The following is a 144,179-nucleotide window of genomic DNA, read 5'->3' as shown; positions in this document are numbered from 1 at the left end:
TTCTCTGAGCTCAGAGGGACTCTGGGGCTGGGACCCTGATCTTTGATGAGAGGGCAGACTGATGCTGATGTTTCGGGGGTGGGGTGGGGAGAGACAACCTAAAGCTGATTCTAAACGTGTTAGGAAAAAAACCCCAGCAAACTGGATTCACCTGCTGCTATGAAAAGACTAGCTACCTCTCTAGAGGTAAAAATGCTGCTTCAGGGGAAACCAACAAGAGATCCTCGGGAAGCAGCCAGAAGAAGCCAAGTGCTTGGTCTCTCCTCCAGCCTGGCAGTCTCCCTCCAGCTTCTGCTAATGGAGAACCTACTTTGGTGCTAGTTGGCAAAGCAGAAGTGTGACTTGCAGAGACCAGCCTCAACATCAAAATACAGGAGCACAGAAAAGTGGGTTTGGGAGTCCAGAGAAAAATATCCTAATAACAAACTTATTTCCATAGATCAATTTCAATAATTTCCCAGAAGGCTACTCCATATTTTCCCACAAATTGCTCTTGGCGGGAAAAAGTAGATGAGGAACTGTGCAAAAAGTAGATATCTTTATTTTACAACCTATAAACTTTTAAAACATCATTTTAATACAAATCTATAAAATTCAAACTAATCTATATGGACAGAAAGCAGGTAGCCTGAGAGAGGGGGGTACAGTGTGGAGGGGGTACAAAATGGCATAAGAAAACTTGGTTGTTGATAATTGCACAAATTGTGTACCTTAAGTTATATGCTGTAAACTACACGCTTTAAATGTGTGCATTAAGATGTCAATCACACCTCCATGAAGCTTGGGAAAAAAATCCATGCAGTTTTCTACCTCATCTGGACTTCAAAAGCAGGAGTCAGGGCTTGAAGGGGCAGGGAGGGCAGTAGAGCTCCTAAAAACAGAAGGAGAAGGCAGAAAGGAGAATAGGAGATAGTGAGAGAGAAAGAAAATCAAAAAGTATCATCCAGGAGTTCCCATCGTGGCTTAGTGGTAACGAACCCATCTAGTATCCATGATGATGCAGGTTCGATCCCTGGCCCCGCTCAGTGGGTTAAGGATCTGGCATTGCTGTGGCTGTGGTGTAGGTCAGCAGCTGCAGCTCTGATTTGAGCCCTAGCCTGGTAACTTTCATATGCCACTGGTGTGGCCCTGAAAAGACAAAAAAAAAAAAAAAAAGTATCATCCAGCTCCTAGAAACTTTAGATGCCTCAGATCATGGAATTTCCCCCAAAAGTGTTAAGCCAACCCTTCCCCCTTTCCACTCCCTCCACAAATATCCTCTGTCCTTCTGCACAGGGGCTTCTGCAGGCACTTCACATAAAACGACCACTCTGGAGCACCAACCCTTGAGCCTCAGTTCTTCGAAAGAGGCACCCTAACGTCCAGCTCAACAGGAACACAGAGAATCTAGAAATTCCAAGGAATCACTTTTCTATATCTGTAAGGATATCACCCGGTCCAGCCCATAGGGGAGAGGAGATTACAGGACACCCAGGAACACCAAAACTAGGATGTGGGGGTCATTGGGAGCATTGTAAAGGTTAACTTCCCACTGGGTGAGGTTCTGAGCCCAGTCATTCTGAGATGAGCCTCCTGGGGAAAAATAGGCATTAAAGTCCAAGTGCTTGGGAGAGAGTGAGAGTGCCAGAGAAGACTGGAGATTGGTTACACGCAGAGGGACTTTAAGGGTTCTTTTTAACATATGGAGAATAAGGGTCTGTCTCACAAATGGTAATGCTTATATTCTGTGAGATACAGAGGCTTCCATATTGTGCAAAGTTGTTTTAAGTCTCAGTACTTTGTTCCATTTGTCTGTTAGTCTGTCCCTTATAAGGCATTTTTATCACTGAATCTATCTTCTGTGACAGTGGACTTGAGTGTATCTGTGAGATGCAGAGGCAAATGATGAGGAGAATAAGGGAGAACTGGGGCTCATTTTAAACCCATCTACCTTAATGCCATACCCCTCAAAGGCTGCAAGAGTCTTGATTTTAGGCTTGGAAAAGATGACAATGGTGCAGAGGCTCGGAGCTTTCAGGGCAGGGAATCCAGGGAGAAAAATAAGTTGGAAGAAAGAAAAAAGTGAGAGAGAAGGGTCCAAAAAATCTTGTAGAAGTACGAGGAGAACCAACTGCGATGGACATGTAAACTTGTTTGCTAGAGACATCCCCTCCAAGACTGACGGTCACCAAAATTGATTTGCAAAAGCAAAAAAGCAAAAACAAACAAAGAAAAAGCCCAGACAGTTTAGACCCGGGTCCCAGTCAGAAGATCCCCTCTGTCCACTCTCCGCGGTGTGTTCTTTACATTCCTGCAAGCAGGGGAATGGTTCTAACTAGGAAGGGACTCAGATCCTGCACCTCAGTTGCGCGACGACATCTCAGCCCCAGTGTTGGGCCCGATGATTGCTCCTGCCTGACTCAAGTATTTGGGGAGGATTGAGAAAAGGAGAGGGACTATGACTGGTTTCAATAGGCCAACCAGTTTCAGTCTTGTTAACCTCCAGGCTGGAGGTTTAGGGCTCCACTAAGGCTGGAAAAAAAAGCGGGATAAGGAGGGGTGTCCTGCGCGGCGCCCTACCCACCACTAGGGGGCGGCAGCAGCCACGCTCTAGCGGTTTAGAGGCATCGCAGTTCAGAGGCAAACCTGGAACTTGCAGGGGCCTAAATCTATACATTTGGTCCTGAGGGGTTTGATAACGTTACCATTTTAAGTTCGGCCACCGGGAGGCGGTGCTGCTTTTCCCAAAGAAGGGAAAGTGATGGGATTCCCTCGTTGCCCAGTGGCTAAAGGACCAAGCTTTATCACTCTTGTAGTTGGGGTCACTGCTGTGGGTGGGGTCACTGCTTTGGCGGGGGTTTGATCCGGGCACAGGAACTTCCAAATGCCAAGGGCGCCGGCAACCAAAATAATTTTGGTTTTGTTGTGTCCCCTCCCCTCCCAATCAAGATGTAATTGACATACAACATTGTGTAAGTTTACAGTGTACAATGTGTTGATTTAATACACATATATTGTGAAATGATTACCACAATAGCATTAACTAATACCTTCATCACCTCACATAATAACCGTTTGTTTGTTTTACGGGGAGAGCATTTAAGATCTGTAAGCTCTACTCTCTTCACAGTTTTCAAGTTTACAATGCAATAGTGTTAACTGTAGTCACCATGCTGTACATTAGATTCCCCAGAATTTATTCATCTAACTGGAAGTTTGCGCCCTTTGATTTTTCTCCATTTCCTCCACACCCTCCCTGGCAACCTTCAATCCACTCTCTGTTTCTGAGTTCGACTTTTTTATATCCCACATGTAAATGAGACCATATGGTATTTATCTTTTTCTGTATGACTTATTTCACTTAGCGTAATGCCCTCAAGTTCCACCTATGTTGTTGCAAACGGCAAAGTTTCCTTCTTTCTCACGGCTGAGTGGTTTTCCATTGTCTTGTGTGTGTGTGTGTGTATGTTTGTGTGTGTGTGTATGTGTGCACCAAATCTTTATCTATTCATTAGTTGACTGACACTTAGATTGTCTCCATATCTTGGCTATAGGAAATAGTGCTTCAATGAATATTGGAATGCAAATATCTCGTCAAGATCCCGATTTCATTTCCTTTGGATATATATCCAGAAATGGGATCGGTGGGCCATAAGATTATTCCATTTTTAATTTTTAAGGACTCATTACATCATAATATTTTCCATAGTGGCTGCACCAATTTACATTCCCATTAAAACTGCACATCCACATCCTCACCAACAGTTGTTATCTTTCTGATGATAAACTTTTTTTTTGTCTTTTTGCTATTTCTTGGGCCGCTCCCGCGGCATATGGAGATTCCCAGGCTAGGGGTTGAATCGGAGCTGTAGCCACTGGCCTACGCCAGAGCCACAGCAACGGGGGATCCGAGCCGCGTCTGCAACCTACACCACAGCTCACGGCAACGCCGGATCGTTAACCCACTGAGCAAGGGCAGGGACTGAACCCGCAACCTCATGGTTCCTAGTCGGATTCGTTAACCACCGCGCCACGACGGGAACTCCCTGATGATAACCATTTTAACAGCTGTGAAGTTATTTTGGTTTTGGTTTGCATTTCCCTCATGATTAATGATGTTGGTACTCTTCATGTACCTGTTGGCCATTTGTATGTCTTCTTTAGGAAAACATATCTATTCAGTTCCTCTGACCGTTTTTTAATTAGATTGGGTTTGTTTTTGTTATTGTGTTATATGAGTTCTTTATGTATTTGGAAATTAATCCCTTATAAGATATATGATTTGCAAATATTTTCTTACATTTTATAGGTTACCCGTTCCTTTTTTTTTTTTTTTTTTAGGGCCACACCCTCAGCATATGGAAGTTCCCGGGCTAGGGGCTGAATTAGAGCTATAGCTGCTGGCCTAGGCCACAGCAATGCCACAGCAACACCAGATCCTAGACGCAACCTATACCACAGCTCATGGCAACGCCAGGTCCTTAACCCACTGAGCAAGGCCAGGGATCAAACCCGCATCCTCATGTATCTTAGTCAGGTTAATTACTGCTAAGCCACAATGGGAACCTCTTTGAGTTAATTTTTTTTTTTTTTGTCTTTTTGTCATTACTTGGGCTGCTCCTGCAACACATGGAGGTTCCCAGGCTAGGGGTCGAATAGGAGCTGTAGCCGCTGGCCTACGCCAGAGCCACAGCAACTCGGGATCTGAGCCGCATCTGTGACCTACATCACAGCTCAGGGCAACGCCAGGTCCTTAACCCATTGAGCAAGGCCAGGGATCGAATCTGCAACCTCACAGTTCCTAGTCAGATTCATTAACCACTGAGCCACGATGGGAACTCCTCGAGTTAATTTTTGAGAGTGTAAGACAAGGTCCAATTTCACTTCTCTGAATGTGGTTATCCAGTTTTCCCAACATCATTTATTGAAGAGACTATCCTTTTCCCACTGAGTATTTTTGGTTCCCTTGTCAAATATTAGTTGACCGTACATACTTGAGTTTCTTTCTGGGCTCTCAAGTCTCTTCCAGTGGTCTATTTTTATGCCAGTACCATACTGTTTTGATTAGTATATCTTTGTAGTATAGTTTGAAATCAGAAAGTATTATGCCTCCAGCTTTGTTCTTCTTTCTCATGATTGCTTTGGCTATTTGAGCCTTTTATGATTTCATAAAAATTTTAGGATTTTTTTTTGTTTCTTTGAAAAATGTCACTGAATTTGATAGGCGTTGCGCTGAATCTATAGCAGGCTTTGGATAGTGTGGACACTTTAACTACATTAATTTTTCTGATCCCCATATACCAAATTTGTTGAGTTTTTCTATTCCAAAAAGATATTGTATTTTCTATTCCAAAAAGATATTGTATTTGTATTACTTTTCTGAATCTATTGAATTACTTAATAATTTTTAATCTTTTGTTCTATTAATGCAGTGTATCAAATTTTTTGATTCATGTGTATTAAACTACCTTGTATCCCAGGGATAAAACCTACTTGATCATGGTATAAGATCATTTTAATGTGCTGTTGAATTCAGTTTGCTAGAATTTTGTTCAGAATTTTTTGCATTTGTATTCATCAGGAATACTGGCCAGTAATTTTCTTTGCTTGTAGTGTCTTCATCTGGCTTTGGTATCAGGATAATATTGACCTTGAAAAATGAGTTCAGGAATGTTCCCTTCTCTTCAATTTTTGGAAGAATTACAAAGGAGTTACATTAATTCTTTTTAAAATGCTTGGTAGAACTCTCTAGTGAAATCATTTGGTCCTGGGCTTTTCTTTGGGGGCAAGTTTTTGTTACTGATTTAATCTCCTTATTCAGTAACAGACTGTTCAGATTCTATTTCTTCATGATTCAGTTTTGAATGGATATATGTTTCTGGGAATTTTCCATTTCTTCTAGGTTATCCAGTTTGTTGGTGTTCATAGTAGATTCTCATGATCCTTTGTATTTCTGTGGTATCAGTTGCAATGTCTCTTCTTTCATTTCTGATTTTTAAAATTTGACTCTTCTTTTTTCTTAGTTTGGTTAAAAGTTTGTCAATTTTGTTTATTTATTTATTTATTTTTTTAAAAAAGAACAGCTCCCAATTTCCTTGATATTTTATATTGTTTTTCTGGTCTCTATGCATTCTTTCTGCTCTGTTCTTTATTTCCCTTCTTTGCTAAATTTGGGCTTAGTTACTTCTTTTTCTAGTTCTTTAAGATGTAAAGTTGAGGATGAAGTTTCAATCCCCGGCCTCACTCGGTGGGTTAAGGATTCGGCATTGCTGTGAGCTGTGGTGTCAGTTGCAGACGTGGCTTGGATTCCGTGTTGCTGTGGCTGTGGCATAGGCCAGCAGCTACAGCTCTGATTTGACCCTTAGCCTGGGAACCTCCTTATACCACGGGTGTGGCCCTAAAGACAAAAAGGAAGAAGAAGAGGAGGAAGAAGAAGAGGAGGTGCTGGATAGAGTGTTCCATGTATATCCATTAGGTTTATTTGGTACAAAGTATAGCTCAAGTCTAATGTTTCCTCATGGATTTTTCTGTCTAGAGGATCTCTCCATTGTTGAAAGTGGAAAGGTGAAGTCCCCTACTATTACTGAATTGTAGTCTATTTCGCCCTTCACATCTGTTAGTATTTGAATTATATGTTTAGATATGTATATGTTGATTGTTTTCTCTTTCTCATGAATTGACCCCTTTATGATTATATAATAACCCTTGTTGTCTCTTGTTACCATTTTTGGCTTAATGTCTATTTTGTCTGATACAAATATAGCTAACCTTGCTCTCTTTTGTTTTCCACTTGTGTGGAATATCTTTTCCCATCCTTCACTTTAACCTTCAGTATGTCCTTTAAGCTGAAGTGAGTCTCTTGTAGGCAGCCTATAGTTAGTTCTTGGTTTTGTTTTGTTTTTTAAATCCATCCAGCCGCTCTATGCCTTTTAATTGAAGATTTTAATCTATTTACAAATAGAGAATTATTACTAGGTAATAGATTACTGGCACTTTTTTTTTTTTTTTTTTTTAGGGCTGCGAGTATGGCATATGAATGTTCCCTGGCTAGGGGTCAAATTAGAGCTACAGCTGCCAAAGGCATCAACATCAGATCCAAGCCAAGTCTGTGACCTACACCACAGCTCACAGCAGTGCCAGATCCTTAACCCACTGATCGAGGTGAGGGATCAAACCCAAGTCTTCATGGATACTAGTCGGGCTCTTTATCATTGAGCCACAATGGGAACTTCTACTAATGCAATCTTACTGTTTTCTGGCTGTTTTGTAGTTCTCTTGTTCTTCTCTTGCTATTTTCCTTCATGTATTGGTGATTTTCTGTAGTGGTATGCTTTGATTCACTTCTCCTTATCTTTTGTGAATCTACTGTATGTTTTTGCTTTGTGGTTACCAGGAGGCTTACATAAAACATCTTATAGATAAAACAGTATTTTTTGCTGATAACCAAATAACTGATTGCATACGAAAACTAGTTTTACTCTTTTAATGTTTTTGTTGTCAAAATTTACCTTTTTTTGGGGGGGGGTCTTTTGCCTTTTCTAGGTTCACTCCTGCGGCATATGGAGGTTCCCAGGCTAGGGGTCGAATTGGAGCTGTAGCTGCCAGCCTATGCCAGAGCCACAGCAACGTGGGATCCGAGCCACGTCTGCAACCTACATCACAACTCGTGGCAACGCTGGATCCTTAACCCACTGAGCAAGGCCAGGGATCAAACCTGCAACTTCATGGTTCCTAGTCGGATTCGTTAACCACTGAGCCACGATGGGAATTCCAAAATTTACCTCTTTTAATACTGTGTATTCATTAACAAACTACTGTAGCTGTAGTTTTTGTTTTGTTTTGTTTTTAATGGCCACACCCATGGCATATGGAAGTTCTTGGGCCAGGAACTGAATCCCATGCCACAGCTAGGGCAACACTGAATCCTTTAATCCGCTGACCCAGCCTGGGGATGGAACCTGTGCCTCTGCAGCAACTGGAGCTGCTGCAGTCAGATTCTTAACCCACTGGGCCATGGCAAGAACTCCAAGCTATAGTTATTTTTAACATTCTTATCCTTTAACCTCTATGTTAGAGTTAAGTGATTTACACACCATCATATTACAGTATTAGAGCATTCTGGATTTGACTATATACTTACCTTTACATATGTTTTCGTGTTACTCCTTGATTTTTCACGTTTCTAGAAGTTTGGGGTCCTTGTCTTCTTTTGGGAGAGAAATGTCATGTCAGCCCTCCTAGAAATTCAAAGACCATCTCAGACTGGCTATGGACACATCTATTTCACTCTTCTTGCTCCCTCTTGTGGCGGAATTCTTAAGCTTGTACGCCTTCTCTGGATTCTGCAATAAACCTAGCCTAGGGCTGACTGATTCTCTTTTGTCTTCCCAAAGGTGGCACTCAAGATCAAGTTTGGGAGCTCGCTCTGGCTTGCAGATTGGGCAGGCATCTGCCAAAGTTTGCTCCTCTGGTCACAGCAAGACAGCGCCTCTTTGTCAGCATCTCACACAGCCTGGGAAATGATGTTCACTCACATGCTTCCACTCCCCCATCCCCCACCCCAAGAAAGATCACAGACCAAGAGAAGATCTCTCTTGGCTTTACTGTATTGCCTTGAGGGAGGGGCAATGCAGGTAAAATCAAGCTGTTTCTTACCCCTTTGATGCATCTAGATTCATATATATATATATAAGTTTAGATATATATATATATATATATATATATATATATATATATATATATACACACACACACATGTATAGATACAGACATAGGATTAATTTATTTATTTTGCTCCAGTGCTGTGCTAGAACTTCTCTGTAAACCTGGACTTTCACAAAGGCTCTTGTCATCCAAGAGTGATTATCTAAGACAGTGTTTTCCAGGGGCTCCCAGACCACAGGCAAGAGGGGTTACAGCTGGACCACGGGCCACTGCAGGGTCCACAGCCAGGATCAAGATCCATATATATATATATATATATATTACCTGATGCACAGGTGGGCAAAACTTCTCCTGGGTCCCTTGGTATATGATGCTGGATCCCACAGCTCCCATAAAGCTTTGTCTGTGAATAGATGCTGAACTAATATTGTTGACATGACAGACAAACACAACAGATACCTTACTACACCATGACGCTGGTGTCACTTTTATGAAAACTCATTTTGTACCAGTCATCCTAGCAATGTCTGCTAGGAGAGATGAAACGAAAGAATAGACGGAAAAAATCTTTGTAAAGTTGAGCAGAAAAAAACAAGAGCCAGGAATGACTTCTGCAGGTATGGCCACTGCTGACCATTTTAGCTAAAGGTGACCTAAAGGAAGGGATGAAAATAATATTGAAATAAGATCTAATCAGAGTTCCCCTGTAGTGCAGCAGGTTAAGGATCTGGCATTGTCACTGCTGTGACTCAGGTTGCTGCTATGGCCCTGACCTAGGAACTTCCACATACTGCAGGTGTGGCCAAATAAATAAATTTAATGTAATCTAGGAAGAGCAAGAAATGAAATTTTAATACATTTATTCCTTGTATTATTTTTTACATTATAAAGATTCATTCATTCAAAAAATATTTATTAATCATCTACTATATGTAAGACACTATTCTGGGCACTTCAAATACGTAAGTGAACAAAAAGTGTATCTGTCTTCATGGAGCTTATATTTAATGATAGCACATGCTTGGTGTAAAACATTTAGAAAACATTCAGAACCTTGTAAGGAAGAAAAGATAAACAACCTGTTACTTCACCATCAAAAAACAGTAAGTTTTAATATTGTGATGCCTTTTTTTTTTTTTTTCTGGCTTTTTTAGGGCCACACCCACAGCATACAGAAGTTTCTGGGTTAGAGGTTGAAGCGGAGCTACAGCTACCAGCATATGCCACAGCCATAGCAACACAGGATCCAAGCCAGGTCTGTGACCTACACCACAGCTCACGCCAATGCCAGATCCTTAACCCACTGAGCGAGGTCAGGGATCGAACCTGTGTCCACATGGAGACTAGTCTGGTTCGTGACCACTGAGCCACAATGGGAACTCCTGACACATTCTTTAATTCATTTTTTTGTTTTGCCTATACTCACACATTTACAAAGTTTTAAATTTGGGGATTTTATTGTACTCTTGATTTACATAATGCTATACAACTTTTGAAAGGATATGAAACTGTCAAGCCCCCTTCATGAAAGTTGCTAAATGGCTTTCCAGAAATTCTGTTAGCCACCAGTCTGAGAGTTAGTATAGGCTTAAAGTCAACAGGACTTCATAATACATTGATTAAATATATGTGTGTGAGAGAAAAGTGGGAGAAAAAAGAAAAGGAACACTTCTCAGATTTATGACTTTTTCTACTAATGAACAGATGTAGGTTTCACTAATCAAGAATAAAATTTCTTTTTTTTTTGTCTTTTGTCTTTTGTCTTTTTAGGGCCGCATCTACGACATACGGAGGTTTCCAGGCTAGGGGTCTAATCAGAGCTGTAGCTGCCAGCCTATGCCAGAGCCATAGCAATGCCAGATCTGAGCCATATCTTCGACCTACACCACTGCTCACGGCAATGTCGGATCCTTAACCTACTGATGGAGGCCAGGGATCGAACCCTCAACCTCATGGTTCCTAGTGGATTTGTTTCCGCTGTGCCACAACGGGAGCTCCAAGAATAAAATTTCAAGAAAAGGAATAAATTTGATGTACAGAAGATGTGGTTTTGAGACACTCTATGGGCATCCTAACAGAGCAGCCAGCCTAGGGCTGAACGGTGATGTTCTGATGTTTGAGCTGGAGATGTAGGTCTGGATTGTATATTAAGCAAGGCCAAGGGTGAGCTCACCTAGCTGGGATAAGTGGAATAAGAAGATAGAAGTTGAGCTCCAGGGAACTTGTACCATCAAATGACTTGGCCTTGGACTTCCTAGTCTGGGGGAACCTGGGATGGTTGGGATATTTCTGGGATAGTCTAGAGTTTTCATCTACTCTGTCATTCACTTAAGATGGCTCTAGAATTCCCTGATTGGGTTATCCCTTGGGTTCATCCATAATCAAATTGGTTTATGGTATCAGAAGTTAAAGCATACATTTTCTGTTTACTTCTTCTCCCCTCTTCCTTCCCCACTCACTCATATATTCATTGAATTTAGCTTGGATTTTTTTCCATATAAGAATTTTGAATTATGCTAGGAAAGCATGAGGGAAAACTATGCCCTAGAAGTTTAGTAACAGCACTGCAAAGTCTCAAAATGATGTGTAAAATAAAACTTTAGGAGTCCTAGCTATGGAATAGAAAACTCATATTTTGGTATCCTGACTTTCAGAAGTCAAATGAGTCATTCTTTAAAAAGAGTTTAATTTAAAAACAAATTTCAAGAAACATCTGTTGAATGTCTGCTGTGAACCAACCACTACGCTAGGCTCATGATGCAAAGATGAATAAGACCAAGACAAGATCTGGAGCCAGAGGAGGCAGGAGGCCCATCTGAATCAAGACTTCATATACTTGGAGTTCCCACTGGGGCTCAGCAATAATGAACCCCATTAGTATCCATGAGGATGTGGGGTTCAATCCCTGTCCTCCATCAGTGGGTTAAGGATCTGTGTTGTAGTTGGATCCTGCAGATATGGCTTGGATCCTGCATTGCTGTGGCTGTGCTGTGGCTGTGACTAGCAGCTACAGCTCCGATTCAACCTCTAGACTGGGAACTTCCATATGCTGCACCTGTGGCCTGAAAAAAACCAAAAAAAAAAAAAAAAAGACTGCATATACTTGAAAGGCCTCAGACACAGAGCTACAGAGCTGCAGTGACAGGAATGAAAGATGGTAATTCTACAGCTTTAACTTTTTGTCCTTGTTTAGCACTATTTCTTTTTAAAAATTCTGTCATTTTTTGAAAAGCATAACTATATTACATTATAATTTAATTTGTAAAAAGCAGAAATTTGTTAATTCAAAATTTTTAAATAGGCTACAATTTTTGGAAATTTATCTCAGGTTTTCTTGATGTTTTAATGTACCAAGAACCTCCAAAAATGAATGTGGCTGTGCCCTGGTCTCTGAGAGACCACAGATGAGACGTAGTTTCAGGCCTCAAGAAACTTCCAATCTAAGGGGAGAGAGAGACACATTAACAGGCTTTTGGAGTTCCCATTGTGGCGCAGCGGAAATGAATCTGACTAGTATCCATGAGGACGGAGGTTTCATCCCTGGCCTTGCTCAGTGGGTTAAGTAAGGATCTGGCGTTGCCATGAGCTGTGGTGTAGGTCAAAGACACGGCTCGAACCCCAAGTTGCTGTGTCTGTGGAGTAGGCCAGGAGCTGTAGCTCCAATTCGACCCCTAGCCTGGGAACTTCCATATGCCTCGGGTGCAGCCCTGAAAAAAAAAAAAAAAAAAAAAAAAGGCTATTTTCAGTATTATGTGAACCTGAACCTCCATGCATGAATCTTTCAAGACTAACCAGTAGCAATAACAAACAACATGTGGACAGAAACAGATACTAAATTGAAGTACTTAGTACTGAGGGGGGAAATGCCAAATTTTACCACTCCGTTTACTTTTCAATTTTCAATTAATCACATGTCCCTATCATTTTCTTTCAATAAAGTTCCAAAATCTACTGAAGGTTATTTTGCCTCTTCTAACTAACGTCATCTTATGAAATGAGATCATGAGTGTTTTTTTATATTTCAGGGAAAGACAAAATTATTTGGTTGGAAGTCTAACCAAATGAAGTGTCTGCACTAAGATCATCCCAGGTCTCCTCCCTGCTACAGGTTACAAATATACTGTTCACGTAACACAATCCTCAGTGTCTCTTTACACCTACTATAATGGTTTTGTTTGTTTGTTTTTCTATCTTTTTTTACTGACATCAACTTCAGGACTCATTTGCCTGATCTTCAGAGGAAAAAAACAAGCAAACAGAGCAGTCTGCATCCTAGAAGAGCATGCTCACAGAATTTAACCATGCCGACCCCCAAGCTATGGAACTGTGAAAAATAATTATCTATTGTGCTTATAAAAAAAAAAAAAAGCAAATAGGAGTTTAAAAGATTCCGAAGAACCCAGTGAACAAACAAGAAAGTGCTATCTTTGTCAATAAAAAGGAGACTCTGGGCTCTAAAATTTACACAAAAGGGAGTACCTCTCGGTGATGCAAGACAGAGTTTCACACTAAACCCACCTGCCCTCACGCTAGCTCAGTGATTTTTCACTTAGACTTGAAAACTCTTATTTATCATTATCACAGTCACCCAGCCTGGGCATGGGCACTACTTCCTCTTTAACTCTGCCCGGCTCAAGTAAGGACAAAATAGTGACGGCCAACATAGACATCTGTGGAATACTTAAAGAATCTTCTGTGATAACACCTCAGAAATGAACGCGTGTAATCCAGACAGTATTACCAGAGAAGAGATCCCAATGTGAGTTAAGAATTTAGAGCCTAGGATTAAAGGAGAACAGGAAGTAGATTTGTTCTCAAAGGGAAAGAAGTCAATCTTTGGATCATCTCTATTTCTGACATTGGATACGGTTACCCCGGTTACCAGCGTCCCTAGCTGCCTGCCAAAAGCAAAAGTCAGTCCTTTATGGAGGAAGATAAAATCATCCTAGGCTTCAAATTATTTCTAGAAAATGTTACACGTGAGCGCGGGCGTCCCAGTGGGGGTGTGTGGCAGGGGTTTCTGCGCCGGGCACCAGCACCCCAGCCCCTTCCATCAGGGGTTTGGTTTAGGGTCACCCCTGGCGGGCCATTCTGGAAGCTTGAAGAACAGCGCGCGCGCCCAGACCGCCCCGGGACTGCAGAGGTCCGCCAGGCAGGCACGAAGATGGCGGCAGCGTCGGTCTCCGAGACTTCGGCTTCTCAATTCTCGAACATCTTAGCAGAACCATCAAAGTCTAGCGGAAGTATGGTTCGCCATTCCTCATCTCCGTATGTAGTATATATCCACCCGATAAACCTTTCCTTAATAGTGATCTACGACGCTCCCCAAATAAGCCTACATTTGCCTATTCGGAAAGCAACAGCAGAGTATAAATGTTTGTATCTGGCAGCTATATTTTCTGCTTTGAAGAATCTTCAAGATAAAATTCGACGTTTAGAACTTGAGAGGATTCAGGCAGAAGAAAGTGTGAAAACCTTGTCTAAAGAAACAATCGAATATAAGAAAGTACTGGATGAACAAATACAAGAAAGGGAGAATTCAAAGAATGAGGAATCGAAGCACAATCAAGAACTGACATCTCAGTTGTTAGCTGCAGAAAATAAATGTAATCTTTTAGAAAAACAATTGGAATACATGCGTAATATGGTAAAGCATGCAGAAATGGAGAGGACGTCTGTATTAGAGAAACAGGTTTCCCTAGAAAGAGAACGGCAACATGATCAAACACATGTTCAAAACCAGCTTGAAAAATTGGATCTTCTTGAACAGGAGTATAACAAGCTTACCACAATGCAAGCCCTTGCAGAAAAAAAAAATGCAAGAGTTGGAAGCCAAACTCCACGAAGAAGAACAGGAAAAGAAACGTATGCAGGCTAAGGCAGCCCAGTTGCAGACTGGCCTAGAAACGAATGGACTTATCTTTGAAAATAAGGCAACTTCATGTGTCCCCAATGCAAAAAGAATTTTAAAAAAAGTCAAAACCGCCAGAAAAGAAAGGTGCTAGGAACTGTTTTGCTGCACAACCACATTATAGATTATGCTTGGGTGATATGCCATTTGTAGCCGGGAAGTCCACCAGCCCCAGCCATGCTGTGGTAGCCAATGTTCAGCATGTCTTGCATCTAATGAAGCAACACAGTAAAGTCTTGTGCAATGATCGAGTAAACAACAGCGTTCCTTTGGCAAAGCAAGTGCCTTCACGAGGTGGGAAAAGCAAGAAATCAGCAACGCCTCCCTCCTCCAGCAGCATTAATGAAGAACTCTCAGAAGTCTTACAGACCTTACAAGATGAATTTGGGCAGATGAGCTTTGACCACCAGCAGCTTGCAAAACTTATCCAAGAATCACCAACTGTTGAACTGAAAGCAACCTAGAGTGTGAACTGGAGGCATTAGTGGGAAGGATGGAGGCAAAAGCTAATCAGATAACTAAAGTTCGAAAATCTCAAGTCCAGCTGGAGAAACAGAAGATAAAGAAGCAAAAGAGGGAGTTAAGAACCACCAAAAAGACTCTTGATGAAGAAGGAAATAGCAGCAGCCGTTCTTCTGCAACCACTGGGACCATAAATAAGGACTTTGCCAAACCAAGACCTGGAGAAAAAAGCAGGAAAAATCTTCAGTTATTGAAGGACGTGCGAACTATACAGAATTCATTACAAAGCAGTAATTTGTGTTGGGATTACTGAGTGGTATCAGGTCATTTTTTTTTCACATAGTCTGTACCCCATCAATCAAATGCTAACAGTTTACTTTCCAGGTCTCATACCCTCTTTTGTTGGAATTAATTAATAGTAGTTGTTAAGGGGCCAACGCTTCATTACATGGGCTTCTTGTGTTATGTATCACAATTAAATGTTAAACCATCTAGGAAACCAGGGGAGTTTTAAAGGCTGAGAAGCCACACATACTCTGTTTCTTTGAGATGAATTTGCTGTACTCAAATGTTGCACTTTGTAAACAAATTACCAATTTTTTTATTTGTGGGTGTGATCTTTTTTAAATAGTTCTATATATCTAAGTAAAATTAGGTTTAAATTATCAAAACATGAGGCTGTCCCATAGGCAGTGTTTGAAAAGTCTCATTTCTAAATCTTCTGGCATGAATCGCCCATTTCTCCTTTTCAATACAACCATTAAAATACACCTTGCTTCGACTATTGATGGAAGTTTTCTATATTTAAATATTTATACATATTTAAGAGGATTGTTTTGTTTTGCTTTGTGAAATTTCAGACATTGATCAATATTAAATACACTTGTAATGATGTTAATCCTTTTTTTAAAAAAAGCAAAGCATTCATTTTAAGTCAGTTAACTGAAAATTAAGAAAGCATTTTTAAAGCTAAACAGATTGTTAATGAAATAAGTGAGGTTTTGGAATGAAAAGAATAGGGGTATTGTAAACATTTGTATTTTTAAATAATACCTGTGTAATCACGCTATTCGCTTCAAGGCATTATGGTTTTTAATCTTAAAACTTGGAAGAATTCCTTGGATATTTACTTTTATTGGTGTACAGTGTGAGTGCAGTATTAATTGTACACATGCAGTTGTCATTGTTAATAATGTAAATCATAATTTTGAATAGATCAAGACTTTAACTTTTATAAATCTACCACTGAAATCAATAAAGCAGCTTTTTGAAGGAAAAAATGTTACATGTAATATCCAGTATTCTGTAAAAATAATTAAGAAATACAGAGATAAAACGACATGATGGAAATTCAAGAGAAGCAACAAAGAAACACAGAGTCTCAGATAAGGAGACAAAGGTTATAAAATCAGCACTCAAGGAGTTTCCATCATGGCGCAGTGGTTAATGAATTCGACTAGGAACCATGAGGTTGCGGGTTCGTTCCTTGGCCTTGCTCAGAGGGTTAAGGATCTGGTGTTGCTGTGAGCCGTGGTGTAGGTTGCAGATGCGGCTCAGATCCCACATTGCTGTGGCTCCGGCATAGGCTGGTGGCTACAGCTCCGATTGGACCCCTAGCCTGGGAACCTCCATATGCCGGGGGAGCGGCCCTAGAAAAGGCAAAGAGACCAAAAAAAAAAAAAAAATCGGCACTCAATATGTACAAGAAAATTGAAGACAAGATTGAGAAACTCACTAGAGAATTTGAAATAACAAAAAGGTAAAAAGAACTAAAATATATAGTAGCCAAATTAAGAACTCAGAAAATAATTTAACAGAAGATTAGTCAGAGCTGAAGAATCAGTGAACTGCAAGATTAGAAAATGCCCATATGAAAGCATGTAGAAAAGGCAAGATATGGAAAATATAGAAGAAATAAAAAAGACATAGAGAATTCAGCTAGACTTTGCCTGTGCTCCTGGGCACCTCTGAGTTGCTGGTTTCTCTGCCCACAAATCCGGGATATATAAGCCAAAATAAAACCCAAGGAACTTATCATTAAGTTGTTCCTCAGTTTCTGAGGTTCTTAGTGTTTCTTTCTTTCAGATTCTCTCTACATTTGTTTTTATTTATTGCATTTTTTTTAAAGGGCTGTACCTGAGGAATATGGAGGTTCCCTGGATAGGGGCTGAATCAGAACTGTAGCTGCCAGCATACAGCCACAGCCACAGCAACACAGGATCCAAGCAGCATCTGAGACTTACACCACAGTTCACGGCAACGCTGGATCCTTAACCTACTGAGCAACACCAGGGATCCTCATGGATACTAGTCAGGGGTTTCATAACCCACTGAGCCATGAGGGGAACTCCCTATTTTTTTTTAATACTGATTTTTATTTTTTCCATTATAGCTGGTTTACAATGTTCTGTCAATTTTCTACTGTATAGCAAGGTGACCCAGTCACACATACATGTATACATTCTTGTTTCTCATATTATCATGCTCCGTCATAAGTGACTAGATATAGTTCCCAGTGCTACACAGCAGGATCTCATTGCTTATCCATTCCTAAGGCAACCTACGTTGTTTTTTTTTTTTTTTTTTTGCTTTTTAGGGCCACACCCACAGTATATGGAGGTTCCCAGGCTAGGGATCTATGTTTGTTTATGGACCAAATTTAGTTGTGCTTAGCAAGAGAAATAGTGAAAAATATATCTACTGTATCTTCCTGGACATGGAAGTCTTGATTCATTCTAAAACTACTGTATAAGAATGTTATATATTTATTCGGAGTTGCTGCTGTGGCAGAATGGGATCGGCGATGGTATATATAGAGCACTGGGATGCAGGTTTGATGCCCTGCCCAGCATAGTGGGTTAAAGGGTCCGGCATTGCTGGGGCTGCAGTGTGGGCTACAGCTCTGGCTCACTTGGATCTGATCCCTGGCCCGAGAACTCCCCTTGCCCACCCAAAAAAACTATCTTGATTTCTGAATTTAAATCCAGTCTTACATCTGGCAAGTGTTCTCTCACCTCACTCTAATGTTAGCTCTGTTTAGAAGTCATCTTAGAAGCTGGAATAACAGGAAAAAAAAAAAAAAACCTATCCAAAATAAGACAATTAAAGTGTGAGAATGGTAAAACAAAGAGAAAACAAATGTTAACATAATAGAGTTAATCCCAAATACATTAGAATGACAATAAAAGTAATAGAGAGCAGTACTCCAGTATTAAGAAGTGAAGGAAAAGAGGAAGATTCACAGAGAGCCCAAGGAGGCTCCGATGAGTTCCATGTTTGTGATACAAATTTTAAAAAAAAGTTTTATTATAGTTGATTTACAACGTTCTGTCAATTTCTGCTGTACTGAAAAGTGACCCAAAGAATATATACATATACTTTTTCCTATATTATCTTCTATCACAAAATTTTAAAATTTTAATTTTTACATTCAAATTTAAAAATAAAAGCAGCAGCATATGGATCCTAAAGGACACTTTAACAATAGCAACATTCAGGAGTTTCCACCACCTCTACACCCGGATGTTCTTACATTTCATATCGTTGTTATGCCAAGATGGGAGCAGAGCTGAAACAGAACACTCAAGACTTAGAAGCCAGAGTTCCTATTGTGGTGCAGTGGAAACGAATTTGACTAGTAACCATGAGGTTGTGGGTGCGATTCCTGGCCTTCGCTCAGTGGGTTAAGGATCTGGTATTGCCGTGAGCTGTGGTGTTGTAGACATGGCTCAGATCCTGCATTGCTGTGGCATAGGCTGGCAGGTGTAGCTCCGATTTGACCCTAGCCTGGGAACTTTCATATACCATGGCAAAAAAAAAAAAAAAAAAAGACTTAGCAGCCACTTGAGATAACAATGCTGAAAAGAAACATCTAGGTCTGGTGTGTCATTCATGCCCTGTTTAGCCTAGTGTCTTCTAGGGTTTTTGCTACCTGGCCATTGCCCTGCCTTCTTCTCCTTTTTTTTTTTTTTTTTTTTTTTAAGGGCTGCACCCAAGGCATATGGAGATTCCCAGGCTAGGGGTCTTAAACGGAGCTGTACCTGCCTGCCTACACCGCAGCTCACAGCAACGCAGGATCCGAGCCGCATCTGTGACCTACACCACAGCTCATGGCAACACCGGATCCTTAATCCACTGAGCAAGGTCAAGGATGGAACCTGCGTCCTCATGGATGCTAGTAAGATTCATTAACCCGCTAAGCCATGACAGGAACTCCTGCCCTGCTCTCTTTCTCAACTCCATGGAAACGGTTGAGAACTCTCCTAATTTGGAGTTTCCAAGCCAACATTAGAGTTTAACTACTATATGAATAAAGATCACCATCTACAAACTGGGAAGCAACTGAGTAACTGAGTAACTGCCTACATTCTAGGATTCTGAGTTCAACATGTTGCCTGAAGGAAGAACAAGAGGAAATAGCCCTAATAATTTTGTCAGTTTCTTATTTTTGGCATCTGTAAAATATTATGTGCCCCTCCAAAAGAATCTGGATTTGTCAAAATCCCTTTATCAGCTTGCTGTATCTGTGGGCACATTGGAGATATCCTGGATTTTTAGTTCTTTAGAGTTGAAAGTCCTCCGTTTTTTGATCCATAAATAGCTTTTTAAAAATTCTACCAGGCTGCAAATAGAATGTAAACCTTATATTGGGGCACAGCAAGAAGACTATTTAATTAAAACTTACTAAGTACCTTGTACCAATGTTAAGTGTTTTCTATTTTTATCTCATTTGCTTCCCACAATGACACAATTTTATTCTATTTTAAATATATTTTCATATACTTTTTGTTTTTCTTTTTTGGCCACCCTCTGGCATATGGAGTTCCTTGACCAGGGATCAGATCCAAGCCGTGCTTGTGACCTGGGTGGCAGCTGCAGCTTTAACCCACTGTGCCAGGCTGGAATTGAACCTGCGTCTCAGTGCTCCAGAGAGGCTGCTGATTCCATTGCCTCACAGTGGGAGCTCTTATAGCACTATTTTTTATTTTAATTTTATTTTACATTTTTGTTTGTTTGTTTGTTTGTTTTTTTAGGTCTACACCTGTGGCATACAGAAGTTCCCAGGCTAGGGGTCAAATTGGAGCTGCAGCTGCTGGCCTACACCACAACCACAGCAATGCATGATCCAAACCACATCTGCAACCTACACCACAGCTCACAGCAATGACAGACCCTTAACCCCCTGAATAAGGCCAGGGATAGAACCCACATCCTCACGGATACTAGTCAGGTTCATTACCGCTGAACCACAATGGGAAGAACATTAGTTTAAAGATGAGGAAATGGAAGTTTAATGAAGTTAAACAACTTGCCCACAGTCACTCAGCTGTTAAGTTGAACCAAGATTTCAACTGAGACTATTTTTCAAACCAGACTTAAAAACAATACTTGCCCAATGTTGCCCTGAAACATACACAGGGATACAGTAGCTAGAACTACCCTTAGTTTGTCAATTCTCCTTAAGTTTGAAAACCCATTCTAACTCCAGTGAACGTCTATAAACCTGGTTGTTATTAACTGACACAAAGTCTGCATCATGGAACACTGCATTTTAACACTAATTTCATTCTTATGTCACCTATTCTCATAGTCCTTTTTTTTTTTTTGCTATTTCTTGGGCTGCTCCTGTGGCATATGGAGGTTCCCAGGCTAGGGGTCCAATCGGAGCCGTAGCCACCAGCCTACGCCAGAGCCACAGCAACGCAGGATCTGAGCCGCGTCTGCAACCTACACCACAGCTTACGGCAACGCCAGATCATTAACCCACTGAGCAAGGGCAGGGACCGAACCTGCAACCTCATGGTTCCTAGTCAGATTCGTTAACCACTGCGCCACGACGGGAACTCCATCATAGTCCTTAATTACTAAATGCTTCTGGAGGAAATCAATGATGTCTAACAGACCATTATGATACAAAATTTTGGTCATCAACTTCTACCAAATTCTGTTCATGCTACTCTGATATCACTATGTCCAGGATCAATTTCGAATTTTTTCATTCTGCAGCAGGCAGTTTCTAAGATTGCTCCCAATGATCATGCCTTCTGGGATAGGCATGTCCTGTTTTACTGTGCTTTGATTTATTATACTCTGCAGACACTGTTTTGGTTTTGGTTTTGTTTTTTTTTTTTTTTTTTTTTTTTTTTTTAGGCATATGGAGGTTCCCAGGCTAGGGGTTGAATTGGAGCTATGGCCACTGGATCCTTAACTCACTGAGTGAGGCCAGGGATCAAAACTGCATTCTCATGGATGCTAGTCAGATTCGAATCCACTGAAGCATGATGGGAACTCCTCAGATTCTTAACCTACTGAGCCCTAATGGGAACTCCTGGCTTCTGTCTTGCCTGCTCTCTCTTACTTTTGTTGATGGAATCTAGCTGTCAGCCCCTATGGTGAGCCTCAAATGGAGAGAGGTGGTGTAAAGAAAACTGAAGTCCTCAGGCTAATAACCCAGGGGATAGTGAATTCTATCAACAACCACGTAAGTGATCTTAGAATGAGTTCCTGCTCCAGCTGGGCCTTGAGATGACAGCAGCCCCGGCTGATGTCTTGATTCGAAACTTGTGAGAAACCCTGAAAACCTAGCTAAGGAACATTTACATTTCTGACCCAAAAAACTGAAATAAGACTGTTTTAAGCCACTACATTTTGAGGCAATTTGTTACACAGCCTTAAATAACGAATACATCTCCCAATCTCAAGTTTTTCCTCCCCAACACACACACACACACACACACACACACACACACACACACACCCTTCTTCTCCTAATCTTGTCTTTTAGTAGACAACCTAGCCATTTATTTCATGGAGAAAATAGTGGTTTTCAGTTAGATGGGAATTTTCTCAACCTCTTGAAAGCAAATCTACACTCCTAAGAGCGCCCTACCTATTAGTTATTTCATTTCAATGCTAATAGAAAGATGTCCTTCTTCTTGTTTTTCTCTTTTGGCCACACCCAAGGCATGTAGAAGTCTCCTGGGCCAAGAATTAAATCTGAGCTGCAGCTGCAATGATGCAGCAGCTACGGCAACACTGGCTCCTTAACACACTGTGCCACGCCAGAGATCAAACCTGAACCGCTGCAGAGACATCCTAAACTTGCTGCACTACAGCAGAAACTCCAAGATGTCCTTCTTCTTATCTAAGGCTGATTTGTTCACCTATCCTCTCAACTTCATCTTCTCCAGTCTCTTCCCCTTTTGCACAATTAGCCCCTTTTCCTCCTGTATTTTTATCATCTTCCTCTGCTGGATTTTCCTCTATCAGCATTTAAGTTAGTTAGGTCTCTCCCATCTCAAAACACAAAAACTAAAACTGACTTGATCCATCACTCTCTACAGGTACTCCTTTCTCTATTCTCTCACTTTCTAATGAGTTCTATCATTAAGAATCATCTCAATTTCTTTTCTTAATTATTCCTTAACCTACTTGGATATGGGTTTCCCCCACCCCGACCCGGACCATTTCTAATCATTATTTAGCTTGAGCACTTGTAGTACTACTGATTATACCCCCTCTTTTGAAACACTGACCTCATTGATGTCATGCTCCTCCAGTTTTCCCTTTCTCCAGCTACCATACTGTCCTTTCAGAGTCTTTCTTTCCTACTAAGCCCACAAACTTGATACTTCTCAGGGATAAAGTACTATACCCTCTTTCATTATGACCCTATAGGCCAAGAGTCCAAATTCAAATGCTTTAGGAAAAAGACAAGTAAAAACTGAATGATATACACTGGGTCTAAGACACTAGAAAGTGATGGGGGCTGTGGTGAACTGGATAGTTCAAATCCTACACAGAGATGGTAGTCTCTATCTGGCTTAATCCTATTGTTGTTCTACAGGAAAGCAGCCCTATATACTGGAATTTCCAAAATGCCTATTTATAAGTGTGATTTCCTCAGCTATGAATAATGATGATGATGATATTAAAACACCAGCAGTCCAATTAGACCTATAAGCTACCAGTCTATCATCTCTGCAGATTCTCCTAAAACAATCTCATCCATTTTCATGGCTTCAATATCCTCTTTATGCTAAAATTTTCCAATTCTCTAAGGTTAGCTCTCTCTTCTAAGCTCCATAGATTCTTATATGAATTACTTAGACGACATCGTCTCCATTTAGCTGTCTCCTTAAAATTATCCTTCCCTGCCTCATCTCTCCCCAGTCAGTTCCTCCAGTTGTACTCCCTATTTTGGTAAATGGTACCAACAACCTACCAGCTCAAGCCAAAAATCTTGGAGCCATCCTTGACTGTTCTCTCTTGTCATATATAGCCATGAGGTACTTTCCAGACAATGCTGATTCTGTCTCTAGCTTCTATCTAGTTTTTTCTTTATATACATGTACTTTTTTCATATTCCATCTAGTTTTCTAATCCCATTTGCCACCATGGTTTCATCTAGATTACTAACAGCTTCTCAATAAGTCTTTACTCCTTGTATTTTGTCCCATTTAATCTATTTTCCATATTAGAGCTATAATTCTCTTTTTTTTTGCCCCCCTTGGGGCCACACCCGCAGCATATGGAGGTTCCCAGGCTAGGGGTTGAATCGGAGCTACAGCTGCCAGCCTACACCAGAGCCTCAGCAACACAGGAACCTTGCAGCGTCTGCGACCTACACCACAGCTCAGGACAACACCAGATCCTTAACCCACTGAAAAAGGCCAGGGATGGAACTGGCAACCTCATGGTTCCTAGTCGTATTCATTTCCGCTGTGTCACAACGGGAACTCCCTATAATTCTCTCCTTAAACAGAGTTCCCTTGTGGTGCAGCAGATTAAGGATCCAGTGTGGTCACTGCAGCGGCCCTGACCTAGGAATTTCCACAATACATTGAGCCAGGCCAAAAAAAAGTAAAATTTACCATGTCGCTTTCCTGCTCAACCTTCAAGACTTCCCATTGTGACTATAAGAAAATCTAACATCTTCATCACTTTTTACAAGGCCCCTGTGGGTCTGTCTAGTAACATTCTTTCAGCTCCTGGAATGCTGTAGCCTTGGTGCCTCTTGGCTAAGAACACTCAAACTTCATATTGCTTCTTATAGGTCACCAGTTTTCCTTGACTCCCAGATTATCTTGTTCTTCACATCTCGTAACACTCGGTAGTCAGCACTCATGCAATTAAATGTTCAAAATGTCTCCTCCATAAACTAAGATTGGGAAGGCGGAAACTACATATGAGTTATTCACTGTTGGATTTCCCAGTCCCTTAAACAGTGCCTTAGCACAACGCTGGCTCTCAATAAATGACTAATGAAATAATTACATTTACCCTTAATCAATACTAAATTCTTCCCTAATCCCAATCTTCCTTTTGAGAGAAAAGACTAAGCCTTGATCATATCATCTTCAAAAAGTCATTTTTTCAGAGGAATGAATGAATGACTTCAGTTACGTGAGCTGATTATGGGTCAACGGCCTCTTCAAGCGCGCAGATTGGGAAACAGAGAGCTGCAGTAATAGTACTAGGTGTAAAAATCCGAGCAGATGCAGGTCCTGAGCCTAGCAAACATGTGCTACTCGCCGAGGACTGAGAGGGCGGGCACCCGGGAGGAAGATCCTAGGCGGCCGGAACGTGCTCGCGCCCGTGGCCGCCGCAGCCGGCGCGGCGGCCACCCGGGTCTCGGAGCGAGCGCAAGTGCGCCGGCCGGACCCAAGCGGAGAGAGCTCCGACACTCGCAGGAAATGGCGGGCGAGGCGCCGTTTAGGGGTAGGGAAAAGCGTGGGGCGAGTTACACCCTAAGAGGGGAGAGCAGAGAAGGAAAGGCTTTCGGGGACGGAAAGGAGAGAGGGAGGATCGTGAGCTAGGTAAGGCGGCCGGACCTAGGCCTTGGGAGGGAAGGGGGCGGGGCGGGACTGGGGGCGGTTAAGCAAAAGCACACTGGGAACCGGTTGCGAGTTTATTCTGAGGTCCGGGTTGGAAGTGTTCACACCTGGAATCAGACGTGGGCGTGGGTGGAAGGTGGGGCTCCACTCAGGACAAAGCCAGGCCCTATACCGGCTCAACCCAACCACACCCGCGCTTCCTCCTTCCAGAGCTGGCGCCCTCGGCTCCGCGAGCGCCAAATCCTCTCCGTTAGCTCCGCCCTGCCACTACAAGAGGGCGGGTGGGGGCGTAGCTCAGTGGGTCGGCGCTCAGTAGGCGTCCGCGTCAGCCGGAGCACGACGCGGTGACGCAGCACGTCGACGTAAGTGACGCGCAGGCCCGGGCCGCTCCTCCTTCCCTGAGTGAGTGCCGGCCCGGTCGGGGCGGGGGAGAAGAGGGAGGGCGGGGGAGGGAGAGGCGACCCGGGAGTCGTTGTGGGCCGCGGGCCGGACCGGGTCCCGGGGCGGTGGAAGCCAGGGCCGGGCCGAAGGGCTTGGCGGGCCGTTAGAGGGCCGCGGCGGCTGTCGGGTCCCCTCCCCTGCCGGACTTGCGCGCCCCAGCGCCCGGAGCCTCCGGCGCTGTGCCCACCCCGCTCCAGCTCGCGTCTCCCGACTCCAATTAGGTCAGGCTTGGAGTCCCGCGGCCGCGGCTCCGGCGCCCTACGCGCGGCGGCCGCCCGGCTCGCCTTTCTTTCTTCACTCGTTTTCCTCTCCTCTTGCCTCACCCTCCCCCCTTCTTTTCACGTTGCTGGGTTTTGTTTTTTTGTTGTTGTTGTTTTATGCTTTAGGGGTTTTGTTCCTCAGCCCGAGCTCATGAGTGTACATTATCATGCTCCTCTTTTGTAGAGCAACCCGACGGCCATGGAGGCCGAAGAGACGATGGAATGCCTTCAGGAGTTCCCTGAACATCATAAAATGATCCTGGACCGATTGAATGAACAGCGAGAGCAGGACCGGTTTACTGACATCACCTTGATTGTCGACGGTGGGTACGGTGGTGGGCTGAGGAGCGAATTGTGGCTTCAGTTCTCATCTCCCTTTCCTCCACCCGCCTTTTTTACCCACCTTCTAAGGACTCTATCTAAAGTCTGCGGGGCGTGTGCACTTAAATGTCCCCTCACGGTAGACCATGCTGCAGAAGGCTGGTCACGCTTTCAACATAAACATGGCATTTTAACAACTTGCAGCCTTTTGAAGTGTTTCCCATTGCACACATTAGTGCACCATGACGGTATTGGGATAGGGAGGATGTCTCCAAATGTTTGGTTAGTGGAGCTCTGATGATAAACTGCTTTGAGAAGTCTCACAGGAGTCATTTGGGGAGTGTTGATTCTAGTTTCCCACATGGTCTTGGAGGGAAAATGTGAGAGATGACTTTGTAACACTGGTACAACGGTTTTTAACCCCCCAAATAAAATAGTTTTTTACCAGTCTTGGGAGTTGTTGTTATAATGGAGGAATACTTAGAGTATTTTTCCTATTTAGTGAAAATAGACTAAGGCAAACTTTTTTATAATAGGTTTGCTGTAGATTGAGTTTCCAAATATTAGGCATATTAAAATGTTTTCCATAGTAAACACATCCAGCTTGGTGCTTATTCTGTGGCTTTTTCTTTTCTTTTCCAGTGATGTATATAACCTTTTGGGTTGTATTGATATTAGTAATTTCAACTGAATTGCTTAAGGCTTTGACTTAAGCAGTAGGAGGTTCCTTTATTTTCTGAAATATTGTGAGATGGCCTATGAAAAACTGACTTAAGGCCTTTGAGGTAAAGATCTGGCTTCATGTCTAATTGAGATTAAAATTTGTCAAGATAGCTGCCAGAGTATAGTTTTATAATTACATTAAGAAAGATCTATTTTAGGAGTTCCCCCTGTGGCGCAGAGGGTCAAGGACCTGGTGGTGTCTCTGTGGCAGTGCCTGTTCAAATCCCCAGCCTGGCACAGTGGGTTAAGGATCCTGCATTGCCACAGCTGTGGCAGATGTCACAGCTGCTGCTCAGATTCAGTCCCTGGCCCAGGAACTTCCATATTCCGTGGGTGCGGCTGATAAAGAAAGATCTGTTTTACTTTAATTTTATATTATGTTTTATACTTGGTTTTTGTGACAGTGGATGATTTTATTTTGTTTTTCTTTTTTTCCTCTAGGACACCATTTTAAGGCCCACAAGGCTGTTTTGGCTGCTTGCAGCAAGTTCTTCTACAAATTCTTTCAGGAGTTTACTCAGGAACCTTTGGTGGAGATAGAAGGTAGATGCTTATTTTATTTTAAATACAGTATTTAGCAAACATAATTTGATGTTTTCTGCAGTTAATGTAGCAAGATACCATGGGAAACAGCCATCAGTTGTTCCCATTAGGTGACTGGACAAATTGTTCTTTTGACACCTGAGAATTCTTACTTTTAGTAACATGTTTGGTAAGATAATTTCAGGAAAAAATCATGTTAAATGGTATTTGTTTTCTTAAAGGAGTCTTTTTTTTTTTTTTTTTAGGGCCGCACCCACAGCGTATGGAGGTTCCCAGGCGAAGGGTCAAATCAGAGCTGTAGCCACCAGCCTACGCCAGAGCCACAGCTACACGGAATCCAGCCACGTCTGCAACCTATACCACAGCTCACAGCAACACCAGATCCTTAACCCACTGCACGAGGCCAGGGATTCAACTTGAGTCCTCATGGATACTAGCCAAGTTCGTTAACCACTGAGCCACGATGGGAACTCCTTAAAGGAGTCTTTTTCATTGCTGAAAACCAGTAGCCATTGTCTTTTGAAAACATGTGTTAAACGTGAGTTTCCATCTTATTTCATGGGTTTATGTTTCAGACTAGTGGAGATGCTGCTGCAGGCCTCTCCTTGCAACATTGCAGATGATATACACAGTGTGAAGTGGGCTGCCATAATATGGAAAAAGCTAGGAAAGATGACTTGAAGTAGCATTCAGAAGTTCTAGTGGATATAGGAGTTCCCGTCATGGCTCAGCGGATGATGTATCTGACTAGGATCCATGAGGATGCAGGTTTGATCCCTGGCCTTGCTCAGTGGGTTAAGGGTCTGGCATTGCCGTGGGCTGTGGTGTAGGTCGCAGATGCAGCTCGGATCCTGTGTTACTGTGGCTGTGGCATAGGCCAGCAGCTACAGCTCCAATTTAACTCCTAGCCTAGGAATGTCCATATGCCTCGGGTGCAGCCCTAAAAAGCAAAAAAAAAAAGTTCTAGTGGCTATAGAAGGTCTGGGATGGAAAGGGTCATCCACTAGATATTATCTTGAAATAGAAATTTTTATACCTCACTTTTTGTAATAATAGACCACCAAGTGTCAGGTGTCATACTATGTAGTTTGTGTGCATTTCCTGAGGTTCACAGCAGTCCTTTGAAGTAAGTGGTTTTATGTCCAATTTATACAACAGGGAACATGCTCCAAAAGGTTACTTGCCTAAGGTTGCCCAGCTAGCAAAGGATTCAGTTTGTGCTGTTAATTCCCATGCTTTAATTTACCGCTGCTACAGTAATTGGCCACCCCTCTCCCCCCAATCTAAAATTGTAGGAAATAAATGAGCTTTCTTACATAAATACAGAATTTTAGCTTCTTGGTCAGTGTTCTTGAGTTTTGGTTTTGTAGCTCTTTCACTGTGTGTAAATTCTCTATTGAGTGAGTTGCTTAGAAACAGTATTCCCTCGGAAAAATTTGGTGCCTAGGGGAGTAAAGAAAATGTAGAGTTAAGAATATTTCTCTTATTTTGATACTTCCAGTTTACCTAAATTCTAGCTGATATACCCATAGATGGATTATCTTTTGATTGTGATGGACAGAGCACAGGCATAATGGAAATCCTCAAAGCTTACTATAAAGTGAGAATCCAGCAGCCTAGATGGTGTTTGTTTTTATTATAAGGCAGAGTTTCATCTGTTTGTTTACCTGAGGTACTAAGACCCCAGGCAAGTTATATTACCTCAATTATGTATTTTTGCCTCTTTATCTAAAAAGCGGGTTAACAGGTTTGTGCTAATGATAAACTGAAATAACATACGCAAAGTACATCATAGTGTTTGGTGCATTGTCAAAGCCTAATAAATTGAGGCCATTTGTCAAATTTAATACTTATTATAATGTACTGTGCCAGACCCAGGAAATGAGTTGGTGAATAAAACAGCCCTTAGAGAATTTGCAAAATTAATCATGGATAAGCAACAGGTAAAGAAAGGAGTGCAAAAAGTGTTGCAGAGATTTTTATTGCAGAATGGTGTCACCAAGGAGGGAGAATGAGTAGTTTAGTCTACTTTAGATAGAGGAAAGATTTCAAAGAGTCAGCTTTTGAGCAGAATCTTAGAAAGTCCAAAAAAAAAAAAAAGAGAGAAGTGGTCTGGGCTAGAATATGCCTCGCTGGTGGGGAGCATAGAGTACTGACCTACCTGGAGAAGTAGGTACTTCTCTTCTGAAGACTGATCTATCTTGGGATTATCTCTTGTGCTTCTGCTATGCTGTGGCCATTATGGTACTGGACACACAACCTTCAGTCTTTAAAGAAAGTAAGAAAAAATGTGAAAATATTGTTTCTGTTTTTGTTATTTACCAGATTCAGGTTTAAGGAATCAGTTTGGCTCAGTGTCCTCTTAGGCTCTTAACTTTTGGGTTGCTATACTCTCTGGCTAGGTTATCTGGCTGTAGAGAAAGTCCTGGGCATGAACTTCGAAAACCTGAGTTGTAGTGCCAGCTTTACTGTTTGTCAGTTGTACAACACTGAACATCTTAGCTTCCTTTTTTGTTTTAATCTACAAAAAAGATGTCAGGTAATTTTGGACTATGTTATGGGCACTTTGAAAATCATGTTTTAATACTCTGGGTGTTAGAATCCTCTGGAGTGCTTGTTTTGCTTTTCTGTTTTGTTTGTTTGTTTGTTTGTTTGTTTTAGCTGGCAGTCAACCTGGTTAGGTTCAGACTGCCTCGTGTGGACTGTGCATCCAATTCTAATTTAGTTTTCAAAACCTTTGCTGTTTTGTTCAGGTCCCAGGTGTACCCACCTGGTGGTAGTCCATAGGACAGTGTGTTCCCAAAGCCTTAGCTCTGCTGCCTCAGGTCATTTCTGCATGTGTGCAGCTTATTGGTGAGCTCAAAACTACATACACAGATTTAAAGGATCTTTGGGAGTTCCGGTTGTGGCTCAGTAACAAACTCGACTAGGATCCATAAGGACTCGGGTTCGATGCCTGGCCTTGCTCAGTGGGTTGAGGATCCGGCGTTTCTGTGAGCTGCAATGTAGGTCGCAGGTGGCTCGGATCCAGCGTTGCTGTGCTGTAGCGTACATAGGCAGGCAGCTATAGCTCCAGTTCGACTCCTAGCCTGGGAACTTCCATATGCCGAAGATGTGGCCCTAAAAAGACAAAAGTCAGGGGGAAAAAAGGATTTAAACAACCTTTCTCCAGCTCCTCCTCTTGATTTCCTCTGTATTTCACCTTCAAGGAGCTCCCTTTGCAGGTCCTCTGGCTGGAAATCTGGGGGTTTAGCCTCTCTGTGCTGTGGTATACTTCCTGCAAAAGGATCCTTTTCCTGGATAAAGTGGTGAGAGAAGAAAACAAGAATTCTCTCCATGCTCTTGAGATGAGGGTCTCTTTCCTAGTTCTAAGCCGAGGGACCTTTCTCTTAGAGTTTAGATGCCTGCTTGGTGGCAGTCAGCTACAGGTGTGCAGCATCAGAACTGGGGCTTGTTTTGATTCAGGGCTGAGAGAGTTCGGAATAAAAACCAGTCACTTTCCCTCGTACATTTCTTTATCTCCTTTTCTGGTTCTGTAGCCTGAAAAGAGTTTTTCTTGGAGCTTTTTCTGTCTGCATCTGCTGCCCTGTTAGGGGAGTTGTGTTGTCTTCAATCTGGGATATGTGGAAGGAAAAATATAAAACCAGAAAACTCACTGCTGTCCTTTGAGTTTTGATTTCTCTCCACTGTCTTTGCTGGCTACTATTTCTTTTTCAGAGACCCTGTGTATTTGCTTTATGTATTCTGTCTAGGATTTTTAGATGGAGTGGAGTATGCTTTATCCATCCCAGCCAGAACTGGAACCCTTATCTCTAAAATAGCGATGGTTCTCATCCTTAACTGCACATTGGAAACATTAGGGGAGCTTTTGCAAGTACCAATAACCAGGCCTTTTCTCCAGATCAGTGAAATCAGTCTTTGAGGGTAAGATCCAAGCCTCTGTATTTAAAAGTTCTTTAGATCTTTATCATTCAGAGTGTGGTCTCAAGACCAATAATACGTAGGTATCACCAGGGAGCTTGTTAGAACTGTAGACTCTGTAGGCTCCACCGTAGACCTTCTGAGTTAGAACAAAATCCTCAGATGATTCTCGAATACAGCAGAGTTAGGGCAACACTGCCTTCAGACGGGTTGAGTGTACAGCCAGTGTTGAGAACCACTGCCTTTTAGGATTTTATAAAAGCAAATGTCTATGAAAGGAATTTAAATTGTAATATGCTATGTGAATATAAACTATCATTAGACGTGAGCTGAGCCAGCATTCGCCCTGTTTTCTCAGTCCCTGGTGAAGTATGTTACCTTCGATTAGGATTACAGGTTCACCTTTGACTTAAGTCGGAATTGGCCTTGGAGTTCTCTTGTGCACAGGAGTTTAAGGATCTGGCATTGCGACTGCAGTGGCTTAGGTTGCTGCTGTGGTGAAGCTTGGATCCCTGGCACAGCAATTTCTGCAGGCTGCAGGTGTGGCCAAAAAAAAACAAAATTGTTGTCTTCAAAGCTAATTGCATCCCAGCTCAGCTTTGTGACTTGGATTCACACCACATAAAATCTTCAACCTTCATTCATTCCCTTGGTCAGAACACAATAGCCTTCTCCTAACCTGAGCCTCCAGTTTTCTAAATCTATTCTTTACTCCTCCTGAAACCACAGATTCTTAAGTACCTAGTTTCTCTCAAACAGTAAGTCTACCATGAGTCCAAAATTTTAGCCCCTATAGCCAAGCACTTGTTCATACATCTTATTGAGTAGTTTTCCACCAATTGAGGAATTCCCTAAGACTAGAAAAATTCCAGAATGCTGCCCTCTTTTGCCTGTTCCTAAGTGGAAAAATGACTCATTAAGGTGTTTAACAATATTCTTAGAAAAATGGTATTCTGCACATGTATATTATGAAATGAGTAAGGAATTGAGAAAATGGGTGGAAATTTGAAAGTTACCAAACCTAGTCTTCATTGAGTACAGATGCATTTGCAGCTGTATGTCGTCTACCAACTCTTCCCTTACCTGGGCAGGTATTATCAGTTTGGTTCCTGTTAGCTAATTAGTCAGGTCAAGTGGTTTATTCCTAGAACCGTTGTTGGACTGGCCACGTAAAAAGAGCCTAGGGTGCTTATAAAAAAAACAGTTCCCTGTCGCAGTTTTGATTCTGGAGATCAGGGCTCCATGCTTCAGTCTAGGTGATTCTGATTAACCAAGATTCGAAACTAGGTCCACAAATTCTTGGAGGCCAGGTGTTTCTTAAAGTTACAAATTTTTAGAAGTTTCTAAGGTAATGCGGTATGTTTATTACACAGTACTCCCAGTGGGATCTGGGACAATATTGTTATAACCAAATACGCCAACATGTTAATAATAAGCAACATAGCTTATTAATATATACTCTAAGTATATTAAAAAGAGTATAAATAATCTCATGTGAGTTAAGAATTTTGCTGCCATATTAATGGGAAAACTTCTGGTTTTAAGAGATTTGGGGGATTTGGGAAATATGTGTGAGAAATTGTAGTCCTGTCGTAAATTAGACCATGGGTATTCAAACTCCTCCAAGCAGAAATATTTTCTGTCATTGTCCTATTTAAAAATCTTTGTCATGGACTTTGGAGTCAGGCCATCTAGGTTTGATCCTAGTTTTATCACTTAATAACTATGCGACTTTGGCAAGTTATTTGTCTCTGCCTTGATTTCCTCATCTGTAAAATAAGGATTACAATAGTACTTCATAGGGTCGTTATTAAGATTAAGTGAATTTATATTTGTAAAGTGTTTAGAGTTGAGCCTGATATTGCAGGCATGTATATGTGTGTGATTAAAAAATCAAAGAATGGGAGTTCCCTGGTGGCCTAGCAGTTAAGGATTTGGCATGTCACTGCTGTGGCTCACATTTGAACCCTGATCTGGGAACTTCCCACACACCGCAGACTGAACCAAATTTTTTTTTTAATTAAAAAAACCCTGCCCCCCCCACCAAAAAAACCCAGGAGTTCCCATTGTGGCTCAGCCATAACCCAACTAGTATCAGTGACGATGTGTGTTTGATCCCTGGCCCTGTTCAGTGGGTTAAGGATCTGGCGTTGCCCTGAGCTGTGGTGTAGGTCACAGATGAGGCTCGGATCTGGCATTGCTGTGGCTATGGCGCAGGCTGGCAGCTACAGCTCTGATTTGATCCCTAGCCAGGGAACCTCCGTATGCCTCAAGTGTGACCCTAAAAAGACAAAAAAAAAAAGGTAAAAACCTCATTCTGCTTCAGAAAAATTTAAACATTTTTTTTAGGAAAGATTTTTGTTGCACATTTATAGTCAAAACACCTTAAAAAAAGAAAAAAAGAAAACCAGCAAAATCTAGTTGTCTATTCCTCTGGCTACTCTCATGTGATAAAGAAGAACCTGAAGAAAAAATATTAGGGGACCCAAGTAAAATTAGCCTTCAGTAAATCTAGTTATTTTTAGTTTGCTTATTTGGTAGTATGTAACTTGGTCATATTGCATTATATTTTATAGTGCTTCTCAGTATTCTAATTGTTTGCAGGCATTTTGAAGATGAGTCTTCTGAGGCTTCAGAGGTTCTGATTTTGCCCCAAATCACACAGGTCATGGAGAGCCTGGACTAAAACTTAAAAGTTCTGACTTCTTAAATAATATCTTTTTTTCATACAAATACAGGATGGTGAATATTTCAACAGTATTCTTTATAGCATGTGGAAGTTCCCCAGGCCAAGGATTGAATCCAGGTGGCAGCTGCATCTACGCCACAGCTGCAGCAGTGGCAGAACCCACTGCATCTGGAGATCAATCTGTGGCTCTGCAGCAACTCAAGCCATTGCAGTTGAATTCTTAACCGAGTGTGCCACAGTGGGAACTCCTCCGCCAGTATTCTTTCTGTTGTTCTGATGGACACAGGTTTATAAAGTGCATGGGAAGAACATAAAAATGTTTGTATTTGCAGTTGTGCATGTTATGTGCAGTTTGGTCTTGGACATTTCTTAACATAAGTCTATAAGAACTAGTTTTCTTTTTGTTCCTGTCAATAGCTTTTCATAACCTATACTAACAGAATAAAACAATAATATATAGCATTGAAGAGCTCAAAGAACTAGAAGGTAATTTTGGGCCAAAACTCAAAAACACAAAAAACTTGTAAAGCAAGATTGGGGAATTCCTGTCGTGGTGCAGGGGAAACGAATCTGGCTAGGAACCATGAGGTTGCCATTTTGATCCCTGGCCTTGCTCAGTGGGTTAAGGATCCAGTGTTGCTGTGAGCTGTGGTGTAGGTCACAGATGCAACTTGAATCTGGTGTGGCTGTGGTGTAGGCCGGCAGCTGTAGCTCTGCCGATTCGACCCCTAGCCTGGGAACCTCCATATGCCACAGGTCCGGCCCTAAAAAGACAAAAGACAAAAAAATAATAATATATAATAATAATTGAAAAAGAAAGATTGGAATCATGGAAGCTTAATTTTGAAAGTGGTGTTAGCCTTTATTCATTTTTATCTACTTTGTCTGAATTTTAGGACACATTGTGGTTAAATATTGGGAGGTGGGTATAGGGACAATCATTTCCCTCAAGTAGCTTACAGTCAAGAGTGTTCATGAATTTTAATTATCATACTATGTACAAAGTTAGCCTGAGGGACGTATTAAAGAAGGTTTCATGAAAGAGCATTAAAATTGGGCTTTCAAGGTGTGGGATTTGTCCAGAGATAGAGTGATTAAGCCTTCAGAAAGGAAGGTGTTAAGGAAGGCAGGGAAGTTCTTAGAAAGTGAAGGGTTTGTTTGAGGATCAGTATATGGTATGGGTTGATATAGTTTAAAATTTGGAAGGGAAAATAGTGGTGAGTGGAAAAATAATGTGAAGGACCTTGAAATAAAGGTGGAGTGGTACTCTATTTTCTAATAAGCTGTGGAAAGCTATTGATGCGTTTGGAGCTGAGTTGACAGAGCTGCCTGGGAAGGAAACACAGCATGTCTGATGTGTAGTTAGCCCATTCATATATTCGAGTGATAGAGTTTACTGTTTTCTATGAACCTTAGGAAGTCTTTGGGGAAAGTCTAAATGTGGTTTGCTAGTTAGTGCTGAAACTTGGCTACAATATTATTAGTACTGTAAATGAGAATTCTGCCAGGAAATTATCTTCTGAAATGATATGTTAATCAAGTTGCAAACACTGGGCCTTACATATGTATACAGATACTAAATGTTACAAGATCTGAATCAACATGAATATGTGCTAATACACATCTTTTTTACAGGTGTTAGTAAAATGGCCTTTCGTCATTTGATTGAATTCACATACACAGCAAAATTAATGATACAAGGAGAAGAAGAAGCCAATGATGTTTGGAAAGCAGCAGAGTTTCTACAAATGCTAGAAGCTATCAAAGCCCTTGAAGTCAGGTAAATTACTTACTTTATAAATGAGGCACAGATATAAAACTCTGTTCAGTCATGTTCACCTTGTTAGTCAAGAATTTGTTGTCATGCCATAAAGAACTGATTGCCTTATTGAGGCACAGAGTTATATTCTGTCGTGTTCACCTGTTAGTCAAGCATTTATTGTGTGTGTCATGCCATAAAGAACTGACATTTTGAAATTAAGAATATGTACTTAAGGATCTATAAAGTTCTTTAATTACTCGTTGTTCTTAACCTCACACTTGATTTCTTATCCTTATGTAGAAACTGTGCTAATATTAACTGAAAGAGCGTCTTTTGTGGCCAATGAAATAAGCAAGATTAGGTATCTTTTAAGGAGTTCTGGATTCAAGTTAATTATTTGTACCAAAACTTATTGTAAAAAGTGTTTGGCTTACAAAGATTAACATAGAACTGTTTAGGGAATTCCCACTGTGGCACAGTGGGTTAAGAATCTGACCGCAGCAGCTTGGGTCCCTGCAGAGGTGTGGTCCAACCCTCAGCCCAGTGCACTGGGTTAAAGGATCTGACATTGCTGCAGCTGTGGCATAGGTCAACAGCTGTGGCTTATATTCAGTCCCTGGCCTGGGAACTGACATATGCCACAGGTGGGTGAGGCCATAAAATTAAATAAAGTAAATAAGGAAATCGGTGAAGATGCAATAAATAGGCCAAGTGGAGGCAATAATCAATGAAGTTAGAAATATGTGGTCAAAATACATGCTATTTAAGCTTGTATACCTGCTAGATGGACTAAGTCTAACTCTTGAGTTCTGAAGCATCTGGTGCAAAGAGAAAGGGGGAAAAACCCTCAGTTACATTACTTGTGGTTATAAGATTAGGACAAATCAATTGCTTAGGAGCCATTCTTGGTATTAAAATACAGTTTCTCGTAGGAAGTTACTAGGAAATCATTACATGATATAATGAATAATGTCATCTTCCGTAATAATAGCGGCATTGTAATACAGTGACAAAGAGCAGTAAATTTTTCTCTTCTTATGGCTGCACCTGCAGCATATATGGAAGTTCCCAGGCTGTAGATCAAATAGGAGCTGCAGCTGAGACCTATGCCACAGCCACAGCAACACTGGATCCTTAGCCCACTGAGCAAGGCCGGGGATTGAACCTGTATCCTCATGGACACTATGTCAGGTTCTTAACCTGCTGAGCCACAACAGGAGCTCCTACAGTGACAAAGAACAGGAGCTCTGGAGTGGGGCTACTTCTATAATATCCCAGCTCTGCCACTGTGAGGCCTTAATGAAGTTCCTCCACCTCCTGTCAACTGCTCAGTTTCCTTATCTGTCAAATGAGGATAATAATAGTACTTTGTACAGAGGATTATTTGTGAGGATTAAATGAATTAATGCATGAAGAGCTTAGCATAGAATCTGGCACATAATACTCTAAATATGAATTGCTGTTGGTATCTCCTGGCTCTGTTTCTTATGACCCTCAAATATGGGCAGTTGGCATAACGCTAAAGTGCATTTTGGTAAAATCAGTTTCACCTGGGACAAGATGATTTTGTCTTAACTCATTGGCGTGGTTCAGTCAAAAGATACAATTTAGAATAACTCTAAGAAATAATTGAATTGTTATCCAAAAACATTATTTCACCTAATGAACTTTTAATTAGTTTGGTAATGGAGTTCAAGATAAAACTTTTCTGGAGTTCTCTGGTGGCTCAGCGGGTTAAGGATCTGGTGTTGTCTCTGCTGTGGGTCCGTTTATTGCTATGGTGCAGGTTCAGTCCCTGGCCTGGGAATTTCCACATGCCACAGGTGAGGCAAAAAAATAAAAGATTAAACTTTTCTAACAAGAGCTTGATGTGTATATATTCTCTGATGCTTGGTACCTGGCACATAGTAGGTGCAGTAAACATTTGTGAATGGATGGATGGGTGCATGCCAGTTAAAACCAGGCCAGTGTTCTCCTATAGAAAGAGCTGAGACATGGGTAGCAATATAGAGGTATGTTGAAGATATGTATCTAATTAGGTCATTCCTTATCAAAATGAGGTAGACTAGGGGAATATGTGTGGATAGGGCCATACCAGATTTGTGGTTAAATCCTGCATGAGAACTTTCTGAAAACATGTTCTGTGTTGTCGCTTTCCTCCTTACAGTAGTGAGTAGTTTCTCACCCTAGGGAAAGTCCTAAGCAGCAGAACATATTCTATGACAATGGCCCAAGTTGGATTTGGGAGGCATTTAATTGAGATCATGTGTCTAGTCATTGGGTAACAACAACTGGGTACAGCTGTTTTCCCAGGCCTATTTAGAACGTTTTAAAAGATTTATTATTATAAGACTAAAATCCTTGTGGTAATTACAACCATCAGTTCTTTTCAATATAAATGTATAGTAAAGTAGCATGTCGAACTGTTTCATAAACCAGTCAGGTGTGCAGTATACTCTGAGTTCTTTGGAAACAGGAAGATAGGAGTATTACATAGTGGCTGTTCATAATTGCCTATGTATAATGTTATACAATTTAGGAATAAAGCCTACATAATGTATTTGTGGTTAAATCTATTGGTGAAGGCATCTGTATAGAGAAGATTATAACTGTTTTGCACATGCAGAAGGTGAATAAGGTGCTCTCACATTTGCAGTATTCAACGATTTGTAGAGTATTTTGGAAACTTTTTGAATGACACTGAAAAAAAAGCACTAGGACCTATTTTGTTGAAATTGCATCATTGTTTACTTAAAACTGTATGAGAAGGCCCCTGTTACTTGTTAAAAAGCAACAATTGCCTTTTTTTCCTCCCCAGCCTTTAGAGGTGTAATTTGCATATAATATAGTTCGCCGTTTTTAATGTAGAGTTTGAATTTTAATTGTACACAATGGAGTAACTACCACCACAGTCAAGACACTGAAACATTTCTATCACCCTAAGTTTTCTTATGACTCTACATTAACCCCGATTCCCAGTCCCAGCAACCCCTGATCTGATTTTTATCACTGTGGTTTATCTTATTTAGAATGTCATATAAATGGATTCCTATAGTGTGTGGTCTTTTGTGTTTGACTTTTTTCATTTAAAATTATCTGTAGAGGTTTGTCCATGTTGTTGTGGGTTCCTTTTTATTGCTGAGTATTATTCCATTATGTGGATATGTCACCTTTTGATGGACATTCAGGTTGTTTCCATTTTTTGGCTGTTAACAAAGTGGCTGTGTGTATTTACGTGCAGGTCTTTGAACATATGCTTTTATTTCTCTCAGTAAATACCTAAAAGTGGAATAGCTAGGTTGTATGGTAGATGTGTTTAATTTCTTTTTAAAGAAATTGCCAAACTGTTTTCCACAGTGACGTACCCTTTTATTTTTTGTAATGTACCATTTTACATTCCAACTTGTAGTGTATGAGAGTTGCAACTGCTCCACAGCCTTACTAATTCTTGGTATGATCAGGCTTTTTCACTTTAGCCAAGTTGGTAGGTATGTAGTGGTTTTAATTTGAATTTCCCTAATGACTAATGATATTGAGCATTTTTTCATGTGCTTTTTTGCCATCCTTTTATCTTTGGTGAGGTATCTGTTCAAATCTCTGCCCATTTTTTAAATTGGGTTATTGTCAAGAACTGTGACGAGTGTGAGATTTTATCCTATTTCAAGATAATGAGTTGGCCTTCCACGGTTTTATGGGTGCTGGCAGAAGACGTGAAACTCCTGAGTCAGAAAGGACTTTATTTCTCTCACAGCATACTGGGCAGCATGAACTTTATGTTCATGTCAGTTTTTCTTGCCTCCTACCCCCTATGTCCCATAGGGAATGATGCAGTGGCCTTGGGGTAAGCTATGCTCACAGTGGTTTACATCATAGTTGAGAATTTTGGGGGCTTTAGGAAACCCAAATCTTTTATAATGAACTGTAAGCAAACCTGCCCAGTCTGTGGCCCTAAGTGACCATTTTCTTTATTACTCTGGACATAAAACAAACCTGCCCTCCACTTTGGAGGAAGACAGGCTCAATTTTCTAAGGCCATTTGCTGTACAAACAACCTTGTTTATAAGACATAGAGAAACAGGAATTCATGTGCAGATGTCTTTGACAATATGCATGTTTCTACACTATTTTAGCCTCCGGTGGGTTTTCCCTTGAGTACACTACTCTGATCACTCTTTTTTGTTGTTGTTTTTGTTTTTGTTTTTGGTCTTTTTGTCTTTTCTAGGGCTGCACCTGCGGCATATGGCGATTCCCAGGCTAGAGGTCTAAATTGGCGCTCTAGCCGCTGGCCTACGCCAGAGCCACAGCAACACGGGATCCGAGCCGTGTCTGCGACCTACACCACAGCTCACAACAACGCCGGATCCTTAACCCACTGAGCAAGGCCAGGGATTGAACCTGCAGCCTCATGGTTGGTTCCCAGTCAGATGCCTTAACCACTGAGCCACAACGGGAACCCCTGACCACTCTTGATTAATCTGACCAATAGGAACTGGGACCTAATCCATTCAATTTTTTTATATACTGGATTTAATTAATACAACTATCAGCAGACCTCCAAATAGTAGGATGTGGCCACCCTGTGGTGCTAAGCTTGACTATGTACCCACTCCCCTAAAGTCCTAAATATACTCAGCCAACTGAACAAATTCCTAGAAAGCCAGGTAACTTTCTCCTCTAGTTTCTGTGTTGACTTTTCCACTTAGCCCTAAGCATTAATCTTAAGTATAGCAAAATGTTTTAGAAATTGCAGTCTCAGCATTGGTCCACATAGATGAAGTCTACAGTAAGTCTGGCCTCTGTTAAAACCCTGGCCAGTGATTTGAGGCTGACATGAATACCTTGCAGAGCCCAAGAGGTGTCATTGATCACATCGTCTTGAGTAAGGCACACATTTTATACCATCTTTGTATTTAGGTGACTCCCATTGTAGGGAAAACTGCCCATTGAACTTGTATAAATGAGTCACTGATTCCTCCAGGAAGCTCCCCCAAGCCTTATGTAGGAGAGATCTTCACAGCCATCTGAGAACTAAAGTGATGGTGTTTCCCTAAACATTGGATGCTCTTTTCTTCCCACCTCAGAGTTGTAAGGCATATTTTTGGGAGGGAAGGACCTTAGTACTTGGCTTCCATACAAGAAGTACAGTCCCAGGAGCACATAGGTTCTTTCGGAAGAACGTGCTGTTTATAATTGTTTGTGCCCCCTAAGTGAGACCTTCATGAGGCAGGGTCCCCTTTTTCAGCTCAGAATGATCAGGTCTAGTCCTTGTTTTTGGAGGGAATGTCTGAGGGCAAGCAGTTCAATCTGTTCTGTTTATCATGAGCACCTGGATGCCAGCTGAGTGGCTGTCAGCCACCTGACGAACTGATTTGCAGCTTTGGAAATGGTAGTGGGCAGACATCTGGTGTTTTGCATGGGACATGCAGGAGCAAGGCCATTCCTTGCTCTTTCCAAAATACTTCTTGGTAAAGTTAATGGAAATGATCAAGTTGTGGTTAGAGCCTTCTGACACGGGATGACAGATCCAGCAGTCAATTTAAAGTTGCAGCATTTGGGAAGAGCTGCATGAGAGCCTTTTCCTACCTGAAGAAGGCTCTAGGAGCAGTTGCGAAGGACAGAGATTATTAATATCACTTCCTCCCCCATACCTTCTGGAGTCTGAGATGTTCTCTCTCCATGTTCTAGTGTGGTTGCTCTCCCTCCACCGCCACAAAATCAATGTGTCCCATTCTAGTATCTATATTCACCTCTTTTCCAATCATCTCCCCCCTTACCCAGGCCTTTCATCTGAAATAGTCAGGGACAAAGGCATTTTATAAAACCTAAGAGACCCATTATGTCTCCCACATTGGCTCACAAGGGCCAGTATAAATGTTCTTAGCAAGCAGTATATTCAACCAAGTGCTCATTCTTAGTATCAAAGATGATATCCTTTCAGTAAGGGGATCCAGATGGCTGAACTAGAACTAAGTTTGAATTTGCTAGGCCCACTTTCTACCAAGCTGTCACCTAGAAGAGGCACCAACCAGGCTGTCCCAGGGTTGCCATTAGGTAGAAAGAAAAAGATCTTGTCTAAGAATGGTCAGGGCAGACCCTGATTTTCCACTTAGGTTTTTGTAACTTCCCCCCAATCCATTTGGCTTGATCGTTACCCAGAAGGCACCCAAAAAGAGGTGATCCTTTTCTGAGGACAGCCAAGTTTGATGATCAAACTGCCTTACTAAAATTTTTTGGACGAAGAGAAAGTGAGGGAAGTAGAGTCAAAAATCTTTTGGAGCCAGTATTTGAGGAAGCTGCCGCAGTACTCTACACTGTCAGTATCTGTGGATAGTAGGGAGCTTAAAAAAGGTCTAACAATACCTTGACTAACAGCCAATTATTGAGTAGCTTTCGATGCATCATTATCAGATTGCAGATGGTCCAGAAAGCTAAACATGACACTGCTTAATCTCAAGAGCCACAGTGGTTTAGCCAGAGCCAACTGATCAGAATGGAACTGCAGCAGTATAACCTGAAAAAGTGCCAATAGTGACAAGGCATCACTGATAGCCCTGAGATGGGGTCAAAGGTCTAGTGTAGTCGGTCTGCCAGAGCAGTCAAAGACAGTGCTCTATATGATGTGGCTTCCTTCGCTGTGAGACAAACAGGGCAACTTTTTGGCATGTGTCACAAGTCTGGCATGAGTCGCAACTTCTACATCAAAAGCATAGGGTCTTTTACTTTCTGCTCAGTCTGTGATGGATATGTCAACATGTTCAGAATAATGTTGGATGCAGGTGGCAGTGTTGAAAGTCTGGGCAGTGTAGATTGATAAGCAACTTGTTTCCAGTTAGTATCATTAGAAGACAGGCTTTTACCACGGGCATCTAAATCAGTGATTGAGATAGTCCAGTCAACACCTGCTGTTTGTTTCCACAATTATGTCCCGCATGATGGGTGTCTTTTTTTTTTTTTTTTAAGGGCTGCACCCACAGCATATGGAAGTTCCCAGGCTAGAGGTCCAGCTGGAGCTACAGCTGCCAGCTGACTACGCCACAGTGGCACCTCATTTGCAACCTATACTGCATTTTACAGCAATGCTGGATCCTTAACCCACTGAGCAGGGCCAGGGATCAAACCTGGGTCCTTATGGATACTAGTTGGGTTTGTTACCACTGAGCCACAACAGGTACGCCAATGTGTGTCCCTTTTTTTTGTTTGTTTTTAGGGTTGCACTCTCAGCATCTGGAAGTTCCCAGGCTAGGGGTCAAATCAGAGTTATAGCTGCCAGCCTATACCACAGCCACAGCAACGCAAAATCTGAGCTGTGACTGTGACCTATACCACATCTTATAGCAATGCTGGATCCTTAACCAACTGAGCGAGGCCAGGGATCAAATCTGCAATCTTCATGGATCCTAGTCTGGTTCGTTACCACTGACCATGACAGGAGCTCCTCCAATGGGTGCCTTTAATCTACCAAGATTTCCAGTTCTCCCAGTCGGCTTGGCTGTTGGAAACAGCCCAAGAATCAGTAAAAATATAACAAGGTTCATTGTGAAGAATGTGGTCCAGAGCAATGAAGACAGACTTGAGTTCTGCCTTCTGAGCAGAGAAAGTATTTTTGGTTTTACAAAGTTGGTGCTAAGGCTGAGCATCTACAGCAGCCCAGTGAATACCATTAGTCTTCAGTGTAGTCAAACCATCAGCAAGGGAGTTCTCATTGTGGCTCAGCATTAACAAACCCAACTAGTTAGTATGTATGAGGATGCAGGTTTAGTCCCTGGCCTTGCTCAGTGGGTTAAGTATCCGGCGTTGATGTGATGTAGGTTGAAGACTCAGCTCCAATCCTTCATTGCCGTGGCCTAGGCTGGTGGCTGCAGCTCTGATTTGACCCCTAGCCTGGGAACTTCCATATGCCGCATGTGCAGCCCTTAAAAAAAAAAAAAAAACCATCAGTGAATCAAAGATCCCATTGATCTCTAGTGCCTTTCTTTGGGCAACAGAGTAGGGGAGCAACCACTTTTTCATATAAAGCCAAGAGACCAACTGCTTTCTTGAATATTACTATTTCTGTATGACAGGTGAGGCTTGTCGGGCACATCTTTGCTAGCCGTGAAGTCTTGGTTATGACACTCCCAGATGGCAGTATCAGGCTAAAGAGCCTCAAAGCTTCCACGGATCAGGCATCTGTTTCAGCAAGACCCCATTAGCAAGCTAATCCTTTCTTGTCAAAAGGTGTGTACCTTGTAGCTATGTCAAGGAATTCACAAGTCCAAAATCCAGGGAATACCTTTGGGTGGAAGTGGAGTCCCTTTGCCAGAAGTTCTAATCTGTACAAGTTATCAGTCACTTGCAACTCAGATGTTGTCTCTGAAGTAAGAGAATATGCCACAGCTTAGTGGCATATTGGTTCCAGTGCAGCCTGTTGGTTCAAACACCACTTAAAAGATCCTGCTTTACAGATTGGCTGATATGAAGAATTAGGAAATAGAATGCACAAGTGAGGAACATACTGTCTCTAGTACCTAAAAAGTCCAGTAAGATGATGGGCCCCGTTTTTGGTGGGAAGAGAGTGAAGAAGAATTAGTAGTCTTTCTTTTGCTCCTGGAGGAATTGAGTGTTGTGAATCTACTTATCTAGTCCCAAGAAACTACTTGGTGAGCAGGCCTCTGAATTTTGTTGGGATTTATCAGCAAACTGCTGGTAGTGGTGTCATAACACTGCAGTCAGGGCCTTTGAGCCTGAGACTTCAGGCTTACCAGTCAACAGGATATCAACAATATAGTGTCAATTTTATTTATTTATTTATTTATTTTTTGTCTTTTTTGCTATTTCTTGGGCCGCTCCGGTGGCATATGGAGGTTCCCAGGCTAGGGGTCTAATCGGAGCTGTAGCCACCAGCCTACGCCAGAGCCACAGCAACGCAGGATCTGAGCCGCGTCTGCAACCTACACCACAGCTCACGGCAACGCCGGATCGTTAACCCACTGAGCAAGGGCAGGGACCGAACCTGCAACCTCATGGTTCCTAGTCAGATTCGTTAACCACTGCGCCACGATGGGAACTCCTAGTGTCAATTTTAAATGTCAAAAGGTAGAGGCACTTGATGGATTTCCCGTGGTGGCGCAGCAGGAACAAATCCAACTAGGAACCATGAGGTTGCCAGTTCCATCCCTGGCCTTGCTCATTGGGTTAAGGATCTGGTGTTGCCATGAGCTGTGGTGTAGGTTGCAGACATGGCTCGCATCTGGCATTGCTGTGGCGTAGGTCAGCAGCTGTAGCTCTGATTGGACGGACCCCTAGCCTGGGAGTCTCCATGTGCTGTGGGCGTGGCCCTAAAAGAGACAAAAAGCCAAAAAAAAAAAAAAGTAGAGACACTTGTGCTAAATCCTGACCGTCATTAGCTACTGGTGGCTTATGTTAGGGGAGTTTATTCCAGTAGCTCTCTATTCCACATGTGGCTCTTCCCAATTGGGATGTATCATCTGTGGTACTTAGGGGATGGGGAAATATAAAAGCACACAGTACACTAATCCCTGCTGTATATTCAGATGTTAAAGCAACAGCAATATGTAAGGTTAGCTCCACCGACAGATGAGGGCAGCCTCCCTTTCCTGCTGTAAACCTTGTCAGTTGGGTGCAAGTGTGCCTGCTGTCTCTGGAACCCGATGGGATGGTGAGTTGGACACCTGAAAAAAGAGTCCAGAACCAAAGCTGTCAATTCACAAAATACACAGAAATACAAGAGACTTACAGAGAATTGTCTCCCAATAGTTGTCCTAACAGATTGAGTTTATTGAATTCTAAGAATTCTTTTTATATTCTTTGACAAATATTTGCAAATATTTTCTCTTGGTCTGTGGCTTGCTTGCCTTTCTTCTGTTAACTGTATTTCAAAGGACAAAGTTTTAAATTTTGATGAAATCCATTTTATCAAAATTTTTTTTTGTCTTTTTTTGTGATTTTCTTTGGGCCGCTCCTGTGGCACATGGAGGTTCCCAGGCTAGAAGTCGAATCGGAGCTGTAGCCACTGGCCTATGCCAGAACCACAGCAACTCAGGATCTGAGCCGCATCTGCAGTCTACACCACAGCCCACAGCAACACCGGATCCTTAACCCATGAGCAAGGCCAGGGATCAAACCCACAACCTCATGGTTCCTAGTTGGATTCGTTAACCACTGAGCCACGACGGGAGTTCCCATTTTATCAATTTTTGCTGTTAAAGTTTCTGCTTTCTCTTTGTTACTTAAGAAATCTTTCAGTGTTAGAGGGGTCAAGGATTTATTTTTCCTAAATAAGTGACAGTTGTTCTAACACCACTGTTTAATCTTTTCTCCATTAAATTACTTTGGAACCTTTTTTCAAAAGTCAGTTGTGCAGAGTTCCCTGGTGACCTAGCAGTTAAGGATTCGATGTTGTCACTGCTGTGGCTCAAGCTTGATCCCAGGCCCCAGTAACTTCCACATGCTGCACGGGTGTGGCTCCCTCCCCACTTCTTCCTTCCCAAAAGTCTCTTGAGTATATAAGTATGAATCTGTTTCTGGACTTTATTCTGCATCATTTATCTCCAAATCTATCCTTTCACCAATATAACATGGTCTTAATTTACTGTAGTTTTACAGTGAGTATAAGTCTTGAATCTTGTTTTCTGCCTTTCCGTATAAATTTTATTATCAGCTTATCAGTTTCTTCTAGAAAGCCTGGTAGGATTTTGATTGATCTTACAGATTTTCTTTAATACATTTTGTATTTCAGGAACAAAGAAAACTCAGCTCCACTAGAGGAAAATACCACAGGAAAAAGTGAAGCAAAAAAAAGAAAGATTGCAGAAACTTCAAATGTTATCACTGAGTCATTGCCATCTGCAGAATCTGAACCTGTTGAAATTGAGGTGGAGATTGCTGAAGGCACAATCGAAGTGGAAGATGAAGGCATCGAGACATTAGAGGAAGTGGCTTCTGCCAAGCAGTCCATAAAGTACATTCAGAGCACAGGTTCCTCTGATGATTCTGCTCTGGCACTCTTGGCGGATATTACCAGCAAGTACCGTCAAGGTGATAGAAAAGGGCAGATTAAAGAAGATGGCTGTGCATCTGACCCCACAAGCAAACAGGTAGAAGGTATTGAAATTGTGGAACTTCAGCTGTCACATGTGAAGGACTTATTCCATTGTGAGAAATGTAACCGTTCATTTAAATTGTTTTACCATTTTAAGGAACACATGAAATCACACTCCACTGAGAGTTTCAAGTGTGAAATATGCAATAAAAGGTATCTTCGGGAGAGCGCATGGAAACAGCACCTCAATTGTTACCACCTTGAAGAAGGTGGAGTCAGTAAGAAGCAAAGAACTGGGAAGAAAATTCACATATGTCAGTACTGTGAGAAACAGTTTGACCACTTTGGACATTTTAAAGAGCATCTTCGAAAACATACAGGTAATTTAGTAAATGCTTTATGTTAAAATGTATTTTTTCCATATTCACTCCAAGCTAAGTGTTTAAATCCTTTTTTTTTAAATTAGCATCACAGAACCCATTTCCTGTATTTCCTAATGTGCAGGCTGAGTACACAGTGTTTTTTATAACATGAGTTTGTTGAAATATTGATGCTTTAAGAGCAAAATCAGGAGTTCCCGTTGTGGCTCAGTGGCTAACAAATCCGACTAGAAACCATGAGGTTGTGGGTTCAATCCTTGGCCTTGCTCAGTGGGTTAAGGATCCGGCATTGCCGTGAGCTGTGGTGTAGGTTACAGATGCGGCTCAGATCTGGCGTTGCTGTGGCTGTGGCATAGGCTGGCGGCTGTAGCTTCTGATTAGACCCTTAGCCTGGGAACCTCCATATACCATGGGTGCGGGCCTCAAAAAAAAAAAAAAAAAAAAGCAAAGTCAGTATCAGTCAGTATTAACTTTGAAAGCAGTTGTCATTCTTTTTTTTGGTCTTTTGTCTTTCTAGGCCACACTCGTGGCATGTGGAGGTTCCCAGGCTAGGGGTCCAAATTGGAGCTGTTGCTGCCAGCCTATGCCAGAGCCATAGCAACGCCAGATCTGAGCCACATCTGCAGGCTATACCATAGCTCATGGCAATGCTGGATCCTTAACCCACTGAGTGAGGTCAGGGATGGAACCCACAACCTCATCGTTCCTAGTTGGATTCATTTCCGTTGCACTAAGATGGGAACTCCACTGTTGTCATTCTTATACCTTGCCAATTTTTATGTTTTTTAAAAAAGTACATTTATTAAGAGTCATAAATTACAAAATTTTAATTATAATGAAACTATATATTTTTTTTATTTTTTCTGCCTCAACATATCACCTAGATGGGTACATACAAACAGTCCTGAACATGTTTCTACCTTTGCATACATTTGGTCATCTGTTTTCACCTGGTAGATAGGTAAGCAGTATGTGTCCATCTTCCTTATCTCTCCAAGGGCAGAATGTCAGGACTGGTGGACAGCCAGGGTGATGAGAAGTCTAAGTACTCCGTACTCTCTGAGGAGCCATCCCAGATAGAAGGGACATGTCCCAGGGATTCTACCTTAGAGCATCTGGCCCTTCTAGTTCTCCATCCGTCCCCATACCTTTTTTTCTCCCTGTCAGATTCCCTGTCCATGCTTTCCCTAAGCTTTCTTTGTTAGGACTCCTATGCCATAGCCATGAGTTACCAATGACTTGGAATCTTAGGAAGTCCCTAAACCCACTATAACAAAAGTGTGGGAAAAGCAGTTGCTACAGACTGCTAAGTGTGAGACTTCTGGACACTTGTTCCCAAGATCTTATAATATGAGATGGTTAGTGCTGTTTAGATTGTTAATATAGTAAATACAATAGTTATCCTACACTATTCAGAAACTCTTTCATCCTGGAGTTTAGGGAACTTTGGAGAAAATTTTTTATAGATCCTTTGCTGTCCACAGTTGCTTGCTCTACTTGAAACTGAGAAACTAGGTAGATTCAAATAATGTGGTATTACTCACTGTTTAAACTCTTGGTACCAGTAATCAAGAACTGGATCAGTAATGAATAGCAAGGGAATCTCATAATTTACTTAAGCCTCAGCATGGGTTTAGAAGGCTTTAAGTTACTAGTTTGTGTAACTAATAGGTGTTTATGAAATCTTTGGGGGAAATGCTCTCTGGTTTTTAAATATTGTGTGTATAGTCAATTTGGAAACTGCCTATAGTTTTCAGTCCTTAAAAACCAAATAATCATCTATGTAATTGGTCTCTTGATGAAACCATTTGTGGTAACTGTGAATTAGTTTTGCAAAAGCATTGATATAACCAGCAGCATATTGAATTACTAAAAAGTGTTACTTGGTAACCAGCACACTTTGATAGGAGTATCTAGTATCCCAACAAATAATCACTTTTATATTATTTCTTAGCATTGCAAAAGTAGAAGCAATGTCTCTCTTACCCAGAATATTACCTAGTGACTTAACCTGTTTGAAAATGGGACAGCACACCATTTTGAAAGTTTTAAAATACACTTTCCAAGTCCTACACATTGTATCTTAGATCGAACAACAAAGTATAGAGCTAAAGTGTAATGTGTTGTCTTTGGTCTTTGCTCTCAAAATGATATGAGATAAATTTAATTAAGTAGTTGTCATAAATTACAGAATCAGATGCCCTTTGGAGGAACAGTTTAGCACAGAAACTAAATTTTGTCTTTTTTTATCCTCAGCCAATTATTGTGTGAGTAATTAGTGACAAGATAGTTACATATGTGATCAATGACTTAATTCATGCGGTGCCTAATAGCTTCTGTGTTTATGGTAATAAAGGGAGGATCATCTTTTGCTCCTAACAAACTAAGTATAAAGGCAAACAGTCCTGTTCCTATTTTCTACTCTCAAAATAGACATAATACATGCCCCTCAGTTTCATATTTTGCATACTTCTATTTAGTGCTTTCGTTTCGGAGGTTTTTAAAGCATGCCCTATAATGTATGGCTTGATTTGCAAGATATTGGCTGTTACTTGTCACTGAATTATTTTGTTTACACTTGGAAAATAGTGATGATAATGCTAGCCTGCATTGTCCTCATAGGTTGTGGAGATAAATTTTAGAGTCTGTGTGCCTTCAAGGAGCTCAAAGTTATGTTGAGGGAGATAGGTAGGCATAATGAAAATGTGACAGGCTAAGTGCTGATAGAGGTAAGCACAGACTCTGATGGGAATGCCTGCTTGTGCTGTTCATGATGAAAGAGACAAGGATAGCTTCCCAGAGGGTTTATCTTACAACTCCCAAAGGAAAAGGAGTTAGCCCTGAGATGAGCATTCTAGGCAAAAGAAACGAAACATTGACAGACGTATTGGAGAGAGAAGTAGTAACTCATTTTAGGCACTTGCTAGAAGTTTATTATGACTGGAGGATTGGGTCCAAGTAGAGAGAGGAATACCAGGAGATGCAGCTGAAGACTTGGGAAGGGCTGACCACACATGTGTCATGCACTTAGGCATCATGGACAATCTACCAAGGGTTCAGGGACAAGAGAGAAAGTGATGGGAGATGAAGCTAAGCTAAGATTTATGCTTTTATACTTACTTTCATAAGTGCTCTAAATGAGTTGAGATTTTATCTTGAGAGACTCTGGGTCACTTTAAAGAAATTTAAGCCAGGGAGATTTCTGACTAGATTTATGTTTTAGATAGCTGGCAGGATAGATTAGAGTGGGGTAAAACCTACTGGGTCTAATTAGGAAGCTCGGAGTAATCTAAACAAGAATAAGGAGTTGAATAAAGGCAGTAATAGTGGAAAAGGGTGGGAGATGTAACAGTAGGCAGAATCAATAGGATTTGGGTAATTGGTGAGATGTAAGGATAAAAGAGAAGGTGACTCCCAGCTTTCTGATTTTGTTGCCTCTATGATTGGCAGTTACTATTTTAGGAAGAAAAATGTAGAAGCGTAAGATTGGGTGAGGGGGAGATCAGATATATTGACAAATATACCTGTGGGACACCCAGTGTGAAAGAGAACCTAAAGGTGATATGTAACCATGTTTTCAAGTAATTGTTCCCTAGTTTCCCAGAGAAGTAGTGTGAAATTATAGGAAAAAATGTGGATCCAGAAACCAAAATTAGTTTTAGGCTCCAGTTCTGACATTTATCAGCAAGGTGAACTTGACTGGTGTCTTTATCTTTGGCCCTCTTTCCTTATCTCCGTAAGTAATAATAATCACACCTATGTTACAGGGTTGTGACAAATAAGAGAAAATGATAAAAGCACTTTAATTATACTTTACATGATAGAAAGGAAAGACTTCAATCTTTTACTATTTCTAGATTTTATTGGGCTTATTAATCCAATTTTTAAAATAGTAGAAGCTCAGGAGTTGCCATTGTGGCAGTGATAAACAAACCTAACTAGTATCCATGAGGATGTGGATTCCATCCCTGGCCTCACTCAGTGGGTTAAGGATCTGGCGTTGTGGTTAGCTGTGGTGTAGGTTATGGCTTGGATCCTGTGTTGCAGTAGCATGAGCCGGCAGCTCCAGCTCTGATTTGACCCCCAGCCTAGGAACTTCCACATGCTGCAGGTACAGCCCTAAAAAGGAAAAAAAAAAGTAGAAGTTCAAATGACATACAGTGAAAAGTGAATCTCTTTTGGAGTTCCGGTTGTGGCGCAGCGGAAACAAATCCGACTAGGGACCATTAGGTTACAGTTTCAATCCCTGGCCTCTCTCAGTGGGTTAAGGATCTGGCATTGCCGTGAGTTGTGTAGGCCGCAGATGTGGCTCAGATCTGGTGTTGCTGTGGCTGTGGTGTAGCCCGGCAGCGGTAACTCCAATTGGACCCCTAGGCTGGGAACCTCCATATGCCTTGGGTGCAGCCCTAAAAAGCAAAAAACAAAAAAAAAACCTCATTGCAATTCTCCCTTAAATTTTAAAAATGAAAAAAAAAGATATAAAAAAGTTAATCTCTTTCCTACTAAAGTAGACCTCCACAGAAGCAACTACTACCATTATTTTATTTATCCTTCCAGATATATTATTTGCATTTTCAATTACCATTAAACAACACACAACAGAACTTTTTTTTTTTTTTAAAGGAGCAGCAGCATACAGTACAATGTTACGCCATTTAATTTATCTTGAACTCTCTTTAATATGTGAAACTTAATGAATCTACTTGATTTTTTTCACTGTGGCTGCATGGCATTTCATTGTATAGGTATGCCAGAATTTATTTAACCACTCCCATTGTTATACTTTTAAGTTGTTACTAGTCTTGCTATTGCAAATTATACTACAGTAAACATACCTGTTCATAATCTTTGTGTACATATTCAGGTAACTTAATTTTTGACAGAATTGCCAAGTCAAAGAATATGTGCATTTGAAATCTTGGCAAATATTATCAAATTGCTGTTTAAAGAGGCTATTGCCGGGAGTTCCCATTGTGGCTTGGTGGGTTATGAACCCAACTAGCATCCATGAAAATATGGGTTCGATCCCTAGCCTCACTCAGTGGGTTAAGGATCCAGCATTGCTGTGAGCTGTGGTGTAGGTCGCAGACACCGCTTGGATCCTGCTTTGCCATGGCTGCGGCTCCTACTTGACCCCTAACCTGGGAACTTCCATATGTCGCAGGTGTGGCCCTAAAAAAGCAAAAAACAAAAATAAAAAATAAAGAGGCTATTGCCAGTTTCTATTTGTAGGTTTCGTTTATAGTGAAAGATCATACACTTAAAACCATTCTAGTTAGCAGTATTTGGGGAGTTGTAAAGGAGTTTCTATACTGACAATAATTCTAAGTGATTAGGTGTTCTCTCTCGAATTAATTTTTTCATCTCATAAAAATTGTACAAAAAGTAAGCTATAGTTGTTTTGTCAGGGAAAAAGTACAGCTGAGCGTTACTTGACTGTTCCACATAAGTGTAAGGGTTAGTCCAGGACCTGATCATCACTGAGGCTCCCCCTCTGAAATCTTAGTCCTGTTCTCTGCAGACATCATCCTGTTTGTGGAATTTTCTCACTGCTTTTCTTACTCTGACTGTTGGACTCTAACCCATTTAGCCTTCCTGTCCTTCCGTATCTCTTTCCACCTAGTTTATTGCTCCATTTCTGACTTTATCTTGTCCTTACTGTATACAACTTGAGTCACTTACACTCTAACCACATTCCCTTGGCTTTTGAACCTACATCCTGGAATTATTGGAGTCATTTACTTCTGCTCCCTGCTGAGCACTATTGGAAAAAATTCTTAATTAGACCTTAAATTAAGCCTTTTGGTGTCTGATTTATATCTTTTCTTTCCTAATTGCTATTCTAGACCATCAGTGCAGCACTCAAGACCCCTGCTCACACCCCATCCCACCCCAGCAGGTGATGTATCTATCTGACTTCCTACCCCCAGCTTAGCTGTGGGGTAAACTTCCTACTTTGTCTCCTCCTCTTCTACTACAGAGAAAGATATTTCCCTTTTTTTCAAGGCCAGTCCTGAATCCCACAGCTTGATGTGTCTCTTCTAGGACCATGTTTCATCTGTCATTCCTGCTACTCTGTCCTTGTCCCGCAGCAAATAAGTAATGACTCTCCTCTGCTTAAAGAACCTCTTATTGACCTGTCCCCCTCTAGTCAGCTCTTTATTTCCAGGCTTTCATGAAAGAATTTCTGTCCTGATTGTCTTCATTGACTTGCCTCTTGCACACTCTCCCTCATCCCACTGTAGTCTGGCTTCTGATTCCACCACACCCCTCACATTGTTCCTACTACAGTTATTAGAATCCCCTGTTATGCTACCAGACATTTCTGTTCAGTCTGGCACTGTTTATGACCTCATCTTCCTGAAATTTCTTTAATTTTCCTCAGTGTTCTTTCCTTCTACTTCTGCTTATTCTGTGTTTTCTTTGCTCGTCTCATCTACTGCAGTTTTAACTGGATAGTTCATTGGATTCTGACCTTGATTTTGTTATCGCATAACATAGAGTTTCATCCACATCAAAGATTTTATTACCACCTAAAGTATCTTTTACCTGTATTATCAGTCCACCTTCTCTTCAGGGTGTCTGTCTACTGGACTGTCTACCAGACTTTTCCATTATTCTGGTTGGTATTCTAAGCCAGAGATCTGGAGTCAGTATGATACCTCCCTCCTTACTCCTCACCTGCCATGCTGTTTTAATTTTACACTCCGTATCTCTGCTAGAATAAATGTTCTTTTTTGTCCTTCTTTCATTCCATTCCAGGCAGAATTAACCACTTCTTCTCTGTGCTGCTGCAGTCCCATTGCCCCCTCCTCTGTAACAGGCCTCTGTGGGGCATTGCATTTGTTTGTGTTCATGTATTTCACCTTCTTGAAATAGTCTGGTCTCTGATAATAAAGTTTTTAAAAATAAGGATAGTTTATCTTCATCACCTAGCACATCATCTGGCAGCACAGTAAGTGCTCAAAAAAAAAAAAATGTGCAGCAGGGAGAGTGATTCGTGTTCCTGAAAAGGAAATTGATCTTGATTTTTATTTAAGGGAAAATGTTTAATTTTTTAAGAAATGCAAAAACATGGAACAGCAGTTAGATCCAAATTTTATTTCTTCACCAGGGCACAGATACAATTATAAGAATCATTTAAAACTTACTATTTCTACCTCTTAGAAGTCTTTTGGTTGTGGTGGAAACATCTGAGATAGAAATTCTAATCTTCCTTTCAAGAGATGCTATTTGAATTAACCGAAAAGAAAAAACTTTTGCACTCAAGAGGTGCTATTTGAAATAACCAAAAAGAAAAGACTTTTTGCATTGTTTTTCTTATTTGTGTGTGTGTGTGTGTGTGTGTGTGTGTATATATATATATATATATATTTTTTTTTTTTTTGTATTCTAACAGGTGAAAAACCTTTTGAATGTCCAAATTGTCATGAACGATTTGCTAGAAATAGCACCCTCAAATGTCACCTGACTGCATGCCAAACTGGAGTGGGGGCAAAAAAGGGAAGAAAGAAGCTTTATGAATGTCAGGTATGTGTGGGTGTATTCTGTCCTTAGCAAAGGAGTCTGTGTTTGAAATCATTAAAAGTGAAGGTAACAAGGGACAAAGGCATAGAGCTGACAGGTTAGGAAGAAATGAGAGTAAAGAACATATATCATTGTCTTGCTTTTTATAAGGAGGATTAGAATAGGTTTTTGTTTGTTGTCTTTTTGTCTTTTCTAGGGTTGCACCCTCGGCATATGGAGGTTCCCAGGCTAGGGGTCTAATCCGAGCTGTAGCCACCGGCCTATACTGCAGCCACAGCAACTCAGGATCCGAGCCGCATCTGCGACCTACACCACAACTCATGGCAATGCCTGATCCTTAACCCACTGAGCAAGGGCAGGGATTGAACCTGCAACCTCATCGTTCCTAGTGGGATTCGTTAACCACTGAGCCACGACGGGAACTCCTGTTTGTTTGTTTTTTGTCTTTTTGCCATTTCTTGGGCCACTCCTGCGGCATACAGGAGGTTCCCAGGCTAGGGGTCTCATCAGAGCTGTAGCCACCTGCCTACACCAGAGCCACAGCAACACAGGATCTGAGCTGCGTCTGTGACCTACACCACAGCTCATAGCAACGCCAGATCGTTAACCCACTGAGCAAGGGCAGGGATCGAACCCGCAACCTCATGGTTCCTAGTCGGATTCGGATTAATTAACCACTGCGCCACGACGGGAACTCCCTCCTGTTTGTTTTTTAAACCCAACCCTGGATGATACCAATGTCAATAAAATTATGTCCTAAATAACAATTAGTTTGAAACTGGCTCTTCTTAACCAAGAGCAATCATTAGAATTCAGAGGTAAATCTAGATTTAGAAGGTAGACCCGCTGTGATTGTTCTTCTTCCTGATTAGTGTGTATTTATCCCAAACAGTTAAATAGTTCTAAGTATTGATTATCATGGAAGAAGTTGTAATAGCATTACTTTATATTCCTAGAATGTATGAAAATAAACAGTGAAGACAGTATTAAAATGTTTTCCAAAAACGACTTAAGTTGTTAGCTGCATCAGCTGAAAGACCAAATAAAAGAATTAGGAAACCCATTAGATTAGACCATATTATAAATGTCATGTTTACATTTTCAGAAAAATCTTGAATATTTTCCTTACAGAGAATAAATGCATCCATATTTCCTTCAGTTTGAATATAAATGTTAACGCCAAATGTTTGGTTATTTCAGGTCTGTAACAGTGTGTTTAACAGCTGGGACCAGTTTAAAGATCACTTGGTAATACACACTGGAGATAAACCCAACCATTGTACTTTGTGTGACTTGTGGTTTATGCAAGGAAATGAATTAAGGAGACATCTCAGTGATATTCATAATATTTCAGAGCGTCTAGTAACCGAAGAATTTCTTTCAGTAGAAACACGTGTACAAACTGAACCTGTGACATCAATGACTATTATAGAACAAGTTGGGAAGGTGCATGTGTTACCTTTGCTTCAGGTTCAGGTGGATTCAGCACAAGTGACTGTGGAACAGGTTCATCCGGATCTGCTCCAGGACAGCCAAGTGCAGGATTCACATATGAGTGAGCTTCCAGAGCAGGTCCAAGTAAGTTATCTAGAAGTGGGTCGAATCCAGACTGAAGAAGGTACTGAAGTACATGTAGAGGAGCTGCATGTTGAACGGGTAAATCAGATGCCAATGGAAGTACAAACTGAGCTTCTAGAAGCAGACTTGGATCAAGTGACTCCTGAAATCATGAACCAGGAGGAGAGAGAGCCTACCCAAGCAGATGCTGCTGAGGCTGCCAGAGAAGATCACGAAGATGCTGAGGGTTTAGAGACCAAATCAACAGTGGATTCCCAAGCTGAAAAGGCAGGAAATGAGAACAGAACACCTATGCCGGTTTTAGAATGAAATAACGAATATATTTTTAAATATGTGTTGGGTTTTTGAACTGATGATGGGCAGTGTGACTGTCCTTAAGCTAACAGATGCGTGGACCAAAGTTAAACTCTCCTGTTGTGCTGACCTGTTTTTGTTGAAACAGACTGGTTTTCTTCTACTTAATGCCACAGAGGAGGGATCTTTCCCATAAGTGAGTGGGAAGCTTTGAGAAGTATATTTCTGGAAAACTTAAATGGATTATATTCTTATTATATAGTTGGGTACGAATGTATCTATTTTCGTTGTGGTAAGGGTTCTCCCTTTTCTTTCCCAGGTCATGTCCTTCCTCAAGTTTTTTTTTTCATGTTGTAAAATCAAACAGTAAAATCATTAGGATACATAAACGTGTATTCTAATGCATGTTAGAAAATTTGAATATATAGGAAACAAGGCTGCATGAAGAAAAGTGCATCGTAACTGTGCAGTTAAAAATTTTGGCTTCTGGCTTTCTTTTGTTAGAATAACGTTCTTGTCTACCCTGATAGTCACAGATGTCATCGCTGCAACAGAAACAGAGTGGTGGCAAATTTCTAGAATGTTAAAAAAAAAAAAAAAACCACACACACATGTGCCTTTTCAGAACCAACTAAACTTCTATAAAGCATCTCTGGTTCTTTCAAAGTTTGTGTTGTAAGGAGCAATGTAGTTGATGGCTATAGTACTTTATATTTTTGCTTATAATGACAACCAATTCTTTTTCACTTGTTAGGTTGAGAAGTTTCATTTAGTGGCAGCTGAAGGGCCATTTTCAATTGGGAAAATTCATTTATATCTGTGGTAAACTTTATTTTGATGAAAAGTTGCACTAGTATTTTACCACCAGATGAAAAAAAGATGAGCATCATTTAAAAATTAATGTATTTAAAGTACAGAGAAAAACATGTATATAATATATCAGGCTTTGTTTTGAATGACTCTTTTGTCCCCAATCCTTAATGTAAAGATCTTGTGCTATAACTTTTAAAGCCATACAAATAAGAGTGCTAAACTGTGGACTTAAAAGTAGGTGTGTAAATATTTTTAATCAGTATTACTTGGAAAATAAAATATAACAACCACATAAAATCAATATGCTATTTTCTTTACCTGTTAAATATTGGGATATATTTACATTTTTAAAGTAAACTTTAAAATTATGTGTTCACGACTCTTTTTTTTTTAACTTACCAGAATGGAAGTTGGTTAGTGGTCAAAGATGTCTTCTCATCTGTATTAACATAACTGATACATGAGTTGAGCTATAAAACTGTCCATATACACTTCCAGTCCTCAAAAATCAGTTCAAAGGAAAGGAAGAAGAGGGTGTTATTTGCAACTCTGCATGGTGGGACACAATAGCCAATGGAATTTTAGTAGAGCCTGTTTTAAAAATACTTTGTACATGTACTAGTGTGTTAAATTTAAAAGAGATCAATTCAGGAGTTCCCATTGTGGCGCAGTGGTTAACGAATCCGACTGAGAACCATGAGGTTGCAGGTTTGATCCCTGGCCTTGCTCAGTGGGTTAAGGATCTGGCGTTGCCATGAGCTGTGGTGTAGGTTGCAGACGTGGCTTGGATCCTGCGTTGCTGTGGCTCTGGCGTAGGCCGGCAGCAACAGCTCCGAGTAGACCCCTAGCCTGGGAACCTCCATATGCCGCAGGTGCAGCCCTAGAAAGGCAAAAATTAAAAAAATATATAAAAAATAAATAAATTAAAAGATCAATTCACCTTTTGGTAATGCTGATGTTGTAGTATCACATTTATGACATGTACTTCCCACAGGTGGAGAAGTCACAGATTTAGTGATAACAGGAATTAGAAGGTTTTTATTTTGGGATCAGAGTATATGAACATTTCCAGGTCTGTTCTCTTAACAATTCAGTACCTACTGCAGAGCTTACATTTTTATATATGTATATTTTTTCCTTTGAAGTCAGAAAATACTGGTCATAGAATCATATTGAGTTTTCAGTTTGCCTTAAGATGTCCTTGCTCCTGAGTTAGTTGTAGTTTTAAAAAAGTTTAAATTTTTGACAGTAATAGTTTCAAGTGTGTAAGTTACTAGTTAGTATCTAGTGAATTTTGAATGCTGAAAATAGCTCATGCTGTGCCCTTAAGCCAAGGTATGAAACAAGGTTTATTTTTAAACATAATCTTTGAAGAGCTCTGACCACAAGGTAGAGATCAGGGACAAAGGCATAGCAAAGCATTAAAATTATCATTTCAGTTTTCAGATTTAGTAAAGCCTTTCAAGCCAGGCTTGAGGGACGAGTATAGTTCATTTTACTTTTCCCAGAAGACACGGAGGCTTTGTCAGTGTGCTCCAAATGACAATAAATTTGATTTCAGAAGAGGAAAGCTACCCACTGGTAATAAACATTATGTTGCTTGGCACTTTGCAGTTCGTAACGAAAACATTTAACATATAATAGCTATTAAAAACCAGGATGTATATTAAAGTGCCTAACTGGATATTTTGTTCCTCCCACTTTACTCCTCTTGGGGTTTTTATTTAGGTCTACAGTATGACAACTAGGCAATAGTGCCAGACATTGGTCATCAGAGGACTCCCAAGTGTACTGAGAATGATAGGAGAGCCTCTTCTCTCTCTCCTGCCCCGTGGCCCCTCCCCCCGCCCCCATTCCAACAGCAGTTCTTTGATTGTCCCAACATAAACTGGGTGTGTCTTTCAATTTTGGCAGTACCCAGAATTAACACAGACATGAAAAGTTAAGTGATCAAGTACTACAAGACTACCCACACTTGTGCCTGGCCAACTAAAAATTAGGGGTCCTCACTCCCTCCCAAATTCAGTAATACACTAAAATGACTCAGAACAGCACTATACTTCTGAGTGTAGTTTTATTATAAAATACAAACAAGGAACAGACAAGGAGAGGCATAGGGCAAAGTAAGGGGCTAGGCAGCGCTTCCTGTCCTGTCCTAACATTTCAGACATGATTAAGTCCTTGGCCATTGATAACTGAACTCTCTCTAGCCCCTCCTACCCTAGAGATCTTAGGGCAGTTTTAACCCTCTAATCCACATTACGATTCCCCTGGTGACCAGAGCCTACAGTCACTTCATTACATAAACTCAGTTGTGAGCTTATTAGGAATAACAAAAGACATCAACTCAGGAAATTCCAAGGGTTTTAGGAGCTCAGTGCCAGGAACCAAGAACAAAGACTGAATACATACTTTATTATATCATACCTATCACCTGAGGTTGAAAGGAAAACTAACAACCCTAATATCAATACATTTAAAACCAAGAAACCTTTCGGATGGATATGTACAAAAACAGAAGGGTCTTACAGTCTGATCATTTAAAAAGGCTGCCATTTTCATACACTATCAAAAAATATTTTCATGGAAATGTAAGCGCTTCTGCTCCCACTATATTCAATTTTGAAATAAGATTTCAAGATTAGGATGATTCATGGAAGTATTCTAGACTACCCATTTTTTACTTTGAATAAGCCAATGCTATTGACTGAGGCCCAAATGTAAAGTGTCCACCAGTAAACCAACTGGATTTTTTTCTTTTTTGGCCTCATCTGAGGCATGTGGAAATTCCCAGTCTGGGGATTGAACAGTCACCACAGCAGCAGCCTGGGCCACTATGGTAACAATGTCAGATTCTTAACCTACTGCACCACAAGGGAACTCAAAATTAAGTGTTGGTTTTTTTCAAGTGGATTTTAATGTACATCTTGAACATGGGTTGATTTTCTTTGAAAAAAATGATCAGACGGTCATTGAAGTGATCACATGGAAACAGTTTTGTAACTTATGCAAAATTAAAAGTTTAGCCTGATTTTGTTGGAGATAACATAATAGATTTGAAGTCATTAGGCTAACACTGACCTTTGTGTTATATCAGGAGAGGGAAACCAAAGCTAATTGCTGTTTATATCTAATGTGCTGAGCTGTGTTACGGCTCTTAAAGAATTTGTCGTAAAGGATTTAAATGAGAAGCAGCAGGAATTAAAACTTATCACCTCCAATTAATGAGATCCATTATTGTTGGAGGCCTATATATGTATTGCTTTAAAACCATAAATGCAGAGGCTATTATCACAAATGTATCCTGAAGATACAAAACGACTCCATGTTCTATAAGCATTATTTCCTATTGACATGGTACATAGGCAGCACGTGAATTTGTAATTTTCTTCTCAACTTTCCCACAACCTAATATGACGTAATTATACAACTGAAGAGATGGCCACTTGATATTTGTACCAAAATATAGCCTAGGAGAGAAAAATTGCTTTGCAATATAATGGCATCGTTTATGAATTGCTTATTATAAGCCAAGCACTTTACAAAACAATTTCAGTGACCTCATGGGTTCATTCTATTATTAGCTATCATTTTACAAATGGAGGAAACCTCTTAAGAGAAGGAGGAGATGAGAATAACAGGTGGTAGAAAGTGGAGCCAATATTTGAAACCAGAAAGCTTGACTCCAGACTACAGTCTTGATCACCAAAGTATGAGATCTCTTTGTGGCTGACAATATTGGATTGCACAGAGCACAGACAAAACACCGATTTTCCTTTTGGAATTTACATCAGCCCTTGATAGAGTCGGGGTGGAGGGAACAGGAGATTAGAAAAGATGGCAAGATACATGTAGTAAATTGCCTTTTGATAGCTCCTTACGTCTTCTTGCTTGAGACTACACCATCTAGGTAATGGCTGCCCTATAATGGCATGCATCAGCATTTTGTTAAAACACACAGTGCTGGACCCCACCCAGAGTTGCTGATTCAATTGGCCCGGGTTGGGACCCAAAAATCTGCATTCCAAACTTTCCAAAATAATACACTGTTAGTCCTGGAGCCACACTTGGAGAATAGTTGACATAAAATACTCAGAGGAAACACAGATGACCAGCCACTGGCATGAGCTTTTTTGAGGGTCTCTCTCTCTTTTTTTTTTTTTTTTGTAGTGTAGTCAGGTGCTACTCTAAAAATATCTTGTTCATATTTACTATTGAGGTTTAAACATTCTATGTATTCTCAGTATTGAATTGGTTTTGTAATGTTCCTGAAATGAAAATGCCACAAAGACATGAAATGTTAGAGAAATACAAGAAATTTAAAAATCAGGTAGGTCCAATTGTGGTCAGCAGTAACCAACCCAACTAGTATCCATGAGGACTCAGGTTCAATCCCTGGCCTTGCTCACTGGGTTTAGGATCTGCCTTTGCCTCGAGTTGCAGTGTAGGTCACAGACACATCTTGCATCCAGTGTTGCTGTGGCTGTGATGTAGGTCGGCAGCTGTAGCTCCAATTTGACCCCTATCCTGGGAATCTCCATGTGCTTCAGGTGCAGCACTAAAAAGACAAAGAGAGGAAGGGAGAAAGGAAGGAAGGAAAGAAGAGAGAAAGGAAGTAATTTAAAAATAAGAGTAACAATACTTTTTGCTTCCACTGGGTAACTCAAATATACTTTAGAGACAAAATGATAGCTAATATCTGCTGAGAAGCAAATGTCAATGTATGACTTAACCTAAGAGAAATTCTAGCTGATCATTAACTGTGGTTGGGGGCCTGGTAGACCACCTACATTAGAGCAGTAACTGCATTCTGTGAAATAAGTTATCTATTAGATGGAGTTCCCGATGTGGCACAGTGGGAACGAATCCGACCAGAAACCATGAGGTTGTGGGTTCGATCCCTGGCCTCACTCAGTGGGTAAGGATCTGGCTTTGCCGTGAGCTGTGGTATAGGTCGCAGACCTGGCTCGGATCCTGCTTTGCTGTGGCTGTGGTGTAGGCTGGCAGCTGTAGCTCCAATTTGACCCCTAGACTGGGAAACTTCATATGCTGCAGGTAAGGCCCTAAAAAGAAAAAAAAAAATTATCTATTAGATATAACTGTGAAATGCTGTGGAGGGAATAATAGGGGTTCAGAACCTAGTCCAACTGAAATGGTGCTTGTTAAACACTAAAGGCAAAAATCAAACAAAAGTAGCTTTGATTCTGATAACTTTTCATGAGATAAATTTGCTGAAGTGTCAATGGGCCCAGAGCCTTCATCTGTTCGTTGTCCAACTGTAAATAAGACCTGAGTGCTGATTATAAGAAAACATCGCACTTATTGCCATAGTTGGCTACATATTCAAAAAAAATTTGGAAACTTTTTATAATGAAAATGTCTCTAGATCACAAATTGGTTTCTCTCTCTTTCTTTTCTCTGTTGCACTTTACCTTTAGGAAGGAAATTCAATATTCGACATTAATGACTAAATGATGAGGCAGGAAAACCTATAGTGAATTAAATAAAGCACCTAGAATATCAATAGAATTTAAGGTGACTGGCAGAAGAAGTAGTGGCCCCTCACTCAGCCACTAAGAAAATTTACCTTTCCCCCCAACTTCGTTGTTACTTTTTATGCTGGCTTAAATAAGTCGCATATTTAGAAAAATAAAAACCACTCCAAGACCCCTTAATCAGAAATAACTACTGTTAACATTATGTGAATATCTCTCCATATACATACACATGAGAGAGAACTTTTAAAACAGAATTGTGGAGTTCCCGTTGTGGTACAGCAGAAATGAATCCGACTAGGAACCATGAGGTTGTGGGTTCGATCCCTGGCCTTGATCAGTGGGTTAAGGATCAGACGCTGTCCTGAGCTGTGGTGTAGGTCACAGATGCAGCTCGGATCCCGAGTTGCTGTGGCTCTGGCTATAGCTCCGATTAGATCCCTAGCCTGGGAACCTCCATATGCCGAGGGTGTGGCCCTAAAAGACAAAAAAGAAAACACCAGAATTGTCATGCTAGACTTAATTCTATTAGTTTAATTTTGCTTAAATTTAACAGAAATAAAAAGGAAAGCAGAATACTCTGGTTAACCTCAGATAAATGTTTCTTTACTACTAGTTCTTAAAAGCTTCCTATAAAGTTAAGGGAAAAAGGATTTTAATAAATAAAATTGTAAGTGATTCAATTTGATTTGTTCATTATATTTGCATTGTCAAGGCTTATAAAGTCAGCGTGCAGATTAAACAGCTGATTAATTACAGCACAGGAGAGAATTTGTGAAATTAAAAAATAGATCTGAAGAAATTACCCAGAATGTGAAAAAAGGTAAAAAGAGGGTAAAAATCTGGAAAACATGAGAAAAGGTGTGAGACAGAATGAGAAGTTCTGACACATACAATATTCAATTGTAATTCCTAAAAGATAAACATGAAGCAGGGATCATATTCAAAGAGATATTGTCTGAGAATGTTCCTGAATTCTGAAGGAAACATGAAACTTCTGTAAGACATGAAGTCTCAGACTCAGGTAGCACACAGAACCTAAACTGCATAAATAAAACAAAATTTCCTGGAACAGAGTATGCCGAGATTCAACTTGATGGCAATATGTAGTCTTAGAAAACTTTTGCTCTGTGTCTTTTCCCAAGATTTGTAAAATATCCCTGCCAGGGGGGAGGAGGAAGGAGTGTGGAGATAGGAAAGCCCCATGAATAGCCCAGGTTCACATTTGGTAGGGATGCCAGGTACGAGGAAAGTTAATGGCCAGAAAATTAAAGTAGAATCTCCCTGTATGCCCAGAACAGCACTAAAGGTGGAGGAGCCCTCAAAACTTGCAATAATAATAATAGCTATTGTTTATTAGGCATTTATTAGAGAAAGGTCTGATCTTGGTCCTGAACTACTTAGAAACTGATGAAAGGAGTAGCTTAAATACATTGTTACTGGTCAATCTTCCTGACAACCACTTGAGTTAGTGGACTCCAGGTTAAGAAAAGAAGACCTAGTTTACTAGTGTACTGTTTTCCATAAATTGTCTAATTCTGACAACTCCCAGATTACAGATGAGGAAACAGGCTAGACAGTGCTTGAAACTAGAGTGTCATATAGATAGCTAAGTAACAGAGCTAGAAGTTGAGGTATGGCTTTATGACTCAAAAATCTAAACTTTTAGCCATTGTCAGTGCTTCTTAAAGTATAAAACAAGGACCTCCTGCATTAGAATCAGTTGTTCTAATTAGTTATTACTAAGAATGTATTTGATTTCTTATCTGCTAAAACAAGGGAGCAGGGCTTAGCAAACTAATTTTTTTAGCCCTTTTCTAGGGCTGCTGCTTTTCTAGGCTCCCAGGCTAGGGGTCTAATTGGAACTATAGCCATCAGCCTCCGCCAGAGCCACAGCAATGTGGGATCCAAGCCTTGTCTGCGACCTACACCACATCCAGCAATGCCGGATCCTTAACCCACTGAGCGAGGCCAGAGATTGAACCCACAACCTCATGGTTTCTAGTCGGATTCATTAGCCACTGAGCCATGACAAGAACTCCACAAACTAAATTTTAATGAGCTCCTCAGTAATCATAAAACTACCTACACTCTCTTTATAGGTCTTACAGTTTCATCAATTCTTTTGGAAAATATTTTTCTGACATTAAAATTTTTTGTCCTTTTTTTTTTTTTTTTAAAGGTCCATACCCGTGGCATATAGAGGTTCCCAGGCTAGGGGTTGAATCAGAGCTGCAGCTGCACATCTATACCACAGCTCACAGCAACGCCGGATCCTTAACCCACTAAGGGAATTCAGGGATCAAACCTGCGTCCTCATGGATTCTAGTCAGATTCATTTCTGCTAAGCCATGACAGGAACTCCCTGACATTAAAATTTTTTTTCTAACATATACACCAATTGTGGAAAATACCAACAATACTGGAAAGTATTAAGAAGATCATTTAAATCACCTGAAGATTCCACCAGAACAAAAACCATTCCTAGTGTCTGGTGTATTTCCTTCTGATGTTATATATATCACAAATTTGTGTCATCCTGTTTTGTAACTTTTGCTTTCACTTAACATGTTAAAAATATTTCCCTATACTCTAATAAAAACAAGAGACTTTAACCTTTGTGTACTATTACATTGTAATCAATCTATTGTTGAATGGTTCTTTCTAGGAGAAAGTCAACATTTTTTCAAGTGAAGGGAATTGAATGTGAAGTCAGCTCTGTAATGACTGGGTATCCCAGGACCCAAGGGAAGGGAAGGAATGAAGGAAGTGTTCTGATTTGAAAGGCAGCAGGCCCTAGCTGCATGTCTGCAAGAGAAATGGGGGTATAGGGGCTTCTGGAATGGTGTCTGGCCAATGGACTTTAGGAGAAGTGGTTTCTGATGCTGAGTTTTAAGTTTTCCTTTTCTATGATAGCCTAAAATCTTTAGTAACCTCTAGAGTATCTAGAATCTAGCATCAGCTTTGCCCTGTGGTGCTCTATGGGAGCACAATGGGAGTAATAGGGAGAGAGTAGGCACAGGTGGCTGTAGAAGTCCCAATAGGGGATCATAGGTAAAGAGGGAAACCTGGGGGATGTGGGAAGATAAGTTCAAGAAAACTATCAGAATAAGGCAGGCTTGCATAACTGTTGGAGGTGCGAGAATTGCCTCAGGACATTGTATGGTGGGTGGGAACTGTTGGAGGTGCGAGAATTGCCTCAGGACATTGTATGGTGGGTGGGATGAGGTCTGCATTTAGATTCAGACCAAGGGCAAGAGTTTAAAGAAAGACCCTCAGCTGATTTGATTATACACCTTATGGGACACTAAGGAGGAGCTACTTACTCCTGGAAAGGAAGAGGCGGGCCTTTCCAACCTCCATGTCTCTTGGATGATAAAACGATGGCCCACCAGATCCTAGAGCAGAGAGTTTCCTTGCCTGCTCACTTGCATCTCTTACAAGCATTCTATCCTAATAAATCTGTTCCTTGACTATCACCGAATTCCTTCCGCACAGAGGCATAAAGAACCTGAGCCTTGGTGAATCCAGATACAGGGTGAGTAACTCCAGTTTAAAACTGTGGGTTCAAGTCCCAACTGGGTTTTGGCTGGGTTAAAGTCCTGGTATGTGGGTTCAAGTCCCAATCTTTGTTCTGGCTAGGTTCAGGCTGTTAGTGAGTGCTGTCAGTTTCAGGAGGGCCTATGACAGATTATGTCAGAATGGGAGTTTGAGGCTTTTGGTTTCTAGGCAGTTACTTTATGCAACCCGGTTCTGTGTATTGTCAAGTTGCAGGATTCAAAGAGTGTTTTATTTATTTTTTTATAAGGATTTTTATTTTTTCCATTATAGCTGGTTTACAGTGTTCTGTTAATTTTCTACTGTACAGCAAGGTGACCCATTCACACATACATGTATACATTCTTTTTTCTCACATTATCATGCTCCATCATAAGTGACTAGATATAGTTCCCAGTGCTATACAGCAGGATCAAAGAGTATATTTTTTAAATATGCAAAGGTTTACCTTGTATTTTATTGTTTTAGAGAGAAAGAATGATGGCATGAATTATTTTAAGACTACTCTTTTTTTTTTTTTTGGTCTATTTTGGGTCACCCCCACCGCATATGGAAGTTCCCAGGCTAGGAGTCAATCGAGCTATAGTTGCGGGTCTACACCACAGCCACGGCAACACCAGATTCAAGCTGCCACATCTGTGACATACATCACAGCTCACAGCAATGCCAGATTCTTAACCCACTGAGCGAGGCCAGGGATCAAACCCATGTCCTCACGGATACTAGTCAGATTCGTTATGGCTGAGCCATGACGGGAACTCCTTAAAAGACTACTCTTTTTAAGAATAATCCTTTGGTCTTTTGAGGAGAAAGTCTCCCTTTAAAGACACACTTTTATCACAGAGAAACTTTATCCTACACAGGTAGATGACAACTCTCATAAAACAAGGAAGCAATTATTCCAGATTCTTGCTTTTCCTGTCAGTCTCAGTGGTCAATTCGTGGATTCGTGGAGCTGTCCAAGGTTTTATTTCTTGCCTTTTTTGTTCTGGCTCCTTTAATCATCATTCAAAGAGGCAGCAGAGGGAAGTGAGGAAGTGCACCAGACTCCAGTCAGACTGCTGGGTTTGAATCCCAAAACCAGCACTGAACAAGTCATACTGCGACACTGAGCAAGTCAAATAACCTTTCTAGGCCTCATTCTCCTCATCTGTAAAAACAGGGATGCTAATAAGAGCACCTAACTTAAAAAGTTATCATGAGGATTTAATCAGTTACTCTTTGTGAAAGCATTTATAACAATGTCTGCAGGTAGCAAAAACAGGAATCTTTGGGTTCTCTAATTTCTACCATAAGAAGGTTTTTAGGAGTTTCTGTCGTGGCGCAGTGGAAAGGAAACCTACTAGGAACCATGAGCTTTCAGGTTTGATCCCTGGCCTTGCTCAGTGGGTTCAACATCCAATGTTGCCGTGAGCTTCCATGTAGGTCGGCTCGGATCTGGCATTGCTGTGGCTCTGGTGTACGCCTGCAGATATAGCTCTGATTAGACCCCTAGCCTGGGAACTTCCATATGCTGCACCTGCAGCCCTAAAAAGACAAAAAAAAAGGTTTTTAAACTTAGGTTACTTTTCTCCTCAGCTCTTTTGCTTTTGTAAATATGCCCTGGCAACTGTGAATCCAGGATAGGGCAACATGAGGAGGTGGAGAGTGCTCACTGAGCTGTGACCTAAGGTCCCTAGTCTTGGCTCTACCATTAAGCAGCTGTGTGACCCTGACTAAGTTAACTGACTTCTCCGGCTTCAATTTCCTCCTCTGTAAAATGAAGGAGTAAATCACCTCAATGCTTTAGTATTCGGTGGGTCACATTCCCTCTTTGTTTGTAAACTGGAAGTTTGACATCTACCATTAGCCAGAGGGTCACAGCTGGGGGGTACACAGGAAAGTGGAGATCCACTGCCTAAGTGCCACCAAAGGAGCCAGGCCAAATGTTTGAGAGGAAATCAGGGCAGAGGGTGGCATTGGCACTTCTTTCTGCAGAGCCTAAACCCTGCCAGACTCACCCGAGGGAGCTCTCACGGTGGTTTGTTAGAAAACTCCCTTTAGTTGGGAAGATTACCGGGTCGAGACTCCCAAGGACACAGAAACCTTTTTGATCAAGAGTATGAAGCGGCTCAGTATGAGGCGTGACTTGATGGGAGCAGTGTCAACCTTCTTTCGGCTGTGTCGCAGTTTCCCATCCGTGCTCTAGGAGGGGTTCTCTCTGTGGCAGGGCCAAAACCCCCTCCTCGGGAGTCTGTGATGGGTGCCCCTGCAAAGCCAGCTCCCCTTCCTACAGCCCCTCCCTCCTTGCTGCCATAGAAACCAGACTAGAGGTCCAGGCCCGCGTCCAGTTGCCCAACCGGCCTCCCGGTCCCAGCTCTCCCCTCCCCCTCCCCCTCCCCCAGGCCAGCCCCCCTCTCCGGATTGGTCCTTCGGGAAACGCTGTGGGGCCCCTCGGTCCCCTTGGCGGAGCCGAGCCGCGCCGGCGCGCCGGGTTTGCCGCGGCCGCGGTCAGTCAGGTCGACCGCCCCTGACAGCTCCGGGAGCCTCCCGCCCCGCCGCTGCGCCGGGGCACCCACGCAACCCCCGCGCCAGCGCCAACCACCCGGAGCGCCTGACCCTGCGCGGCACTGCCAGTCCGCGAGCTGGGTTCGCCCCAGGTAAGCGAGGGCCGCGGGGCTCGCAGCCAGAGCCCGACCTGGTCGCCTCTTCCTCCGAGTAGCTGCAGACCTGGGTGCTGAGGAGGGGCGCCTCCCCTCCCCACGACCTGAGGGGAAAGGGAGACACAACTCCCGGCGGGGGCGGGCAAACTGGGGTCAGGAGAAGGTTACGTGCTTTGGGGGGCGTCCCCTCCCAGGCCCTTCGCGCGCGAGAGGAGAGGGCGTAAGAGGCAGAGTCCAGGGTGGGCCGGCGGTGTGCCGGGTGCCTGGATGACGCGTGCGCCCAGAGGCGTGTGCGCTTGTGTCCCCGAGTCCCGGCTTGGGGTGGGCACCCTTGTCTGTGTGATCGCCCACACGTGAGGCGGGGAGGGCAGCCCAGCTTTTCGCCCCGTGCACACCAGCTGCGCGCCACCAGCCCCAGCCGGAGCGAACCCAAAACTCGAGAGTTTGTAACCAGGGCGGGGGAACCTGCGTGATCCTGACTTGGCGGTGGGCGGTGGAGACAACTGACAGAGAACGGCCGTGGCCCAGAGGAATGAACCCTCCGCCACACCCCACACGGCTTTGTGCCCTGAAGATGCTTCTTTTGAAAGACTGGGCAAGTAGGGAAGAAGCGGTCTCCTCTAACCTGAGGTCCCTTCAGGAATATTGGGAGCTCGAGAATTCCGGGGTACCACCCGGAGAGGATCGCAACAGGGTCTTTAAAACGCCATTTCTCATCAGCTTTTGTGTGCCTGACAGTATCTGAGTGGATGAAGAGGTCAAGGCAACGGATAAAGGTGCTTTTAGTCCTAACACGGGCAGCGAAGGTTAAACCGGTGCACTTTTTTCGTCCCTTTCCTCTGTCCCTCCTCCTCAGTTCCTCTCAGCATTTTTCCCCCTCTCCGCACCCAGCCCTCGCCGTTTTCGTCCTCCGGAGTTTATTAGACAAGAGGGTTCTCTATTAGACCCACCCTCCCCCACCCCATTGCTCACCCATTTCAAACCGAGATTGAATGAACCACGTTCTAAGCTCTCACCCGTGCAATCCAGACAAGTTTGGAAATTAAATAAATCGTCTTTGCAGTCGAGGTTGCGGGAAGCCAAAAGGGAGACAAAACCAGACCGAAAAATCGATTCCGAGTTAAGTCAGGATTGCAAAGAGGAATCTAAAATGAGTATTTGTTTATGGCAATATGGTGGTTTTTTTTTTTTTTTAATGTTTGAAAAATGTGTCGCTCAAGCTTGCATCATCAGTATTCAATGTGATTCACAGAAGAGCTTCAAAAGATGGTTTCTGTTAGTGTTGCAAAAGCACTTCTAATTTCCGTTCCCATGGTAACTGAAGAAGTCTCCCTGCACTGTTGAGACGCTGCCTGACTGGAACCAGGAACTGTTCTTGAGGAGATCTCCCCACCTCCCCTCATGTTACCATGGTAATAATAATTGAGCCTATAAGATACTTGTTTCTTTAAAGTACTAAAAGCCCAGGACATGTTGTTGTTTAATTTTGTCTTTTCAGAGTTTGCAGTTTGTGAAACGGATCTTCCCTCTCAGACAGCTGAGAGTAAACACTGCCCTCCAGCCAATCAGTCCTGCTGGCCCAGATCTCTTCTCACAGCTTACTGCACTAAGGGAGGGAGAGGAGAGTGTTTGATGTTAAAGGAATCCTGGCCGGGGACCAGATAGCTCTCCCCATTTAGCAATAAATTTGGAATCCTAATTAGCTTTCTAATTAGGAGATGGGGGATGTAGGTGGGAGGCCCAGAAAGAGGCTAATAGGGAAAAAGCTAAGTCCAGCTCTCCATGGACTGGTATTTTGTGTGGTGTTGAATTTGCCTAGTAAAGTCCTCATGTGTTTATTTTTGGCTTGACCACTGTTAAGTGGTAAGCCTGAGAAAATCTTTAGAGAGGCCTCCTTCTGTGCTAGGAAAAAAAATGTGGATAGATATTTAGTTTGAGGTGTGTGCTTTTTTCCCCAATAACTAAACTGTATTTAAAATAAAGGCCATTTTGTGTGAAATCTAAATTTCCCAGTAATAACTACAGATAGGCCATCGAGTCTATTTTTATGCTCTTGGTTTAGCCTTAGGTTTTCAGTTAAGAAGGTTTAATTTGGGTGGAGAGATGGTCTCATTTAAATACTTTTATTAGTAAGTGTTGATGTCTTTAAAGGACTATATTTTTTACACATCCACAATTCCTGAGCATTAAACCCTATAAATTAAACTTATATGTTGATAGCACATGATTGGAAAATTTGAAAACCCCAGACTTAGAGCTTAAAAAAAGAACTTGTCATAGTAAATTAATGTTTTTAGCCAAATATCTTGTTCCATTTTGAGAAATGTGAAAAATAAAATATAATGTAAAATCCAACTGCATTCTTTAAATCTCATTACAGCATTTCTCTAGGAACTAAGGAACCTTAATTCATTGGCTGATTTTCTTTCAGTTGTTGAAGGGACATACTGTTATAAATTTGTCTCATTCTATGGTTGTCATTCTATGGTTGTCATTTCCTATGGTTATTCTAGAAAAATTTCTCTAGAACTTAATTTATAAATTTCACTTGCTGTACAGTGGGAAAATAAAAAAATTTAAAAAAATAAATAAATAAATTTCAGGGGAAAAGGAAATATTCAGTTTTTTTAAGAAGGCAGTAGTCTGGAGTTCCTTTGTGGTGAAGCCGGTTAAGGACCCAGCATTGTCTTTGCAGAGATCTTGGGACGCTAATGTGGTGTGGATTCAATTCCTGGCTCGGGTGTGGCCAAAATAAGGAGAAGGAGAAGAAGGCAAAAATAGTCTATGATTTGAATGAATCAGGTCACAGTTCATAAATTACTTTCTCTCGAGAACTTCAAAGATAGCTCAGCCGTCATTATACATCCTAAGGCATATTAACCAGTTTTACAGATGGGCAAGTTGCGTTCAAAAGACAAGTAATTTCTCAGATGGCCAAAAAACACGTGAAAAGATGTTCAACATCACTCATTATTAGAGAAATGCAAATCAAAACCACTATGAGGTACCACCTTACACCAGCCAGAATGGCCATCATCAAAAAGTCTAAAAACAATAAATGCTGAAGAGGGTGTGGAGAAAAGGGAACCCAATACACTGTTGGTGGGAATGTAAATTGGTGCAACCACTGTGGAAAATAGTACGGAGATTCCTTAGAAAACTAAAAATAGAATTACCATTTGATCCAGCAATCCCACTCCTGGGCATCTATCCAGAGAAAACCATGACTCAAAAAGACACATGTACTCCGATGTTCATTGCAGCACTATATGCAATTGACAAGACATGGAAACAATCTAAATGTCCATTGACAGAGGAGTGGATCAAGAGGAAGCAGTACATATACACAATGGAATATTACTCAGCCATTAAAAGGAATGAAATAACGGCATTTTTAGCAACATGGGTGGACCTAGACATTATCATGCTAAGTGAAGTCAGTGAGACAATGAGACAGCAACATCGAATGTTTTCACTGACATGTGGAATCTGAAAAAAGGACAGACTGAACTTTTTTGCAGAACAGATACTGACTCACAGACTTTGAAAAACTTATGGTTTCCAAATGAGACAGGTTTGGGGGTGGGGGGGATGCACCTGGAGTTTGGGATGGAAATGCTATAAAACTGAGTTGTGATGATTGTTGTACAACTATAAATGTAATAAAATTCATTGAGTAATTTAAAAAAAAGACCAGTAATTTCAGCTAACTGCTTGGAAAATTAAGAGACAAAAACTAAAGTCACTTAGCATGTCTATGAACTTGAGAATCAGCTAGGACTTAGAGAAAATGTAGGTGAGAAGAGAGACAACAAGGTGGAGTGGCAGAAATAATTTAAAATTAAGAGAAAAATAAAACTGTAGGGAAAAAAGGGTTTTAAGTGAGAAGAAAACTCACATATTAAAGGAAAGGGATTAAAAAGAAAAAAATGTAAAGAAAGTTGCATAGGAAAACAAAAACAAAAAAAGCCTAAGTTGGAGAACAGAAACTTAAAAAGAACTCTGCTCTTCATCTTCCATGGAGAACGGAGAACCTCATCCTTTCCCAGAGGGCCCCAGGTATCCTATTTAACAAAATCCTCCAGTTTAGAGGATCTCTAGAGGCTGTGTTGTGGACCAAAATTCACTCTGGCTCACTGCCTCCTCCCAGTGGTATGGGGTGAGGCAGCCTCCCCGTCTCCAGGTCTGCCAAAGTAGCTATTCGCTAGACCTCCTTTCCAATCCTTAGGCCACCAAGAAAGCTTTCTATACATATGTTGGGATCAGTTAGTTGGGATAATTTGAAGATACACTGGATTATGTAATTATGATTTTACTTTAAATTGCAAGTTTCACTTTTAAAAATTGCCAAAACTGTCATCAAAATTATGCATTCATCTAATTTTATGAATTAGGGCATGTGAAAAAATTCTAACCAAGCAACACTCCCTGTCCTTGTTTATAATCACTCTCTGCTCTTAGTTGTTCGATCACACCCCTCCCTGTTTCCAAATAATTGGCTGGCCCTTGACGTAATCCATTTTGGTCTGAGTCTACGTACTTTCTCTTTTGTAGGGGTGGAAACAGCTCTCTTATTCCACTCAACTTCCTCTTCCTCCATTTTTGCAGCTAGTCAAAAGGAAGAAAATCAGCCCCACCACCATTAGCACAGCCCTTTATTTACAAATGCCAGGCAGCAGAGAGCTCCTAAGAGCCACTGGCTTGGGGAAGACAGGCTAAATTTTTTCTAGGAATTTAGCCAGAGCAGCCAAAGTTCAGCTAATTTCAGAAATAGTTGATTAAGAATCACTCTTAGAAAAGGGAGGCATTGATCTTTCAGATTAACAGCTGTTGCTTGAGTAATTTGGATGTTATAAGGGGGATAGAGAGGCTGAGTTAGGGGCTAATGTCTTGGGCTAGGGTAGCGTGAAGGAAGAGCTTGTACACTTCTCTCTGGAAATCCTGCCCTAAGAGTGCTTCAAGTGACAAGCACAGTGTTAATTAAATCAGCACTGTGTTTGCATTACGACTGTAATTATTATTCACTGCAGAGCCAAGTCGTGAATTATGGCTGTTTCTTTTTCTGCACAAGTTTTTTGGAGAAAATAGTTTTTCATTTGTTTAATTTTTAGGAACTTATCACCATTTCTTCTAGTGACTCTTAAAAACACCTCTCCTTGGTATTTTCTGCACCAACCCTCATTTTCTTCCAGGCCCCAGCCCAGGGCTCCGAAATAGAGCCCTCAGTTCTCCAGTCTGATCCAGTTCTCTTCTGGCCCAGACACACAGGAGCATTCCAAGATTTCGCCTCACTTCCCTTCTGTGCAGATTCCCTGGCTCCCCGGTTCACTTGTTTTCATCGTTCTTGGTTTATGCTTTCATTTTATGGATCATCTGTTTTGCTAGCTACTTAAGAAAGGGTATAGAAAGTAAAATTGGGGGACCTTGTATGTGTGGACAGGTATTTCATTCTCAGGCTTAATTGATGATTGGCCTGAGAAGAGGATTCTAGGCTGGAAGCAGATTTCCAAAGGCATTGATTTATTGTTTTCCGGCTTCCAGTGTTTCTGAAAGTTCCATGTCATTCCAATGCTTGATTCTTGGCATGAAATCTATTTTTTCTCTCTGGAACCTTGTAGGAGTCGCTCATTGTTTTATGAAATTTCACTGAGTATAGATTCATTTTCTGTGGATTATGTTCATTTACCTGGTGGAAGCAGGAAACTCATTTCCTGAACTTGTAGGGAATTAATGTTGTAGGCATAACTTGGAAAATTATTCCATTTTATTGGTTTCTTTCTTCCTTTCTTTCTTCCTTCCAGATCCTTAACCCACATGCCAGGCTGGGGATCAAACCCACACTCCCAGAGACACTGCTGGATGTTAAACCGCTGTATCACAGTGTGAACTCCACTTATTGATTATTGTTCATTTTATCAATTCAGGACTTTTAGCTTTGAATAACTTGGTTGCTGGCTTTGGAATCATGCATACTGCCAGACCATTCTCTCTTTTCTCACTGCTTTTTGTCTTTTAAAAACTGATCTCTACTCTCATTGGTACAGGATCATACCCTTAGCTTTACTAATAGTTTTGATACTCCTTGACATTTGCTTTATGATACATATTGGTTTAAAAGTGTTAATATCAGTGCAAAGACAGCAAACTTGCTATAGATGTGAAGGTCAAGGCTAAAATGATGGTCCAGCTTTCATGACCTTTTATGTCAACTATTGGTAACCTGCCGAGTAACTCTCTCTCTAGAATATAGACTTGCTCACCTTTATATTTTACAGTGAAGGAAACCAATCCAGAGAAGGTAAGTCATTTCTTCTGACTCCTTTCTAAACCCTTATTCTTTTACCCAGTCTCTTCTCTCTCCTTAGCTACCTTGTCTTATGTTTCATTTTCTTTTCAATTCTTAACCTTCTCTTCTTTATTATAAAGAAATATTATGGTTCTTTACTATAAGACGTATTACAAAGTATATATTCTAAAATACTACATATTCCAGAGGCAGCAAGAACTGGTGGTTAAGTTTAATCATGAAACAGCTTGCTGGGTTTGAATCCTGGCTCTGTGACTCATCTATGGTGTGACCTTGGGCACATTATTTGACTTCTTTGAACCTCAATTTTAGGAGGCCTATAATAATGGTGCCTACCTTTTAGGATTGTTTTGAGAATTAGATGACTGATTCATGTAAAGCTCTTAGAATGGTACTTGGCACACAGTAAATATCAATATTGCTAGTACTATTGACAAAAGTACAGAAATAAATGTTAAAATGAAAAAATAATTATCTAGAATTCTATCTCTACTCCCATCTATAATCCCAACTAAAGAGATGACCATGGTTAACATTTTAGAGGGTTTTTTTTTTTTTTTTTTAGAGTCACACCTGTGGCATATGGAAGTTCCAGGCTAGGGATTGAATTGGAGCTGCAGCTGCCCACCTATGCTGCAGCCACAGCAACCTGGGATCTGAGCTGCATCTGTGACCTACACTACAGCTCATGGCAATGCTGGACACTTAACCCACTGAGTGAGGCCAGGGATCAAACTCGAATCCTCATGGATGCTAGTCAGGTTCATAACCCACTGAGCCATAACCCACAAGGGGAACTCCCCATAGGGTTGTTTTTATTATTTAAAAATGAAGCAAACAACCAAAAACAACCTGGAATATTGTACATACAGTTTCACTGTGGCATTTTCTGCTTGTCTTTATATTTTGAGCTTTTTTCCACACCATTGGCTATTCAGTATTCTTGTGTATGTATATTCCTTTCTGTACTGGTTCTAACACAGAGCTTTGCAAATTAGGTTCTTCATAAGTGCTGACTGACAGGGAAGCCAGCTCTTCCTTTTGAACCCTTTGAGTTTGGAACAGGTATAAAGAGAGATACTCCATCATGTGTTTGAGAAAAACCTGTTACAACTAAGTCAGGTCTTCTCATTCTCTACACAAGGAAAGCATTCTGGAGATGGCACCTAAAAAGTGTGGATTACAAAAGAATGAGGGAATACTCATATGAAAAGACTATGGAGGAGGGCTGGGTGAGAACCAGAGTGGAAGGGGTGGGGTCTGACCCAGTGGGACCATCGAGCCTGGAGGTGTGGGTCTCTCCACCCCGATAGCACATGAATGTGGAGCTGATGTTTTGATTTTTCCTTTGGACCTCAGCAATTGAGGCTGGGAAGCCAGTGAAAAGACTCCTGAGTACCATCATATCCTGAAAGCTGAGGGCACTTTGATCTTCTGGGAGATATGACCTATTTGGCCCTTTCCTAGTACATGACAGTCATTAGCCTCCTTCACTCACACAGGACATATGTAGCAGCCTACTACTTAGCAACATTTTCAGTTTGGGAGTGAAGCCTTGGGCAGTCTTAGTGAGGATTCATGCCTCGTGAGAGCACTCCGTGTAACACTGAGACAAATTTATGTTAGTTGGTTTATATTCTGTCATGTTGCACATGCTAGAGAATTACTCTCCCCAGGAAGCAGAGAAGCTCTTTGGATGAGTGTGGGCTGGGCGGCAGACTTTGAATGGAGAGATATAGAAGGTGAGGAGGGAAGCTTTTGCCTTGTCTAAACTCAGGTTTCCTCAAGAGTCAGTGTCTTTGTATACCACTCACATCCATGTGAGAACCAGTCTGTGTGGTTTGGTGACTGCTGTCTGCCAAGAAAAGTATAAAAAGTTTACCAAAACAATAAAACCAGTGATATGGTTAATATCTATAGGACATAGAATGCAACATTTTTAAAGGTTAGTATATAGCATTGCTAAGTAGGTAGACTCTTGGCCTAAACCTGTTTGTCTCATTGCCAGAATGTTCAGTGAGAATAGAAAATTGGTGACTTAAACCTTTTTGTTCAATGCTAGATTATTTGGTGAAAGTTGCCCATCAGAACAGAGACTAAGGGAATTCCCTTTGTAGCTCAGCAGTAACCAACCTGACTAGTATCCATGAGGTTGTGGGTTCACTCAGTGGATTAAGGATCCAATGTTGCCATGAGCTGTAGAGCAGGTCACAGACTCAGCTTGGATCCTGAGTTGTTGTGGCTGTGGTGTAGGCCAGCAGCTATAGCTCCAATTCTACCCCTAGCCTGGGAACTTCTATATGCTGCAGGTACGGCCCTAAAAAGCAAAAAAAAAAGAAAGAAAGAAAGAAAAAAAAAAGAAAAGAGCAGAGACTAAGATTCAAATGCAGACTACTACTCTCATTCTTGGCTAATAAAATACACTGTGATTGTATTTAATAACGAAGATTTTTTTTTTTTTTGGTCGCACCCATGGCATATTGAAGTTCCCAGGCCAGGGACTGAATCCAAGCTGCAGTTGTGACCTACACCAGAGCTGTGGCAACACCAGATTCTTAACTAATGGCACCACAGTAGGAACTCCTAACTTTTTTTTTTTTTTTTGGTCTTTTTGCCTTTTCTAGGGCTGCTCCCAAGGCATATGGAGGTTCCCAGGCTAGGGGTCTAATCGGAGCTGTAGCTGCCAGCCTACGCCAGAGACATAGCAACTCGGGATCCGAACTGCATCTTCGTCCTACATCACAGCTCATGGCAATGCCGGATCCTTAACTCACTGGGCAAGGCCAGGGATCGAACCTGCAACCTCATGGTTCCTGGTCAGATTCGTTAACCACTGTGCCATGACGGGAACTCCTAACATTTTTTATTAACAGTTATAGCAAAGGCTTTTTCTGCCTGTGCTGAATTGTCCTTTTATTTTTCTCGTTTAATTGATTCATGTGTTAAATTTACACATCTTCATTTTTTGTTCTTCTTCTCTCTCTTTTTTTTTTTTTTTTTTTTGTCAACTATAGGCTAATGTCAGTATTGGGAGCATTTTTTTTTTTTTTGTCTTTTTAGGGCTGTACCCTGGCATATGGAAGTTCCCAGACCAGGGGTTGAATTGGAGGTGTAGCTGCTGGCCTACACCACAGCCACAGCAAGGTGGGATCTGAGCCAAGTCTGCGACCTACATCACAGCTCTTGGCAACACCGGATCCTTAACCCACTGAGAAATCCAGGGATTGAACCGCATCCTCATGAATGCTAGTTGGGTTTGTTACTGCTGAGCCATGTCAGGAACTCCCAAAATTACACATTTTCTATTGTTAAGCCATGCTTGCTTTTTTCAGATAAATTTTACTTGGTCATGCTTTTATATATAAATTGACAGATTTGCTTTAGTACTATTTCATTTTACATCTTCAGTGTCTATATTAGGGACTGAAATTGGCTTATAATTTCACTTTTGTATCATTTGCTAAACTTTCAACAGGTATTCTATTCCATGATGGCCCGAGTTGTGATTCTTATTTGGTGTGTACAAATACCGAAAATATTGCTCTGTATGCTTATTTATTTATAACATCCATTAAAGCATTTGGACTCATTTATCAGTAATAATAATCAGCATGAGCCATTTTGAACTTTCTCTTTATAGGCCATCATCCAGCAGCATAGGGTTTCATCAAGTCAGTTTGGATCCTTGCAGTGGAGAAGAAGACAAGTCTGTTACATAGTTGGGAATAAAGGACACTTTAGTTTATTTACTGTCTCTGATATTCACCAGGCCCAATAGTTTATTCACAAACAAAGCACTTTGGATCCGGCACTGTCACTTTGGCAGCTTGTACCGATGCTCTGGTGCAGGTTCAATCCCTGGCCTGGGAACTTCTTTGTGCCATACCCAAGCTTGGACCTCAGGGCCGTAGCTGAATCCTTTGAGCATTGTGTTCCACTGTAGTGGACCCCAAATGGAGGCAGCGAGTGGAATCAGGAGGGCCTGGATCCCATCTTGGCCCTGATAGTCACATGCTTTTTGAGTTTGGACAAATTCTTCAACCTCTCTAAATTTTAGTATCATCAGTGCAATGGGAATTTTACTATCTGTCTTACAGGGTTTGTTATAATGACTCTAAGAAATACAGTGTTTGGTGTATAGTAAATGCTTAATCCAAGTAGTTCTTACTATGATTTCTCTGTCATATTGAATAAAATGCTAGAAAGACTTTGTTAACATCAACTAAAAGTGCGGCTGCTTCCAAATGTCCTTCAAAAGTTGTTGTAGTTCTTGGCTTATAGATTTATATCACCTTTTGTATATTATGTGTATGTGTGTTTTGTCTTTTTGTCTTTTCTAGGGCCGCTCCTGCAGCATATGGAGGTTCCCAGGCTAGGGGTATAATCGGAGCTGTAGCCACCAGCCTACGCCAGAGCCACAGCAACACCAGATCTGAGCTGTGTCTGTGACCTACACCACAGCTCACAGCAACGCCGAATCCTTAACCCACTGAGCGAGGCCAGGGATTGAACCCTCAACCGGATGGTTCCTAGTCGGATTCTTTAACCACTGAGCCACGATGGGAACTCCTGTGTGTGTGTGTGTTTTAAACAAATTGGCACCTACCATAACCTAGCACAAGATGCTGGGGAATATTGAGGATACAGGATTAGCAAGCAGAAGAGGTCAGTTTAGAAAAGCTGTGCATAATTAGAATATGAGGTGATAGGAGTCAGAGATAAGATATCAAGACAGAATATCAGGGAGTTCCCATCATGGCTCAGCGGTTAGTGAATCCGACTAGCATCCATGAGGACATGGGTTTGATCCCTGGCCTGGCTCAGTGGGTTAAGGATCTGGCATTGCCATGAGCTGTGGTGTAGGTCGCCAATGCCACTTGGATCCCTCGTTGCTATGGCTGTGGTACAGGTTGGCAGCTGTAGCTCCGATTAGACCCCTAGCCTGGGAACCTCCATATGTCGAGGGTGTGACCCTAAAAAGACAAAAAGACCAAAAATAAAAATAAAAATAGTGATAGAATATCGGGATGAGCTATGAGAACATCAAGAAATGAATTTCAGTGGACGTAATGAGGATGGAACAACTACCTCTGGCTGGTCCAGTGCCCAGGAGATATTTCAACTTGGAGGCTGAGTAAGACAAGGAGCAAGTGTGTTCCAGTCAGGGCAAGCTGGGTATGTCAACTACCTGGCATGAAAGGATATTTCAGGATCGGGAAGGTAAAACTTTAGGAATAAATTGCGTAATTGATTCAGATCTCAGAATTTCCTTCAGGGCTGGATATTTAACTGTGTGTCTTAGAGTTTGGGGAAAGAGACTAGCCATGCCTTGGAGTCCTGGGTAAACATTGGCCCTCTCCTTGTTGTCCTGGCTGTCAGTGGGATTTAATTCACCGCTAATTAGTGTTGGTTTTGGCTCCCCTGGGGGAGTGTAAACACAAAGCAGGCCAGGAGTAGGGAGAAGGGCAAAGGCAAGTGCCTGGGTGTGTATATTTGCAGAACTGTTTTGGAGGAATTGAGGAGTGCAGAGAAGGTCTTGAAAATAGAGCAGGGATTATTTCTCATGTTTTAAAATATAGCAAAGTCTGCTGGAGGCTACTGACATATCACACCCTTAAAATGAATACAGAGAAATGGAACCTTCTTTACTTTTACTGGGATCATTTTAACCTCGGGAGCCTTCCAGAGGGAAGCCGTAAGCAGGTTGTTTTTATTGTCTGTGGGTTGGAGCAAATTCTGGTCTGTCAATGTTTGATGCTTCCAACTCAAATAGCCTCCTTAGGAATGTCTGCCTGTATTTGAGGTGTGCTTCACTGGGAACCATAGAATGCTATACAAAAGCAGTGGGGCATCTCATCAAACCCAAACCTTTTCAGAAATTTTCCAGCCAGAGAGGCTTGGGTTAGGGGCACTTATAACAAAACTGCTTGTGTTTTAGAGACAACACTTGAAAGAGTTTTGGTTTTTTGTTTGGTTGGGTTTGGGTTTTTTTTTTTTTAGATTTTTGCCTTTTCTTCCTCATCATAGAAATCATAGAACAGTTGTTTGTAGTGTGTTTTTTGTTTTTTTTTTTTAAGTGGGGGAGGTTTGGGGGAGGGTTTTTTTTTTTTTTTTTGGCCAGGGAAGGAATTTTATGAGAGAAATATCTATTCCTGTGTCTTCCAGGATCCACACTGCATTTTAAAATACCTGAACAGGGAGTAACAAACCTGACTAGGATTCCTGAGGATGCAGGTTCGATTCCTGGCCTCACTCAGTTGGTTAAGGATCCAGTGTTGCTGTGAGCTGTGGTGTAGGTCACAGACATGGCTTGGATCCTGTGTTGCTGTGGCTCTGGCATAGGCTGGCAGCTGTAGCTCCAATTCAACCCCTATCCTGGGAACTTCCATATGCCTCTGGGGTGGTGCCCCCCACCCCAGCTCCAAAAGCAAAAAAAAATAAAATGAAATATCTGTACAATTCAAGTCAATTCAGCCAGCATTTAATGGACTTCTCCCACCAACTGGGTGCCCAGAATCCTGAAATTAATAAGACTGAGGACCTGCCCCATAGAAACCCACATTCTGGTCAGCAGGACAAATATGTACTCAAGTAACTCAAACACCAGACAGTTTTAAAGATGTTGAAGGAAAATATTAAATTTCATGGGGGAAACCAGAGGAGGAGCCAAATACGCTTGGTGTATCAGAAGAAGAGAAGAGAAGGGAAATGAAGGGAAGGGCAGAGAAGGAAAAGGAAGAGAATGGAATGTAGTCTAAATTTGAATATGTAGAATTTCAACCATTAGGTGATTGAAATAAGAAAAGGAATGAAATTAATCCCTTGTGAAACAATAATTGAAAATAATTTTCATGCTTACAAACAAAATAAACCTGTTTTAACTCATTTTTTCTTTGTCTGCTCCATAAACAAGCATTGAGTACCTGTGACTTGCCAGGCATTCTTTAGAGATGGGCTAAAACATCCTCTGAACCCTAGGTCTCTCGTTGTCTAAACAGGTAGACGGAGATGAGCACACAAACGGTGACACCATAGAGAGACATATACACCAATGGATGCACGAAATACTCCGAGAGCGTAGGATGTGAGGGAGTCAAGGAAGACTTCCCTGAAGGATAGAGTTTGGGAGGTTTGATGGTGAATGGGTGGTAGAAGCAGTCCGCATAGAGGGCATGTCTTGTGCTAAGTCACAGAAGTATGAAGCAGCCTGAGGTGTTGATGGACTTCAGGTTTGTTTGTGGTTTTTTTGTTTTTTTGCCTTTTTAGGGCCACACCTTTGGCATATAGAGGTTCCCAGGCTGGGGTTGAATTGGAGCTGTAGCCTCTGGCTACACCACAGCTCACAGCAACGCCAGATCTTTAATCCACTGAACGAGGCCAGATATTGAACCTGCATCCTCATGGATGCTAGTCAGATTCGTTTCTGCCGAGCCACAATGGGAACTCCCCTCAGGTATTTTGATATATCTCAAATATAGGACCAGAGAGGAGGAAATTAAACTGAGTCTGGAAATTAAACTGACCAAGACAGAGTAACACATTTATTTACACATTTATTTAATATACGTTTTATATGACATGTTTGCCTTCAGAAGGAGATGAAGACACAAAGAAACAGACCTGAGTATTTTGTGCCAGGTTGGATAAAGAATGGGCCGTCATGGAGGAGAGTGATAGGCTAAGGAGTATGAGTTGAGTCTAATCAATTGAGGGAAATGTGGTAGACCTGTTTGTTAGGATTCTTTTATCCCTTTGCCTACAGAGATAAGGCTGCTCCTTTCCTCCAGGTGTAGGGAGGGCTTCTCTCACCTGAGGGTTGTATAACATGTTTCAGGGAAGAAGGGCAGGGAGGGAAGGAAGTCAAAAGCACCTTCCTGCTTAAAATAGTCAATATATTTTGGTGCCCTGTATGTGGTAGCATGTCCTGAACTCTGTCAGGGTATGTGGTGGGGGCGGGGGCGGGGTGTGAATGGGAGGGATCCGGGGAAATGAGAAATGAGGCTAGAAATAAAATCAAGAGGTAGATTTTTTTAAATATTCTTTTCCATTGTGGTTTATTATAGGATACTGAATATAGTTCCCAATGCTATACAGTAGGTCTTTGTTGTTTTCCATTCTGTATATAATAGTCTGCATCTGCTAACCCCAAACTCTCAATCCATCTCTCTTCCACCTCCCTGCCCCCTTGGCAACCACAATTCTGTGCTCTATGTCTGTGAGTCCTAGATAAGTTCATTTGTGTCACATTCATATATCACATATATCACATATTATCATAAATTTTATCACATGTAAGTGATATATGACATTTATTCTTTTCTTTCTGACTTACTTCACTTGGTATGATAATCTCTAGGTCCATCCATGTTGCAGCAAGTGGTATTATTTCATTCTTTTTAATGGCTGAGTAATATTCCATTGTATATATGTACCACAGCTTCTTTATCCATTCATCCGTGGATGGACATTTAGGTTGTTTATATGTCTTGAAGAGCCAGGTCTTAAAGAACTTTCTAGACCATGCAATGGAGATTGAACTTTATCCTATAGTCATTTTAATGAAGGATTTTAAATGGGAAGTAATATCTACATTTTAGAAAGATCCTGCAGATGGTTTCTTAGAAAATAAAGTTGAACTAGATAAGACAGGAAGTAGGAAAGCGTGTTCAAAGTCTGTTTCAGCCAACTAGGTACAGGGTAAGATTAAGGCCTTTAAAGGCCGTTACCTTCATCCTCCACGTGCAATTCAAAGTTAAGCAAAGCTAAACATAACTAAATCCAATAAAACCCAAGTTCTGATTTCTTTCTTATGATGATTGTTTAGATGCATTGAAAAATGATCAAATATCAAAATATTTTAAGACTTCTGCTGCTTCCTCTCTTTGGTGCCCTGGTCTGCTGGTACCTTAGAGCATGTTTTTGTGGGATCCACCCCTGCCCAGTAGAAGTGATGGTCAGGATAATGTGTAAAAGGACTGTGGTGGTTTGAAGGAAGAGGATCTGCAGGACTGGGTGAGGGGAAGAGAGAAGCCAGAGATGGTGCCAAGATTCTGACTGGCAGGGCAGTGGTCATGACTGCCCTTGGGTTTCAACTACTCATCATTCCTGACACTTGGCAGAGGTCCTTTCCAGGCAGGCATATTCCACCATCTGTCCCCTTCCTCCCCCATCCTTCGCACTTAGTTCAGGCTCCAATCAGGTATTTTAAAATGCCCTCATCTGCAGGCCTCAGATAAATCCCTCACAGACTAAAATCCTTAGGACCAGATTCAGCCTCTGACATAACCACAGTTTCAGCACAGCTTGGTCATAAGGCTCCTGACACCACCTTGGCTCAGACAGGAAGGTTCGCGGGACCCGCATGCCTTTCTTCCATCTCTGTCATCTCCTTGTTAGTGACTCCTCTGTGCAAAGGTAACCTGGTCTTCTTACTCTGGGACTATAGCTCAGTGAGAAAAGAAGATGCAGCCTGATGGAGACATGGCTTTATCCCAGTGTCATACATAATTAATCCACTTCCAGGCCCCAAATCTGTCTGGGAACAAGGCCCCAAGCAGCAGTTAAATATATCTCTGGGGTTGTTCCTGAATATTCTGAAATAGCAAGAACTCAGTTCAGAAGAGAATTCCCCCCACGATCTGGGGCCTAGTGTCCCTTATGCTGTTCCTCTTCAGGATTCCCAAAGCCCTAACTTCAAGAGAAACAAACAAAAACAAATGTGGCATGTACACAGCTAATAGTCTCAATTAGGGAGTTCCTATCATGACACAGTGGTTAACGAATCCGACTAGGAACCATGAGGTTGTGGGTTCGATCCCTGGCCTTTCTCAGTGGGTTAAGGATCCAGCGTTGCCATGAGCTGTAGTGTAGGTCGCAGACACGGCTCGGATCCGGCCTTGCTGTGGCTCTGGCGAAGGCTGGTGGCTATAGCTCTGATAAGACCCCTAGCCTGGGAATCTCCATATCCCATGGGAGTGGCCCAAGAAATGGCAAACACACACACACACACACACACACACACACACACACACACACACACACAAAGTCTCAATTAGAACTTTAACTCCTTCCCTCTCCGTGTCCCCCCAGCCCTGTGCAGATATGTGCACTGTAGGCTGTGTTTTGTTTTCATCACCAATGCTGGGGCATCCCCTTTTGCCTGGGGGTGTATTTTCTAGTCACTTGATAACTGTGTCACCCTTTCAACCACTTGAATGGTTGAATATGATGCCAGATTTCATTTCTTTCCAAGTCATCCTTCTTCTGAACTCAAAACTTTGGAAAATCTCCACTTGGGAATGCTGGTCTAGACTATACCATGTGGGTGGGCCAGTTGATTGTGTCCGGGATGAATTCCTTTTTCATACATGGTCATCATAGAGAGGCTATGCTCCCTAGAAATTGGAGATAAATATGTGTTTTTAGTCCTTCAGCCAAGGAAATCTCTCTTGTAATCATAAATAGTCAAAACGGCAACCACTACGAAAAAACCACCCATGGACGTAAACAGGGTAAAATGTGAAAGGGTTTCTTGAATTCTCCACCTCCACCCCAATTTAATTTCCCTCCTCCCTGTTCACAGTTGGATACCACATATCCAGAACTTCGGTACTTTGCAGATATCTTTGCTTATATGTGCATAACAATTATCATGAAGCTCTCAGAGATGTGCCCATTTTCATGGACCTCATGGCTCTTCCCCTACACACACCTTTTCTTTACGATGATGAATAATACAGAAAATTCAGATTAAAATAGTGCAGGGCAGGGAAGAGGGGGAATGTGGGCTGAGAATCACAGCAGAAACCTTTTTGGTGCCTAATTCATGATCTTTCCATGTTCGGTCAGTGATCTTTTTGCCATTTGATACATTTAAATAATACCTGGTCTCTAGAGCTCACACTCTGCTCCTGGGCTATCCCATGAGATAAGAGGTATTCATTATCTACTTTCACTTGCTTCCTTGGGGAAATTTTTTTAGTCAGAAATATCAGGTCAGTGGAACAGTGTGCAATTCTCAGAACTAGTTCCAAAAGCCTCCTGGCTCCCTGGTGGGCATCACTTAAATTGCCTCGCCAGCACTGTGTAATCACTTCTTCAGTCAGCCCCAATTCTGTCCCCTGCTCTGGGAAAGAAAGCATCCCTAATTACATTTGCCTTTCTCTTCCTCAGTCTTGAAGGCCCTCTGTGCAGACGCGGGCTCCCAGCAGTTCTTGGAGCAGCAAAGGCTCAGCCAGACACGGGAAGGCGACCTTCCTCTCCTTTCAGAGAGCTGTTAATTTTGCTTTTCCAAGCCAGGTAGGACTCATTTTTTTTTTCTTAATGGATTTGCATTATTATTTACTATGTGACTTCCTTCGCTTGGAAGGCCAGTTTGGTTTTAATGTAGTTTCTCTTCATGTAAAATCCAGAATGACCGCTTGTACCTACATGATTTCTGAATTTCCTGCCTCCCTAGAGGATTTTCTGTTTCTCATCCAGATGAATAATTTATTTGGTTTCAAAAAGCAGCTTAATCTTTGATCCTGGTATATCTACAGGTATAAACTTATAAAGACATGTGAGTACTCTTTGTTACCATTTTCTTCCCTGAGAGCATTTTAAAATTTGGAGAGGCTATATTTTATATGGACTAAATTGCTCTTTATTGAAGACCTTATGAATGGTTTTCTGTGGAGTAAGTTGAAGGAATGCCCTTTATGGAAACCAGGCAGGGAGCTTGTTTCTGTGTTTCTTCCCAGCTGGTCCAAAGGCCAGCCTCCTATGAATTTTGATTTGTTCAAGACAACAGAAAAAGAAAAAGCTGCAGTAGCTGGGACATCAGATATAGGAACCATGGAGAAAAAGGGGCTGCTTTTTTCCTCTCTGGGTTGCAAGATTTGAGTTTAAATGTGAACGACGTCTTGAGATCAATGCATTTGATACTGTTCAGTAGTGCAGTAAAGCTGCGAAGATTGGGTAGGAAGATAAGGAAATGTGTGCTTAATGAATGAAGGCTTTTTAGAGGAGGTGAGTGGAAGACAAAATATTTTGGAAACCTTGGAAACCATGGATAAGTCATGTAACCTCTCTGGGCTCTTGTCTCCTAAGCCCTAAAGTGAAGGGGTGAGAGGGGAGGAGCACTGAGGCTTCTTCCGTTAACATTACATGATTGTCTATTTCTTTGTTCCAGCCTTTTTGGACAGTGTGAGCAAAGATCAATAGGCAAGATCTAAGTGAAATTCTGAAAGGGAGGGTAGCTGTTAGGACTGTGAGCTGGAATGGAAGATGTGGGCAGAGACGTGAATGGCAGAAAGGAAACAGGAATGGTCTGGAATTGGAAGGTTGTATTTATCTAAAAATACGGTCAAGGTAGTAAGAAAAAGATTTGACGGCAGCTGGCTGTATAGTTTGCATTAAGGAATATTTTCTAGTGTAATATTTTAATTCCTTTAGTTGTTTTAAATGTTTTCTAACAGCTTTATTTATTTTGCTTTTAAAGGCCGCACCTGTGGCATATGGAAGTTCCCAGGCTAGGGGTTGAATCGCAGCTGCTAGCCTACTCCACAGCCACAGCAATGAGGAATCCGAGCCACATTTTTGACCTATACCACAGCTCATGCAGGATCCTTAACCCACTGAACGAGGCCAGGGATCGAACCCACATCCTCATGGATACTAGTCAGACTCATTTCCGCTGCGCCACAATGGGAACTGCCAGCAGCTTTATTGAGATGTAATTCAGATACCATATAATTCACTCATTTAAAGTGTACAAATCAGGAGTTCCCATTGTGGTTCTGTGGGTTAGGAACCCAACTAGTATTCATGAGGATGTGGGTTTAATAATCCCTGGCTTTGCTCAGTGGGTTAAAGCATAGGCCACAGATGTGGCTCAGATGCTGCGTTGCTATGACTATGGCGTAGGCTGGCAGCTGCAGCTCCAATTTGACCCCTAGCCTGGGAACTTCCATGTGTCGAAGGTGCAGCCCTTAAAAAAAAAAAAAAAAAAACAAATACAATTCAGAGTCCCCTATGGCTCATCAGGTTGGGGATCCATCATTGTCATTGCTGTGGCTTTGGTTACTACAGTGATTTGGGTTTGATCCCTAGCCCTGGGGAACTTTCACATGCCTTGGGTGCAGAACCCTCCTCCCTCACAAAAAAAAAGTGTAAAATTCAGTGGATTTTAGTATATGCACAGAGTTGTACATATTTGTATCACCACAGTCAATTTTAGAATATTTTTATTACCCTAAAAAACGCTACTCTGCTTAACCAGCTTTCCCAACTCCTCCCCCTAAACCCTAGCCAACCACTAATCTACTTTGTTTCTATAGATTTGTCTATTCAGAATATTTCATGTAAATGGAGTTACACAATGTATGGTCCTTTGTAACTGTTTCACATAGCGAATGATTTCAAGGTTTGTCCTTATTGTAGCACGTATCAGTATTGCATTTCTTTTTATTGATGAATAATACTCCACTGTATAGACATACCACATTTTCTTTATCCCTTCATCAGTTGATGGATATTTGGGTTGTCTCTACTTTTAGCTATTATGAGTTAAACTACTATGAACATTTGTGTATGTTTTTGTGTGGATGTGTTTTCATTTCTCTAAGATATATACCTAGCACTATAAATGCTAGGTTATAAGATAACTTTAACTGTTTTAAAAACTGACAGATTGTTTTTCAAGATGCTGCACTATTTTACATTCCTACCAACAGTGTATGAAGTTTCCAGTTTTTCCACATCTACTCTAACACCTGTTATTACCTATCGTTTTCATTCTAGCCATCCTAGCGCTTGTGAAGTTGTATCCCATTGTGGTTTTGCATTCCCTGATGGCTCATGATGTATATGTGCTTACTGGCCACTTGTATATCTTGTTTGGAGAAATGCCTATTCAGATCTTTTGCCATTTTTAATTGGGTTATTTACCTTTTTATTACTGAATTATTTTATTTATAGATTCTAGATACAAATCCCTTATCAGATACATAATTTGCAAGAAAATTTTTCCTCTTCTGTAGTTTGTCTTTTCACTTTCTTGATGATGTCCTTGAAGCATATAAGTTTTTAACTGGTGATATCCAGTCTATCTGTTTTTTCTTTTGTTATCTGTTCTTTTGGTGTCAGATATGAGAAATTGTTGCCTAACCCAAGGTTGTGAAGATTCAGGCCTGTGTTTTCTTCTAAGAGCTTTACAATTTTAGCTCCTATATTTGGATCTTTGATGCATTTTGAGTTAACTTTTCGTTTATGGTGTGATATAGGGGTAACATCATTCTTCTGCATGTGAATAGCCTTTTAATTATTTTTATTATTATTTAACTCTATGTACAGGTTTTTATTTATTTATTTATTTTTGGCTGTACCTGTGGTATGCAGAAGTTCCTGGGCCAGGGATTGAACCTGAGCCACTACAGTGATGATGCTCGATCCTTAACCACTAGGCCACTAGGGAGCGCCAACTTTTAATTATTTTTTTGACTATATATTACTACTTATTTTTTGAGTGGTTGCTCTAGGGCTTAAAATGCACATTTTAATTTATCAGAACCTAGTTTAAATTTATATTAACTTAATTCCAGTGAGATTGAGAAAGTTTACTCCTTTATAGCTCTATTCACTCTTCTCCTTTGTTGTGCTATTATTGTTATAATTTTATATCTATCTGTGCTAAAAATAAAACACATTTTTATAATTATTAATTTGTATAATTTAATGTCATATAGTGTTGATATATAGTAGATGCTCAATAAATGTTAAATGAGTGAGTGAAGCATCCTATGGGTGGTGCAGATCTTGGAGAATGGATGAGGTAAGAGAATTTCAGTCTTAGAGTCCCTGTGTTCCCCAAGTGGACACATACTCTGCCTCTTCTCAGTGCCTGTGGCTTTAAACTGGTGCATCTTCTGGAATTCTCACTTTGCATTCCACATCCCAGCTGGACTGTCTGCTCCCTTTGTGTGTCCTAAGCAGGACATTCAATTACTGAAGGATGAGAAGTACTAGTTTGTTGGTTAGCATTGAGCTGAGGGAACACAGGATAAGTTTATTATTAACCAAGTTTGAGGGTGAAGGGTGGGCAGTGAGAAGGGGAAGAAGAAAACTATTGGTGATAGACGGAGGCAACAGAGAGAAAACCTGTGACTGTCTACATTTGTTTACTCATTTATTCACCAGGACATTTATTGAAAGCTTTCTCTGTATGAAGCTACAGATGCATAGAACAAAGCAGTCAACTTTCCTTATGCCAAATCTTAAATTCTAGACATAAAAATTACTTTATTGTTGTAAAAATGCACTGAAAATAACTGTGTAGCCCACTGTAGTGGTTAAGATGTCTGAAATTGGAGCCTCCCTGCCTGGGCTTGAATCCCAGACGGGCAGAATTGCCTGGCTTCCCTATGCTGACTAAAGTGCCCTTATCTATAAAACTGAGGTATTTGTACCTACCTCCTGGAATTCATATAAGGAATACTACCTTCCTGCCTAGGTAAATTCTTAGTAGCACCACTTATGTATATATGTATTTATTTATTTTAAGCATGAGCTGTTAAGAAGCAACAACTTGCTTGTCTCATTTCGTTAAGTAATTACCATGGCAAAGAGCTGTTTACCTTTGAAAAACCGGCTCTGGAGTTCCTGTGGTGGCTCAGGGGGTTAAGAATCCTACATAGTGTCCATTAGGATGCAAGTTCAATCCCTGGCCTTGCTAAGTGGGTTAAGGATCTGGCCTTGCCACAGCTGTGGTGTAGGTCACAGATGTGGTTCAAACTCACAGTATTGCTGTGGCTGTGGCGTAGGTCTGCATCTGTGGCTCTGATTTGACCCCTAGCCCGGTAACTTCCATATGGCACAGGTTGAGGCCATAAAAAAAAAAGGTAAAATAAAATAAAACCAAACAGAGAAGAGCCCCCTGGGTGGATAATTCAGAGGGCAGGAAAGTACTTGCTTTTCTTTCAAATTAGGTTCATAACAACGCATCCCTGCCTGAGGTTTGAAAGCTATGGCAGATCAATGGGATTAGTAATCCAAGGCCCCAAAGGTGATGTTTCTAATGTAAATAGAGGACATCATTTAATGCGAGTTCCTGCTGTGGCACAATGGGACTTGTTCCTGCCATTCAAAACATCAATTAATGGGAGTTCCCGCTGTGGCGCAACCGGACTGGTGACATCTTGGGAGCACTGGGATGCAGGTTCAATCCCTGCCTGGTGCAGTGGGTTAAAGATCCGGCATTGCCATTGCTGCAGCTTAGGTTGCAATTGTGGCTTGGATTTGATCCCTGGCCTGGAGACTCCATATGCCTTGGGCAGCCAAAAACAAACAAACAAAAACCAAAAAACAAAACCCAAAACCCCCCACTAATTAATGATTGTTCCTAATTGATTTTATCGTGTAAAAGAGCAGCATCATAAAAGAATCTTTTAAGACCAAAACAAACAAACAAAAAACCCTTTAGATCAGAAAAACACAGTAGAAAGATTGAATGTTTATTTCCATCGCTGAATGTAAGAACCACTCCTCCCCTCCTACTCCCCACCAGAGTGTTCCATAACCCACTTGCATTGCTTGGACCCCTGAAGTACCATTCACTCATACAATTAAGATTTGTCTTATGTAGAACTGCAAGGTCCCTTCCAGTCAATGTTCTCAGTAGAAACATAGAATGTACTTCAAACAGTGAACATTGGTACCCAATGTGCTTATCTCAGCAGCAGATGGCCTATTTTAAGTCATGCACACTCAGTAAGTGTCCAGGACATTAGATCCTCAGTAAACTCATCAAGCAAAGAAGCAGTTTTTGGCATATAATAGGTATTTAATACGTGCTCATTAAATGATGAATGTTGGTAGGCTGAAAATAAATTTATCATAAGTAGGAGTCTCATCTTGATTTTTCCACCCTGAATGATCCCAGAGAAGTCATTGGCTGGATCATTCCATGCCTCTCTTTAAAAGAGTATTGGGGAATTCCCGTTGTGGCTCAGTGGTTAACGAATCCGACTAGGAACCAGGAGGTTGTGGGTTCGATCCCTGGCCTTGCTCAGTGGGGTTAAGGATCCAGTGTTGCTGTGAGCTGTGGTGTAGGTCGCAGACGCGGATTGGATCCCATGTTGCTGTGGCTCTGGCGTAGGCCAGTGGCTGCAGCTCCGACTCGACCCCTAGCCTGGGAACCTCCATATGCCACGGGAGCGGCCCCAGAAATGGCAAAAAGACAAAATAAATAAATAAATAATAAAAGAGAGTATTGATTAGCATATAATTGGTGGTTTTAAGAGTAAAATAGAACTATGTTGGAGTTCCCCGTTGTGGTGCAGTAGAAACGAGTCCGACAAGGAACCATGAGGTTTTGAGTTTGATCCCTGGCCTTGCTCAGTGGGTTAAGGATCCAGTGTTGCCATGAGCTGTGGTGTAGGTCACAGATGTAGCTTCAATCTGGCTTTGCTGTGGCTCTGGCGCAGACTGGCAGCAACAGCTCCAATTCAACCTCTAACCTGGGAGCCTCCATGTGCCAAAAGTGCGGCCCTAAAAAGATAAAAAAAAAAAGAACTATGTTAATTCAAAATAATTATACTGAAGACTTCTATTGCCTGACTGACCTAGTTACAGCAGGAGCAGGGAAGCAATCTAAAATAACATGAAACAGCTGCCCAGTACAGTATGGGTATGGGTAACTGTAGCAAACCAGAATGGACAGTCAGCCCGGGTCTCTGCCATGCCCAGATGCAGTCCCAAGTCTGCAGGATTGGTTTTATCCTAATCCCCAAATTTCCCTTCCTGACCCCATCTTTTGTTTATGATAAAACTCTTCCCCAATCCTCTTAAGATCTGAGGTAAATCACTTGTAACTTCACCTTTATTTCCTAGTTATAGCATCTACATTTTTCATTATAAAATCATTAGCATTACTGAGGCAACCAAGAATGAGGCATATGCCTTCTACTCCATTTGGTGAAATTCTTCCTGTGTTTTTAGCTAATTTACTTATGATTATTCTACTGGTATGCCTTATTTTGTCTGATTTTCTGTAGGTCCTAGTGACCTGTATGTGGTCTGCTGAATTTGCTGACAACACATTTTTATTTCTACTAGTGAATTTTGATACCTTTCCTTCCTCCAATACAATAGACTTCCCCTCTAGCACTGCCCACTCCACAATCACAGGGTAGTGACACCTCAACTGGCTGTACCCATTAGAATAGCCATGTGTTTTTGTAGAAAAGAGCTAAGTCTTTTATACATTTGCTCAACACATATTTAACTGAGCATTTATTGTAGGCCAGATACTGTTCAGAGTCCTGGATATATAGTCTAGTCTATGATTTTTCTGTTGGTTTTCTTTTTTTTAAAATGAATTTATAACATCTGTAGTTGTATAATGATCATCACAATCCAATTTCACAGGATTTCTATCCCACAACCCAAGCACATCTCCCCCACCCCCCAAACTGTCTTCTCTGGAGACCATAAGTTTTTCAATGTCTGTGAGTCAGCATCTGTTCTGCAGAGAAGTTCAGTCTGCCCTTTTTTCAGATTCCACTTGTAAGTGAAAGCACTTGATGTTGGTGTCTCATTATACGGCTGACTTTGCTTAGCATGATAATTTCTCGGTCCATCCATGCTGCTAAAAATGCTGGTATTTCATTCATTTTAATGACTGAGTAATATTCCATTGTGTATATGTACCGCTTCCTCTTGATCCACTCCTCTGTTGATGGACATTTAGGTTGTTTCCATGTCTTGGCAATTGCATATAGTGCTGCAATGAACATCAGAGTACATGTGTCTTTTTGAGTCATGGTTTTCTCTGGATAGATGCCCAGGAGTGGGATTGCTGGATCAAACGGTAGTTCTATTTTTAGTTTTATGAGGCATCTCCATACTGTTTTCCACAGTGGTTGCACCAATTTACAATCCCACCCGTCTGTTGGTTTTCTTAATGGTATCTTTTGATACCCAGACATTTTAAATTCTGATGAAGTTGAACTTATCAATTTTTTTCCCCTTTTATGGCTTGTAGTTTTTGTATCCAATCTAAAAAACTTGCCCTTTGGTGTTCCCTGGTGGCCTAGCTGTTAAAGGATCTGGTGTTGTCATTGCTATGGCTCAGGTCACTGCTGTGGTGTGTGATCAATCCCTGGCCTGGAAACTTCCACATTGCCATGGGCATGGCCAAAAAACAAAAAACAAACAAACAAAAAACCAAAAAACTCACCCTACTTCAAGGTCCTGTTGTCTCCTCTGTACACTTTAGAAATTTTATGGTCGTAGGTTTTATGTTTAAGTCAATGATCCATCTCAGATTATTTTTTGTGTAGGGTGTGGGATAGAGGTCAAGATTTAACTTTCATTTACACAGACATACTATGGATCTAGTACTGTTTGTTAAAAGAGAGTTCATTTTCCCCACTGAATTGGCTTGGTGCTTTGGTGGAAAATCAACTGGCCAAATATGTATGTTAGTTCCTGGACTCTATTTTGATCTTTTGGTCTATCCTCACATACTAACTTGATTACTGTAGCTCTTATGAATATAGTCTAAATAAGTCAAGTATGATCACTACCCTGAAGGAAGTTATAATCTGATTTATGAGAGAGATAGCCCACATAGAAGTCATAATTGTACAAAGAGGTAGAGAAAATCACAGTATTAGCCACAGATGTTGGAAGTACAAAATAAAACCTCACCTGAAGCTTCCTGAAAAAGGTGTCACCCAGAATGATCCTTAAGGGCTCAGTAGGAGTTTGCAGAAAGGAGGAGAGGGCCTGGTGCCCTCAGGTAAAAGCGAGGAGACCAGTGTAACTGGACTGGAATGAGATGGAGACTGGAAAAGCAACATCCAAAAGGAATAGGACCATATTGGACAGAGCCTTGAAGGCCATTTTAAGGCTCTTGGCTTTTACTCTGAGAATTGAAGCCCTCCAAGGGTTTTGAATAGAGAGGTGACGTGATCTGCCATCTTTTAGAGGGATCTTTCTGGATGCTCTGCTTGGAACAGACCATGTCTGAGCTGGTCTTAGAGCCTCTGTCTTACCTGACTGGTAGGGGCCAGGTAAACCAGAAGCTCTGAGACCAGCTAAAAAAACTATAACTATAATCCAATCAAAACCTAATGGTGGCTTGGACTCAATGGTAATAATGGGATGATCATGGATGATTGTGGTTTGGATAATAATGGAATAGCAGGGTGGTGTCCTGGATATATTTTGAAAGCAGAGCTTATAAAATCTGGTGACAGGTCGAACGTGAGAAATAAGGTAAAAAGAGGAGTCGAAGGTTTCGGCTTCAGCTAGCAGGATGTGTTGCCAGTCCGCAAGATGTGAGAGGAGCAAGTCTGAAGAAGAAAATCAGAAGCTTGGTTTTCCTACTTTAGAGTAAATATGAGAGATTACTACCAAACCACATGGACATGATGCCATGGACACTGCTCTCAAGGAGGCTTGATTCACACAAAGGAGATGTAAGAAAGGTGAGGTCAAGGAACGGATTATGGGATACAGATCTCAGGTGCCACAGGATAGTAGCAGTGTGGTTAAGAGGAGATGGGAAGGGAGCCATCTTCACAGGATGGGGAAAACTTAAAGAGGAAAAGGGACAACATTGTGAGAATAAGCAGGAAGCATTCAGAGCACAGGTATTCTAGGCCTGGCTGGAAAAGGTGTCAGAAGGATTAAAAAATTTGGTTCCTGGCACTAGTAGGCGCTTGATAAAGGATAGTTAATAATAGTTATTCTATTGAAGAAATAACGGAGATAAAACTGTGTGTCAGACTCTCCTGAGTCCAGTCCCACCCCCATGTCAACACCTACTCCTTTAGTGTCCTTTACCCTTTCTCCTTTCCTGGGTTGTCTCTAATACTTCTATTAGAAAACCTTCAAACCTGGCTTTCCAACTTGTTTGTGAGAAGGAGAGGGATTTGAACTATTATATTTCAGCCACACAGGCTTTTGGGTTTTTCATCTCACTCATGTGAATACTACAAAAGTCCAGAAGGGGGCAATATGACACTTGAACTTTGGGAGCTTTTTTGCTTTGTTTTGTTTTTGTTTGTTTTGCTTTTCAAAAATGTTTTGGAATTCATCCTCTACTGCTTAAACTGAGAATCTCAGGTCAGGATTGGAATGAACTCTAGATATCATAAGGTCCAACACTCTCACTTGCCAGTAAAGACACTGAAGCCCAGAAGGGGGGAAGGGACTTGCTTAGGGGCTGACAGACATTCAATGGGAAAGTCATGACACTGACCTCGCTCTCTGAGTCAGTGCTTATTCCAAGACCCCATTTGGTTCTTTGATTTGAGAGAATCACCCTCTAAAGCAGTTTCTCAAACTTGTCATGTAACGACTATGTTTAAAGAAATAAAATTCTCATAACTCCCTGGACTTAAATTATTTTAGTACAGATAAACATTCTATATTAAAATATAATTTAAAAAAATTAAAAATTTAAAAAGTAAAAAAATTAAAATTAAAAAAAATTTTTTTTAAATGTAAAATGTAAAAATTCGGAGTTCCCTTCATGGCACAGCAGAGACGAATCTGACTATTATCCCTGAGGATGTGGGTTTGACCCCTGGTCTCGCTCAGTGGGTCGAGGATCCAGCATTGCTGAGAGCTGTGGCTTAGATCTCAGATGCAGCTTGAGTCCCACAATACTGTGGCTGTGGTGTAGGCCAGCAGCTGTAGCTCTGATTGGACCCCTAGCCTGGGAACCTCCATATGCTTCAGGTGTAGCTCTAAAAACCAAAAAAATTTAAAAAAATAAAAATAAATATGCTACATTAAAGATACTGAAAAATGTACAAATGTAAAACTCCACTTAAATTACTTTTCCTATTCAGCAAGGTAGCTTGATACAAGATATACACATAGAAATTGGTTGCATTTCTTTACGCTAACAATGAAATATCAGAAAGTGAATGTAAAAAAAATTCCCTTCTAAAGTCACATTAAAAAAAATGCTTAGGAATAAATCTGACCAAGGAGGTGAAAGACTTATATGCTGAGAACTATAAAACTCTAGTAAAAGAACTTGTGGATGATTTTAAAAAATAGAAAGATATCCCATGCTCTTGGATTGGAAAAATTAATATTGTTAAAATGGCCATACTACCCAAAGCAATCTACAGATTTAATGCAATCCATGTCAAATTACCCATGATATTCTTCACAAAACTAGAACAAATGATTTTAAAATTTATATGGAACCATAAAAAACCCAGAATTGCCAAAGCAATCCTGAGGGAAAAAACCAAAGCAGAAGGTATAACTCTCCCAGAATTCAGACAATACTACAAAGTTACAATTATCAAAACAACATGGTATTGGCACAGAAACAGAAAAATGAGTCAATGGAACAGAATAAAGAACCCAGAAACAAACCCACACCCTGTGGTCAATTAATCTTTGACAAAATAGACAAGAATATACAACAGAGAAAAGATAGTCTCTTCAGCAAGTGATGCAGGGAAAAATGGACAGATGCATGTAAATCAATGAGGTTAGTACACATCCTCACATCATACACAAAAATAAACCCAAAATGGCTTAAAGACTTAAATATAAGATATAATGCCATAAAACTCCTAAAGGAGAGCATAGGCAAAACATTCTCTGACATAAATTGGAATAGCGATTTCTTAGATCAGTCTCCCAAGGCAATAGAAATAAAAGCAAAAATAAACAAATGGGACCTAATCAAACTCATAAGCTTTTGTACAGCAAAGGAAATTATAAACAAAATGAAAAGACAACTGCTATGGACTGGGAGAAAACATTTGCAAACAATGCGACCAATGAGGGCTTAATTTCCAAAATATACAAACTGCTCTTACAACTCAACAATAAAAAACACTGAACAACCCAATCAAAAAATGGGCAGAAAACCTAAATAGACATTTCTTCAAAGAAGATATACAGATGGCCAGCAGGCACCTGAAAAGACATTCAACATCACGAATTATTAGAGAAATGCAAATCAAAACTACAGTGAGATACCACCTCACACCAGTCAGAATGGCCATCATTAAAAGGTCTGCAAATAAAAAATGCTAGAGAGGTGTGGAGAAAAAGGAACACTCCTACACTGTTGGTGGGAATGTAAATTTTCCCCTAGGGAAAACAGTATGGAGGTTCCTTTAAAAACTAAAAATATAATTGCCATATGATCCAGCAATCCCACTCTTGGGCATATATCCAGACAAAACTATAATTCAAAAACATACATGCACCCCAATGTTCATAGCAGCACTATTCACAGTATCCAAGATGGAAACAACCTAAGTGTCCATCAACAGATGAATGGATAAAGATGTGGTACACATACCCAATGGAATATTGGTCATAAAAAAAATAATGAAATTGTTGCCATTTGTAACATCCTGGCTGGATCTAGAGATTATCTTACTAAGTGAAGTAAATCAGAAAGAGAAAGACTAGTATCACATGAAATCACATATATGTGGACTCTAAAATATGACAAAAATGAACTTATCTATGAAACAAAAACAGGCTCACAGACATAGAGAACAGACTTGTGTTTGCCAACGGGGACAGGGATGGGTGAGGAAAGGATGGATTGGGAGTTTTGAGATTAGCAGGTATAAACTGTATATTATATATACAATGGAACAACAAGGTCTTACTCTTCAGCACAGGGAACTGCATTCAGTATCCTGTGATAAAACATAATGGAAAAGAATATGAAAAAGGATGTATAAATATGTATAACAGAATCACTTTGCTATATAGCATAAATTAACACACCATTGTAAAACAACTGTGCTTCAATAAAATACATTAAAAAATTCCTTTTCCTTATAGCTTATATGTAACTATAAAGCAAAACAAATTTTACCAAATTAAATATAATAAAACTTCAAACCAATGAGATTTAGATAAACAATATTACTTGAAAAGTAAGAATGGAATTTCTTTGATGAAATTAGTTTGTAGAGTTCCCGTGGTGGCGCAGCAGTTAACGAATCCGACTAGGAACCATGAGGTTGCAGGTTCGGTCCCTGCCCTTGCTCAGTGGGTTAACAATCCGGCGTTGCCGTGAGCTGTGGTGTAGGTTGCAGAAGCGGCTCGGATCCCGCATTGCTGTGGCTCTGGCGTAGGCCAGTGGCTACAGCTCCGATTCGACCCCTAGCCTGGGAACCTCCATATGCCGTGGGAGCAGCCCAAGAAATCGCAAAAAGACAAAAAAAAAAAGAAAAGAAAAGAAAAAAAAAGAAATTAGTTTGTTACTCAACAGTAAATTAAGTGAATATAGTTATTTAAATGACAATGACATTCTTATTAATATCAGCTTATTTTCTCTCATATGAAATATCCTCAATAAGTATTTGTGAATTTGTTTACATAATTTGAAATCTTTTGAGATGCCAGAAAACCAAAATCTGAAGTCTCAGAAATTATTTCTGTCCATGACCAGCATACTTTCTTTCTATTTATCTATCATCTATATGCATGGCTCAGTGGAAACAAATCCGACTAGGAACCATGAGGTTCCAGGTTCGATCTCTGGCCTTGCTCAGTGGGTTAAGGATCTGGCGTTGCCATGAGTTGTATAGGTCACAGACTTGGCTCAGATCTGGCATTGCTGTGGCTCTGGTGTAAGCCAGTGGCTACAGCTCTGATTAGACCCCTAGCCTGGGAACCTCCATATGCCATGGGTGCACCCCTAAAAGAACAAAGACAAAAAAAAAATCTGTATCATCTACATAAATATGTATATGTTTCTACATAATATATATATTAGAAATATACATTACTAATTATACATTTAGTAATTATTTATTATTATTATTATTACTATTATACAATTAGTAATTACATTACTTTTTTTATTCTAGGGCCACACCTGTGGCATATGGAAGTTCCCAGGCTAGGGGTCAAATTGGAGCTGCAGCTGCCAGCCAACATAACAGCCACAGAAACTCCAGATCCAAATTGCCTCTGCAACCTACACCACAGCTCATGGCAACGCCAGATCCTTAACCCACTGAGTGAGGCCAGAGGTCGAACCCGCATCCTCATGGATACTAGTCAGGATTGTTACCTCTGAACCACGACAGGAACTCCAGTAATTACAATTACTAATTATACATTTCTAATTTTAAAAGTAATTGTACATTTTATTTTATTTATTTATTTATTTTTGTCCTTTCGAGAGCCGCTCCTGCGGCATATGGAGGTTCCCAGGCTAGGGATCGAATCGGAGCTGTAGCCACCAGCCTATACCACAGCCACAGCAATGTGGGATCTGAGCCGCGTCTGCAACCTATACCACAGCTCACGGCAACGCCGGATCCTTAAGCCACTGAGCGAGGCCAGGGATTGAACCCGCAACCTCATGGGTCCTAGTCGGATTCATTAACCACTGAGCCACAATGGGAACTCCTAATTATACATTTTAAATAAGATCCAGTGAGTTCCCTGGTGGCTCAGCAGGTTAAGGAACTGGCATTGTCACTGCTGTGTCTGGGGTCACTGCTGTGGCATGGGTTTGATCCCTGGCCTGGGAATTTCTGTATGCCATGGGCATAGCCAAAATTTTTTTTATTTTTTTTATTATTTTGTATTTTTACTCAATGAATTTATTGCATTTATAGTTGTACAATCCAATTTTATAGGATTTCCATCCCACACCCCCAGTACATCCCCCATTCCCCAAACTGTCTCCTTTGGAAACCATAAGTTTTTCAAAGTCTGTGAGTCCGTATCTGTTCTGCAAAGAAGTTCAGTCTGTCCTTTTTTCAGATTCCACATGTCAGTGAAAACATTCGATGTTGCTGTCTCATTGTCTGACTTCACTTAGCATGATAATGTCTAGGTCCACCCATGTTGCTAAAAATGCCATTATTTCATTCCTTTTAATGGCTGAGTCATATTCCATTGTGTATATGGACCAGCTCTTCTTGATCCACTCCTCTGTCGATGGACATTTAGGTTGTTTCCATGTCTTGGCTATTGCAAATAGTGTTGCAATGAACACTGGAGTACATGTGTCTTTGGGGGTCATGTTTTTCTCTGGATAGATGCTCAGGAGTGGGAGTGCTGGATCAAATGGTGGTTCTATTTTTAGTTTTCTGAGGCATCTCCATACTATTTTCCACAGTGGCTGCACCAATTTACAATCCCACCAACAGTGTACTAGGGTTCCATTTTCTCCATACCCTCTCCAGCACTTATTGTTTGTAGACCTTTTGATGATGGCCATTCTGGCTGGTGTAAGATAGTACCTCATAGTGGTTTTGATTTGCATTTCTCTAATAATGAGTGATGTTGAACAACTTTCCATATGTTTTTTGGACATCTCCAAAGATGAATGTGGCCTGTTTAGATCTTCTGCCCATTTTTTGAAGGGGTTGTTTTTTTGTTTTGTTTTTGTTTTTGTTTTTGTTTTTTGGTATTGAGTGGTAGGAAGCATTTATAAATTTTGGAGATTAATCCCTTGTCAGTCAATTCATTTGCAAAGATTTTCTCTCATTCTCTGTGTTGTCTTTTCGTTTTGTTTAGGGTTTCCTTTGCTGTGCAGAAACTTTTAAGTTTAATTATGTCCCATGTGTTTACTTTTGTAAGTCATTAGTCTAAGAGGTCCATCTAAGAAGATGTTGCTGTTGTTTATGTTGGAGAGTTTTTGGCCTATGTTTTCCTCTAAGAGTTTTGTAGTGTCTTGTCATATCTAGGTCTTTCATCCATTTTGAGTTTATTTTTGTGTGTGTTGCTAAGAGGGAGTGTTCTAATTTCATTCTTTTACATGTGGCTCTCCAGTTTTCCCAGCACCATTTGTTGAACAGACTGTCTTTTCTCCATTGTATATTCTTGCCTCCTTTGTCACAGATTAGTTGGCTGTAGGTGCATGGGTTTAATTCTGGGCTTTCTATCCTGTTCCACTGATCTATATTTCTGTCTTTGTGCCAGTACCATATAGTTTTGATGAATGTTGCTTTGTAGTATAGTCTGAAGTCAGGGAGCCTGATTCCTCCGGCTCCATTTTTCTTGTTCAGGATATCTTTGGCTATTCTGGGTCTTTGCGCTTCCAAGCAAACTTTAAAATATTTTGTTTGAGTTCTGTGAAACATGTCCTTGGTAATTTGATAGGGATTGCACTGAATCTGTAGATTGCCTTGGGTGGTATAGTCATTTTGATAATATCGGCTCTTCCAATCCAAGAGCATGGTCTGTCTTTCCATCTGTTTGTGTCATCTTTGATTTCTTTCATCAGTGTCTTCTAGTTTTCCAAGTACAGGTCTTTTGTCTCTTTAGGTAGGTTTACTCCTAGGTATTTGATTCTTTTGGATGCGATGGTAAATGGGACTGCTTCCCTAGTTTCTCTTTCTGATCTTTCATTGTTAGTATATAGAAATGCCATCGATTTCTGTGCATTAATTTTGTATCCTGTGACTATGCCAAATTCATGGACGAGCTCTGAAAGTTTTCTGGTAGAGTCTTTAGGATTCTCTAGGTATAGTCTCATGTCATCTGCAAATAGAGATAGTTTTACGTCTTCCTTTCCAGTTTGGATTCCTTTTATCTCTTTGACTTCTCTGATTGCCATGGCTAGGACTTCCAAAACTATGTTGAAGAGTAGTGGTGAGAGCAGACATCGTTGTCTTGTTCCTGATCTCAGCGAGAATTCTTTCAGCTTTTCACCATTGAGGATGATGTTCGCTGTGGGTTTGTCCTATATGGCCTTTATTATGTTGAGGTAGGTTCCCTCTGCGCCCACTTGCTGAAGGGTTTTTATCAGAAATGGGTGTTGGATTTTTGTCAAAGGCTTTTTCCGCGTCTATTGAGAGGATCATATGGTTTTAATTCTTCAGTTTGTTAATGTGGCGTATCACACTGATGGATTTGCGGATATTGAAGAACCCTTGCATCCCTGGGATAAATCCCACTTGATCATGATGTACAATCCTTTCAATGTATTGTTGGATGCAGTTTGCTAGTATTTTGTTGAGGATTTTTGTATGTGTGTTCATCAGTGAAATTGGCCTGTAGTTTTCTTTTTTTTGTGGTATCTTTGTCTGGTTTTGGTATCAGGGTGATGGTGGCCTCATAGAATGAGTTTGGGAGTGTCCCTTCCTCTGCAATTTTTTTGGAATAGTTTCATAAGGAGAGGTGTTAGCTCTTCTCTAAATGTTTGATAGAATTTGCCTGTGAAGCCATCTGGTCCTGGACTTTTGTTTGTTGGAAGTTTTTAAATCACAGTTTCAGTTTCAGTACTTGTGATTGGTCCATTCATCTTTTCTATTTCATCTTGGTTTGGTCTTGGAAGAGTGTACCTTTCTAAGAATTTGTCCATTTCTTCTAGGTTTTCCATTTTATTGGAATATAGTTGCATGTAGTAGTCTCTTATGATCCTTTGTGTTTCTGTGATGTCTGTGTTAGTTCTCCTTTTTCATTTCTAATTTTATGGATTTGACTCTCCTCTCTTTTTTTCTTGATAAGTCTGGCTAAGGCTTTATCAATTTTGTTGATCTTTTCAATGAACCAACTTTTTGTTTCATTGATGTTTTCTATGGTTTTCTTTGTTTCTATTTCATTGATTTTTGCTCTGATCTATATGATTTCTTTCCTTCTACTAACTTTCAGTCTTGTCTGTTCTTCTCTCTCGAGCTGCTTTAGATGTAAAGTTAGCTTGTTTATTTGAGCTTTTTCCTGTTTCCTGAGGTGGGCTTGTCTTGCTATAAACTTTCCTCTTAGAATAGCTTTTGATGCATCCCATGGGTTTCGGAGTGTTGTATCTTTGTTGTCATTTGCTTCTAGGTTTATTTTTCATTTCCTCTTTGATTTCTTCAGTGATCCATTGATTGTTTAGTAGCATGTTGTTTAGTCTCCACGTGTTTGTTTTTTGCAGTTTTTTTCTTGTTGTTGATTTCCAGTCATATGGCATTTGGTCAGAAAAGATGCTTGATATTATTCAATTTTCTTAAAGTTACTGAGGTTGGATTTGTAGCCCAGGATGTGATCAGTCTTAGAGAATGTTCCATGTGCACTTGAGAAGAATGTGTATTCTGTTGCTTTTGGATGGAATGTCCTATAAATACCTAAAGTCCGTCTGGTTTAATGCTTCATTCAGGGCCTGTGTTTCCTTACTGATTTTCTGTCTGGGTGATCTATCCATTGCTGTCAGTGGGGTGTTAAAGCCCCCCATTATGATTGTGTTATTGTCGATTTGTCCTTTTCAGGTTCTTAGCAGTTGCCTTATATATTGTGGTGAACCTAGGTTGGGTGCGTAGATATTTAAAATTGTTATATCTTCTTCTTGGGTTGATCCTTGGATCATTTATGTAGTGACCCTCCTTGTCCCTGAAAATATTTTTCATTTTAAAGTCTATTTGGTCTGTTATGAGCATTGCTACTCTAGCTTTCTTTTGAATTCCCGTTTGCATGGAATATTTTCTTCCATCCTCTCACTTTCAAGTTGTATGTGTCCCTAGAAGTGAAGTGGGTCTCTTGAAGACAGCATATACATGGGTCCTGTTTTTGTATCGATTCAGCCAGTCTGTGTCTTTTGGTTGGGGCGTTTAGTCCATTCACATTTCAGGTAATGATTGATATGTATGTTCTTATTGCCATTTTATTAATTGCTTTGGGTTTGTTTTTGCTGCTCTTTTTTCTTCCCTTCTTCTCTTGTTCTCTCCTTTTGTGGTTTGATGACTCTCTTTAGTGTTGTCTTTGAGTTGATGTTTCTTATTTGTGTATCAATTGTAGATTTTTGGTTTGCAGTTATTCTGAAGTTTTGATAGAAGAGTCTATATATATAAGAGATTGTTGTAAGTTGTTGGTCTCTTAATTGCAAGTGCATCTCCAGTGTCCTGCGTTTGTACCCTCCTCTTCTCACAATTTCTGATTTTGGCGGCATACTTGTGCATGGATGATTTCGTATCTTTACTGTATATATACCTTTACTGGTGAGCCTTGTCATTTGTGGTATTTTTGTTTCCTGTTGCTGTCTTGTCTTTTCTGCCTAGAGAAGTTCCTTTAGTATTTGTTGTAAAGTTGGTTTAGTGTTGCTGAGTTCTCTTAGCTTTTGCTTATCTGGGAAGCTTTTGATTTCTCCTTCAAATCTGAATGAGAGCCTTGCTGGGTACAGTGATCTTGGTTGGAGGTTTTTTCCTTTCATCACGTTAAGTGTATCATGCCGCTCCCTTCTGGCCTGCAGAGTTTCTGCTGAAAAATCTGCTGATAACTTCATCGGTGTTCCCTTGTATGTTATTTGTTTCTTTTCCGTAGCTTCTTTCAAGATTTTCTCTTTGTCTTTAATTTTGGTCAGTTTGATTAATATGTGTCTCAGTGTATTCCTCCTTGGGTTTATTTCATGTGGTACTCATTGTACTTCCTGGATTTGAGTGAGTGGTTCCTTTCCTGTGTTAGGGATGTTTTTGGCTCTTATTTCTTGGAATATTTTTTCTGTCCCTATCTCTCTCACTTCTCCTTCTGGCACCGCTATAATACGGATGTTGGTGTGTTTAACATTGTCCCAGAGTTCTCTGAGACTCTCTTCATTTGTCTTCAATCTTTTTTCTCTTTTCTGCTCCGCATCCGTAAATTCCACTAGTCTGTCCTCCACCTCACCTATTCATTCTTCTGCCTCCTGTATTCTGCTGTTGGCTGCTTCTAGTGAATTTTTTATTTCAGTTATTGTATTTTGTATCACTTCTTGTTCAAGTTTTATATCTTTTATCTCTTTGCTCAGTGTTTCCTGCAAATTATCCATCTTTGCCTCCAGTTTATTTCCATTGTCTTGCATCAAAAAAAATTTTTTTAAGAAAAATAAAAGATTCAGGAGTTCCCATCATGGCACAGTGGTTAATGAATCTGATTAGGAACCATCTGAGGTTGCGGGTTCAATCCCTGCCCTTGCTCAGTGGGTTTAGGATCCATCATTGCCGTGCTCTGTGGTGTAGGTCAGAGATACGGCTTGGATCATGCATTGCTGTGGCTCTGGCATAGGCTGGCAGCTACAGCTCTGATTAGACCCCTAGCCTGGGAACCTCCATATGCCGCGGGAGAGGTCCAAGAAATGGCAAAAAGACAATAAATAAATAAATAAATAAATAAATAAATAAATAAATAAATAAAAGAAATAAAAGAATTCAAACAATGCAGAAACATATGAAGTAAGAAATGAAACAGACATTTCCATTGTGGCTCAGCAAGTTAAGAGCCTGACCAGTATCCATAAGGATGCGGGTTTGGTCCCTGGCTTACTTGCTCAGTGAGTTAATGATCCAGCCTTGCCACAGGCTGCAGCATAGGTCGAGGCTGTGGCTCAGGATCTGGTGTTGCTGTGATGTAGGCTGAATGCTACAGCTCTGATTTGACCCCTACTCTGGGAACTTCCATATGCCATTGGTCAGGCCCTAAAAAGACAAAAGAAATAAAAATTAAAAGAAAAATAAAATGGTATAAAATTGGGTCGTGATAATCATTGTACAACTATAAATGTAATAAATTCATTGAGTAATATATAAAATAAAATAAGATAAAGAAAAAATAAAAAGAAGAAAGAAAAGAAAGAGAAACGAAACAAGTTCATTGTGTAAACATTATAGACATTGTATAAATTAGGTTGTGTAAATATTAGGCTGCTGTAACAAATGCCAGAAGAAAACAACAGAGCCTTAAGGAAGATTGAATCTTACTCCTCTCACATGATTTAAAGGTAAGCAGTCTAGGGCTGATATTCCAGCCATGTGGTGATGGGGCCCAGGCTCCTTCTCTCTTGTGGCTCTGCCATTCTCGGTCCATGGCTGTCATCTTGGTCTAAGATGGCTATTTCCATTTGTATTACCATATTCCATATTCTAGCCAGCAAGAAGGGAAGAAAGAAGAGGAAGTCATGCTTCTTTAAGAGCACACCTGAGAAGTTGCATTTATAACCCTTTGGCTCACAGCCCATGACCAGAACTTAGATATATGGTCAAACCTAACTAGAAGGGAGACTGACAAATACATCAGATATCCACATAAAACTTTTATGTTACAGAATAGTGATTTCAAATCGGCTACACATCAGAATGACTTGGAAAACTGAAAAACAGATAAAAAAGCGTAGCTTCTAATTAAGCATGGCTTCTGATTAAACCAGAACTTTGGAGGCAGGGCCTAGGTTTCTGCTTTGTTTTGTTTTGTTTTTATTTTTGGATGGTCCTGCAGCATGGAGAAGTTCAGAGGCCAAGGATCAAACCTGTGCCATAGCAGTGACTTGAGCCACAGTAGTAACAACACTAGATCCTTAACCTGCTGAGCCACCAGGGAACTCCTGGGCTTCTGCATTTTTAAAAAACTCCATGGGGAGTTCCTGTTATGGCTCAGTGGTTAACGAATCTGACTAGGACCCATGAGGTTGCAGGTTCAATCCCTGGCCTTGTTCAGTGGGTTAAGGATCTGGCATTGCCATGAGCTGTGGTGTAGGTCACGGACATGGCTTGGATCTGGCATTGCTGTGGCTCTGGCAAAGGCCGGCGGCAACAGCTCCAATTAGACCCCTAGCCTGAGAACCTCCGTATGCCGAGGGTGCAGCCCTAGAAAAGAGGAAAAAAAAAAAAAACAACAATAAAACTAAATAATAAAAAAATAACAGAAAGCTTCATGGTGATTTTGATGCAGGTCAAGGCTGAAGGCCACTGCAATAGAAGAAAGGAAGAACAGATAGAGAGGGGATAACTAACAGTTGTCCCACTACCCCCTTTCAGAACTGCTCCCAATTTTGTACCACCCACTTTCCTGTCCCCCTCCACCCTGTCCCCAAGTTTCATCCACTAGTTCAAAGTATATTCTATGTATATTCATAGAAAAAGACCTTTTCTGTGAATATACAAATGTACATGTGTATGTGGTCTGTCCCCACACTTAATGACTCTGATATTTCTATATGGGTGGGCCTTGGGATAGTAATATTACTGGAAAAGGGGTAGCCTCTGTGTTTGCATGGCCCTTTACATTTATTTAAGAAAATATGAATAATCTATATCAAAGAATGGGGGAAACCTGATGGAGCATTTGAGCGGTGGGAGAGCTAAAATCTATGCAAGTCACCTCTTGGTTCCGTCCTTGCAAGCATCGTATATTGAATCGTTTATCTTTTGCCAGTGGTTTGAAATGCCATCTCTATTACATATTTAATTTCCACATCTATGAAGATTTTTAAAAATCCTCTGTTCTGTTAGTACAAATCACTATGGCATGCTGACACTTGTCCCCCCCAGCCCTGCCCTTTTTTTTTTTTTTTTGTCTTTTTGCTATTTCTTTGGGCCGCTCCCGAGGCATATGGAGATTCCCAGGCTAGGGGTCCAATCGGAGCTGTAGCCACTGGCCTACGCCAGAGCCACAGCAACGCGGGATCCGAGCCACGTCTGCGACCTACACCACAGCTCACGGCAACGCCGGATCGTTAACCCACTGAGCAGGGCAGGGACCGAACCCGCAACCTCATGGTTCCTAGTCGGATTCGTTAACCACTGCGCCACGACAGGAACTCCCCTTTTTTTTTTTTTTTTTTTTTTTTGGCTCTGCCTGAGTCATGTGGAAGATCCAGGGATCAAACCCATACCATAGCAGCAATCCACAGTGGTGCAGTGATAGCAATGGATCCTTAACCCACTGTGCCAAAGGAGAACTCCCTACTTGCCCACTTTTTTATATTTGATAACTTCTCTCCTGTCGCCTGCTACCACCACCCTTCACTTACCTCCACTGCTGAGTAAAGATTTTTAAATTCTTGGGTATGTTGCTTATACCATGTGAAGGGAGCCCTTATGGGGGATGGGAGGATCTTATTAAAGTAATAGCTTTTATTCTGAAGCAGTGTTCTCCTCCATGACCACAGCCCTCCAGCCCTCCTGCCACTTAGACTTTCTTGAGTTCTGCTCAAATAGAAAAAAAAAAAAAACATTTTTTTCGAACATCCCCTAAGGCTATCACTCAAAGGTTTCTGCTTAGTGAACACACTACTTTCCAATTGAAGGGTTACAAGGCAAAAGAGCAGTTTCTGCTTTGACTTGCAAATATTTTTAATCCCCTAAAAATAAACCGTGAGCTGCAAATAGGCGTGAATGTTCCCACACTGTGTTTCCTAAATTAGTTATTTCTGAGGAGGTGGAAGAATACATTTTGTTTTTCTGCTCAGGACCACCTGCTTGTGATTCAATCCATGATTTCCTTCTGTATCTTAATGCCATTCCTTGTTTGTTTGGAAGCAGGCATGTTCCCTGAGGGAAGCTGGGAAGATTTGTGTTTTGCAAATGAATTACAACTGAGATTCAGATCTTTATGGGGAAGGGCCTGAGTTTCTGCCCTGTGGCTATTGGAACAGGACTACATTCTCTTTCTCATGTGTTTCAAGTTTCTGTTTCACATGTTGTAAAGGTTAATTTTAATATACAGTCTCCACACTCATGGAGCTAACAGTCAAGACCTCAAGAGCAACTTTCGTAATTTCAGTCAGCCTTAGTTTTGTTTTTTTGTTTTAGTCCGTAAAAAGAGAATGATAGTGCTCACAGTGCTGTCACAGGGCTGTCACATCATTCATCCATTCATCAGACACTGTTGCTTGTTGTAAAATACCTAGCATTTTAACATTATAAATATTATATTTATTGACCATTTTTTTAAACTGCACTGCAGAAAAATTTAATACATACACAAAGATGATGCAAAGTGTGTTCTAAACTTCCATGTGCTCACCACCCAGCTTCAAAAATGAAGGGCCATGGAGTTCCCATCTTGGCACAGTGATTAGTGAATCCGACTAGGAGCCATGAGGTTGCGGGTTCGCTCCCTGGCCTCTCTCAGTGGGTTAAGGATCCAGCGTTGCTGTGAGCTGTGGTGTGGGTCACGGGTGCGGCTCGGATCCCGCGTTGCTATTGTTCTGGCAAAGGCTGGCGGCTACAGCTCAGATTGGACCCCTAGCCTGGGAACCTCCATATGCCTTGGGAGTGGGCCTAGAAAAGGCAAAAAGACAAAAAAAAAAAGAAGAAGAAGAAGAAAGGCCAATCTTGTTTCATTTAAATTCCCATCATTTTCTCCATTCCTCATTATTCTGAAATAAATTCCAGACCTATTAGTTTATCTCACAATCATTTTTTTTAATGGAAGTGTAGTTAATTTACAGTGTTGTATTGTTTCAAGTGTATAATAACGTAATTCAGCTACACAGGCACACACACACACACACACACACACGGATAGGCCTATTTATTTTCATATTCTTTTGCATTTAGGTTATTATAAGATCGAGTATAGTTCCCTGTGTGTTACAGTAGGTCATTATTGTTTACCTACTTTATATACAGTAGTATGTATTTGTTAATCCCAAACTCTTAATTTATCTCCCCCAGCCACCCTCCACTATCCTCTTTGGTAATTACAAGTTTGTTTTCTATGTCTGTGAGTCTTTTTTTGTTTTGTAAATAAATTCATTTGTATCATTTTTTTAGAGTTCATGTATAAGTAAGGTGATATTTGTCTTTCCACTTCACTTAGTATAATAATCTCTAGACCCATCCTTATTGCTGCAAATATACACACAGACACATATCACAGCTTTTTTATCCATTTCTCTGTCAATGGATATTTAGGTTGGCTGCATGTCTTGGCCATAGTAAATAGTGCTGCTATGAACGTTTGAATTAGAGTTTTTGTCTTTTCTGGATATATGCCCAGGAGTGGGATTGCTGGATCATTAGGTAACTCTATTTTTAGTTTTTTAAGGAGCATCCATACTGTTCTCCATAGTGAACAATTTACAGTTGAAACAATTGGCTCCACCAATTTACATTCCCACCAACAATGTTCCCTTTTCTTCCACACTCTCTGGCATTTATTATTTGTAGGTTTTTGGGGGAGATCACACCAGGGCATGTGGAAGTTCCCAGGCGAGGGATTGAACCTGCACCATAGCAGTAGCCTGAGCCACAGCAGTGACAACACCAAGTCCTTAACCACTAGGCCAATAGAGAATTCCTATACAGTTTGTTTTTTGTTTGTTTCTTTCTTTCTTTATGGCTGAACCTGAAGCAAATGAAAGTTCTCAGGTTAGGAGTTGAATAGGAGCTACAGCTACTGGCCTATGCCGAAGCCCCAGTAACACCAGATCCGAGCTGCATCTGTAAGCTCATGGCAACACTGGATCCTTAACCCACTGAGTGAGGTCAGGGATAGAACCTGAATCCTCATGGATATTAGTTGGGTTCGTTTCCAGTGAGCCACAACAGAAACTCCTCCTGTGTAGACTTTTTTTTTTTTTTTTTGGTCTTTTTAGGGCCGCACCCATGGCATATGGAGGTTCCCAGGCTAGGGGTCAAATCGGAGCTACAGCCACTGGCCTATGCCACAGCACAACAACTTGGGATCCGAGCCGCATCTGCGACCTACACCGCAGCTCACAGCACCGCCAGATCCACTGAGCAAGGCCAGGTATCAAACCTGCGTCCTCATGGATCCTAGTCAGGTTTGTTACCCATGAGCCATGATGGAAACTCACTATGTAGACTTTTTAATGATGGCCATTCTGACTGCTGTGAGGAGATACTTCATTGTATTTCGATTTGCATTTCTCTAATCTACCAATAATTTTTAAAGATTAATATTTATCTTTAAATCGTGTTCATATCTTTTAAGGCATTTTAAACTGCCTTTATAATTTAATTTATTCCATTTTCTTTTCTTTCCTTCTTTCTTTCTTTTTTTCTTTTTAGGGCCACACCCGAGGCATATGGAGGTTCCCAACCTAGGGGTCAAATTGGAGCTACAGCTGCCAGCCTACACCACAGGCGCAGCAACTCAGAATCCGAGCCACCTCTGTGGTCTATACCACAGCTCACGGCAATGCCGGATCCTGAGTGAGGCCAGGAATCAAACCCACAACCTCATGGATACGAGTCGGATTTGTTTCCACTGAGCCACTATGCAACTCTTCCATTTTCTTTTAAAGTACTTTATTCAATTAACAAAAAAAATTTCCAAAATATGAATAATTACAAATGTAATGATAAACATACAAACAGGGTAAACTCTAAGTTCCAATTTTAAGTATGTTCCAATGCTATTTATAAGCAATAAAATTTCAGCTTAAAACCACCAGCCTAGGAGTTCCCGTCCTGCTGCAGTGGAAACGTATCTGACTAGGAACCATGAGGCTGCAGTTTCAATCCCTGGCCTCGCTCAGTGGGTTAAGGATCCGGCACTGCCATGAGCTGTGGTGTAGGTTGCAGACGTGGCTTGGATCCTGCGTTGCTGTGGCTGTGATGTAGGCTGGTGGCTACAGCTCCGGCTGGACCCCTAGCCTGGGAACCTCCATATGCTGCGGGTGCAGCCCTAAAAAAGCAAAAGAAAGAAAGAAAGAAAGAGAGAGAGAGGGAGAAAGAAAGAAAGAAAGGAAGGAAGGAAGGAAGGAAGGAAAGAAACCACCATTCTAAATCAATTAGTCAATTCTTCATTTTAAACTAGAATCACAAAACTATTCTGTTACTTAATTATGCAAATTTTCTTCACATCACAAGTATATAAAACACCAATTTCATAAGGTTCCTCAAAAGAAAAATACTAATACTATGGGATTTGAGTCTCTTAAACATTTCTTTTTTTTTCTGTTAAATCTTCCCAAGTTTAAAAGATACTTAATCATTAAGAAACTATGTCACCTTAGGGAGTTCCCGTCGTGGTGCAGTGGTTAATGAATCCGACTAGGAACCATGAGGTTGGGGGTTCGGTCCCTGCCCTTGCTCAGTGAGTTAATGATCCGGCGTTGCCGTGAGCTGTGGTGTGGGTCACAGACACGGCTCGGATCCTGCATTGCTGTAGCTGTGGCGTAGGCTGGTGGCTGCAGCTCCGATTGGACCCCTAGCCTGGGAACCTCCATATGCCGCGGGAGCGGCCCAAGAAATAGCAAAAAGACAAAAAAAAAAAAAAGAAAAAAAAACTATGTCACCTTAGATTTCATGATGTGGGATCCTCCCATTTAGCTACTTTTGTGGAGTAAACTCAGCTAATCTCTTTTCTGTTTCATTGTACTCTGAATTGTTTTCATGATCTTCCTCTTGGGACCCAAATTTGTATGGATATTTAATTGACAGTTAATTGAGTATTTTGTAGCTTTGTTTAACTATGAAGTCAGAGTTGTAAGAAAATGCCAATGAGAAAAAGATACTCTGTAAGAATGAATTAGATGGTCAAATAAACTTGGAGAATACTGAATTAAACAGACAAAAATCAGATTTTACTTGTGTGTGTTTAAAATACCACAAGATCATGAGGTAGTAATGTAAATAGCTAGAAGGGTGTAATATGCACCATTCTCAGATGTATTTGAGTGTGGACCTATGGACTGCCCTCCCCTTTTTTTCTGATGATATTCTTAGAAAACCTAGGAAAAAATCTGCAGATGAGCAACCTGACAGCCAAATTTGGCCTGAAGGTCCAGTTTCACTTGACCACACAGTGAAATTAAAATATTTAATTCACCATGGAAAAATGGAGAGGGTTGACAAAAAAAAAATGTATTCATTTCCAGTTGCTTTTAAAGAATTAGAAGGCTTGGGAAAAGCAAGCTTGCATTCCAGTGTGGCTGCTCTGGCTGTGGCTGAGCCTGGACTATCCATCCTGTGGGGCATGGGGAGGGGCACGAAGCCCTGTTGAACACCCGCATGGCCCTCCTGGGCATCTGAGTCTGTACCTTGATGGTCGGGAGAACCTCAATTTCAGTAAACCTCAGTGTGTAAAGTGAGTGCATTAACCTGGGTGGACTGGCCCTGGATGTGAATATAAGTGAAGTGATGGAGACCTGGACCTCGTGGCTGGGAAAGTGGCTGGGAAAGTAGCCGGTAAGATCACACAGGGTAAAAGTAGTATCAAGGAGCCCCAGGGCTGTTCATCACTAGAGCAGAACCAGTTTACGCTAATTTTCCTCTTGCTTCAAAGTGTCCCAACTGCCACCATCCCCACTCCCTCCCATGGTGATCTCGACAAGTGTGTTGAGGAATAAAATTTAGCTAAGGCCAAAAGCTAATATGGTGCAAATAATTTTTCAGTGGTAAAATAGATTTTCAAATGAAGCATGTTTGCTAATGATTTCTCCCGAGAGTGCACCATGTCTGAGGAGAATTACCTGGGCTTTGGCTATCCTTGCATCTTGTTGCCACACAAAGAAAAAACCCAGTTTTTAAATTTTTCTTTTAAGCAAATCAATGCCTGGCCCTGCCAACTGAGGAAGAGGTTCAGAGCCTTGCTGAGAAGTTAATTTAAACTCAGACAAAGAGAACAAAGATGCAATGGTTTTCTTTGATATTATTTTCACAGTGGGTTGCAAGTCAAGGAAATAACTTACCAAGTAATCTCCATTTTCTTTAATCTTATTTAATGCATTTCTATGCAGCCCCAGTAAGCTAGTAATTAAGAACCATTCTGCCTCCTCCAGGGGCTTTGATCTACAGTGATGCAGCTCTATATTTTTGGCTGGTTGGATTTCTAAGCTCTCATTAATGTCCATAAAAATTGGTCAAAATCAAAAGGGCAGAGAGTAGAATGACAACAGGCCATGCTTGTGTCTAAGAAAAGGGAGAATTTTGTCTGCAATTAGGTATATCATAACTTCCATTATTTGTTTATTTTCAACATGATATAGCTTGATATTTTAGGACATTACTTAGCAGTCCAAATATAAACTATTTATAGCAATCCCACAACCTGTAGTCAGGATTTCTGTTTCTCGACATCTAAGAAAAGTCTTTAGGAAAAAAAAAATCCTGCAAAATAAAAATGAATATTCACTCCCAAACAGGATTGATCTTTCCAGTTAGATTTTTTTTTCTACTTTTTAATTCTATTGAAATATCTGAGAATCCAGAGTCCCCTCCACCCCCGTTCATTACTAATTTTTAAATTTCTGAGATGTGTTGGCAATTCACATACAATAGAAACTGTATGTCTTACTTCAGGGGGAGCACAGTAGTATGACTCTGGGAATTCTTTTTTTTTTTTTTTTTTGCCATTTCTTAGGCCGCTCCTGCGGCATATGGAGGTTCCCGGGCTAGGGGTCGAATCGGAGCTGCCAGCCTACACCAGAGCCACAGAAACGCAGGATCCGAGCCGCGTCTGCGACCTACACCACAGCTCACGGCGACGCCGGAACCTTGACCCACTGAGCAAGGGCAGGGATCGAACCCTCAACCTCATGGTTCCTAGTCGGATTCGTTAACCACTGTGCCACGATGGGAACTCCACTCTGGGAATTCTAATAATTAGACATAGGACTTCCTGAATTGATTAGCTGCTTTTCCTGTTTTCTTTTCCTCTATTGTTTACCTCTTCTTGGTTTTTTTTTTAACAACTCTTCAATTGAATTCCTAATTTCAATTACCAAGAGAGCTCTTTCTTGCTCTCTGAGGGTTTTTGTTTTGGTTTGGTTTTAGCGTGTTGTTCTGGTTTTATGGATGCAATATTTTATCTTTTATCTTCTGCTTCCTGCATTGCTTTCTGTTTCCTTCAAATTCCTTTCTGTTATCGTTTTGGTTGGTTATCGTTTCTTTCATTTTGAAGCTTTTCCTCAAGTGTCCTGTGCTTCTCAACTGGGCATTAATTCTAAGCAGAAGGCACTAAAATCTGATTGGAAGCTCCTTGCCTGCAAGTGAAACTGGCACCTGGAGGATTGCACAGTAGCTGGTCAAGTAGGTTTTGTGTTGGAGAACCTCCAAATATAGGTTTCAGAAGGTCTTTTTAGCTAAAAGAGGAATCTCCTGGATGGAAGATTATATACTTCTTTTCCTTCATTTCAGAAACCCAGAGTGCAAGGGTGGAGGGAGAAGGGAATGGGGAATCTCATAACCAAGTCAGACTATCCTGTCCCTTGTGCTCCTGAGCTGGGCTGGGAGAGGGCAGAGAGAACAACCTGGCTTTGAGAAAAGACTTGGGCTCTCATTGTTTCACATTCAAACAACCCCCATCTTTTGATCTGTTTCAGTCCTCCAAACTTTGAGAAAATTGGTCTCCTATAGTTTGAAGTTTTTTGAGATTTAGAAAGGTGTATCTCACTGATGTGTCCTCATGTGGGAACTTAGGTTGCATTTTTCTCTGTCTTTGACATGTCAATCACCACTCCTCAATATGCTTTCCATCGCACCAAAATGTGTTGACATCTTGTCTCTGCTGCTAATTCCTCTTATTCTGTTTGTCCTTGCAGGTTTATGCCTTGTTCTCCCCCAATTGTGGGAATTTGGAAGGAAATAGAGATAAATAAAAGTATCACATTCTGTATTTAACCAGAGGTCCTTAATTATCTTCTGTTTTATCGTGTTTTGTTTGCTTTTTAGGGTCACACTTGCAGCATATGGAGGTTCCCAGGCAAGGAGTTCATTTGGAGCTACAGCTGCCAGCCTATACCACAGCCACAGCAACTCAGTATCCCAGCCGTATCTGTGACCTACACCACAGCTCATGGCAATGCCAGATCCTTAACCCACTGAGTGAGGCCAGGTATCTAACCTGCGTCCTCATGGACCCTGGTCAGGTTTGTTACCCATGAGCCACAATGGGAACTTCTTATGTAGACTTTTTAATGCTGGCCCTCCTGACTGGTGTATTTTGATTTGCATTTCTCTAATATACCAACAATTTTTAAAGATTAATGTTTATCTTTAAATCATATTCAGATCTTTTAAGGAATTTTAAACTGCCTTTATAATTTAATGTATTACACTTTCTTTTCTTTCTGTCTTTCTTTTCTTTTTTCTTTTCTTTTCTTTTCTTTTTTTTTTTTTTTTGCCTTTTAGGGCCACATCTGAGGCATATGGAGATTCCCAGCCTAGGGGTCAAATCAGAGCTACAGCTGCCAGCCTACACCACAGGCACAGCAACACAGAATCCAAGCCATGTCTGTGACCTATACCACAGCTCACAGCAATTCTGGATCCTTAACCCACTGATCGAGGCCAAGAATTGAACCCATATCCTCATGGATACTAGTCAGATTCGCTTCCGCTGAGCCACAACAGGAACTCCTATCTATCCATCTTTATATTAGAAATATGGGAGTTCTCCTTGTAGCTCAGTGGATTGAGGACCCAGTGCTATGTCTGTGAGGATGCAGGTTCAATCCCTGGCCTCACTCAGTGGGTTAAGGATCCTGAGTTCCTGCCAGCTACAGTGTAGGTTGAAGATATGGCTTGGATCTAGTGTTGCCATGGCTGTAGTGTAGGCAACAAAAGATGTATATTTTTCTTTTTTTTTTCTTTTTTTCTTTTAATGGCTGTACCTGTGCCTATGAAAGTTCCTAGCCCATGAACTTGGATCCATTGTTGCCATGGCTGTAGTGTAGGCAACAAAAAGATGTATATTTTTCTTTTTTTCTTTTAATGGCTATACCTGTGCCTATGAAAGTCTAGCCCAGGTACAGCTATTAAAAGAAAAAAAGAAAAATATAAATCTTTTTGAATGTGTGCCTAGGATAAATTCTAGAAGTAGAATTGCTGAGGTATAGGATATGTACACTTGGAAGGCATTGGTGGTTCAGTGGTAGAATTCTCACATCCCAAAGGATATGTACACTTGTACTTTAATAGCTATAGCCAAATTGCCCTCCAAGCAGCTGTACCAATTTATACCCTCAATAACAGTGAATGAGAGTTCCTGTTTTTCTCACTAACCAGTGCATTATCAATTTTTTTGTAGTTTCTAAAAATTAATTTGTAAAAAATCTAGTTTCAGTGTAGTTTGTATGTGTATTTCTTTGTGAGATTGGGCAGCTCTTTATATGTTTCAAGCCATTTGTATTTTCTGTGAAATATCTGCTCATGTTCTTTATCATTTTTCTTTTGGAATATCATTATTTTTCTTAATAATTTATAAAAATTCTTTTTTCATTTAGAAAATTAGCCTTTTGTCTCTCATATGTGTTGGAATGTTTTTCTCTACTAGTTTATCATTCAATTTGCTGAGTTCGTTTATGATACCTTTTTGGCAAACAAAAATTTATAATGTTATATAGTCAGATTTAATATTTTATCTTACGGCCTTCTCTGAGATCATTAAAAAAATTCTGTTCTTTTTCTAGTATTTTATGGTTTCATTTACTTGACATTTACCTAGGTGATCTATTTGGAATTTATTTTAGAGTAGGAGTGAGATAGGCATTCAGTTTTTTTTGGGTTTTTTTTTGTTTTGTTTTTTTTCCAAATTGGCTTGCTAGCTCTCCCAACAAGTTGCAACTCATTCCCAATACAATTCCACAGCACCATTTGCAAAATTGCAGAAACTTTACCTTCAGTCTAAACAGAAAATTAAGCAGCCTTGCTGGCCGTTTAGGCAAGTCAGTTGTTTCAAGACCACTACGTTAGAAATTTAATTTGCAAGCATAGGGTATGTAATCCAGGATAGAGCCTGACCACACTTGGCATACCTGTGTTTCTGATCCCTCCATAGTGAATTGGGAGGGGAAAAGGGAGGGCTTCCTGGAGCACCTGAAGTTCCTCAAGATAGCAAGTCGAAAACTCCATTGTAGGAGTTCTGTGATGGCTTGGGAGAGCTTGCTAAGGGTCAAGTCATAGAGGCTCTGGTATGCTGATGTTAGGGAACTTCAACTTCATCGTGAAGACAAGAAGAAGCCACCAAAGAGTTCTGAACAATAACGTGGCCGTATTTGTATTCAGATCAGTGTTTTTTCCAATTCTGGAATCAGTTTAGTGGATAGCAAACAACATCTTTTAAAAGCAAAATAGAAAAGGAGTTCCCTTCATGGCTCAGATGTTAATGAACCCGACTAGGATCCACAAGGACAGCGGTTTGATCGCTAACCTCACTCAGTGGGTTCAGGATCCAGCGCTGCCATGAGCTGTGGTATAGGTCGCAGATGCAGCTCGGATCCTGCGTTGCTGTGGCTGTGGCATAGGCTGGCAGCTGTAGCTCTGTTTCAACCCCTAGCCTGGGAATTTCCATATGCCAAGCGTGCAGCCGAAAAAGCAAAGCAAAGCAAAACAAAACGAAACAAAAAATGAAATAGAAAAGAATAAAGGAGTTCCCATTGTGGCTCAGTGGGTTAAGAACCCGACTAGTATCCATGAGGATGTGAGTTTGATCCCTGGCCTTGCTCAGTGAGTTAAGGGTCCAGCATTGCCAGAAGCTGTGGTGTAGGTCACAGATGTGGCTTGGATCCCAAGTTGCTGTGGCTGTGATGTAGGCCAGGAGCTGCAGCTCCGATTCAACCCCTAGCCTAGGAACTCTCATAAGCTACAGGTGCAGCCATAAAATATAAATAATTAAAATTCCATTGTACATCACAGGCCCGAGTGAAATTCAAGATATAGATCCCAAATTGGGTGATCAGGGGAGCCAGGAAAGCAGAGAAGTCCTGACCAAGCAGTGTCCCAGGCAGTCAGAGAGTTGTTCCAGGAGACATGAGATCTGGGTGCTCAGGGAGACCTGACCCTCTGAAAGGGGCAAGCTTGGGGGAAACTTCGGATTTCTAAGCAGTCCTGTAGCAATTCTTAAATGGGTGGTGGAATTCAGACTATGCTTTTACCTACACAGGAGGGTGGGGCCAGTAATCCTAATAGCCTGTAGAAGGCAGCCTAGGCCTTGGAAATGTGGACTGAAGTAAGCTTTCTGAGATAATTCGAGTAATGTTGGAAGAGTCTTATTTGTTTATAAATGAAAATATTTACCTCTACTAAATCATACCTAAGGGTAATGATCCATCACCTGGTAAGTGAGTTCAGTGCTTCATCACACATTTAATCAAACAAGTGCCAGGCACTGTGCTAGGCTCTGGGAGCCGGAAGGATAAGGTAGCAGTTCCTGCCCTCCAGGTGCTTATCTGGTTGGGTATAAGTAGGTCAGCGACAATGACAGCACCATGGTACAGCACTTGGAGAGAGGCTAGCTGGAGGCCTCTGTGAAAGGTCCAGGAAGAATACAAAACCAAGAAGTTCCAGAACACACTGGAACATGAGGTGATCAAGCACTGCTTTTTGCTGAGAGGCCTTACTCTGCACAGGTTAAGCTAAAGTTTCTTTCAGAATTATGATTAGTGTTACCCCGCTTCTGTCTGTGGTCTCTTCCTGCCAGAGATCTGAGGAGATCTTTGCAGAGACTTTTAAGTACAGGGATGGCTCCCAGAGGGTCTGCAAACCCCTTAAAATTAAATGCAGATTATGTGTGGGTGCTTTTTCCTAAGGATAGGGTCACAGACTTCATTAGAATCTCAAAGGAACGTGACTCAGGAAAGTTTAAGAACCAGTGACTTAGATTTTCCTCAAGCTCCTTGAGACTCTTTTATCTTACATGTGCCTTCTACAAGTTCTCATTGTGGCTCAGTGGTAATGAATCCGACTAGTATCCAAGAAGATGAGGGTTTGATCCCTGGCCCTACTCAGTGGGTTAAGGATCTGGAGTTACTGTGAGCTATGGTGTAAGTTGCAGGTGAGGCTCGGATCCCGCATTGCTGTAGCTGTGGTGTAAGCTGGCAGCTGCAGCTCCATTTCGACCCCTAGCCTAGGAACCTCCTTATAAAAAAAAAAAAAGTCTTCTGAAACATCCTAATCAGACCCCATCCTAGAGATGTGTGTGGTTACTAATACCTGGCCCCTTTTAAGCCTCTGTTCCCTATCCTTCGTCCAGCTTCCCCTCCTTCTATGCAGAAATAGACCCAGTGCTGGGCAGCTGCCTCCTCTTTCCGAGCCTCCTTCTCCTTATTTAGCAGCCTCATCCCGAACTACAGTAGCAGTGTAAGCAATGCTGTACCTAATTGTAAGCACGTGGTTTCATCAAACAGAACTGGGAATTCCCATTCCAAAGCAGTCTCTCATCTTTTCACTCAGGTTTTTGGTTCAGAATGTTCAAGACCAAAATCAAGTTCAACACCCATTTATTGAACACTTTCTTTGTGTAGGACGTCATGCCCCATGCTGAGGGAGAGAGGAGGGGAGCAGGACATACAGATGAATTAAACCCAGTTCCCACCTTCATGGAGAGGATTCATGTTGGAAATTGTATGAAGTAATGTGGGGCTCCAGAGAAGAAGTGATTATTTCTTATTGGAGGCTGCATGAAAAAAAGTCACGAAGATATTCTAGCTGGGCAGTATTTTATATCACTGAGGATGCCATAGACCTTTGCCCTCCAGTAACATTACCCTGTTTCTGAACCTTCAGTATGAGCTGCTGGGCCTGGAGGCTGACACCTGGTCAGAAGTATCTAGAAAATAAACCCAGGAGAAAAATTAGCCTGTGTCATAGAATGAATGACATGGATGGAAAGAGTGGGAGCAACCTGAACAGGAACAGTTGTATGAGAACATACAGTGTAAAGGAAATATAATGCATGGTTATTTGAATCAATGTAAGAACTTTGGAAACTGATATTAATAGGAAATCTTTATCATCATGACTATGGTATTATTATTTTAAAAGTCTAGCTTTAAAGCATACCAAGGTAACATGCATATTTTCCTAAACATCAAGAAATAGAAAAATTGCTTTGCTTAGAAACAGAAATAGAAAATTTATTTTGCTGGAAATATTTACAGGCTGTGAAGGTTTTTTTGAAATGTAGGTCGAGGAGTATGTATGTACATTTTCTTCTTACTAAATCACATGTAATCAAACATTTACTACTGTTATGAGTCATAACTGAAATTTGTAGAGTGCTTTTAGGTTGATGCTTACAAAGCAGTTTCGCCTTCATTATAAATCCCATATAGTACATTATGGGCTAATACATTTTCTTATTCTCTGTTCTTAGGATGAATCAGCACCCACCAAATTTTTGAGACAGCTCTCGGCTTAGAGGAAGGCTCATCTAAATAAAGGCCGGCTAAAGTGGCATTGCAGGGATTTAATCCTGCTCCAGCTGCCCGTGTGACCAGAAGGCTGATTTGCAAGTTTCTTCTTTCCTGGGGTCCGGATTATCAGGTCTCCAGGGCCCTGCGACTTGACAGCAAGACGTGCAAAATGAAGATCAGAGATAAGTGCCAGCAGCAGGGACCTGGGGGCCTCCAAGGGGCTTTTACACACCAGAGCGAAAGATTCTCTGGCCATCAAAGGAAATAGCAAATTGGAGCCTTTGTCCTGAACACAGCCACTGACCACAGAGCATCAGCGCGGCCAGCCAGAAAGTTCCTGGAGTCTGATCAGGGAGGCGGCTATGGTACCTGGGTGTGTGCCTGATGGTGCAGTTAGAGCTGGGAGTTCAATGTGAATGAAGGTGTGAACCATCTGGAGTGAGGTGGGTGGCTTTGGGCCTCACTGGGTAGTCTGTGCTGGTGTTGGCCCTCCCCTGACTGAAGCCAAGAAGGGAGTTGTGCATCCAAGAGTCTTTGCCTGGCTCCCAAGGACACAGGGCTCTGGCAGTCCTTGCTTCCCACCTCCCAGCCCTCGGGCCCCTTCCCTTCCTCCCCATCCTGCCCCTGATCGGTGCCTCTTTGCTGAGATGGAGACGTGAGCCTGGATGGATGATGACGGCCGTGTATGTGAATGGAGGCAGCCTGGTGAACTCCCACTATGCCAGGTGGGACCGGCGGGAGAGCGTGGAGAGTGGCTGTCAGACGGAGTGCAACAAGGAGGACGAGGAGGGGCAACCTCGCCAGCTGACACCCTTCGAGAAGCTGATGCAGGACATGTCCCAAGATGAGAAGGTGGTGCGGGAGATCACTTTGGGGAAACGGATTGGCTTCTACCGCATCCGAGGGGAAATTGGAAGTGGGAACTTTTCCCAGGTGAAGCTCGGGATTCACTCCCTCACCAAAGGTAGGATCCGTCCTCCAAGGTGAGGCCCATGGTGTTGGGACCTAGCTCAGGGGCGGGTTGGGAGTCTGGGGCCAAGGAAGCAGGTAAGGCTGTATCACTAAGCCCCTGCTAAGTGCAAGCCCTGCACCTGCCACTGTCCGCTGCTATCTCAGTTCATTTTCACAGTGATGGTGTGAGGGCAGTATTTTATTTTCACTTTAGAAGTAAGGAAACTAAGATCCAAAGAAGTCAAATGTGGCTTTAGCAGTTTAATCTTAGATGATTTTGACTTCAAAAACTCTCCCACTTTACCATGGAGATGAGCTCACTCAAGCACTGCGGGCAATCTGCCTTCTCCAGCTATGCCTGGGAGAAGTGGAGTGGAGTGTGGCCTGTTTCCAAGGCCACTCATATTCCAATTTCTTATTTATAACTTCTCTTTGTGTTGTGTGTCACTACCAGTGGGACAGAGGACCTCCTGGATGGCCACCGTCAGCAGATAGTGGGGTCCAGGCCCCCTCTTTACCCGAGGCTGCTTCTGTTATGTGTGGGGAAAGGGACTTGCCCTCAGACCTCCTGTGTTCATTCTGCTGTGTCCTAGTTCCCACTGTTGATTGGCTCTTTGCTCTCCATCAAGGACCCATGCTTGCTTGCTTGCCAGTTACTCTGGATTCTAGGTGAGAAGTGTCCACTGCTCTGGCCTTAGAGAGGCTATGTGGAGAGCCCAGCAGCCCTTTGCTGCCCCAATCCACGTGGGCACTTCTCCAAGCTACCCTTAGCTAAGCCTGGAGATTATCAAAAGGGAGTAAAAGCCAGAAAAAGAACATTTGCAACTTGATGTAATCTACCTATTTTCTAAAGCCCTGGGCTCTACCCTGTCCTTGAGAGTCCCATTTTTTTCTCCTTGGACCCACGGTGCCATCATGTCCGCACAACTGCTCTTTATTATGTTGGAGTTTTCTTTTCTTTTCTTCTCCAACCCCTGATCCCATGCCCCTCTTATCCCTATGTTTAGCCCCTAACGAGAAAGCACCCCCTACAACACACACACCTGTGCATGCCCACACCACCAAGTCACTGAAGCTCCAAGTACCCTTCTCTCTTGCTTTGAGCCAGAGTGTCTGGGTTCACGGTTTCACATCTTGGCTACTCACCTTAGCTACCTGGGTGTATTATAGCATTTCCCTGAGCCTCGGATTCCTCACTGACTAAATGCAGCCAGAAGCACTGATTACTTTACTCAGAGAAGTAGATCTAGTGCTGTGATTCAAATCTAATTGGAACAGATGTTGCTTTTCAGTGGTCTAGAGCAAGAAAGTCAACAATAAAACACGGGGAGACGAGGGACCAGAAACTGAGACAGAAGAGATGATCAGGAAGGCGAGAGGAGTTGGAAAAGGCAAACCAGGAGAGGAATTCAGAAAGGGAAGAGTATCTAATGAGGATAAAAGTCTGAGCAATGGCCAGCTTGGTACTATTTCCTGAATGTAGAGTCCAGTGGAGAAGAAGCAGTGTGGGACAGTGGAAAGAACAGGGGCTACAGAACCAGACAAATCTGTTTCAAATCTATGTTCAGTCACTTATGCACATCTGACTTTGTGCATATTACTTAACCTTTTTGGTCCTCAGTTGCCTCAGCTGTCAAATAGAGATAATGATTCTTACCTTAAAATTGTTGGGAAAATTTGGGATAACATAGGGGCCACTCCTTAAATGGTAGTTATCATTGTGCAAATTGATTTTTTACTTAAACTTATTTCAGAGGAAATTTGATGTCAAAGTAATGAAAAACTATGTATAGAAAGTAGTGGTTAGAGTTCCCATTGTGGCTCAGCCAGTTAAGAACCCAACTAGTATCCATGAGGGGGTGGAGTTCAATCCCTGGCCTTGCCCAGTGGGTTAAGGATCTAGCATTGCCACGAGCTGTGGTATAGGTCACAGGTGTGGCTCGGATGCAGTGTTGCTGTGGCTGTGTCATATAGCCAGCAGCTGTAGCTCTGATTAGACCCCTAGCCTGGGAACTTCCATATGCCGCAGGTGCAGCTGTAAAAACAAACAAAAAAATTGCTGTGTGCCTAGACAGAGCACGTAGCAAGTATTCATTAAATGCTGTTATTCATCTGGTTTCAAAAAAGTCTAGGTCCTTTAGGCCTCTGTGAGTCACACATCATTTGTTTCATGGAGCAGAAGTCTACTTGGATTAACTCACACTGAAAGGGTGACTCCTATGCCGTGGCCCCACAGCAGGGCAGCAGAGCCAGGTTTCTTTCAAGATGTTACCCTCTTCATCTCCCCTCTCTCTGGGGCTGTGTGGTGTCGCATTTCTACTTCCCTTGATGAAAGTGTCCCATCCTCATACTTTTTTTCTGCACAGTGGCTTTCTCTGCTTAATTATCCAAAAGCATGTGGTCAAGAATGATTATTTCCAGTCCTATATCTACATCATCTCAGCTTTATTGCCCCCTCCATCCCACTAGTTCCATTCTATCTGAGCTCAGATTTTAAAAAGACAGAATATAAGTGCTCACTGGCTAGCCAGCGATGGGCCATCACTGAGTCAAGGGCCTGCTTGCATCGAGTCAGCTATGATCCTTAGGGTCACGTGGCCCACCGCACTGTCCGCAGAGCCCAAGGTGCAAAGCAGCATCTCTGAGAAGGGAAAAAAAGAGAGCACACATGCAGGATATGGATGTTCCCAGCTCGGGGTCAAATCAGAGCTGCAGGTGGCAGCCTACACCCCAGCCACAGAAACACCAGATATGAGGCACATCTGTGACCTATGCTGCAGCTTGCAGCAATGCTGGATCCTTAACCCATTGAGTAAAGCCAGGGATCAAACCTGAATCCTCACAGAGCCAACACTGGGTCCTTAACTTACTGAGCTACAATGGGAACTCTGAGCAGAGCAAATTGATGGATATATAACCAAGTAGGGAACTTCACAAGGCAGGAGCAGGAGAGCATTTTAGCCCTATAGACAGGCTATAATGTGAGTAGGACATAAGAAAGAGGAGTAACAACAATTGATTTTATTTATTTATTTATTTACTGGCTGCACCCTTGGCATATGGCAATTCCTGGGCCAGGGATTGAATCTGAGCTACAGCTACTACCTGTGCCACAGCTGCAGCAATGCTGGATCCTTAACCCACTGTACTGCAACAGGAACTCCAACTGTTGGTGTTTATGTAGTGACTTTCTTCTTCTTGAATGCCAAAGGCTTCTTGCCTATTGTGTTTTATTTATTTATTTATTTATCTTTTCTAGGGCCGCACCCACGGCATATGGAGGTCTAATTGGAGCTGTAGCCTCTGGCCTATGCCACAGCCACGGCAACGCCAGATCCGAGCCACTTCTGTGGCCTATACCACAGCTCTCGGCGGATCCTTAACCTACTGATCAAGGCCAGGGATCGAACCTGCAACCTCATGGTTCCTAGTCGGATTCGTTAACCACTGACCCATGACGGGAACTCCCATGCCTATTGTGTTTTAGAATTAATTCTAGTCCCTTGAGTGTCAGAGATGTGGCATTTTCCTGCCACGCAGGTGGGAACCTCAGTGGCCTCACTGCATGCTCACCTCACTCCTAACCCACCACAAAGTAGACCAATTGTCAGAGGTACAGTCGCCCTCTGTGTATGGGACGGTATGGGTGCAAAAGAAGGCAGGAAGCACAGGCAGAGGAAAAATCAGTTCAACACGCACATTTAAAACGTCAGGGCAGGTCACTGAGCATATCAGGCTTATTCAACAGGAAAAAGAAGCCCAGACTTCGCCTCCCGACCTGTGGACTTGCCCCGTGATGGCCTCATCCTCGTACTGTGGTCATCTCTCTTCTGGGTTCCTCCCTTCAGTGAGCCTCTAATCAAGGAAAGAATAGAAAAATGATGAAAGAAAGGAACTGAGAGTGTGAAGGAGGGGAGACCCAGACAGGATGAAGACAGTGTAGGTATCAGGAAGCCAGATCTTGTGGAGGACGATGGAGTCAAGACCTAAAGGCTGTGACTTGAAAAAGGAGGCTCACTGGAGCTGACTGGGCATGGAAAGAAAGGAGGACATTTCTCTGAAATCTTTATCTGTAAAATGGAAGGAGATTTATCAGGGAGTGGTTTGGCCTTGGTGGGAATTACACATACCCTGTCCCATTACCAAGTTGTGTCAGCTGACGTAGTTTGGAGAGTGGTTTGTGTAAATATGCTTCCTATCTATACAAAGCCTGCTTGCCCACAATCATCACCAGGTTTTCCAGGAAATATGGACAGTCTGGATGAGATAATGGAGGAAATTCCCAGGGAAGTGGAGGGTTTCAGTGCCAGAGGCAGCTCCCAGAACAGTAGTTTTAAAAAGGGCACCAGCTGCTCTGGGACTCTAGAGAGAAGGCTCCAGTATAGGACTCTGCTGGCTGGAGTTTATTTTTATAGTTAACAGCTCCGATTCCCTTGGGGCCTGCAAGCTGATAGGGCAGCTGAAGCCATCATGAGTCCCCTTTTAGGCTGATTAGAAACTTCTCAAAAGAGATGACGCACTCAGCTTCTGAATATTTTATGTCGCATCTGTTGTCATAGACAAGTGAAAGAGGCCACGGGGGCCTGTCCCTTTCTCTATTGCTGCCCTTCCTGGCCCCTTCTTCCCCAGTCTTCTTATTACTCTAGTCTCATGTTTCTAGAACCCTTTCTTCCTCTCAATTTATTTATTCATCGGTTTATTGTCCTCTTTTTAAAAAATATAATAAACTCTCCTGTGCCCATACTTTGTTCTGGGCCTTACAGAGGTGAATGATGCTATGCCTGCCTGATAGGAACTTTCAGTAGGTAATGGAGACAGACAGGAAACAATTGTGCTGTCATAGAGTGAAGCACAAAGCGTGTGCCCAGCTGTCTCTGAGGTCAGGACAGGGTCAGTTGTTCAGGAAAGGTTTTTTTGTGTTTTTAAAAATGTTTGTTAATTTTTACATTTTAAAATTATAGTCGATTTACAGTGTCATGCCAGTTTCTGCTTTATAGCAAAGTGATCCAGTCATACCTGTATATACATTTTTTTTTTTTCTTTTTTGGCCACCCCATGGCATATGGAGTTCCCAGGCCAGGGATTGGATCCAAGTCACGGTTGCGACCTGAGCTGCACCTGCGGCAATGCCAAATCCTTAACCCACTGTGCCGGGGATGGAACCTGTGTCCCAGTGCTTCCATGATGCCGCTTATCCCTTAGCACTACAGCAGGAACTCCACATATACATACATTATTTTTCTTATATTTTCTTCCATCATGATCTATCCTAAGAGATTGGACATAATTCTTCAGGAAAGGTTTGCATTAGGTCTCAAGGTTTGCAGACAAATGATACAGGACACAGGGGAAAGGGAGTCCCAGGCAGAGAAGGAGGATGTGAATATAAAGTGAATGGAGGTATGAGCCAGGGTGCAGAGTATTCAGAGATTTAAAAGTAATTCAATGAGGCTGGGGCATGGGACGCACCCAGAGAGCAGTGGGAGACACCGTGGGGGATGTTGGCAGGGACTAGGTCATGAAGAATCTTCTGTATTTGGATTTTGTCATTTAGGCATTGTGGAGCCACTGGAGAGCTTTAAGCAAGCAATTAATGAAAGTGATTACCTGTTAACTATTTCAGTGAGGAAAGTGAATTGAAGTTGGGGCATGACGAGAATCAGGGATGTCCAAATAAGATATTAGTCTAACCGTCCAGATAATGATGATGTTCATCCCAACTGGGGGAGAGACAGTGAGGATGGAGAGAAGGGGATGCATTTGAAAAATATTTTAGAATATTGAAAAATATATGGTCAGCTGCATGGGGGAGAACAGGAAGGGACAGGAGAGGAAGAATGGATGATGACCCCCCCGGGTTGCAGCCTTAATGATGTAGCAGTGAATAGCGAATACAGGAGAAGTGGACTTGATGCAGATTTGGAAGCACTGACTTGGAGGTAGTGCTTGTGGTGGTGTCTCATGATGGAGGTCATGGTGTACAGGAGCCTAAACACCACCTTGGAGCCCAAGAGAAAGGTATGAAGAAGAAGTAAGGATTTGGGCCTAACACACCCAGGGTATGGCGAAAGTTTTGTGTATCCTGGTCACAGGACTTTGCCTCATTTTGATCTTCAGACTTTTCCCACATGTGCTATAGATGATAAACATTCAACAAATTCTTGGTGAATTGAGTTAGTATAAAACTTCCCCTGAAAACCCAGTAGTAGTGGGAAGAGATACGGGAGGGAGCACGCATGGCAGTACTTTCTATTAGGTTCTTTATGCTATAATATCCCAGGAGGATAGGACTGGGGGACTCACACAGGTTCTAGTAAAGCTTAACCCAAAGGCCTACCATTTGTTTTGTTATTAATTTGATTTATTGGAGTATGGTTGATTTACAATGTTGTACTAGTTTCAGGTGTACATTAAAGTGAATCAGTCATACATATAAATATATCCATTCTTTTTTTCCCAAATAGGTTATTTCAAAATTTTTTTCTTTTTTTACTTATTTTACCTTTTATTTTTTTTCCTACTGTACAGCATGGTGACCCAGTTACACATACATGTATACATTATTTTTTCTCACATTACATGCTCCATCATAAGTGACTAGATAGAGTTCCCAGTGCTACACAGCAGGATCTCATTGCTAATCCATTCCAAAGGCAATAGTCTGCATCTATTAACTCCAAGCTCCCAGTCCATCCCACTCCCTCCGCTTACCCCTTGGCAACCACAAGTCTATTCTCCGAATCCATGATTTTCTTTTCTATGAAAAGGGTTAGGGTTAGGGTGCCATATATTAGATTCCAGATATAAGTGATATCATGTGGTATTTGTCTTTCTTTCTGACTTACTTCACTCAGTATGAGAGTGAGGGGCAAAATCGAGTTACACTGAAATGGTGATACTCTTGTGAGTATTAAATGATTTAGATCATTCATTCAGCAGATATTTGTGGAGCACCTCCCATATAACAGGCACTGTTCTAGGGACTGGAGATAGAACAGTGAACAAAATCGACAACAGTCTCTGTCCTGTGGAGCTTATATTCTAGTGGCGAGAGAGACCAAAGTAGGACAATAAAATATTCATTATGTTATATAGTAGTAAGTGACAGGAAGGAAGAAAGAGCAGGAGGGAGGATGGGGAGCCCTGGGGAGCTGCAGTTTTAGATAAGATGGCCAGGAACAGCCTCCCTGAGGAGGTGATCACTGAACTGAAAGAAATAAGGGACTGGCCATGCAGTCCACAGGGAAACGTGGTCAGGCAGAGGGGACAGCCAGCAGAAGAGCACCAAGGTGGGAGTATGCAGATGACAGCAGAGTAGCAGGGACCAGATTACTTAGGGTTAATATGCAATGTGATATGGGAAGGTCTTTGGCTTTTCCTGTGAGGGAAACTGGAGCTCTTTGAGAGAGCAGAGAAGTGACACGGCCTGGTTTACGCTTAATAGGGTCACCCTGGCTGCTCTGTTGAAAATGGGCTGCGAGGGGTCAAAGGTGGGAATGGAGAGATCAGCTAGGAGCCTTCTGGAATAATCCAGGCAAGAGAGAATGGTGAGGAGTTCCTGTTGTGTCTCAGCGGTAACAAACCCGACCAGTGTCCATGAGGATGAGGATTCATTCCCTGGCTTCATTCAGTGGATTAAGGCATTTCTGTGAGCTGTGGTGTAGGAGAGTAGCTGAAGCTGAAGCTCCAATTTGAGCTTCCTAGCCTGGAAACTTCCATATGTTGCAGGTGCAGCCCTAAAAAAGAGAGAGAGAATGGCGGCTTGGACCAGGAAGAGAGCAGGGAACAGCTGAGAAGTGGCTGGATTCTGGTATATTGAAAAGTAGAGATAACAGGATTTGCTGGCAGACTGAAAGTGGAGTATAAAAGAGAAGTGTCAAATACTCAAGGTTTTTGTTTTGGATGACTGCAAGAATAGAAGTTTCCATTTATTGAAATGGGGAAGATTGGGGGAAAAGGTTTGGAGTGGGGAGCTCAGGAGCTCAGTATTAAACATGTTATGTTGGATGTGCCTATTCTCTGTGTATAGATGCATAGATGCAGAGGCTGTTGGTGCCCCGCCCATGTCTCCTTGGGCCTTCCCATTTCAGTGCATGCAGGCCAGACCTTCAAATCCCAGTCTCTCCATCTCTGCTCTGAGCTTTCTCTCGCTGCTGGAGCTGCTCTTCCTGCATGCATGTGAGGCCGGAAATACAGGGAAATCAATATCCGCCAGGAGCAGCCCATGACCAGTAACTGATAATAGTTGGTGTACCACTACCCCAGTTATCTCACTCTTCTCATGGTTAAACTTCAGTGATAACTCACAGCAAGATTGTTGGAGGATGGAGGGAACAAAAAGTGCCCACTGAATTAAGTTATCTTGAGACTGAAAAATGAGGCAGGCAGCTCCATGTACTCAGTGGATCATTTTGTTACAGGGTAACTTAACTCACATGGTAGATCAGGTGGACAGTGAACTGGAAGCATTGCAGCTGCGCCCCACACCGCTGACGGGACATTAGGACAATTTTAGTTAACCCAGGGTATCGGGGAGTGGGTTAGAATGTGTGCTGGGAAACAGAAAGTGCCTTCCTAAGTCAAAATGACTGAATGCATAACTAGTCTCATGGGTGCTGGGATATGTCAGCGAAAGTTTTCATCATTGTTTGGGGACTAAGAGCATAGAGGCCACCTGGACCTAATGATCATTAAACAATATCTATTGACTACAAAGCCCTTGACGACAGAGAAGTGACTTGCTACATGGTGCAGTCCTGGGTAGGGTCGGTGGAAGGACAGGAGGAGCTGTATGGGCCCAAGATGGTGCCAGTTACGCTCACAGCCGAATAGGGATTAACTGATAACTTGCTTGGTAATGTATCCTTAATCAACTGCCTTTCCTTTCCTATCTCACTTTCTCATTCTTCTACCCCATTTCCTGCGGTTACCTCCCTCATTGACTACTTGCACTTGAATCACTGCCTCAGGATCTGCTTCTGGCAGAACCCAGACTGAGACAACTAGTGGAGAGGTCTTGTAGGCAGGTGTATTTATGCACCTCTACAATAAAGTGCTTGTAGAGACATCCAAGGACTAAGCTTTCCCGTGTCCATACTGAGAGGCTAGGAGATGAAAAGAACACAGCAAAGGGGCCTTAGAAGAAGTGGCAAGAGGTTGGAGGACGATCAGGAGCATGTATTGTCCTAGAAACGGAGAGACAAAGATGTTTCAAGGAGGAAGGATGAAGTCTAGTATTTAACATACAGGAATTCCCATCACGGCTCAGCGGAAACAAATCTGACTAGCATCCATGAGGATGTAGGTTCAATCCCTGGTCCCACTCAGAGGGTTAAGGATCTGGCGCTGCCATGAGCTGTGGTGTAGGTCTCGGATGTAGCTTCGATCCCACATTGCTGTGGCTGTGGTGTAGGCCAGTGGCTGCAACTCTGATTCAACCCCTAGCCTGGGAATCTCCATATACTGTGAGTGCGGCCCTAAGAAGTCAAAAATAAATATATAAATAAAAATAAAATAACATACATAAATACAAAAAAGAAGTGTAAAAATCACAAATATGCAGCTAATGGAATTTTCCAAACTAAAAAGATCCAGATAACCACCACCAAGTTCAAGAAAGACAATATTTCCATTCTATTTATTCCCCCCTTCTATTTATTACAGTATAACCACTGTCCTGACTTCTAACATCACAGATTGCGTTTGTCTGTTTTAAACCTTATATAACTAGAACCATACAACATGTTTTCTTTTGTCTTATTTCATTTGCTCAATATTACATTTGTGAAAACCATCCATATTATTTTATGCAGTTTAGATGCTTCATCCTCTTGCCATATAGCAGCCCATTGTATGAATATACCACAACTTGTTTATCCATTCTATTGTTGATGAACATGAGGATAGTTTCCAGTTTGGGGCTATTATGAATAATGTTAGCATGAACATTCTAGTATAAGTCTTTTGGTAACATGTTTGCATTTTTGTTGGGAAGTTTTTTTTTTTTATTTGGGTAAATAGGATGAATGTATGATGATGGAAAAATCCAGTAGAAAGGTTAAAATTGATGATGGAGAAGAGAAGGAAGAAATTCTAGATGCCTGTTCTTGAGTAGAAGAGGGTAAATGGAATCCATTCAACATGTAGAGGTGTCTTTCCCAGGCCTTAGATAGGAGCAGGGACCATCTATCCAGAGGAATAGGAAGGAAAACAGAGTTTATGGGCACAGATTCAGGTGGGTTGGAAGACGGGGTTGAAAAAAACTTGAGGAAATTCTCTTCTATTGCTTTTTTACTCAGTAAAATAGAAATCAAAGTCATCAGCTATGAGTGAGGAGAGAGAGAAGGTATTAGAGATCTGATGGGAGAAGAATCATCAAAAAGTGTGGGAGTGGAGTTCTCGTCGTGGCGCAGTGGTTAACGAATCTGACTAGGAACCATGAGGTTGCGGGTTCGGTCCCTGCCCTTGCTCAGTGGGTTAACGATCCGGCGTTGCCCTGAGCTGTGGTGTAGGTTGCAGTCGCGGCTCGGATCCCGCGTTGCTGTGGCTCTGGCGTAGGCCAGTGGCTACAGCTCCGATTCAACCCCTAGCCTGGGAACCTCCATATGCCTCGGGAGCGGCCCAAGAAATAGCAACAACAACAACAACAAAAGACAAAAAAAAAAAAAGTGTGGGAGCACTGTTGGACCAGGGAAATATAGTGTGTCTGCCAGGAGTAGGAGAGAATCACTCAAGTATAAAATTTTAAAAAGAAAAGTGAGTTCCTGTTGTGGCTCAGCAGGTTAAGAACCCAACATAATGTCCGTGAGGATGTAGGTTTGATCCCTGGCCTTGCTCAGTGGGTAAAGAATCCAGCAGTTGCTGCAAACTGCAGTGTAGGTTGCAGATGCAGTTTTGGATTGGGGTGTTGCCATAGCCGTGGTGTAGACCACAGCTGCAGCTTCCATTCAGCCCCTAGCCCCAGAATTTCCATGTGCCCTTAAAAAGAAAATAAATAAATAGAATTGAAAAAACAAAGTAAGATTATGCTAAAGGGACATAGCCTGAATGACACCATGACTGAATTTTTGGATGATTGCAATGCAGAGAACCTGGTGCAGCTGTCTCAGCAGGGCGGGTAGCAGAGAGGGACCCGAGCACCAACAGCGCTGAGGGAGGGCCAGGATGAGCAAGGCATATTCTGCAGGCAAGCTGCCAGACTGAAGGATGGAATCAGTACTCCAACCCCTAAAAGAACAGCTCACCTAACCAGACTACACAAAACCAGAGTTTCTGTTTCAGGTAAATAGCTACATGGACTCTTAATCCTAAAAAGGCAACCAGGAAGGAAGAATGCCCTGGGGACTGGCAGTAGCAGATTTCCCACCCAAGTCATGGGAGCCCTGAGGGTTCTGCTCGCTATAGCTTGCCACCTTCTTCCCCAGTATTGCCACCACCAGAGCAAGCGTGGCCACACCAGGCACCAGCGAACCCTGCCTCTTTCCCTTCCAGAAACCATAATGGTCCTACTTTAATAAACCGATAACATCCTATTTTAAATAACTAGCAGTTTCTATAACCACGGTGACAAAGTTCTTAAAGCAGTTGTTTTGCAAGTACGTCAAAAAGGCGCCCTGCCATCCTGTGCTCCCCATTTGCTTGCCTGGAAAATTCTTTCTTACCTAATAGAAAGTCTGGTGTAGTTTGAATCAAAAATGAATTGTTACTTTAGAGTAGAGATTAATTTTCAAACATTAACCATTTTTATTACACAGTCATTGTATGTTAATTGTATAGTTAGTTGTAGGAAAATTAGAAAACACATATAAGTAAAAAAAATTAAAGGAAAACCATCCATGGTCCCCATTAATACAATAACTATTCCAAAGATTTTGGTGTATATATTACCAATATTTTTTTCTATTCAAATGCATATTTGTGTTTTTCCTCACTTGTTCTATATCAAGCATCTTTCCATGTCAGTAAATAAAGATCAGAATCATTATTTCAATAGTTGCATGGTGTAGCATTATAGAGATAGATGAATCACACTTTATTTTAACCATCTCCCTTGTCTCAGTATCACAGGATTCTTCTCACATATGCAATCTTGTACATGTGTCAGATGATTTCTTTTCTTTCTTTCTTCTTTTTTTTTTTTTTTTTTTGTCTTTTTAGGACTTAGCCCACAACGTATAGAGGTTCCCAGGCTAGGGGTCGAATCAGAGCTGTAGCTGCTGGCCTATGTCATAGCCATAGCAATGCCAGATCCGAGCTGCATATGCAACCTACACCACACCTCACAGCAACACTGGATCCTTAACCCACTGAGCAATGCAGGGATCAAACCTGCATCCTCATGTATGCTAGTCAGATTTGTTTCTGCTGAGCCACAATGGGAACTCCTGGGTCGGATGATTTCTTTTTTTTTTTTTTTTTGTCTTTTTGCCATTTCTTGGGCCGATCCCACGGCATATGGAGGTTCCCAGGCTAGGGGTCCAATCGGAGCTGCGGCCGCCAGCCTACACCAGAGCCACAGCAAGGCAGGATCTGAGCCGCGTCTGTGACCTACACCACAGCTCACGGCAACACTGGATCCTTAACCCACTGAGCAAGGGCAGGGATCGAACCCGCAACCTCATGGTTCCTAGTCGGATTCGTTAACCACTGCGCCATGACGGGAACTCCTGATTTCTTTAAAATTAATTGCCAAAAGTGAAAAGTCTGTCAAAGGGTGAGATCATGTTTAAGGCTCTCAAGACATAACACCAAACTATAGTCCAGAACCATCCTACCAATTAGCCCTCCCACCAGCAGCACCTTGCAGTGCTCATCTCCTCTTCGCTCTCCATCATCCCACACACACTGAACACTGGTGTTTCCTGTACTGGTACATGGTGTGCCAGGCACTGACAAAGTCAGAGTCGGATCGAACATAGCCCATGCTGGAAGGGGCTAGGAGGACGAGACAGACAAGTGATCAATATTATAGGTCAATGTCCTGAGATTACAGTACAGAGAGTACAGAAAAAAACAGATGTCGTCATCTTTCTGGGACAGGTGTCATAGAAGGCTTCCTGGAAGAGGTTGGTTCTAAGGCTAGCCTTGAAGGATCATCTGGCTTTAACTGAGTAAAAAGCACAGAGACGGAGTGATGAGCCAGACCCAGGAAATAATCCAGGAAGATCCAGGTAGAGGAAAGGTCCCAGGCATGAATGTCCAGTACCTTTTCAGTGAACAACATAAAGTTCTATAAAGGTTGGATTAAAGGGGGCACAGGGAGGTGGGGACCACGGACAGGAGTGGTGGATGATGAGGCTGAAGAGGTGGCTTGGATCAAGAAGGGCTCTGTTAGCTAAGTAAAGGAGCTTTAACTTTATCCAGAAAACTGGATAAAACTCAGCAAACTGAAAACTTGGGAGGCAGGAATTGGCATCAAAACCTGTACAGGGTAGAGGCACACTGATCCAAGGGACCAGTGCTGATGTTGCATTCAAAAATTGCTATCATGGGAGTTCCCATCATGGCACAGCGGAAACAAGTCCAACAAGGAACCATGAAGTTGCAGGTTCGATCCCTGGCCTCGCTCAGTGGGTCAAGGATCCAGTACTGCTGTGGTATAGGTCGCAGATGTGGCTCGGATCTGGTGTGGCTGTGGCTGTGGTGTAGGCCAGCAGCTACAGATCTGATTAGACCCCTAGCCTGGGAACCTCCATATGCCGTGGGTGCAGCACTAAAAAGAAAAAAAAAAAGGTGAGACGAAAATTGCTGTCATTATCACTGATGAGCTCTCTGAGCTGGAAATAGCCACTTAACCTGTGTCTAGTAAAATAAAGGGGCTGAACTAGGTCCCTTCTGGTTCTAAATATGTATGAACTAGGGTACATCCTTTGACTTTTTTTTTTTTTTTCCAGAAAAGGTGGCCATTAAGATCCTGGACAAGACCAAGTTAGATCAGAAAACCCAAAGGCTACTATCCCGTGAAATCTCCAGCATGGAAAAACTGCACCATCCCAACATCATCCGCCTTTATGAAGTCGTGGAGACCCTATCCAAGCTCCACTTGGTGATGGAGTATGCAGGGGGTGGGGAGCTCTTTGGGAAGATCAGCACCGAGGGGAAGTTCTCAGAATCAGAAAGCAAGCTCATCTTCTCCCAGATTGTGTCTGCCGTGAAGCACATGGTGAGCGGGGTGAGGGGAGGGTGGCAGGGGTGGGGGGGCAGTGAGTCTTGCTCCCATTCCATTCACAGTGGAGCATGGGGCTGTAGTTTACCATCTAAGCATCCCAAAGGGCTTCTGCAGAAGTTGCCAGGAGTCACTCTGAGCAGCCAGATGACCCACTCCCTGGCGATACCCATTTCTCCAACCCATCATCCATTAACTGGAGAGCCTGCTTCTCGCTGCTTCTTGGCTTTGCCTTCCTAACTCTTTGCTTGGATGCCCTCCCTGCTCTTATCATATGTCACATTCCAAATCCCATCCCCACATCACGACCCAGCTCAATTCTGTCTCTCTCTGTGAAACTTCTCTCAGTTTCGGGTCAGCTTGCACTGATCTTTCATGCCTTTGGTGAAGGCCTCTAGCTCTTGCTGCCTCTGTCCTCAGGAGATCAACACTTAATTGTGTCATTCGTCTTTTAGTTCTCTGATTGCTTATTTCTTTAGATAAATCTGGACTCCTTTAGTACACCCCTCAGTTCCTCCTCCAACTGGTGCTTCCCCTCTTTGTGTTGACTGTGTTTCGAGGCACACAGGAGGAATCTGACTTGTGGACATGATGACCACTTGGAGTGCAAAATTTTCGGCTGCCCTCTTTACCTGGCTCTCAGTCCAGTTGGCAGGAAGCGACACTTGTCTGGGTCTCTATGAATTGAGAGGCTCTATTTAGTTTGCTCCTCTTCTTGGATGTCCTGAGGCAAGAACTGGGATTAGTGAGCTCCTAGCTGACTTATTAGCATTAGCAGGTTATTAGTGACCTAGGGGGCCCAAGATAGGAGTCAGGATGGAGGGGAAGGAAAATGAAGTGAGCAAGGGAGACCCTGAGTGTGATGGTGGTGGGTGTTTCCCATCTGTGGTCCCACCAGTTGTCGTTTAAGTGGCCCTGTGCTGGGGCAAACTCTCCCCAGGCCAGGGAATAAGACAGACCAAGCCATAGAGAAGATGAGCAGAGTCTTCCACATTCTACTTGGAAAAGAGATCTGGTGGGAGAGCAGAAGAGGACTCAGCAGTAGAAGATGCAGGCCGAGTCCTCTGAAGTTCTACACCTTGGCCTTTCTCCCAGCTCTCTGGCCTCTGAAAGGAAGGGGGAATGATAGGCATAGATCTGAAGTTCTTCCTGTTTGTTGCTATGTGCTGGAACCATCTGCACTGCAATACCGCATCACATATAGTTCTCATAACAGCCTTCCGAGGTGGTTCTCAGTATCCCATTTTACAAAGAAGGAAGCAGACACTCACATACCTAGAATTGAACCTAGAATTAACCAGGATGGCAGGCACCAACGCCTGGATTCTTGCTCCAGGCGTCCATCTGGAAAAGTAACATTAAGCCATTTCCCAAGAGGTCTCGGCATTGAACTGGTCAAGGGTCTTCAAGATTGTCTGGACCCGGAATGCAGGGGTAGGGGTGGGACCTGCTGCCAGAACCTTGTCAAATACATCATCCTCCCTCTACTGAGTCCTATAGAGGTAAAGGAGCCCCACCCACCCTGAGAAGCATGGGTGGAGAGATGGGGGAGGGCACCACACCTTCTTAGGGTTGGCTCTTAGTCAGGAGATAGCTCAGCCAGAAAAAATCCACATATGGGCTCAAAAACAAGATTACTGTGTTTCTCAAGATCTGGGTCTTACTTCTGGCATTGAATCTTGGGTCCACATGTGTGGGACAGACTCAATCCCTCACCACATGGAATAGAACCTTGGGTCTGTTTGGAGGGTGTGAGTCTTACATTTGGCTAAAGGTTATGACAGGGCAGCTCTCAAGGTTTGAAGTCTGACACGACCTAAGTTGTTCTCCACTGAATTTCTATTGTCACTCCATCATCACTTCATCCTTTCAGGGCAACTGATGCATTTTTAACATTGGTATTTTACCTTTAAAATGACTTGGCTTTTCCTCCCCCTATGTCTTCTTCCTCAGCATGAAAACCAAATTATTCACAGAGATCTGAAAGCAGAAAATGTGTTCTATACCAGTAATACTTGTGTGAAGGTGGGCGATTTTGGATTCAGCACAGTCAGTAAAAAAGGTGAAATGCTGAACACTTTCTGTGGGTCTCCTCCCTACGCTGCCCCCGAACTTTTTCGAGATGAGCACTACGTCGGCATTTATGTGGATATCTGGGCCTTGGGGGTGCTTCTGTACTTCATGGTGACGGGCACCATGCCATTTCGGGCAGAGACGGTGGCCAAGCTGAAGAAGAGCATCCTGGAGGGCACGTACAGTGTGCCTCCACACGTGTCAGAGCCCTGCCTCCGCCTCATCCGGGGGGTCCTCCAACCCGTACCCACAGAGAGGTACGGGATCGACTCCATCATGAATAATGAATGGATGCAAGGGGTGCTGTACCCCACCCCATTGGAGCCCTTCCAACTGGATCCCAAACACTTGTCAGAAACCAGCACCCTCAAAGAAGAAGAAAATGAGGTCAAAAGCACTTTAGAACATTTGGGCATCACAGAGGAACATATTCGAAATAACCAAGGGAGAGATGCCCGAAGCTCCATCACAGGCGTCTATCGAATCATTTTGCATAGAGTCCAAAAGAAAAAGGCTTTGGAAAGTGTCCCAATAATGATACTACCAGACCCTAAAGAAAGGGACCTAAAGAAAGGGTCCCGGGTCTACAGAGGCATAAGACACACATCCAAATTTTGTTCAATTTTATAAATTGCATTAGACTGCTGGTAATTAACCAAGATCTTTGTTGTTGCTTTTAAATTTTTTCACCAACTTGAGCAGAGACATTTTTGTAATTTTTAAATAAATTTAAATTTAAGATAAGCATTTTCCCCCTTAAAAATTCATCTATTAGCTTAGATTCTGGCTTGGTTTGCAATCTTGTCTCGTTTTCAAATGCTAGCATTCATTCATTTAATGAAGAAATACTTGTTCAGTACCTACTATGTGCCAGGTACGGTTTAAGGTGCTGCAAAGTAAAAAATATGCCAGGCCCTTCCTCTCCTGTGCAGGATATTCTAGTGCTGAACAAACGCACTAACAACAACAAATTTTTTTAAATATCAGTAGTGATAGATGCTAGGCAGATAGTTCATATATAGTGATCTGATACTAGAGGCTTGCCACTTTGGATTGGATCTTAGGGAAGGCCGGCTAGTGTGAGTAGCTGACAATCTGAAATCTGAACGAGAAAGAGGAGTGACTCTTGAAAAGCCAGCTGTGAGTATTCTAAGCATCGAGGGGTTTTAGATGGGGTTCCTCTACAACAGAGCCTAAGAAAAGGCTCCTTGTGCAGTAATTTATCTGAGAAGCGATCCCAGAGAGCAGTGGGGAGGAGCAGGGGAGAAACCTGGAGAGCCACTGCAACTTGGCCCAAGCTCCAGGTGACTGTCACCTAGTCCTGCAGGGCGCTCTGAGGAGCCTTATGAAACACATCTCAGGAGTGTGCCCAGGGTACTAAAAGGGAAAGCACTTATTCAGCAGCTCCTGTTCACCATTGGTCAAGGATGGCACCTCGATGTCTCCTGTCTTGCACTTCCAGATTTGCTGAGTGAGTGCCATGGGGTTCCCTGTGCTTCCTGACCTTAGTGTCAGAGCAGCCCTGGGGCAGGAAGTAAGAGGTACGTACCATTGACCCTGGGACAAGAATCTGGTCAAGTAAGACCTGCGTGAAGCTGTCCAGACCTGCATGGAAAAGGTCACTGCATCAGTGGCTGGAGAAGCAAGTGGGGCTGAGAGGATCTGAAGTGGTGCCAGCCTCTGACACAGCCCACCCCCGGCTCTCCTCAGATTCTCCCTCTGCCAAGCCCAGTCCTTTGGTATCAGTCTCCCTCATGGGGTGAGAACTGGAAGGACTTAATGCAGTGGGAATAGTAGAACAAGCCCCAGCAGTGGTTTTCAAGTTCCAGGGCCTCAGAATCACCCAGAAGTCATGTTAAAACAGAGTTTTTGAGTTAGTACTTCTGCAGTGGGGCCCAGGAACTTGCACTTCTAAGGTCCCCGGGTGATGCCAATGCTCCTGGTCCCGGACCACACATTGAAAACCACTGAGCTGCACTCCCTGAGGCTATGTAGTTGGACTCACACCTCCCTCCTCCATCAGCCATTCTAAATTTCCCTCACCTTTGGCCAGCATTTCAGCTTGTCTACATTGGGTGGTAAGATCCAGACCTTTATCACCCAAGGGTCTGAGCCCTTTGATGCCTTGCCTTTGCTGGGCCATGGTTGCTACAAGTGCCTCTTCACCATTATTATAAGGTCCCAAAGTAACACCCTTGTGTTCCAGGCATATTCCTCTTTAGCTCCTTATGAAAATCACAGTCAGTAATTCCCAGCACTATAATTAGCTCCTCTCTTTGTCAGTTGGTATGGGGAAATCCCAAAGTGACCACGTGATAATCACAGATTCCCATTCACTGGACCCCTATGGGGTTTCCTAGTGAAAGCATTCCCCTTCCCCAGGAACCAAAACCTCCAGTCTAGCCAAGCCTTAGGCGGTAGGGAAGAGAAGTACAAATTCAAGTGGTCACCGATTGCCAGGTAGTAAGAAAAGTCAGTTCTACTTCTACTCATTGGTTTCCAGACTTGTGTATTTTAACAGCAGGGGATACATGTCTACAAGCCCTGTCTTTTGTTTGTTTGTTTTTTCCTTTTATGGCCATACCTGCAGCATAGGAAAGTTCCCAGGCTATGGGTGGAATCGGGGGTTACAGCGGCAGGTATTGCTGGATCCGAACCACATCTGCAACTTACTCCACAGCTTGCAGCACTGCCTGATCCTTGACCCATGGAGTGAGGCCAGGGATGGAACCCACATCCTCACGGACACTACATCAGGTTCCAACCTGCTAATCCACAACAGGAACTCCCTATGAGCCATTGTTAAATCATGTATACATTCATTCTGTATATGAATGAATCATTCTGTATATGAATCCTGGAGAGAGCACCCCAGCCCTGCCTTAGCTGAGCCCCTCCCTTGCTCTATATGCTGGCTGCTTCTTGTTTATGGTGCTAGAGAGAAGTCCATCCTATGATCTTGCTATTGCTCCACTGATTTTTACCAAAACTGTGGTTCTTGAGGCAATGTTATATGCTATGTATGATATGACATGCAATGGGTCAGATATTCTCTTAAGTGCTAGCATGATTGTGTTGGAGGATTCACCGAAGGCAGGAAAGGCAAACCCATATCCTGAGATGTCAGTTCCTTAAAGATGAATCACTGCTGTGTCTGTGAATTTATGACTCTGTGGCTCTGATATCAGCTCATAAGGGGACAGTTCCATTTGCTTGGTCCCTCAGTGTCCCATAATCAGATTCTCAGTCTCCCCAAGGGCCCAGAAACACACCAAGAGCCTGAGAAGCTCTCTGTTGCAGAAAACATGGCCTCACTCCAGGCCCCTTAAAGGGCTGTGCTGTAATTTTCTACAGGGGTTGCCAGAGATACCTCTCAGTCTTCTAAAGTGCTAGGTATACAGTCAGAGTAGCAATGTAGTTTGCGCATTGAAGCCTGAAACTGCTGTAGATCTTTTTTCTTTGGCAGCCATTTGAAACCAGCAGCCCTGATAAATGGGTTGGAGTACTATGGCACGTACAATATATGTGCTTCTAAAATCCAGAGGCCACCCACCCTCTGGCACACATAAGTCTTAGTAGGGCATCTAGTGTGCCACTTTTCTGATGCCAAGTCCACCTAGCATGCTGCCACGATATGGTGGACCAGCATAATATTCTGCAGGATGTCAAGATGATGAAGTTCCTTTTAGACTATCTTGTGACATAGAACCGAAGATTTAACATCATCCAGGGGCATATTATATATACTTGTGGCAGCAGGCTCTTTCTTCAAGTCCTGGCTTCCCTCAGTGTGCACTGGATCTGTAAATTAAATCTGGAACTATATATATTTTCTCATTGTGACAGCGTCCACCAACCTGCTCACCAGTTTCTCTCTTTTCTTTTTTTTTGGTTATATAAGTTCAACTGTCACTCAGAACTCTGTAATCTCTTGGCCATGGTCACAAAGTCCTCCAAATCAAGGCTCTCTGATCCCCACTCCAGGCTTACTGTCCATTATATTATGTGCACCTCACCTCTGACATTTTAAGTAATGATGCATGGTCCCTGGCATTCTGGAATCCCATTATCTCCTCTAGTAACAGCATGCCCAGTTCCATGACAGCATTTCCCTCTGTCAGCCCCTGCCTGCAGTGGGCAGCCATCCCTGGGCTTGTCATAGATGCTGGTGCCCTCACCCCCACCCCAGTGCATTCTTTTGTAGCTGCCAACCAACATCACAGTCACAGCAATGCTGGATCCTTAACCCGCTGAATGAGGCCAGGGATAGAACCTGCATCCTCATGGATACTGTGCCGCTAAGCCACAACAGGAACTCCCACAGTGCATTCTTTATTGCCTTAGTGAAATCGGTGTCCTGGGTACTTAGGTGGTTCCTCAGCCTCACAAAATGAATCCAAACATTCACACCTCCTAGAACTTTCTAACCCTTTCCTTAATCATTTGGCACAGCAGTTCTACCACCTCCACCTTATTTGTATGCCATACTCATTTCCAAACCTCAGTAGCCATCCTGGCAGTAATATTAGGAGCAATTTCAGGTGTCCTCAGTCCAAGTCATGGATAAATGCTCCCATGACAATAAGCTGTTATCCTACCATATATTCTTTCCTTCACCTCCATCCCTGGCTCAATACCCTCAGGTTCCACTGGCACATGTTTCCCCTGGTTCCTGACAGTAGCCAGGTTCTGCAACTCCTTCGGTGTCTAAATATTTCCTCCCTCACAGAGGTTGTATTTCTCTACTCAGGCTGTGTTGAAGCATGACTGGTTCTTGGAGAATCGTTAAGAGGATCTCAAGGAGGTCAAGCATCCTCCTCAGCACGTGGCTCACCAGAGGCCTTGGCAGTCTCTTCAGGAAAGGAAGTGCCAAGTTGCTCCTGCCAGCCCCATACTAGGGGAATCCAGGTAGTCAACATCTGCAGGCTCACCCACCCTATTAGGCTGCAGTGTCCCACTCTCTTGCTATGGAGGCTGACTTTGATAAAGGAAAGCTGTCAAGACTGAATATTTTGGAGTTCCCTTGTGGCAAGGTAGGTTAAGGATCCGGGATTGTCACTG

At 41.9% G+C, this 144,179-nt stretch overlaps 2 protein-coding genes and 1 pseudogene across 11 annotated transcripts; all 3 read left to right on the top strand.

Annotated features, from left to right (window-relative positions):
* Positions 1–12,446: 12,446 nt before the first annotated feature.
* Positions 12,447–15,911, top strand: LOC125111824 (centrosomal protein of 57 kDa-like; annotated as a pseudogene).
* Positions 15,912–24,597: 8,686 nt separating this feature from the next.
* ZNF131 (zinc finger protein 131) lies at positions 24,598–57,513 on the top strand. 9 transcript variants are annotated; one of them, XM_047766215.1, is made up of 9 exons: positions 24,623–24,736; positions 25,063–25,254; positions 25,738–25,876; positions 27,039–27,140; positions 35,386–35,530; positions 46,251–46,608; positions 46,711–46,933; positions 54,333–54,463; positions 55,661–57,513. In XM_047766215.1, the coding sequence occupies exons 3-9, from the start codon at positions 25,753–25,755 to the stop codon at positions 56,345–56,347; spliced, it is 1,770 nt and encodes a 589-aa protein (XP_047622171.1). In that variant the 5' UTR covers positions 24,623–24,736; positions 25,063–25,254; positions 25,738–25,752; the 3' UTR covers positions 56,348–57,513. The 9 variants fall into 9 exon arrangements, with proteins under 9 accessions (XP_047622181.1, XP_047622171.1, XP_047622154.1 ...); XM_047766225.1 differs by lacking the exon at positions 25,063–25,254 and having other exon boundaries at positions 24,598–24,834; XM_047766198.1 differs by having other exon boundaries at positions 25,063–25,214; positions 46,251–46,933.
* An 11,138-nt stretch (positions 57,514–68,651) lies between these two features.
* On the top strand, positions 68,652–139,862 carry NIM1K (NIM1 serine/threonine protein kinase). 2 transcript variants are annotated; one of them, XM_047766000.1, is made up of 5 exons: positions 68,652–68,837; positions 86,320–86,445; positions 121,891–122,894; positions 136,774–137,042; positions 138,999–139,862. In XM_047766000.1, the coding sequence occupies exons 3-5, from the start codon at positions 122,600–122,602 to the stop codon at positions 139,746–139,748; spliced, it is 1,314 nt and encodes a 437-aa protein (XP_047621956.1). In that variant the 5' UTR covers positions 68,652–68,837; positions 86,320–86,445; positions 121,891–122,599; the 3' UTR covers positions 139,749–139,862. The 2 variants fall into 2 exon arrangements, with proteins under 2 accessions (XP_047621956.1, XP_047621902.1); XM_047765946.1 differs by lacking the exon at positions 86,320–86,445 and having other exon boundaries at positions 68,667–68,837.
* The last annotated feature ends 4,317 nt before the right edge of the window (positions 139,863–144,179 follow it).

This window comes from Phacochoerus africanus, chromosome 1 (assembly GCF_016906955.1).
Source record: "Phacochoerus africanus isolate WHEZ1 chromosome 1, ROS_Pafr_v1, whole genome shotgun sequence".
Taxonomy (NCBI): domain Eukaryota; kingdom Metazoa; phylum Chordata; class Mammalia; order Artiodactyla; family Suidae; genus Phacochoerus; species Phacochoerus africanus.
The sequence above is the reverse complement of the archived record's forward strand: the minus strand, read 5'-3'. Positions and strand labels throughout refer to the sequence as shown.

Coding starts and splice junctions, on each gene's coding strand:
- ZNF131 (XM_047766136.1), top strand. CDS start 25,753: ATGGAGGCCGAAGAGACGATGGAATGCCTTCAGGAGTTCCCTGAACAT. Junction 27,141..35,385: donor ACCTTTGGTGGAGATAGAAG/GTAGATGCTTAT, acceptor TCTTTTTTACAG/GTGTTAGTAAAATGGCCTTT. Junction 54,464..55,660: donor AGAAGCTTTATGAATGTCAG/GTATGTGTGGGT, acceptor TGGTTATTTCAG/GTCTGTAACAGTGTGTTTAA.
- NIM1K (XM_047766000.1), top strand. CDS start 122,600: ATGATGACGGCCGTGTATGTGAATGGAGGCAGCCTGGTGAACTCCCAC. Junction 122,895..136,773: donor GATTCACTCCCTCACCAAAG/GTAGGATCCGTC, acceptor TTTTTTTTCCAG/AAAAGGTGGCCATTAAGATC. Junction 137,043..138,998: donor TGTCTGCCGTGAAGCACATG/GTGAGCGGGGTG, acceptor CTTCTTCCTCAG/CATGAAAACCAAATTATTCA.